Source organism: Wyeomyia smithii, chromosome 1, assembly GCF_029784165.1.
Source record: "Wyeomyia smithii strain HCP4-BCI-WySm-NY-G18 chromosome 1, ASM2978416v1, whole genome shotgun sequence".
NCBI lineage: Eukaryota > Metazoa > Arthropoda > Insecta > Diptera > Culicidae > Wyeomyia > Wyeomyia smithii.
In genome coordinates this window covers 202501478-202639023 of record NC_073694.1, presented here as the reverse complement: position 1 = coordinate 202639023, position 137546 = coordinate 202501478, and the positions used below count along the sequence as shown (strand labels likewise).

The following is a 137546-nucleotide window of genomic DNA, read 5'->3' as shown; positions in this document are numbered from 1 at the left end:
CTGTGTAGTTCTTCCTAATGCGTTTGTATGCTTTGGATGTTACATTGCATTATTGTGAACTTATCCATTTTAAAGTTAAGTTGTGATTGCGTAGTGATTAGGATTTGAAAATCATATCGAACGGCAGGAATTCCTTAGTTACTTCCAAGAAATTTTCTTTTGATTTACCTTTAAGGTTGCAGTCTGTCATAACTTTAGAGTAGTATCTCATTAAGGTTTCTTGTATTGTAACATTGATATTTTCCGTTAAATTTTTTTGGGCTTCTTTTCTAGTTCCGTGGTGCGGTGAGGATTATTTAAGCCAACCCCTGACGTTTCTCCTTCTGAATCCTTTCTTGCTCGTTTGCGGGGTTCTTGTGGCTCTTTCGTAGTAGGGTGTGTTTTATTATTTTTAGGACTGGTCTGTTTTACACGGTTATTCATCTGGATCTTTTGATTTCCATCTTTTTCAAAGAGTACTTTAGTGAAGCTTTCTCCTGGAGTTGGTTTATCAGCAAATTCTACGAGAGCGTTAAAACAAAATACGTTAAACCGTTTTTCGCCATTAGTGCTTTCAGTTTATTTTCATGCGATCTCTCGGGACAGTTCATATCATTTGTAATATGGTTGGTGCGGCAATATATAAATCTTACTTCGTTGGAACAACGTTGGTATTGTTCCTCATTTTCATGGCTTTTACCACATTTTTGACATCTTTTGGTACTGCGACAATCTTCTGTTTTGGACAGTTTTGGCATAACATAGCTTTTCTGAAAAACGGGTAAACTTTGATTGAACAGCAGTAAAGTTCTACCGATTCGGGTAGTTTGTTGGACCTGAAAGTTATGCTAATTCTCTCGGTTGCAGTACGTTTGTTGTTCACGTAGCGATTGAGTCTATATACTTCCATTATAGGAAAACTACATTTGATATCCTTGAGTAAATTTTCTGGGGTTAGATCATTTGGGATTCTGGAAATTACTCCTGTTACTGATATAAGGTGTTTTGGTACGTATGCTTTATATCCGTAATTTTTCGTGACATCATTTTGAATCAACCGGTTGGCTGCGGTATAGTTGTTCAAGTATACCAGTACTTTTTGTTTTCCTGCATTTTTTATTTCCGTCACGTGTTTTTCAACACCGTAAATTCTTTTCAGCATTCGCCCTACTGATATTCTGTTTATGCTCGTATTATGCTCCTTGAGGAGTAACTCAACATATACCCTGAATGGTCCGATATCCTTAGCACTGCATATGTAATCCGTTGTTGTAACCAGTTGTGTTGATGGAGGGTTTGGTATATTTGGTGTTGTTTAGGAAGAATGTATCTCTGGCGATGGCGGATCTTCATCAGTCTCCATTTTTGCACCACGCCCGCGTGGGCAAGATGGCGGTAAGCACAGATAGCGTCTCTTTTTCCCAGCTATATCTTCAAAGATTTCGCTTTTTCCCAGCTATATCTTCAAAGATTTAAGAAATATCTTCACTCGACTAAGTACGTTTTAGCTACTGTAACTCGTTTATCATAAAAGATTTGTATTCAATATTTTTAAAAACCACGTTTCTATTTATTCAATCACTTAGCACTCGTGAACACGTCTTTTCGCACTTCGTGTATGGTGATCACTGATGCATAACATTTGTAAAATGATGAATCCGTGCTGAAAAATAATAATTTCAAAATGCATGCGGTTCGTCTTTGTGCTTGCTGATCAAGGGAATGGTATGGTAGCCTTCAAGCGTTACGAACATCTATTTCTGTACCGTTTGTCACAAAACTACTTTTTCTGCTGTCACAGTTTGCTTCACTTTGCTTTGGGACACAGTTAATGTACTAAATATCACTTAGAATATCACATACCATGTGAAAACCTTAAGAAATTGCTCAAAACTGTCTGATCTGCTATTATTAATTGCAGTCAACATTTAGCCGGTTTGCCCGAATCTACATGAGATAAGGGTAAACTGCCCATTTTTCGGGTGCCAGTGCCAGTGATGTTGGTAACGCGTCAAATGTATGGTAGTTGACAGCGATGCCATTCCCGTGTTGCTGATAGAGAGCAGAGTTTCTTTGCACCTTTAACATTATCGCATTGAGTATAAACAAACGAAAAAAAAAACCAAATGTCAGTGCACAGGCTCTCACTTCTCAGTTCTCCTGCTAAGACACATTTATCTATTTAAACCAGAAATTTTTATTCTAAGATGTATGTAATATTCGTAGTAACAATAATTTGTTTCTTGATGGCATTTGTGTCTACCATCACCAAACCGGTAGGTTTGTTTAAACTAGTTTTAACCATAACAACATAAACTTTTACTCTATCCAGATATTCTGTTTATTTTTCCGCGATGCTGCGGAAATTCGCATCCTTCGAGCGGAAGTGGATCTGCTGAGACGCGAGCTGACGAGAATCTCCATGCGGGACGAATACATACGCTACGTAAAGGTGGAGCGTAAACTGGTGACCGCGGAAGCCGAGTTAAATGAGTCGAAAAATCGTGATGCCGGCCGACGGAAAGTGTACGAGCTTGTTGTGCGGTACGGTCTGTACGCGATACTGGCACTTGCACTGGTGATGATATCTATCGCCTATCGCTATAAGCCGATTGTTGTTTTCGGGGAGAGCTTCAAGTTTGAGCCGTTCGGTAGGGTACTAAATTTTCCGACCGGAGTGCCGAATGGGATTTCCACTGTTTTCTGGATTGCTGTTAATAATTTTGTTGCACGAACCTTAGCATCTTATGTGAAATAAATAGTAATTAAAAATCCTATAGTACTAAATTTATAATTTATTGACTAGTTATAAAATACAATTTAACTATAAGCATAGTGGCGATAGAATTGAACCTCATTCTCTATCCAACTGGCGACTTTGAACAAATTTTGCTCGGAGAAGCTTGGTGCAGTCAACTGCAAACTGATCGGTAATTTGTCTTCAGTAGATAACCGTACTGGTAAGGAGAGAGCAGGAACTCCACCCATGTTGGCAGGCTGCGTACAGAAGTCCTGTACGGCACACTGGTCTCTGTTATTACTGCGGACGAATTCGTCGTATCGTGGCGCTGTACTGAGCGTGGTTGGGCTGAGGATGATATCCACCGAACGGAAGGCGCGTGTGAAGTCCTCTGCTATTAGTCGTCTAACTTTGAGTGCTTTTTGAAAATATTTGTCGTAGTTTTTTCGCAGAAGGAAAAAGTTACCGGCGAGAATTCGATTTTTAACGACGCTATTAAAACCTTTTGCTCGTGACCGAGCATAAAGCCGTTCTGTGCTGTGATTCTCATCTGATCGATAGCCATACTCTATACCGTCATAACGAGCCATGTTACTGCTAACTTCACATTGATTAAGAATCGAATATACGAAAATAGAAGCAGAAGTATACGGTAGAGAAACTGATTTAACTATTGCTCCTGCATCTTCCAACATATCGGCCACTTTAGTCCACGTTTCTAAAACTTCATTGGACAAACCTGGGCAGTGGTACTCAATAGGAATTCCTATTCTGAGTCCTTTCAAAGAAATTTGATCTGCTTCTGGAATAGGAATTTGTTTGAAAGGGGGCTTGAACGTTGTCGAGTCTCGTTCGTCTGGTCCAGCAATAGCATTGAAAACGGCGACACAATCTTCCACAGTTCTGGTAATAATACCTGGGACATCCATTGAGTTGACCAACGGAATTAAACCGTGTCGGGAGAGCAGCCCATAGGTTGATTTGAAGCCCACCACTCCACAGTAGGAAGCAGGATTCCGTGTTGAACCTCCTGTATCGGAACCGAGTGCCCTGTAAATAGATGATTTAAAATGAAAGCTCACTTCCATGTTCATAAACTTACGCAAAGCAAACTCCGGACGCAACTGCAGTTGCTGATCCACCCGAACTACCGCCAGCGATTCTGAAATCTTTGCCATCAAGGTTATCACTCCAGCAATTTTTGGTAGGTCCAAAAATTGAATCCACTGTTCCCGAACCCATCCCATACTGATCCATGTTTGTCTTGCCAATGAGCACCGCACCGCATTGTTTTAATCTCGCATAAACCGTCGCATCATAGGTGGGTACAAAATTTTCCAACATCCGAGAGGCACAGGTTGTGTGTACATTTTCAGTGCAAAAATTGTCCTTCACGGCGATTGGAGCACCGTCCAATGTCCCCAGCCCTTTACCATCGCGATACCGTTGGCTTGATTCTTTCGCTTGCTGGAGTGCACTGGAGCTACAAATTCTAGAAAAAGCGTTCAGATTCCGCAACCGGTCTGCCAGAGCGAGGGCATTTTCGGTTACCGATAGGGGATCCAATGTTTTTGTACGAAATAGTTCGGAAAGCTGCAAAAACCATTTTTATTTTGGAATTCAATAGCAGCCGAACAAATTTACCTCACTCAATTTTATCGGCAACCGCCGATTCATGGTTGATTTTGGCTAATTTTTGGTTTTAGATTCTGGAATATTTACATGTGCAGTACGAATTCCCACGAATTGTTTACCTTGTTATCTGTTACAGTGATGCCAGCATTGCTTAAATAATCTAATAAGAATAGCGCAGTGTGCACTCGGGTTTACACATGGTGAAACACATCTGACAGTTGTTTGTGTATGATGCGAACAGCAATCGGAATCATTAAAAATTTCGCGTTCATTTAAATTTTACAAAATAGTGTGTAAGGACTTGCATTTGTAGATAATTCCTAGTGAGTTTAGTTCCACGCTATGGCTTCCTCTAACTTTTTGGTGTTGTTGAAAACTTTTACGGTAATTGCTCAGATAAAGTCCATCGTAATGCGGTGTAGCATAATTTTAATCATTTGCAGGACACCGTAAATCGATCGTTTAAAAGCGGCAACATTGACCAGCTGAAGGCCGAGTACGATGCGCAGGCCGGTGCGAGTGATAACGACCGGAAGGCGGCGTTGCATCAGGCATTCCGTGATTTGTTGCTGCAGAAAACCGGTGACATTCCGGCGATTGAAGGTTTCATTAATTTTGCCGTCGCGGCCTGCCGGCAGGAGATGACTTCGCCCACCATACCGGTCGTCCTGCTGGGGGATATCTTCGATGCCGTCACGCTGGACAAATGCGAGCAGATTTTCACGTACGTCGAGAATAATGTGGCCATCTGGAAAGAGGATTTTTTCTTTACAGCTTGCAAGCATAATCTGCTGCGGATGTGTAACGATTTGCTGCGACGACTGTCGCGATCGCAGAACACGGTTTTCTGCGGTAGAATTTTGCTGTTTTTGGCAAAGTTTTTCCCTTTTAGCGAGCGGTCCGGTTTGAATATTATTTCCGAGTTCAATCTGGAAAACATTACCGAGTACGGCGTGGAGGGCAGCGAAATGGGTGATCAGTTGGGAAACTCGGAGGAGAACGGAACCGGCAGTCAGCTTAAAATCGACTATAATTTGTACTGCAAATTTTGGGCGTTGCAGGATTTCTTCCGCAACCCGAACCAGTGCTACAACAAGGTGCAATGGAAGATGTTTGCTGCTGTGAGTAAATAGCTTCTCATATAATTAGTATTGTATAAATTTTACACATAATTTCAGCATGCTGGAAGTGTTATGTCTGCCTTCAGCAGTTTCAAGCTGGAGGAGCCTCGCGCTTCGTCCTCTAGCAACACTAGTAAGTCGACTCCAACACCGATGAGCATTCCGCTGGAGGAACAAGTTCGCGAGTCCGGTCATTTCTTCGCAAAATTTCTCACCAATCCCAAGCTGCTTTCGTTGCAACTCTCCGATTCCAACTTCCGCCGTTCAGTACTGGTTCAACTGTTGATTCTCTTCCAGTACCTAAATTCGACGGTGAAATTCAAAGCGGACAGCCACTGCCTGACGCAATCTCAAGTCGATTGGTTGAAGGAAACAGAAGTAAAGGTGTACAAACTTATTGAGGAATCACCTCCGAATGGTCGTAAGTTTGCTGACTCGGTTCGGCACATGCTCAGCCGGGAGGAGCTGTGGAACAGTTGGAAGAATGAGGGTTGCAAAGAGTTTAAACGACCGGAAGCAGCTGGAGGTTCGGGGGCTGCAAGCACCGCTGGTGGGGCATCTAATGCATCTACTGGGGAAGAAGCTCCCCCACCGATCCGGTTGCCAATGAAGCGCCCCCGCCGGGCGCTCGGTGATCTTATAAGGGATTCCACCAAGCAGGGGAAATTTTTCATGGGAAATCCAGAACTGACTCGGCTATGGAATACATGTCCGGATAATTTGCAAGCTTGTAAAGGTGAGGACCGAAACTTTTTACCATCCCTAGAAGCGTATCTGGATGGGTCGAAGGACAAGCAAGATCCGTCGTTTGAGTGGAGAGCACTGCGTTTGTTGGCTCGACAATCGCCGCATTTCTTTACTCTCTTCAACAGTCCTTCGTACAAAGTGGCAGACTATCTCGAAAGCGTTCGGAAGAAGATTCAGAAAGACAAGGTGGATATCAAACAGGAAGTAGTGCAGGAAGACACACCGCTGCAGAGCGAGCAGGGTGAAAATGAAGGGGAAGGTTTTGGTGCCGAGGAGGAAACTGATCAGGTTCTTACAAACTATTGTTTTTTATTTACGATTTATTTGATTCGAATCATCCTATTACAGATGGACTCCGAATTGTTGAAAACGGAGCAGCTCACGCCGGAGGATAAAAACACCCACAAAACGATCACCGTCAGTCGGCAGCAGATGGCTGAACTGGCTCCTAGCATCGGTAAAGACTGGAAACGGCTCGCCACCAAATTGGGCTACGGTACGGATGAAATCCAATACTTTGAGTCGGAGAACGTAACGGTCGGGGATCAGTGCCGGCACCTGCTGCAGGTCTGGTTCGAGGACGACATGGACGCCAGCTTGGATCAGCTGGCCTATATCTTGGAAGGGCTAGACATGCTGACGGCAGCCGATGCTGTGAAGCAGATGTTAGTCGCGCTGAGTGACGATAAGGTGGAAGAAGTGTCGGACTAACGACGTATGAGCACAAATTTAATTGAACTGTTTTTCTTGGCAAATAAAAAACTCATTAGATAATTAGGTAAAAGTTTGTTTTATTGACTGGATTCTATCTTGAAACATTGTCCGAAGATAAATCATCGTTTCAAACATAGTTTTCCCATGTTTTACACAGAGCCGTGGTGGCTCGTGCTGTATCAAGAAGTTGTCGCCATGTTGTTCGGTTTTGGGCTGTGTTTCATCAGTTCCTTAGGCGTCTCATCACCCGCAAGTTTCCTTCAATCTGATCGAGCCATCTTGCATGCGGCACCCCTCTATTTCTGGTGCCGGCAGGGTTGCTGAAGAGAAGTGATTTCGCAGGGTTGTCGTCCGGCATATTTCGCCAGGTGTGCAATGGGGTTCTCTCCAAGTAGCACGTGCAGCTCGTGGTTCATGCGCCGTCGCCATTTTCCCGTCGTCCATCTGTACTCCACCGTAGAAAGTCAGCAGCACCTTCTGTTCGAAAACTCCAAGAGAATTAAGGTCCTCCGCGGAAAGCGTTGTTGTCTCGATTCCGTAGAGGACTTAACAGGGTTTTGTACAGCGTCAACTTTCTTGCGTCGTCGCGCTCGACACGTTCGAAGTATCTTCCGAAGTGAAGAGTAGGCACGATTTCCAGTCTGGATGCGTCTCTGGATCTCTTCGCTGGTATTTTTGTCAGTGATCACCAGTGACCCCAAATACACGACCACCTCAAGCTCATCGTCATCTACAGGGACTTGAGTTAGAATGCTGATGTTGTTCTCCATGGAGCCTCTCGCTCGCATGTATTTCGTTTTCCCTGCCATCGCAAAGTTACGTGTTATGATGTCAAAGTCATCCGCGAAGCTCAGAAGCTGAACAGACCTTGTGAAAATCGTGCCCCAAGGGTCGATGCTCGTCTTCCGGATCACTACCCTCAAGAGCGATGTTAAACAACAAACAGGTACCTCACTTTGTCTTAACCCTCTGCGCGATTGGAAGGGGCTCGAGAGTATCCCCAAAACTCGCATCATTCGCGCCATGGTGGCCAGCTTTTAATCAGTCGGTTTTGAAGAACTAAATCAGCTGCTTGTTAAATTTGGCTTCCTTAATAGCCAAAAGAGGGTTTAATAAGATTTAATTCAGCCGTTTGAACAACTTTTATACATGCTGGTCGATTATGTAGAAGTCTAAATAAGCGCCTATAAAACAATTCCATGGCTAAAAAAAGCAAAAGTGCATTTTCAGCTTTATTACAGCTACGATAAACATAATTCAAAATATATTTCGAATCGATTTCGATTTTTTGCACTTTTGTGTGTATTTTTCATCGTTTATTTTATATTATTGCTAGTGGAAAGTACCTTTGGGACGATCCATTAATAATGTCACGCAAAATTTGGAAAAAATTAACTCCCCCCCTCCCCTTTGTCACAAGTTGTCACAACTTCCTTGACCCCCCCCCCTTAATTACGTCACGTTTTTATTTCCCCCCCCCCCCTTCTCTGGTGATAATTGATTGAAATTGAGAAATTTGTTAGGAATGCATTTCTTTTTTCTTAATAAGAACGATTTTACTGAAACAAAAACTGAAACTAAAAGGAAAAGAAGATCATAGAAGATAACGACCAAGCATTTTTATTTACGTTTTGTCACAATTTTTGTATTGATTGGATTGAAAGACACTAAAAATTAATGGAATTGCGCTGTCATTTATAAATGAACATTAGACTGGGACATGGTTATATGGGAAAAAAGCGATGGTGTTATTTTTTCGCTCCCATGCATTTTTCGTGTTCCTTATGGATCCTATAACAACTGTGTAACTTTTCAGATCTATCGGTGAAACCCCCGATTTGCGCCCGATTTATAAAGTTTCCATACGATTTTATATGGGAAAATTCACTTTTTCAAAACTTATTCTCTATAAATTCCCAGTTGGGTCCTAAAAATTTATCGATACATGATATTTGTGGGAAATTTTCCTGGAAAAAACTATTCTGAAGACCGAAGGGCGCTATGATGCTTGTAGAAACAGTTCTTCACCCCAAACTGATTGAATGTCTGACGGACGGCTCACCATTGAATTTTACTAGCAATACTGCTGCAGCATGCTGCTGTTGCAAATTCAACCATGTGATGAAAACTGATATCGCTTAAATTTATCTTGGAGGCTTCCCCGAAGATACTATGAGCAAAAATCACACTTTGAAAATTAATTCCACGCGAAATTATTTCTCATACCTAAGGGGGGGGGGGGGGGCTTAGGGTTTTGAAGGCAGAAAAAACAGGTTTTTACAGATTTTTTTTCGGGCGTACGGTGAAAGTATATTTATTTCTGATTGGTTGAAAAATATTGAAAATTGACCGAATGGTAGCAATTCTTCGCAGGCGCCTCAGAAAAAATACTTTTTGCGGTGCACGTCATACCTCAGCACTGTATCATCTGAAATGAAATAACCAAAGTTTTTCCTTTAATTTTTATGTCCCTCTAGGTATCTCTGTCGAGTTTTTCCATTTTTTTTTAAATTTTTGAACTTTTTACAAGACTTGAAAGTGAAAATACCAATTTTTGGCCTAAATTCATGACTATTGTTGTTAATAATAAAAAAAATAAAATCAAAAACGAAAAAATCTAAACAGGGTTACCTCATAAATTATGTAAGGAAATACTGTAAAAAATTTGAGAACGATCGGTTGAATAGATTTTGAGATACAGAGTGCACCGACTCAAAAAACATCGATTTGAGAAAAACGCGTTTAAAGTTTTTCGTAGCGAAAAGACCCCGATAAAACTTAGTAAGCTATTTATTTTTTATTTTACTCACATAGAATCATCAATGCCGGGACCATAGAGTATAGAACTTTCGTCAAGAATGCAATAAAAAAAATCTCTTTTTTTGAACCCTCAAAACCCTACCCCCCCTTAAGCAAGTCTGCAATAGCAGCATGCTGTAGCAGTGTTGCTGGAAAATTTCAATTGTGAGCCGTCCGTCAGATATTCAATCAGTTTGGGGTGAATAGCTGTTTCTACAAGCATCGTAGCGCCTTACGGTCTTCAAAAGAGTTTTTCCCAGGAAAATTTCCTACAAATATCATGTATCGATATATTTTTAGGACCCAACTGGGAATTTCTAGAGAATAAGTTTTGAAAACGTGAATTCTCCCATATAAAATCGTATGGAAACTTTAAAAATCGGGCGTTTCACCGATCGATTTGAAAAGTTACATAGTTGTTATGGGACCCATAAGGAACACGAAAAGTGCATGGGAGCTAACATTTATTTTTTGTCCCACCCTAATGAACATGCACGGTGAAACGGAATTAAAGAAAATTATGCTTTTTTAGGGAGAAAAAAATTGTCATTTATTTTATCTAAAGCAAATCTTAAGCAAAAAAGGAGATCGTAGAACTATAAATGAATGATGCAAATATTATAAATAGTTCTGAGTTGATCTCTGTGGCTAGGTATATGACTTCTTAATTTAATTTTTTTTTGGTTGAAATGCGATGTCACACTCAAGCTAACCCCCCCTCCCCCATATGTCACAAAATGTCACAATAATTGAAACCCCTTCCTTCCCCTAAATGCGTGACATCATTAATGACTGGTCCCTTTTTAGCATCCAATTACTTTAGTCTCGAATCTCGAAACCATGCTCATGAGGTTGCTGGTAGAACGCGTTGCCGATTCGTCTATCTTGACATACATGCATACGTATCGATTTAACCCGTACATTTATTTCCAAATTATTTCATAAACAGTTCTGGTTTTACATTGGCTGTATATATACTGAATTGTAACTGAACAAGCGCTTCAGCATTTGTATAATGGAATTGTCATATAGGCTCTTATTTAGATTATAAGCCAACTACTGTTAGCTGTAGAAGAGTTTTTCTACCAGCTGTACAAAGAATGAATAATCGCTTCAGCATGTATAAAAGTTGTTCAAATGGCTGAGTTTCGAAAAAAATCTCATTTATATGATTCTAGAAATATGTGGATTCACATTTTCGTGTGCGATACGTCTTGCCGTTAAGTGATTGGAATGGCAGGTTTGATATTAACTATCATAGACCACAATTTCGCAGAAAGGTTTGAGGGTTGTGAGGTTTAAAAATAACAGATAAAACAACTACCAGGAAAACGAGAAAGAGACGCTAACTTTCTAGATTGGAGGGGGGGGGGTCTAAAATGAAACATTGCCCCTCGGAAAAAATGTTCGTGAGGGGGGGGGGGCAAAATGTGTCTTGCCCCCCCAAAGTTAACCCCTATGTACATATACGTATCGCTTTTTAAAATATCTCACAAACTTTGAAACACCGGATAAAAAAATGATAGATTTTTAGACAGAAGACAGTAAAGGTGCCGCCACACGGATGCTGATTCCCTTAGTTTCTAAGTCTTAAGCAGGTATTACACGAAGCAAATATTTGCTATTTTTGATACGGATTTTATTTCGTGCAAATAAAAATCGTACCAAAAATAGCAAATATTTGCTTCGTCTAATACCTGCAGTTTATTGTGAAAAGCATTTTTCATGAACTATTCGGGCATGACGGAGTAGTTCAGGGTCTCTATGTTATAGCTTTTGACAGTACAATCCCGCGTTATGAAGAAAAAAATGCTTTTCACAATCAACTATGACTTAGAAACTAAGGGGATTAGCGTCCGTGTGGCGGCACCTTAAGTATCAATAAGCGTTTATTCAACCAGTTGGTTCAGTGTTAAATTGATGTTATCTAATAGCTATTTTTTAAATTGAAATAGCGCTTAACCAGCAAACGATTAAATAATGGCGTGGAGTATTTCACAAGTTTTTTTAAACCTGAATTTATTGCTTGTTCAGCTGATAAATCAACCTGAGCGTTGTGGCAATCCGTTTCACCTGTATGCAGACTTTATTCAGCAATTTTGAAATTATTAGCTGTTTTATTCAGCCCGATTGTTTGTTGGGTAACCAGCGCCTCTCTCCCATGTTTAAAGAGCTCGCTCGACAGTCCGTCTTTGCCTGCGGCTTTGTTAATCTTCAGCTTTCCGAACTCACAAAGAACTTCATGAACATCAGGGGCTGGTACTCGGTCATCTGCTGCTGGTGCTTCTTGGGCAGTTCCTGCCCTGTGTCCATCGTGTTCCAGGTATATCGCCCAGGTCCGATTCTCCTCATTCACCTCGGCTTCGCACTCCCTGTCATACCAGTCGTTTTTGTGCCGTTCGGTGTTCCCACTTCAGTGTCGCTGCTGCGGTCTCCCCGATAGCTGTGCGTACCAGCCGTCCTTGAGAGGCGATGCGCCAAGCCCCTTCGCTTCGAGCTGTTGTGTGTATTGTTCCGTAGTCTGGGAGTCCCGGAGCTACTTGATGTTGAGCCGCGGGGTTCGGCGATGTCGCGTGGGGTATACGGTCAACAGTTTTGAGCGCAAAGATACCAGCTCATTGGTTGTGCCGCCGCTCTGGTAGTACTGTGCTTTGTGGCCACAAATCTCTTTTCCGGCAAAGCTCCTGGAGCGCAACGATGTCGAAGTGGCGGGGGTTTGCCCGATCCAGCAGAATCCGGTTGCCACCCGGAACGTTCAGCGATGCACAGTTTCATGTACCGAGCTTCCAATCAACGTCATTATTTCGTCGCCTAGGTCGTTGCTGATTATTCCGTCTTGGGTGTAGCTGGCGAGACACCGCATTTCATAATTCAGCCGTCCGTTCCGGATCAGACGCTGTTTGAGCTGCTCCTAGCATAAATAACAGACGCTCAGGCAAGCTGCCTTCTAGGAGAATAGCTCTTCCTTCCTTGTCAGCATACGACGTAGTTCCCTCCGGTTGCTCGTATCCCAGTCGGTGTCACGTAGGAAAAGGAGTTGCTGGGCATTTTGCTTTGGATGCCGAACGCCTATTACCGCTCTAAAATAAAAAAAAATTAAAGTGTCGGGTACGGGTTGGGTTCGGATGTGGGGAAAAAATATTCGGGTTCGGGTCGGGTTTGGGTTTGAAGATGTCGGGTTTAGGTCGGGTTTGGGTTTGAAAAACCGTGAAAGGCAAACTTCGAGTAATCAGTTTTGCAAGCAAAAGCCTCTCTCAAACGGAGAAGAATTACCCCACACTCGGCAATGAAGCATTGGGTATAGTCTGGGCCATGATGTATATCTATACATCATGGTCTCGGCTACAGAACGCTTTCAAATGTAGCTATATTTCAACAGACCACAAGCCACTTACCTTACCTTACCAAACAGTCCCAAGCCGTGGTGTGGCCTTTGCTGTACGTAAGAGTCGTCTCCATTCCACTCGGTCCATGGCTGCAGTTCGCCAGCTCTGCAGTCTGCGTAGGGTCCGCAGGTCGTCTTCCACCTGATCGATCCACCTTGCCCGCTGTGCACCTCTCCGTCTCGTCCCTGACGGATTGGTTTCAAGAACCATCTTTACCGGGCTGTCGTCTGACATCCTTACAACATGCCCAGCCCACCGCAACCTGCCTATCTTAGCGGTGTGAACGATAGATGGCTCCCCAAGCAGCTCCTGCAGTTCGTGGTTCATTCGCCTTCTCCACACTCCGTTTTCCATCTGCAGTCCACCGAAGATGGTACGCAACACCTTCCGCTCGAAGACCGCAAGGGCGCGTTGGTCCTCCACAAGCATAGTCCATGTCTCATGCCCGTAGAGGACTACCGGTCTAATCAGCGTCTTGTAGATGGTTAACTCGGTGCGGCGACGAATTCTACTCGATCGGAGCGTCCTCCGGAGACCAAAGTATGCACGATCTCTGCTCTGCTGGTATCGTTGTCGGCAGTTACCAGTGAGCCCAGATACACGAACTCATCAACCACCTCGATTTCATCACCACCAATTTGAACTCGAGGTGGTAGGTTAGCACTGTCCTCTCGTGAACCCCTTCCTTTCATGTACTTCGTCTTCGATGCATTGATGACCAGTCCAATCCGTTTGGCTTCAGCCTTTAGTCCGATGTACGTATCCGCCATCTTCACAAAGGTCCGAGCCACAATGTCAATATCGTCGGTGAAACAGTTGAACCGACTTTTGGAATATCGTGCCACTCGTGTTAATCCCCGCTCTTCTAATGACACCTTCCAGGGCAATGTTAAACAGTAGGCACGAGAGACCATCACCTTGCCTTAGACCTCTTCGGGTTTCGAAGGGGCTCGAGAGTGCCCCCGAAACTCGAACTACACACATCACTCGATCCATCGTCGCTTTGACCAATCGCGTCAGTTTGTCCGGAAATCCGTAGTCGTGCATAATTTGCCATAGCTTGTCCCGATCGATTGTGTCGTACGCCGATTTAAAATCGATGAACAAATGATGTGTGGGCACGTTATATTCGCGGCATTTCTGCATAACCTGCCGAACCGCGAATATCTGATCCGTGGTGGCGCGGGCACCCATAAATCCCGCCTGGTAGTGCCCCACGAACTGCGGGTAGTGCCCCACGCAAATGGTGATACTCGACGGCAAAGTATTTGGGAGAGTACCTTGTAGGCGGCGTTCAGCAGAGTGATTGCCCGGTAATTGCAGCACTCCAGTTTGTCGCCCTTTTTGTAGATGGGACACACAATACCCTCCATCCACTCCTCCGGTACTCGTTTTTCCTCCCAAACCTTGACAATGACCCAGTGCACGGCCAGTGTTTCTCCACCGTATTTCAATAGCTCGCTGGGAAGTTGGTCCACTCCAGCAGCTTCATTGTTTTCAGCCGACCAATCTCCTCCTCCACCTCCAGAAGAAAGATCGGGGGCTGGAATTCTGATGTCTTCTGCTCGTGCACCAAGAGCAATTGCCATACCGTCCTCGCGCTCTACTGCATCGCCGTTTAGATGCTCGTCGAAGTGCTGCCTCCACCTTTCGATCACCTCACACTCGTCTGTTAGGAGGTTGCCGTCCAAGCTCCTGCACATATTGGTTTGCGGCACAAAACCTTTGCGGGAGCTGTTCAGCTTCTCGTAGAACTTCCGAGTGTCGTTAGCTTGGTACAGCTCTTCCATCGCTACGCGATCTCGGTCCTCGAGCTGGCGCTTCTTCCTTAGGAGGACTGAGTTTTGGCTGTTCCGTGCCTGTCGGTATCGTTCCACGTTCGCTCTCGTACGGTGTTGCAGCATTCTCGCCCGTGCTGCATTCTTCTCCTCGACTAACCGTTTGCATTCGCCGTCAAACCAGTCATTTATATGATTCGGGGCCCTTGTACCTAGTAGCGCTACTGCCCAAGTAACACACGTTGGTATAGAATAGTTGACGTTACCTATTCCATGACAGCAATATCATCAAAATAGCGCAAAACATGAAGGCTAGTAGAACAAGTACCGATAACTGCATGAAAGCAAGCCAACTTGATATAATTAGTGGCAAAATACATCTCGAGTACTAATACGGCAATGCGCAAATCTGTTGCTATGACAACTGTTAACAAGCGCATGCGCAAATGTGTTGTGTCTGCGCAGTGCAACTAGATCGACAATTGCTTTTATCAGTGGCAGTTTTAATTGATTATAAAATGATGACAAAAACTAATATTCAACTCTTCAAAAAGAGTTGTTTCTTTCCTTTGAATATTGAAATTGTTTCGCATAGTTTGTACGTTATCTGGATACAAAATCTAACAAAACTAGAAAACGTTGTTAGATATACAATAACAAAAAACTGAAGTGATATTGGTTACACTGCAAGCGTTGTGTTTTTTTTTTGATGGCGCGTTTCGACCCGCTTCGAATAAATATAGAAATCGTTCATATAATTTAAATATTAATTTGATTAAGTAATTTTAAGTTGGGTGTTGAATGCTACGACTATTGTACTAAGGAAAATCATTTTACAGGTACGTAGTGTTGTTATTAGATGGTGTAAAGTCTTACGAAAAGACCAAGTGATAGTGATTGTCATTCTTGAACTCATGTTATTAAAAACATTTCCAAAACCAGAAAAACGAGCTTGTTTTCGAAATGCAGTTGTATTACTGATGAAAAACAACTTCAAACACAATATAATAACACAAGTTTTCAATTGCGCTTGTAGTACACTTATATGACTACTTTCGCTGTTACTTATTTTCTAACATGTTTTGTGTGTTACTTGGGTGCAGTGTTACCTATGGCGGATCGGATGCTTTTCCAGCCATCTTCAAGGGTAGCTGCGCCAAGCTGCTCTTCCGTAGGTAGCACTGCCTCCAGCTGCTGCGCGTACTCCTGTGCAGCCTCGACGTCCCGCAGTTGCTCAATATTTGGTCGCGGCGTTCGACTTCGGCGGGTGTTATACACCGTCGATAGTTTTGAGCGCATGCACACAGCTACTAGGTAGTGGTCCGAATCTATATTCGCACTGCGGTAGGTGCGAACGTTGATGATGTCGGAGAAAAACCTGCCGTCGATTAGAACGTGGTCGATTTGGTTCTCTGTCTGTTGGTCGGGTGATCTCCAGGTGGATTTGTGGATACCTTTGCGGGGGAAGAAGGTACTTCGGACTACCATACCACGGGAGGCCGCAAAGTTTACGCACCGATGGCCGTTATCATTATACACGGCATGCAGGCTATCTGGTCCGATTACCGGTCTGTACATTGCCTTCCGTCCTACCTTAGCATTCAAGTCCCCAATAACGATCTTCACGTCCCGTCGCGGGCAGCTATCGTAGACCTGCTCCAGCTGCGCGTAGAACGCTTCCTTCTCGTCGTCGGGTCTTCCTTCATGTGGGCAGTGCACGTTGATGATGCTGTAGTTGAAGCGGCCCTTTATCCTCAACTTGCACATCCTTGCGTTGATCGGCTGCCACCCTATCACGCGTTGGCGCATCTTACCCAGTACTATGAAGCCGGTTCCCAGCTCGCTGGTGGTACCACAACTCTGGTAGAAAGTAGCCGCCCGGTGCCCGCTTTTCCATACCTTCTGTCCTGTCCAACAAAGTTCCTGCAGCGCTACGACTTCGAAGTTGCGTGGATGTAGCTCGTCATTATCTCGTATTATCGTATTATCTCTTACGTTGTTTGTAACATGTTGTTTTCCGGGGGGCTCGTTGGGCCTTCCCCAACCCCCTGTCTCGCCGGGGGACCATCGTGTCAGCTCTGTTCAGAGTCCCACGCTGCCACCAGGACGTTAATCAGTCGCTCCTAACATGGAGATCAGACGCTGTTTTGAGCCGCACCATCTTGGTGAACAGACGCTCGGGTTGGCGAAGCATTTCCTCCACCGCCGGAATATGGTTAACGCGCCAATGATCGCGTCGCACCTTCTCACTTAGCTATTGTCGGATGACAACATTGCCCAGGCAACACCAACCAGTTGTATCCATGTTTCAACCGGCAGTCTAGTGTAATCATATGACTCGTGGAGGTGTGAGATAGGAACTTGTGAGGGCCGAAGCTATGTTTGACGCTCCTTCCAGGTTGTCAACTCACCATTTGATGCCCACCACAAGCCACTTGGTAATCATCTTTAGCGAAAAATTCAGCCCTAACCAACACCAATAGAGATGAGCCGCACATTCCGAAAAAGTTTTCAACGCAATTGGGTTGTTTAGCTACTCACGGATTTTCGATTTTTATATATCAGGTAAAAGAGAGTAATTTTCTGAGCAAAACATGATTTTGTTTTAAATTTTATATCATTGTCCTCCGAATTTTCAATAAAAAATAAAAATCGCTACAATGACAGTTGGTATATGGTCGAACTGTCATTGTAGCGATTTCGAGCAGATTACAAACAGTTTCAATTCGTGATTTAAAAAATTGAATGACAACGATAGAAAATTTTCAAAAACCACGTTTTGCTTAGAAAATGCAGCTTTTTGAGATGACATACAAAACTGCTGACCAGCTACCATGTCTGTAACCATGAAAGAAATTGTACGAATGTCGTGGATATTCAGAAGGTAAAGATGGCGCTTCGTAACGACACATGAGATGAAGAAATCAAAAGTTGCGCATCGTTCAAGAGAGAATTGTGCATTTCGGAGGATGTACTGTTGCGAAGAGATGAAGTTGTCATTCATTCACCTCAGCGGGAAACATTTTTGGTCTTGGCACACACAGGCCGCCCGGGGTAAGAGAAAATGAAGAGTGGAGATTTCGAGTTGACGTGTGGTGGCCAGAGATTGACGCAGATGTGAAGAAGGCGTGCAGACAATGCTTTGACTGCCAACTGATTACACCGTATGAAAAACTCGACCCTCTTCTAATCTGGGCTCATCTAGCCGTTCTTAGTGACCTCTACAGCAGGTACATGATCGTGGAGCCAATGACTCAAGGATTTTTGCGTCGACCGGACATTAAGCTGACCCATACCATTCAATGTGAGTAGCGAGGCAGAACTACAGAACCAATCACTGCTAAAAGTGTTGAGAATCAGTAAGTCCAAGAGAACAGATTGGAAAGGGGCGTTACAAGAATACTTCTACATGTACTGCATTATACTAATATTCGGCAGATGATTTCGTGACCTAATACCACCTCGTGATAAGGATAAGAGAGTTGGTGCCAAAGAATCACATCTTACGTTAAGCCGTTGATTTCCAAGTCAGTGAGTGAAGATGAAACTCGACTTGAACCGGTAGCTAAGCTCAATCGGGACCCAGCAGCTCTACGACCTATTCAGCATCTCCATCCAAACCAAGAGACCAGAACGGGAGAGAATGCGCCCCAAGCGATTCGAGGACTATTTGCTATAGGTCTAATGAGGAGAGATCAATCATCTTTCAGTGAAACAAAAGAGACTTCATCAGTTTAGAGAACAAAAAGCGAATTTTCTGAGTAATATTAGACTGATGAAAACCGTCCATTGATAAATCATGAAGCTGTTCCATATTAAACCCTCTAGTGCCCAAGTTATTTTTCAGACCGACCTCGGTTAAATCACTATGAGTCTTTTTTAACATTTTTTAAGTATTTATTGAGGCATTTTAGATGTCAACTGAGGCGTGTCCAAAAGCGGCACTTGGCACTCGGAGGTTAAATACGTATCTGCCTCGAATAATCGAAGGGATCGGATCGACTTTTCTTTAAAAAGGTTTGTGTTTAATTGTGTTCTTTTTTGTTCCTGAAAAGAGAATAAAACAACAAGCGAAAGCTGCAATAGTATATTTATTTTCGTTTAATGTTTCTTCTTTCTTTTTCGATACACAGCCGCAATTGTAATAGATCGTGATTTACTGTTTTTCGCCCTCTTAGGGAAAGCTAACAAGCAGTATCGTAGGTTTTTCTTGATATATAAATCGTTCATGCCAGGTCGATTCAGTTACATTTTAATTGCATAAATGGCGAGCAATGAGTTAGGATTTTATTTTTTTGTTCACAAATTTTCGCTGTCTTGTTAAAATAATATCGTTTATCAAAATATTAATACAAGTTTTAGAGTTCAAGACAAAAAAAAAAAAAACTAACAAAATAAATATGGATCCATGGATATTAGTTCCGTTACGGTAATGATGCTTCAGTATCCGTTCGTTCAGGTTTAAAATCGTTTACCCTTGGGCTGGTTCGGTTTCGGTTTGTTGTGCAGCATGGTAGCGCACTTGGGAATGTGCCGTTCGGCGGCTGTCTGATTGAATCGTCGCGAACAGTGCGGACACTGTATGTAATCAGGATTCTCGGAAGGAGGTGGTGGTGGTAAATCGGACAGCTTTCCACCCTTCGCCAAGTAGGCTTTCATTTCCTTTGCCGCCCGGATCGCCTGAATGAATTCCTCGTGCTTTCGGCGCCAATCGCTCTTCCGTTGTTCAGCCCCTCCAGCAGCAGCAGCTGGACCAGCGGGAGCACCGGCGATCGATTTCTTACTACCACTAACGCCCGGCTTCTTTTTGGCAACGTACTTCTCGGCCTCCGTTCCGGCCACTCGGTGCTTGGTGGTGTCAAAAACTTTGCGCTTTTTGCTCTTAGTTTTCTTGCAAATTTCCCGATGTTTGGCTATGCGGTCATCGGCAAAGTTGCGACTGCAAATATCGCATCTAGTTAGACCCTCCGGTACTGGACCGTCTACGACTGTCGAAGGTGCCACTGGTGATTTCCGTGTGATGCTACTTGCACTGGCCATTACTGATTTGCCGGTCGATGGTCGCGATGGCGAGGACTGCAAATGTTAAAAAAATATTTGTTTTTAGATTGCAAATGTTAGCAGCGGTCAGTCAAAGCCTACTTTAGCGGAGTTAGAGCTCGAACCTCCACGAGTTGGTGATGATTGTGCTGCTGATGCTGTTGTTGGTTGGGCTGCTGTTGGCGAGGGTTGCTTCTTCGAGACGGGTTTCGTTGCGGTCGGTTGCTTGATACCGGTTCCCAGCGGGACCCGACCCGGGACGGGTTTAAGTTTCAAGCTGTTGACGTTTTGGGCGGGACCACCGGATTTATTCGTACTGGTAGGCTTTCTAGTAATCGGATGATTTCCGGTCGGTATTCCGAAAGCCAGTGACGACGACGGGTCATCGTCGAAGGAAATGGTATCTGAAACGGTTTTGGCATAAAGGAGAAAAAAAACGAACTCTGTAATGTGCTCATCAATCAGGCGGGATCCACCCAAACAACATTCATTCAAATTGACAAAATTATTATCGGTAATGGGGTGGATGTCAGCTGGATAAAAAGCAATCCACGAGGATGGTGGGGGTGGATGGAAGTTTCCCAGCTCCATTTTCGAGACACCGTAAAACGCCAAGGGTTGGTCGTTTTCACTTTCCTTCACTGCTACTACAGAGGGGTTATGTAGGGAAAAACAGCTCGTAGAGGACGTTACAGTTTACAAACAACATTATGTATGCTTGATTGGCCAGAGGTGGGGCCGCGATTGCATACAGGTAGCTCCGTAAAGAAATTAGATTGCACCAGCACGAACCACTCTATTTCTATACTGTTTGCGGCACTGTGCCTGAGATGGGTGAGTTTGGGATTTGGAAAAGCGGAACCAATATTGTTAGTTAATGGTATTGATACATATTCGTAGCGCGACATGAATGAAAATTTTACTTGAATCCCAATGAAAAGGCGAAACTTTAGTATGAGAATGCCTACATATTTGTAACCGAAACCCAATGGATTGACATTTAATTTGATATTGATTTGTTGGTTGATTACACGCAAAGCCGTCAAGCCAGTGAATACGCAGTTAAATTGTGCAATATTATTACCTGGAAATTTCTCGTCCTCCAGAAAGTTTTCGTTGTCGTCGAAGGTGGAATTTTTTCCTGTCTGGAAGAGATCAGAAACAAAAAGATTGAATAAGTAAGATACAGCAGTGCCGTTAAACTAACTTTGTTTAACTGTTATTCATAAAATACTAGGGTATTACCGACTTTTCGAAAAACCGGTATTTCGGTATTCATAAAAATAAAAACCGGTAAAACCGGTAAAAAACCGGTATTTTCATTTTTTCTGACTAATACAAACCAGGGGCGACTCGTGGTCTATAAACCTACTAGTTCAACTACAAAATTCTGAAAATCATAGTTTGGGGAAATAATGACAATCATGTCCGCGGAAAAACTCAAGTCATTCTCTCTGTACTATTTGAAAATGAAACTGAAAAATAATTAAATATATACAGAAAATTGGATTTGAAATTTATTTTTTGCCTAGCGTTTTAGGTCGCATCTATTGACGTCTCGCTGCATAATTATGTTTTTGCATTTATGAGTACCTATGCTGCATTACGATCTAACTTTTGAAGTAGAATACTTCTCTCAGGAAGTTCGGCTACATAGGGATGTGAAATGAAAATCTAAAACCGAAGAAAGTGAAAAATATGTCCAATTTCAAATGCTAATAAATCGGTTAGTATTGGATTTCCTTTTCGTTCTTGCAGCAATAGATTTTCCTTCGTTCTTGCAGCAATAGATTGGAAAATTTTCTAAGATTCTTCCCAAAAGAAGACAATTGTAATTTTATTATTCACACTATTGTACTATTGAAAATAGTCAAGCCTTGTCAAAACGAAAAATTCGACCTTTGATTGGTCGTTATATGATTGCTTCCCAAGAACGGTCGACAGAATCATATACCTTGCAATTTAAAACATGCTATTTGGCCTATATAAGAGCCTGTTTCAGCCGAAGCCGCTCATAATAGTTCTAGACAGCGACAACAGCAGTCGTCCTTCCTTAGCAGCAGCACTAGCCCTGTGGTTGGTCACCACGTTGGAAACTTGGGACATGGAACTGCAAATCGCTCTGCTTTCCAGGATGCGGCAGGATAATTTATGACGAGCTACATCCACGTAACTTCGAAGTCATAGCGCTGCAGGAACTTCGTTGGACAGGACAGAAGGTATGGAAAAGCGGGCACCGGGCGGCTACTTTCTACCAGAGTTGTGGTACCACCAGCGAGCTGGGAACCGGCTTCATAGTACTGGGTAAGATGCGCCAACGCGTGATAGGGTGGCAGCCGATCAACGCAAGGATGTGCAAGTTGAGGATAAAGGGCCGGTTCTTCAACTACAGCATCATCAACGTGCACTGCCCAGATGAAGGAAGACCCGACGACGAGAAGGAAGCGTTCTACGCGCAGCTGGAGCAGGTCTACGATAGCTGCCCGCGACGGGACGTGAAGATCGTTATTGGGGACTTGAATGCTAAGGTAGGATGGGAGGCAATGTACAGACCGGTAATCGGACCAGATAGCCTGCATGCCGTGTCTAATGATAACGGCCATCGGTGCGTAAACTTTGCGGCCTCCCGTGGTATGGTAGTCCGAAGTACCTTCTTCCCCCGCAAAGATATCCACAAATCCACCTGGAGATCACCCGACCAACAGACAGAGAACCAAATCGACCACGTTCTAATCGACGGCAGGTTTTTCTCTGACATCATCAACGTTCGCGCTTACCGCAGTGCGAATATAGATTCGGACCACTACCTAGTAGCTGTGTGCATGCGCTCAAAACTATCGACGGTGTATAACACCCGCCGAAATCGAACGCCGCGACCAAATATTGAGCAACTGCGGGACGCCGAGGCTGCACAGGAATACGCGCAGCAGCTGGAGGCAGTGCTACCTACGGAAGAGCGCAGCTACCCTTGAAGATGGCTGGAAAAGCATCCGATCCGCCATAGGTAACACTGCAGTAGCGCTACTAGGTACAAGGGCCCCGAATCATATAAATGACTGGTTTGACGGCGAATGCAAACGGTTAGTCGAGGAGAAGAATGCAGCACGGGCGAGAATGCTGCAACACCGTACGAGAGCGAACGTGGAACGATACCGACAGGCACGGAATAGCCAAAACTCAGTCCTCCGTAGGAAGAAGCGCCAGCTCGAGGACCGAGATCGCGTAGCGATGGAAGAGCTGTACCTAGCTAACGACACTCGGAAGTTCTACGAGAAGCTGAACGGGAGACTTTGTGCCGCAAGCCAATATGTGCAGGAGCTTGGACGGCAACCTCCTAACAGACGAGTGTGAGGTGATCGAAAAGTGGAGGCAGCACTTCGACGAGCATCTAAACGGCGATGCAGTAGAGCGCGAGGACGGTATGGCAATTGATCTTGGTGCACGAGCAGAAGACATCAGAATTCCAGCCCCCGATCTTCTGGAGGTGGAGGAGGAGATTGGTCGGCTGAAAAACAATAAAGCTGCTGGGGTGGACCAACTTCCCAGCGAGCTATTAAAATACGGTGGAGAAACACTGGCTAGAGCCGTGCACTGGGTCATTGTCAAGGTTTGGGAGGAAGAACGAGTACCGGAGGAGTGGATGGAGGGTATTGTGTGTCCCATCTACAAAAAGGGCGACAAACTGGAGTGCTGCAATTACCGGGCAATCACTCTGTTGAACGCCGCCTACAAGGTACTCTCCCAAATACTTTGCCGTCGACTATCACCATTTGCGTGGGGCACTACCCGCAGTTCGTGGGGCACTACCAGGCGGGATTTATGGCTGCTCGCGCCACCACGGATCAGATATTCGCGTTTCGGCAGGTTATGCAGAAATGCCGCGAATATAACGTGCCCATACATCATTTGTTCATCGATTTTAAATCGGCGTACGACACAATCGATCGGGACAAGCTATGGCAAATCATGCACGACTACGGATTTTCGGACAAACTGACGCGGTTGGTCAAAGCGACGATGGATCGAGTGATGTGTGTAGTTCGAGTTTCGGGGGCACTCTCAAGCCCCTTTCGAAACCCGAAGAGGTCTAAGGCAAGGTGATGGTCTCTCGTGCCTACTGTTTAACATTGCCCTGGAAGGTGTCATTAGAAGAGCGGGGATTAACACGAGTGGCACGATATTCCAAAAGTCGGTTCAACTGTTTTGCCGACGATATTGACATTGTGGCTCGGACCTTTGTGAAGATGGCGGATACGTACATCGGACTAAAGGCTGAAGCCAAACGGATTGGACTGGTCATCAATGCATCGAAGACGAAGTACATGAAAGGAAGGGGTTCACGAGAGGACAGTGCTAACCTCCCACCTCGAGTTCAAATTGGTGGTGATGAAATCGAGGTGGTTGATGAGTTCGCGATCTGGGCCCACTGGTAACTGCCGACAACGATACCAGCAGAGAAATTCAACGGCGCATTATGGCAGGAAATCGTGCATACTTTGGTCTCCGGAGGACGCTCCGATCGAGTAGAATTCGTCGCCGCACCGAGTTAACCATCTACAAGACGCTGATTAGACCGGTAGTCCTCTACGGGCATGAGACATGGACTATGCTTGTGGAGGACCAACGCGCCCTTGCGGTCTTCGAGCGAAAGGTGTTGCGTACCATCTTCGGTGGGCTGCAGATGGAAAACGGAGTGTGGAGAAGGCGAAGGAACCACGAACTGCTGGAGCTGCTTGGGGAGCCATCTATCGTCCACACCGCCAAGATAGGCAGGTTGCGGTGGGCTGGGCATGTTGTAAGGATGTCAGACGACAGCCCGGTAAAGATGGTTCTTGAAACCAATCCGTCAGGGACGAAGCGGAGAGGTGCACAGCGGGCAAGGTGGATCGATCAGGTGGAAGACGACCTGCGGACCCTACGCAGACTGCAGAGCTGGCGAACTGCAGCCATGGACCGAGTGGAATGGAGACGACTCTTACGTACAGCAAAGGCCACACCACGGCTTGGGACTGTTTGGTAAGGTAAGTACCCGTCGAATTTACTGAATGTAAAATAGCTTCCACAGTGCATGTTGTCCGTGTATCTTAATTCCCCCAATGTTAGGGCAGCTCAAAAGTTGTAATCAGTAACCGATTTTGTACCGCAAAACGCTTTTTTCAAGGCAAATAAACAAATAATTGAAGGTTAATAATTTTCTAGCATCAACACAAGCAGACATTCTGTGCGGGATGCTATCAAATTCTGTTGTAGTTGTTTAATTTTTACTTTTACTTTATTTAGTAAACCCCCCACTGTAGGGGCAGCGCAAAGGCTGCGATCAGCATAACCAACTTTGAATAACAAACTGCCCTGTTAGACCGCATTCACAAAAACAGTTAGTTCGACTATGCAGAGCTAATATGAAGTCGATTTAATCAATCAGCATAAGCAGAATTTCGTCGTCTCCCAGCTACCAAGTTACAACATGATGCAACACGCAACAGCGAGCAAACGAAATCGCTTGATGTTACAAGCCGCAATACGGTTAGGGGTAAAATCGTTGCGTTTGTGAGAGCACCATCAGTGTTTATTCGCTGGATACAACAATCAAATGCGAATTGTGGAATAATTCGTCTGAAGAACATTAGAAAATGGTAAAACTGAACAGAAAGGCGTGGCCTCTTTCGTAGCACCCTTCGGCTATAAAAAAGTGTTTCTGGGGAAACTAGCTGCATTCCTTAAACGGAAGGTGAGCTGGATGGACCGTCCACAACAGTAACAGAGGATAGCAGCGGGTTGCGCCTGTGGCTGCCTCCAAATTAAACAAATCACTTGCCCTGTGGTTGGTCACCACGCCTCAGGCCTCTGCCAGGCTGAACGCCAACGCAAGCGACCGGGCGAGATTTTTACCGTACATCAGCCGGCACTCCCTCCAATGGAAAAGTTGGATCATTTTGTTCAGAAGAATATTACTGTCGGTAATATTACAGAGATGCGATTGCATTATATCCGATATGGAATTAAACAATTGTTCTTTTAAGGACAAATAAAACACTTAATTTGAAGAGTAAATAGCTTTGGGAACCAGTAGCAGTATGGTAACAGCCTCAGCGGTAGGTGCAGCCGGTACTTTTCCCTGAGGCCGATGTTATAAGGAAGTAAATGGAAGCGGCACGGCGAAACAGTTCGGGTGTGCTCAGTTAGACGCGCGTCATTTTTCGTTGTTGATATTATTCCCCACATGAAACGACGCGCTTTCGTACGATAGCGGTGGTATTAGCGGTAGATGCATTTGCCAACACTTACTTCAGTAAAGCCGTGTCTAATTTTCAATGTGAAAACACCTTTCTATTGTGTTTGCCGTGCGCATTAGGCTTCTGCCAGTCTAAACGCGAAAAGCGGCGCGAGCTGTTTCGCCCGGCCGTAGGTTAATGTACAGCCGTATGTAGAGCTGTGTAAAAGTATTCTACTTCAACCTTGCGGTCGTGGCTTTGCGCACAACCCTCCTGTGATTTTTTTTCTGTAAGTTTTGGACCACTTATTTTGATCTCTTTTGATGTTATACGATCCAGATACAACACTGGAAAAACTCAATAGTGTTTGGAAAACTTTAATGAATGAATCCAGTGATATGATAACGAAGAACATAAATTCGAAACTCATATTAGTAAAAAACTTAATTTAAATTAATGAATAAATTTGGAATTCTTAGAGGAACAATTATTGAAACTGTTGAGAAGAGTAAATGAATGAAGAAGAAAATGAAATGACGATCAGGCAAGAACTTACATTCTATGAATCCGAAGGAATCGAAGGTAAATACTTTTCTATTCTGTTTGATGCTCTTGAAACAGTTCTTCCAAATTCAGTTGAACCTGAGAAAACATTTTTCTCAACTAGAATTATTGCTAATGAAATTCGCTGCGGTTCGGGCGACGAAGCTTTGACCATGCTACAGTTATTTAAATTTCACTTTCTCAAGAATAAGGAGCAGTAATTTTTAGGACGAAATATTTTATTGATTGATTTTTTCATCCTGTAAACGCTTTGTAGCAGGAGCAACATGTTCATAATTAGGTGCAACCTGTGCAATGCACACGGAGACGCTAAAACAAAAATAAATCCCTGATCCAAATTTATATTTATATATTATTTTTTTAGTTTTACTTTTAAATAGCACAACACGAATAATGATATACGTTTTTTCGCAGACAACATTGTGGTTACTGCCCCAAACTATGTTTTTCAGAATTTGTGGTTGAACTGATAGGTTCAAAATCCACGGGTTGTACAGAGGCAGTATGAGTGTGTAAAGAGATTATCTATTCTACTCAAAAAATAAATGTCTTGCTTTATTGATATGAAGTTTTTTAACATATTATCGATACACACAAATACATCATCTGAATCCAAGCAGAACAAACAAGAAGGAAACAAAAATTGATAAATAGGGTAGAGTAAATTAAAATTCAATGTTACTTCTGTCTAAATATATTTTTTATATACGCCGTCATGTGATTTGTAACACCGACCTAAGTTGGTAGCATTCATTAACCTTACAATGATATATGAATATTGTGACAGTATTTTTTTTAATTTTAAGAATAATACCGGAAATACCGTTTTTTTTTGCCTCTCCAATACCGGTATTTCGGTATTGAAAAAAATATCGGTTTTACCGGTTTTACCGGTTTTTGTTTTACCGGTAAACCACCCTATAAAATATTTCAACTTCATTGTAATTTTTAATTCCCAAACATTTTTTCCCAAACCGAATGAATACAGTAAATTCACTAATCGATGAAAATGGTTGTTAAAATCACTTTACCTCTGAATAATAATAGATAAAATTAAATTGGGATGAGTAAAACATAAAATAGAGAACCAGGTAATGAAATTTCTCAAGACAATATAATGTCTAAAAATTGAAAAAACAATTGGGTCATCAGTGGCTAAAACTAATTGAAAATCTAACTTATTCAAAACTTTACATTGACAAGGTTTGACTAGACTCTAAATCAAGGTAAAAACAATACATTTTTATGCCCACGGTATTTGAGGAAATTCAAATATATATCTAGAATAAAAGCACTTTTGTTCATTTTTAGATTGCTTTTAAGCATAATTCGTGAGCCAGAAATAAAGATTTTTTTGTTGGAGACTTTAAAAGTCACCGGATGGCCCACTTGGCCCTTCTCCTCTAAGGTGGAACCGATAAACGAACGAAAAATCGTAGCAATATTGCGAACACGAATGAGGAGCCTTACGATGGTCCAGTGTAATGCGCCGACCGGCGTTGCCGATTTGCACGAAAATGAGTGTTATTTTAGGGGTTGATAAACGGCTGAACAGTGCGTACCAGCAGTACATCCGTACTAGTTGGCATAAAATAGACCCCATTGTGGTCTATAATATAAGCCCAGCAACTCCTATCCTACCTCCACGTGGTACCGACTGGGATACGAGCAACCATGGGAAGATCGGTGGACCGGTGAGAACTTGGTCGTATACTGACAGGGAAGGGGGAGTTGTTCTCCTTGGAAAGTACCTTGTCTAAGCGTCTGTTTTCCCAGGAGTTTGGGGCGGCTTAAACAGCGACTGATCCGGAGCGGACAGCTGAACTTTGAAATGCGGTGTCTCGCCAGCTACCCAAGACGGCAGCCCCTCCGCGAGACTAGGCATCACAGGCCTAGTAAGACAGCATGCTGAAGTAAATATACACTTGGAGACACCTCAATGCCTGCTCCCAGATCGACCACATGCTGATCGACGGCCGGCACTTTTAAGACGTCATAGATGTGCGGTACTTTCAAGGGCCAAATAGCGACTCGGATCACTATCTCGTGGTAGGCAAGATTCGCGTCCGGTTGTCCAACGACCTGAACGAGCAGTAGAAGCACATACATGATGCGGTCAGCGAAACAGCGCGAGAAGTTATAGGTATGACAACGGGAACCACGCGTACTGGGAGGTGACGGAAGGGAAGAACCGAGCCTACGCCGTTAGTAGCAGCTAGAAATACCGGGAGGCAAGAGCAGCCGGAAAGAGGCTTCGCCGCTGTAAGAAACGTGAGCACTACGATCGCGTCCTCGCGGAGACGGAGATTTGCTTCACCAGGCACGAGCTGAGGAGCTTCTATAGAACGATCAACGGAATCAGGAACCGGACCGTGCCAGTACCTGCCATGTGTAATGACAGGGAGGGGAACCTGATTACCGATAAATCGCAGGTGGCCAGGCGTTGAACGCAACATTTTGAAGTGGTGTTGAGCGGTGAGGAAGATAGGAGAGTTGTCGAGGGGAACAGGATAAAAATTGGGGAGAACGGACAAGCTATGGACCCACCAACATTGGACGAGGTGAAATATGCTTGCAACGAGCTGAAGAACCACATAGCCGCTGAAAAAGACGGCTTACCGGTCGAGCTTTTCAATGTCGGGAGCGAACGACTGTGTAGTGCAATTTACCAGATTATCCTAAGGGTATGTTCTGAGGAACAACTACCTACAGACTGGTTGGAAGGACTCATATGCCCTATTTTCAAGAAGGGACATATACTCGAGTGTAGTTATTGTCGAGGCATGACCCTGTTCAATTTCGCTTACGAAAATCTCTCCCGTATCCTGTTCCAGCGACTGAGGCCGTTGCAGGAATACCAATTCAATTCATCTGTTTAGTGACTTTAAGGCGGCGTACGATACAGTATACCGCAACGAGCTGTGGCAAATAATGCTTGAACATGGTTTTCCAACAAAACTAATCAAACTATTACATACGACGCTTGACGGCTTTACTTCATGCGTCGGGACAGCGGGCGAATTTTCGTACGCGTTTGTGACATTAGATGGTCTGAAGCAAGGTGAGACTTATACGGCTCTCAAAAGCAGGGTGGCGACTACCGGGAAAAACCGGGAGAATCAGGGAATATCAGGGATTTAATTTTTCGATCAGGGAATTCAGGGAATTTAAAAAGTCATCAGGGAAAATTTTAAAGGCTTAGGGTTTTTACGGAGTTAGTTCTGAATTGGATTTATTTCAATGCATTTGATGTGGACGGTCACCAGCAACCCTACAACAACACTCAATAAAAATTTGTTCCAGGTAGAAGAATTTTCCTGGAAAGTAATTTTCTAGAAGAACGCATCTACTTTAGCAAAGGCTTTATTTAACCCCATCACCGCGGAGTGACAGTGTTTTCCTCGATAAATTACCTTCAAACTTTTCTTACTCAACAACATGCACAATTTAAATAAACTCTATTGTAAATTAAAGGTCGATTTGTTCTCCAACCGTTCTAGATAGTTCCATCGTTGAAAATTTCAAGTATATTTGTTAAACTGCAATTAAAGTTAAAAGAGCATTGTAGCACTGATGATACCTTGTACAGGGCTCATAACGGTTAGACAATGCAACTGTAGTGACGTTAGTGACCAAGATGTCAAGAAATAGTGATTAAATTTTTCGAAAAGTATCCAAATAGATACAAGTAGTGCGCGAATTTTATGCTAATTACAACGCTTTTTAATGAAAACCAGTGGTTCGACGAGATTTTTTTCTTCGGTTTCTTGCAATTGCTTTCAAACTGTTAACGCACCTTCTAACATTGCCTGAGCAAGTTTCACTATCGCCATATTCCAGCAATTGAAAATGGTGATTACTTCATTGCAACCAATTAACAGAAAACTCAAAGACTTGTTCAGTAGTTTGAGTGTGTTCATAACTCGAAATATAGTAAGTGAGTAGTGAATTAATGTTATCAAATTTCTACCCCGGAATTTTTACCAGCAGAATTAATTGAAACTAACTTAAATGTGATTAAATCTATCATTAAAATTTCAAAAGTATAAAAGCACTTCGTCACGATGGGATTTTAAACATTTTGAATATAGTTCTTAAGAAATTCTCAGGAATTGTTTCAAAATGGTTATTTCGCCAAATTATTGGATAATGCTAAAAATACTCAAATTTTAAAGCCGGATAAGAAACCAGCTGAGGTTTACAGTCAAGAATTTGAAACAATTATTCAGCTGATCCAACCAGAATTCCAGATCTGATTGATTTTCTTGTCAAAGCAGGTGTGTCTCAAAATAGTTAATTGATAACACTGTTCCTGTGAATTTTTGTGCCCCTAGACGTTTCAGAAATGCCTCAAGTCTTCAGAGACTTCAATAAAATTTTCCCGTAAGTAAACGGAAAACGACGAACACGGCGAACAATTACTCTGCGGTCTTTTGACGCACTTCTGCATTTACCAGGGACATCGAAATGAACAGGTCAAGAAGCTATAATATTTCTAGGGTACTTAGGCGTCGTACACAAATTACGTAACGCATGAAGGGGGGGGGGGGAGAGGGGGGTTGAGTCTGCGTTACTTATCGTTACGTAGGGGGAAGGGGGAGTAGTAGAGACAGTTACGTAACTGTGATTTTTGCTTGAAATTGAAAATTTTGGAGGGGGGTCAGGCTGTTTAGCGTTACGTAATTTTAGGGGGGGAGTCATATCGAACGTTACCTATCGTTACATAGGGGGGAGGGGGTCTGAAATCTAGATTTTTAGCGTTACGTTATTTGTGTCCGACGCCTTATTTGAACTAAAGGAAAACTTTTTTTCACTTTTGTCGACCAGTGTAATTTATATTTTCAATCTTATCAAACTGGACGTGTTTCCCAACAAAAAAATATTTTTGTTCAAGATTCAAGTTAGCAAAAGCGAAGCTAAACTGTTTCAATTACTGGTGGGAATTTCAGCAGGAACCAGTTTAAGTCTGATCCTTTTCCTAGTTTTGACTTTTAAGATTTAGGTGGAAAAACCTATGATAGTCACAACATAAATAAATCAGTTTAAATAAATTTGAACAGTCAGGGAAAACAATTTGAAACATCAGGTAAAATCAGGGAATATCAGGGAATTTATTTTTGGAAATTGAGTCACCACCCTGAAAAGGGAAGCGGCGAGAATCAGACTTACCATAAACACTGCCAAAACGAAGTACATGGTGGCTGGCGGAGAGCGTGGTAGTTTTGCGGGTGTTGGTGCTGCGGTGGAGATGGATGGGGATACTTTCGAAGTGGTCGACGAATTTGCTTATCTTGGTACTCTCGTGACATGGGACAACGAGGTGAACCGCGAGGTGAAGAAACAGATTATAGGGGACCATCCATTAATGATGTCACGCGTTTAGAGGGGGTGAGGGGATTTCAATTATTGTGACATTTTGTGACATATGGGGGAGGGGGTTAGCTTGAGTGTGACATCACATTTCAACTCAAAAAAATAAATAAATAAAAAAGTCACATACCTAAGGGGCCGTTCAATAATTACGTGAGAAAATAGGGGAAGTGGGGGGTTGTGCAATTTCCTTACGCTATTTTACAAGGGAGGGAGGGGGGTGAATTGATTATCTTACGTCAGAAAAAGATTATTAAAGCAGCTGTTCAAATAACCATGTTCATGAAAGTGCGGACGGTGAAATTCATAAAAAGAAAATCACGGAAGGACGACTAACTCGAATTAAGGACAGAAGAGGAAACGAAGTTTTGTGCTTACTTCAGGATGATAAAACCAATATAAAATCTATATATTCAGGCAGTAAGATCTTACTAGAAGGAGACGGGGTATCGAAGAATCTGACGATGTCTTACAAGGTAGGGAGGGGGGGTTGAAAAAGTGGAAAAATATGCTTACGTAATTACTGAACGGCCCCTAACCACAGAGTTCAACTCAGAACTATTCATGGTATTTGCATCATTCATGTAGTTCTACGATCCCTTTTTTTGCTTTAGATTTGCTTTAGATAAAATATGTAAATGACATTTTTTTTACTCGTTAAAAAAGCATAATGTTCGTTAATTCTGTTTCACCGTGCATGTTCGTTTATGAATGCCAGCGTAATTTCATTAATTTTTAGTGTCTCTCAATCCAATCAATACTAAAATTGTGACAAAACGTAAATAAAAATGCTTGGCTATTGTAACATGTGGTGAAGATTTGGATTGCGAGTTGATTGAAGAAGAGGAACTAAATATTAATGGTCTTTCAAAAATCAGCAATGATGCTGCAGTTACTGTCTAGGCTTTCTATGTCGTCGATATGTGACTCCATCAACAGCATCCTTGGACTAAGAACTAAACGTCTTTTCTTGTTATTTTCTATAATCTTCTTTTCCTTTTAGTTTAAGTTTTCTTTCAGTGAAATCGTTCTTATTAAGAAAAAATGCATTCCTAACAAATTTCTCGATTTATCAATTATTACCAAAGAAGGGGGAGGGGGGGTATAAAAACGTGACGTAATTAAGGGGAGGGGAGGAGTTATAATTTTCTAAATTTTGCGTGACATCATTAATGGATCGTCCCTAGGACTCTGATCCTCCCGGTGGCTCTCTACGGACACTAATCGTGGACGTGGAAAGAGGCCGATCGACGAGCGCTTGTAGTCTTCGAGCGTAGAATTCTGCGATCTATACTCGGAGGCTATACAAACACGCTGATATGGTCAAGCTGAGGAAACACGGCAGATTACAGTGGGCTGGTCCCGAGCACGATTTATATGGGGCAACCTTGAGTGCACAGTCAATGCCCAAACCTTGGAGACGCCATTGAATGATGAACAAACTTCACTGCGAAAGTCGCTTCTGGGACGTATGTTTCATTCAAATAACGTTCAATTGTCTTAAATCGGCAACCTGTTCGCCATGTCCCAAAGCCCTATGACAATCTGCGCATTGATAAGTTAGCGATTAGCGAAAGTTCCGCTAAAATGGGTTTGTGCCGAAAGTACTCTATTACAAACAATTCAGAGGTATATACGAATCGAGATAATCAATATTGAACCGGCATGCGTGGGCATTAGGGTGGCAGCGAAAAGGGCTATGTTAAATTTTATTAACCGACCATGTACATTGTGTTTATTTGTCTAAAAAAATTATCTGTGCAAAATTTCAGCTCAGTCGGACATAATTCAGGGGGTGCCTCAAAGCGGCCAAAGTTGTTATTTTACGAAAGAGGAAGTACATGAAATTAGGAAAATCGATTTTTTTTAAATGCCAAATGACTTAAAAATGCATAACGCTCAATATCTCTATTGCACTGTGTTTTATTTTGCCCGTTTGTGCGAATAATTACCTTTATTCAAATTCAACTGAAATATAGCTATGTAATTCTAGTGTTCAATTTTTTTTCTAAGAGCATTTCGTGACATCGTTAAATCAATAACTTCACAATATTTATTAGAAAGACTCATCATACTATTAACTGGCCCGGCCATGGCATATTCTGTTCTATAAGAATTTAATACAAAAATTTTTCACCTTCCTAATGAGCGTGTAGGAGCATAGAAGTTAAGTTTTTCTAGTAAATTTTCTGAACATATGCGTTGTGAAACTAAATCGTTAACAAGAGTTAGCGAAGCGATTTCTCTTTTTCCAGCGTTTCTATATTAATCAGCATGCAACGCGATTCATGACAAGGGCGAGAAAATGAATTACAACCTAGTTTTCTTAGTGCATATAACAAAAACTGTTTTTGTACGGATTCGATTCTACTGGAATGGAAGTCTTGATAAGGTGACCAAACAATACTACAGTATTCTAAAATAGATGTAACATATGTAACAAAGAGAGTATACGGGTCTACGAAATGGTAGTTGAACCTTTTTATAAAACTTAGCATACTGTTGGCTTTATTGATGATCGTATTGTAATGATCAATAAATTTTAAAACCTTTCTACAGTTTGCTGTCTAAGAGTGCAACTGATATGTTCAGGATTTCTTTTTCTTGTGTAGGATATGATATTGCATATTTTTACGTTGACATAAAGAAGACTTTTTTACATTAAATGTAGAAAATGTCAAACTCTTTCTGGAATTGTTGGATGTCTAAGGGGCCATCCACATACCACGTGGACAGATTTTTAACGATTTCGACCCCCCCCCCTTCCCCGGCGTGGACAACTGCCCATATAAAATCTAAAAAAATTGTATGGACCGTGGAAATCAGCTTTACTGAAAGCCGTGTATAGAGTTTCCACAAAATTGCCTCTGTCCATAGACGCGAGAGAAATCAACAAACTCAAGTAAACTGGTAGCCGTAGACCTTCCTTTGTAAAAACCATTGTGGTTGCACGTTATGCGATTCTTTACCTGCTTAAATATTTTTTGGTTTACGATAGCTTCAAAAAGCTTGGGGATACATGATATCATTGCAATGCCACGGTATTTTTTGATATCAGATCTCTTACCTGACTTAAAAATCGGTATAAGAAAAGATTTTTCCAGTCTGATGGAAATTGTCCGGACGTGAGGGATAAGTTGAAAAGCCAAAACAAGGGTTTCACGAAAGCAGGAGTAAGATTTTTCATAAGTGAGGGTGGAATCCCATCTGGACCTGGACCTTTTGAAGCATCCAGTTTTTTTAGTGTTGCGAGGATTTCTTGAACTGTTATTTGTTTGACACGTTATTTATTTGTTCATGCAAGCGCGAAAAGTACTCAAAGTCTCTGACTTCGTTGCTATTTTTATATGCGGTTTGACTACATTTTATCGTTTGCAAATTTGAAAAACTGTTTTGGATCTGATTTAATGTTATTTTCTACCCTTGTGATGTAATTCTCATACGCTATAGATATTTTAGTAATCAGTTCATTACAAACGTTCAAATATCTGTCTAAATTTTCTTAGTCTTTGAGTTTTTTGTAAGTTTTGCGAGTTTTTTGTTTCCTATTCTTTAAATTTTTAATTTCCCTGGTAAACCAAATGGGATCTTTTGAGCTAGCCATTTTCTTTTTAGATTTTGGTACAGTAGAGTCTATAACACCGTACAGTGAGGATAAGAAATTATCAACCATATCTGTTTAATTTTTTAGGAGTGATTGCCTGTCGATGTCAGTTAATTTACGATTGATTAGTTCAACATTTGCTTTAGTGAAGTCATATTTATATTCAGGTTCATGATCAGAGGGTCGTGATCTCTCGGTATTAAGCATTAGTGAGTACTCAATTGCATATGAAATTTTTCATTTTTCCATAGGGGATATTCTGCTTTGTCAACACTAAAATCTTCTGTGCAATTGGTGAATAAAAAGTCTAAAAAACAGTTTTGCTCATTTCTGATTGAGTTAACCTGATGTAATCCAAGCTGACTAAATCCGCCAAAAAATAATTGCAGAGTTTCATTATCATCATTTACAATAAAATCAGCATCATTTTGATTGAAATCTTCATATATGAATTTTTGAGTTAGTGTTAGACTCATCGTTCAATAATTTTATCGTCCTTATGAATTTTTCATATGATTACTTCTTGGCAAAGTGGGGTGGAAAGTAAACAGATACGAAAATATGGATTTCACCCTTCAATGAAAATTCAACTCAGACATCTTCGGCATGTTTCTGGGTTATAATTTGCTCAGAATCATGCTGAACCCCAACAGCCACAAGCACTCCTCCACCTGATTTCTTATCAGATAGTAATAAATCACGATCGCTCCTGAACACATTAAAGGAACTGTTGAAAACTTAATAGTGATTTAAATGTTGATCATAGCCAAAACGTATGTTCGGGGAAGCTCGATACGACAGATTACTTCTAATGGAAGTCCGACTCACATCGCTACACTGATAGTGTTGGCAGAAAAAAAATAATTTTTAGCATTTAATTCATCATACTCAACTTTGATCAGCTATAACTTTTTTTAGGGACATCCTAGGTCTTCAATGTCTTCAGCAAAGTTGTTAATCATCAACAATACTTTATTTTGACACAATATAGTGCATACATAAAGCAATACTAAGCGCTCTAGGACGGGAAATTCAAAAAAGTAGGTATCGTTGAGCCTGGACGAGCGTCTGGAACTCCGACTTTCCAATATGTACGCGACGTTTCGCATACCCTGGAGGGAATGTCATAGTTATCCCGAGGTATCATCCAGTCTCCATTCATACTCTTGCCCTCTTTTGAAAAAAATCAGTATAAAGTCAGGCGACCCATAAGATCACCTGACCAGATAGTTTTATTCTTCTGAGCTTCAGAGCACTATTCTTTGCTTCTTTGTTGCACGTACTCGTACAACGGCAGCCGATGATAGGATAACATGTTATATGAAAATAACAATAACCGATCTAAAAATGTTATATACAGTCGACATTCTTCAAATTACATTTTGTTGTGTAGTAGTTTGAAAAGTGTTCGAATAATTAGATACCTAGAGATAAATTGATTGCGCTGCTGAAGAAAATTTTCCAGTTTATAATTTTAACAAAATTTAGGTCCGAAACAGAACAGTTTTGATTAAAATAAGTGATTCTTTGTGAGTTGATATCTCTTTAATTGCTGTATTTGATACTAGCACTGGGTCACTCAATTCAATAACCATCACAGAGACGCTACTTTTAAAATTTTTTTCAACAATGCAGTTTTTTCTTCAGCATTCTTCCAGTTTAATCAAAAATTTTATTGGCAACTCTGCTTACAGTCATTGGCTATTGATATGACATTATGCCCTGAGGCAATCGGTTCAATTCATGTGCTCATCCGCATAAGTAATGGTGATCATTCTTCGTCTCCAATAACGGTACCAGCGGTTCAAACAAACAAAATCTTTTGTTCTTAGCATTGGATAAGGTGCAGGTGAAAAATCGAACGTCTTGGTTGTATTCATGAACCCAAAAGTGGCATCGAATTTAGGCGTGCCTGATAACTTCTCGGTAGCGAGGATTTTCATCAGGACCTCCATCGACAGACAGCATAATCGGTTTGATCGAGCTCTAAACTCTAGTGTTTCCGATGAACACCTAAAATTCTAGGCAACTGTTTATCCCGGCTTTATATGGAAATATAATTGGCCACAACAAGAAAAGCAATTATAACTGTAGAGAAAATCGTAATAGCTATCCCAAGTGTTTCAATGGGCGTGATTCTTATTGATGAATTCAAGTGTTTGCCGCACTAAGGTTTCTATAATTTTTCTGCATTGCGAATTAACTTGACTATTCCAATTTAAGTTTGGTTAAAAATTGAATTAACAAGGATAATGATGCGAATAATTGATTCTCTTGATTTATTTATCAACAAAGCCTGAGTGTTTGGAAAAATTTATTGATAACATTGCGCAGTTCGTACAGAGACTAGAGTCAAACGTCTCTACTTCAACGTAACTAGATTTTCGAATCATCGATAAAATATTGTAGGTATCTTTCGTTAAGCTAATAAAACTCTCATTCATTTCGTTACCGAACAAATGAGAAGGAAATTGCAGCGAAACTTGTTTCGCATTATTTTCCCCGTCAAGAGTAAATCCCCAGTCTTTGTGTTCGCGTGCCTTGTCTTGCTGAAAGCAATTCCCGCGAATTACAATTCTTCGCTCACAATTCAACTTTCCCAATTAAAAAGGACGCTTCTGAAGAACTTACCTCGTCGTTTCCATTGTCCTGCTGCCGCGGTTGCATCGCAAAGCGGGCCTTTGTGTTGGCCGAAATGGGCGGTACACGTGTTTTGTTATTAAGACCAGCGCCTGCCGTTCCTGCAGTGGATTTGGCAGTATTTCCATTGGCAACGCCGTTACTGATGCAGTTATTGTTGTTGCTGGCAACCGCTTTCGATTGGATCGGCTGCAGAGGGTAACTTTTGTCGATTCCCGTCACTCGATGATGGGCACGTCGTTCATCGAACATCTGGCGAACTTTACCGGCGCCCAGTGTTGCGGAGAGATCGCCCGTGCCGGAGCCACTGGGAGAATGATGGCTACCACTGACCGTGGTTGATGTATAGGCACTGATGGCCGAGGAACGGACGGTACTATTGCTGCTGCCGGTTCCGCCATGGGTCACTGTCGTATTGGACGAGCTGCTGGTCGCCGTTTTGCTGGCTGTCGATATCATTTCCACTTTGCGCTGGTCACGTTCTTGCTGTTGACGCTGCTGAAAGCGCATCTGTAAAATTGGACGGAAAAGGCGGAGAGTTAGAAAATGTTCCATCGGAAATTCCATCGTCCAAACACTATTTATGAGACTGCTACTTGGGTAGGCTCAAGCACAAACCTTCTTGATGATGGTTTCATAGCGATTGGTGAAGCTTTCGATAATTTCTGCATAATCTAAACCCTTCAACTTCATCACTTTCCTCACGTATGTGCGAAACGAGTGAATATTAGATAGCTAACCGGGTACTTTTCATATGAAAGATTTTGAAGTTTTTCCAAACACACTCTCCCATAACAACAATTTCGGTGAATAATGAATTTTTATGTATTATGTGCTCGTTCTGTAGAGTTCGCGAATGTAACAACGTTGCTCGGAAGCGAGCTCATACGGAAGGAACTGTCTTCAGGCGTGACCCTGCCGGAATCAAGCTGTGTCTCACACTGAATGATGCGTGCAACCATGGCCGTGCCTGCCAGGCAATACCGGGATTGATTATTCATGAGGTGGGTTTCGTTTCGAAGCAACCAGAAATGATGTAGGTATTTTTTTCTGGATATAGTGTTCTAATAATATATATCGTCAAAAAAGGTCATGAATGTTTATGATTTATGAGGTAGAGATCAATATTTGTTGTACGAAAATCAAAAAGTCCTTGAATAAGGACTTATTGTATTTTTCATATAGACGAACGTATAACCGATAGCAACCGGATCCTATTGTGACTACCACAATCTAAACAGGTTGCAACATTAAAGTTCAGCTTCGTTTATTTTCTACACATTCGCTGCAATATATACACACCACACACATACGGAAAACCCTGGAGAACAGCTTTTCACGAATAACGTTAAGTTTAATACGGTGCGAGAAATAATTTTCAACATAAAAATTAATACTGAAATTAGAATTCTTTTAATTTTTGACTTCTCGATGAGGTCTGATACTTTCGGCTCACGATTTTTTTGTTTGGTGTTCTCGATCTGTAATTTTCAGTATTTCATGAGAAATCCCGACTAACAAGTTTTGATAGCATTTAACCGATGTTTACTTCCTCTCTCTGCATTTTTAATCATCGATTTTTGATTCTTGAGAGTTTGGTCAATTTTTCTAAATTTCAAAAGGCGTTTTAAATTTTATCTGTATTTTTTTTTTGATTTTGAGTTTCCAATCAATCAACAGTATTACTGTTATTAAAATCTCCTTTTGGAAGTTTGAAAATCAACGAAAAATGAATTTTTTTTGTCGATCTTGAAGGTTTAACATGTTAGTTATTTCATTTTTGTTGCAATTAGGTGCTATTAAGAAAGATTTAAACATGTATTGTTTATGAAATTAACAAGAATTCAGAACTCTAGAACTAAAAAAATTCAGAACTAGAGGAAAAATAGGCGAAGCGTCTCAATACTGACTGTCACTTTTTTCAACGCCTGCTGGTTCCCTGGAGGTGGTCCTATAGTAAAGAGCTATACATCACTGGGTAAAGGACATTCAGAGATACTTTTGATTACTCTAGCTATCAAAAAGTGATTTTTATTCTGAAGTGTTCGAAGTTTAGGTCAAAAAGGTATATTATTTTCGAAGAAAATTAGTTAGGGAATTCAAAAAAAAATATATCAATTTCAGGCACAGTGCTGCCAAATATGCGAGTATACTTTGATTTCATAGTTGACAATTTCGCCATGTTTCTAAGAAAATTTTACACAAAAAACGCCAATTACCTCGAGGTATTGAGAGACAAACTCGAGTTAGAGCATTTTGAAAAAATAAAGTCAGCCAAAGAAAATTTGGTTTTAAGTAATTTCTATTTTAATTTTTTTTTGTATCTCAGGATGGACATTCCAAAAGATGAATATTGAATAACATTAGTCAATCCAAAAATAAATCAAATATCACGCGGCAGTGTTGCCACATATGTTCTTTTTGCATTTGAAAAATTAAATTGTTTTTTTTTTTTGGCAAATAGGCCTATTTAACTTTGACAATTTCAACGTGTTTCTGAGAAAATTTAACATGAAAAACACTTATCATCACTTAATTTACTCTGAATTGCTTCAAATTTCTGTTTTTATTTTGATTGTAAACTTGATTTTGAACATTCCTTATGATGTTTATCAAGTTAAAGAAAATTAACTAAGGAATTGAGAAAATATTTAAAATTTAACCGGAAGTGTTGCCAATTGCTTAGATATCCATAAAAACAGTTTTTGCATTGGGTTGTAATTTTTTAAGTTACAATCTTAACAAGGTTTTTTTAACGATGAATTTTTCTCTAGAAAAAAAATTTTGTTTTATAAAAAATCTTTTTAATTTTCCACTAATTGGAATAAAATATTTCATTGAAGATAAATATAACACTATTATTAATCACACTGCCACTTAATTTATTTAAAGCTTAAGTATTCTTGAAAATATAATAAAAAACAGGGTGCCAAAAAAGTTTTAAAATTAAATTCCCTGATTTTCTTTGATATTTCTTGATGTATAATATAAATCTACCTTATATTTTTTAGCATTCAGCACAAAAAAGCGCAACGTTCATGTGAAAAAAAGTATTTGAGTGGATATGAAACCGAACAGTAGATGATCCGTATGAGCCTCTTATGCTGAAATAAAAAATCCGTTTTAGCGCCAATGGACCGTTGAAAAAAGAATCATGTTCAAGTTTAAAATCTTTCCCTGTTTGTAATTCAGATTTTTTTTTATTTTTTCCTGATTTCCCTGATTGAAAAATAAATTCCCGCATCTCCTGATTTTTCATGTTTTTCATAGTTTTAGTCATTCTGAAAAATTAACTAGGATGTTTTACCGAAACTGATGAATTTAAAGTTATGCTGTCTGTACCTGGTGTAAAAAAAAAATAAGAGGTAACTGCCTACGCTGGGAAATTAGAAACTTTGAGAATCTTTTCGAAGAGATAATTCTATCGATGAAAAAGCCTTACTTTTAATGTTTAAGTTAGAACTTGAAAATTCCAAATTAATATAAAAAACTGTTTTTATGGTTTCCTTTGGGTGTTTCAACAGCACTTTTTTGCTTCAAAGTATCTGTCTGTTCAGATGAGGATCTCCATTGTACTTTTCTATAAAATTTAAGGGGAATTCATCACCTGGCCAAAAACAAGCTAAATTTATACACCTATGTTGAGCATCACTGAATGTAATTGATTGCAATCCAGTATCTTTTCCGACTGAAGGCTGAAATCCTTAATCCTCGCGGCTGCTCATCGATGGACACCTCTCTGCACCCTTTCCAATCCAAAGATCGGTTCGTCAGGGGGACCCACTTTCAATGCATCTGTTCGTCATATATCGGCATCCTCTCCTACGGCATTTAGAACTCGTGTGTGGGACTGATTTTAGCTCAATTCAATGCGAAAGATGTTCAGGCGGTTTGCAAATGCTTCCGGAGCCCGCTTAAATGAAGCAAAAACAATGGTAACCGACGTCGGTGAAACTAATTAATCTGTGACAGTACAATGGCTGCGGACGGAGGAAAGCATCAAAATACATGGCGTAGTTTTCACAAACTCGATACAGGAAATGGTTTCGTTTAACTGTAACATTCTGGTGATGAATTTCAGACGACAAACTTGGCATCATTCGTTGCACAGTTTGTCACTACAACAAAAAGTTACGCTGTTGAACGTTTCATGGACATAAAAAATCTGGTACACTACAGCTAACCTAGCACCGACTCCAGCGCACTTAGCGAAACTAACGGCCACCATGCGTAGCTATCTCTTCCGTGGGTGGCAGGGAAAGTGGCGGCCTCAGACTGCATTTACCGGCGCTTAATTGCAAGGCTCTATTGATCAAGCAACATATACACGAGTTAGATTCCCTTCCTTTTTATAATTCCTTTCTACAACAAGCAATTCCTTCCAACTCAAATTCCATCCACGATCTTCCTTGTTTAAAAATCATCCTAAGCAAAATATTACACATCTACACTGTAGAGCTGGTGATGAGGCCTTCCAGCACAACTTTTTTGGCTAGCACACCAACTACTTCAACAATAGCTGCTTGCTTGGACTGGCTATCAACGAACACTGACGATTAATGAACTTTTGCGGCCCTTGCTTGAAGGTATATCAGCGACACCAAGAAGGGAAATTTTGAAACTCTTGTTTTGATAGATTACCTTCATTGATAATTGTAACAGTAGGATAAATGTAGAAGTATTGAACTTCAATTTAGTAGTCGGTGTTTGTTACCATTATGTAGATAATTTTCAAACTTATACTTTTGCAAAAAAATTGTTTGCAAACCAGTATCTTTACGAGCTGAAGGCTGGAATCCTAAAAACGGCCAAATGCGGCCTTTAACAAATTCTCAACGACCAAACTAAAGTCGGTAACCAAACAATCGATTTTGATTACGCGAGTTGGAATATACAGGGGTAGGCAAAATGATTGAGACAGCCAAAATTTTGTCAATTTTTAAATAGCCAGAGCTTCCCGAAAAATGAATCAATTTTGATCAAACCGGTTCCATTTAACTGGAAAACTATCCTGGTTTCGTGGTATTACTTGAGAATTTGACGTGACCTATGGACATCGGAAATGTTCCGGATTTTGGGAGTGTGTATCAAAATGTGCATTTTTGCAACGCGTATAACTTTATATGACATTTTGTTTCTTTTAGGTTAATATGTTTTCAATAAGCTAAAATTCATTCTGAGTTAATTGGTACCCAAAAGTTGAAAATCTGTCGAATAACCATCGAGATATGAATAAATTAATGCGGGTGTTGTTTTTGGCAATTTTCACTCTTGTTGGGTACAATTTTCCTTGGGCACCCTTGCAGAATGCAATGAAACTTTGTGATTGTGTAGGTTTTAATAAACCAAGCAGAAACTTCGCAAACTTGTGTTGAAAATTTATCTGCACTCACATTTGCAAAGGTTTGAAATATTGGAACCTCTTTCTTATTAACCAACATATCTAAATAATGACGAGAGATAGAGAAAGGAATGGGTCAATGGATAACTTCTAGAAAACTATCTGAACTTTTATTTAAAAACATTAAAAATTTGAATTTCAGACCTTACACTGAAAAAATATAATTCAAAAAAAAAAAACAAAAAGCGATTTTGAAAACATCGGTTAGTTCAGATTTTTTCAAATGAAGGTTTTTAGATAGACAATTGAGTTGCCTCAAACACTTCAATACAAACCAGAAATTCATAAAGAAAAAAAAGTTTTTCTAACAAAAACTTTTTCGTGTGCAACATTTATACCCAACAGCAAAAAAAAAACTGCAAAAAACATAATTAATTCATATCTCGATGGTTCCTTGACCAATGAACCCGGAATGAGTTTATTGGAAACAAGATGTCAGAAAAAGTTCTACACGTGGCGAAAATGCACATTTTGACACACACACTCCTAAAATCCGGAAGATTTCCAGTGTCCGTTAGTCCCTTCAAATTCTCTACTAATTTTTGGAAATTAGAATAGTTTTTTAGTAAAATTAAACCGGTTTCATCAAAATTGATTCATTTTCCGTGTAGTCCTGACTATTTAAAAATTGACATAATTTTGCAAATCTCAATCACCCCCTGTACATGAACATATAAAATTCAAAAACAGTCGAGGTTTGACATCGCAACACGTAGCTTATTCGGGCAGACTATGGTGATTTCGGTCACGGCTAGAAATCATTCAGCCAGATCCCTCGAAATTTGCATGGCATTCAATGCCTTCGATTCGGGTTGAAAGAATACAACACAGGGCCCCAACTATTCTTTCGGGTATAACTTTACACGGTGAATTAGTTCCTGAGGAACTCTTTTAGCGACTCTTGCAGCCTTGTATCTGGGAGGATCATTGCGTTTCCGAAATCGGATAAAGGTTCTCCCTAAATCTCGCAAACAGAGGGCCGGTAGGGTAGAGAAAAACCTATTCTAGTGTCGATGTTGCTTTAGCTGCTCATCTGCAGGCTTTTATCCAAATAGTAGCTCCTCTGTGCTGCAAACGGGGAAAGGGTCCATATTTCCAAAAATACGCAAATATAGGGTGAAAAGGGGCAAAATATACCATTTCCCATCACCATCACCAATCGATTTGTTGGCCAATTTTACGGCGATTAATTAGAGGGAAAACCAAAGCTAACATTTCCACACCTCTCCAGGCAAATTATAATTGCCGATACTTGTCTTGGCTAACGAGGCTCAGTAAAAAAAACAGTAGATTTAGGCTTAGGTGGAAGGTCAAAAAATCTGTTACTACCACGGCGACAAAAGTTTTCTTTCCTTTCTGTAACAGTCGTTAGAGATGCAAAGAAAAACTCGGTCTCTGGGAACGACGATTGTAGCACTTCCTTTTTACTTTCCCCAACCGACCGTAAGGACGTAACCGGTATCGTAATCAATTCATACAATGCGGAAGGTACTGAATTGTTGTGCATTCAAAATGGTAAGGTGAGGTATAATGTATGATGTATAGTTTATGATGTATGATTCATGATGCATAATTTATGATGTATAATTTATGATGTACAATTTATGATGTATAATTTATGATGTATAATTTATGATGCATAATTTATGATGTATAACTAATTAGGATGTATAATTTATGCTGTATAATTTATGATGTATAATATATGATGTATAATTTATGATGTATAATTTATGATTTACAATTTATGATGTATAATTTATGATGTATAATTTATGATGTATAATTTATGATGTATAATTTATGATGTATTATTTGTGATGTATAATTTATCATGTATATTCTATGATGTATTATTTATGATGTATAATTTATGATGTATAATTTATGATGTATAATGTATGATGTATAATTTATGATGTATAATTTATGATGTATAATTTATGATGTATAATTTATGATGTATAATTTATTATGTATAATATATGATGTATAATTTATGATGTATAATTTATGATGTATGATTTATGATGTATAATTTATTATGTATAATATATGATGTATAATTTATGATGTATAATTTATGATGTATAATTTATGATGTATAATTTATGATGTATAATTTATGATGTAAAATTTATGATGTATAATGTATAATGTAAAATGTATAATGTAAAATGTAAAATGTATAATGTATAATGTATAATGAATAATGAATAATGTATAATGTATAATGTATAATATATAGTGTAAAATGTATAATGTATAACGTATAATGTATAATGTATAATGTATAATGTATAATGTATAATGTATAATGTATAATGTATAATGTATAATGTATAATGTATAATGTATAATGTATAATGTATAATGTATAATGTATAATGTATAATGTATAATGTATAATGTATAATGTATAATGTATAACGTATAATGTATAATGTATAATGTATAATGTATAATGTATAATGTATAATGTATAATGTATAATGTATAATGTATAATGTATAATGTATAATGTATAATGTATAATGTATAATGTATAATGTATAATGTATAATTATATTATATAATTTATGATGTATAATATATGATGTATAATTTATGATTTACAATTTATGATGTATAATTTATGATGTATAATTTAGGATGTATAATGTATAATGTATAATGTATAATGTATAATGTATAATGTATAATGTATAATGTATAATGTATAATGTATAATGTATAATGTGTAATGTATAATGTATAATGTATAATGTATAATGTATAATGTATAATGTATAATTATATTATATAATTTATGATGTATAATATATGATGTATAATTTATGATTTACAATTTATGATGTATAATTTATGATGTATAATTTAGGATGTATAATTTATGATGTATTATTTGTGATGTATAATTTATCATGTATATTCTATGATGTATTATTTATGATGTATAATTTATGATGTATAATTTATGATGTATAATGTATGATGTATAATTTATGATGTATAATTTATAATGTATAATTTATGATGTATAATTTATGATGTATAATTTATGATGAGTAATTTATGATGTATAATTTATTATGTATAATATATGATGTATAATTTATGATGTATGATTTATGATGTATAATTTATGATGTATAATTTATGATGTATAATTTATGATGTATAATTTATGATGTATAATTTATGATGTATAATTTATGATGTATAATGTATAATGTAAAATGTATAATGTAAAATGTATAATGTATAATGTATAATGTATAATGTATAATGTATAATTATAATGTATAATGTATAATGTATAATATATAATATATAATGTATAATGTATAATGTATAATGTATAATGTATAATGTATAATGTATAATGTATAATGTATAATGTATAATGTATAATGTATAATGTATAATGTATAATATATAATGTAAAATGTATAATGTATAATTATAATGTATAATGTATAATGTATAATGTATAATATATAATATATAATGTATAATGTATAATGTATAATGTATAACGTATAATGTATAATGTACAATGTTTAATGTATGATGTATGATGTATGATGTATAATGTATAATGTATAACGTATAATGTATAATGTATAATGTATAATGTATAGTGTATAATGTATAATGTATAATGTATAATATATAATGTATAATGTATAATGTATAATGTATAATGTATAATGTATAATGTATAATGTATAATGTATAATGTATAATGTATAATGTATAATGTATAATGTATAATGTATAATGTATAATGTATAATGTATAATGTATAATGTATAATGTATAATGTACAATGTATAATGTATGATGTATAATGTATAATGTATAATGTTTAATGTATAATGTATAATGTATAATGTATAATGTATAATGTATAATGTATAATGTATAATGTATAATGTATAATGTATAATGTATAATGTATAATGTATAATGTATAATGTATAATGTACAATGTATAATGTATGATGTATAATGTATAATGTATAATGTTTAATGTATAATGTATAATGTATAATGTATAATGTATAATGTATAATGTATAATGTATAATGTATAATGTATAATGTATAATGTATAATGTATAATGTATAATGTATAATGTATAATGTATAATGTATAATGTATAATGTATAATGTATAATGTAAAATGTAAAATGTAAAATGTATAATGTATTATGTATAATGTATAATGTAAAATGTAAAATGTATAATGTATGATGTATAATGTTTTTTCCTGTGTGGACTCATCACAGCGACCAGAAATATGATGTGATATCGCCCGTATGTTTGCTGTATCCCGCATTTATGTTATTAGCAATATCACTATTGAGAGTAAGTGATATGTTTTAAGTGAAGTGCGACTGGAAATTTTTAGCTTATGGGTTGGGTTTTGGCTACACAGTCTGTCACGGATTTAAAACGAGAGTTTACTACTGCCCGACGTTTCGGCCAGAGGTTTTTGGCCTTTTTTAAGGGGAACTATTAAAAAACATTTATTATAAAACTGGTTTGTCAGGCAGCAGTAAACACCCGTTTTGAATCCGTGACAGACTGTGTAGCTGAAACCCAACCCATAAGTAATTGATATGAATATTATAATTTGTGCTTGTGTGTATGCTCTTTTTTTAAGCTTACTACTTCGAGCCTCGCTGACTCCGGCCAATATTATATCCAAATACAATTCCCTGGAGAGGCTTCAACTGAATGGGCCTCTGACAAGTTTTATTGTTAGGGATTTAATTTTGACTAGAGGTATTTGTGGAGGTTTTGTAGAATTCAACATGTAGGTAGGGCTAAAGGGGAGCCTGGGAATAAACCCATGCCTAAGTTTGTTGATATTGAACAAACCTGATTCTACTTAGATTCAACTCACGACCACCCGCTTGTAAAAAAGCGGATATATAACCTTCTGGCTACGAAGCTCCCTATGTATAATGTTTAATATTTGATGTTTAATGTTTATTATCCATGAAAAAATGAAAAAAAAGTTTATATGTTAAATGTGAAATGTTCAATGTTAAATTTGTGTTAACAAACTTGACTCTCATTAAAAGAAATAATTTATTCGATCAGACTTGGAGCAAACTGACAACAGGATACCAACTGAACGTATATGATTTTCATCCTTCAGCACGATGAAACATCGTTCAAGTTTTTTTTATGGTTTGCTAGTTTGATCGAGAGAAGTTCAACATCCAAAAACTTGCTGGCCCAGCTCGAAGTAATGCCGCTTCAGAAGCTTCAAATTCAATCGTGACAGAAAGCGCCATATAATCCTCCAGAATACAGGAAAGCCGAGGAAGCGAGAATATAATTTCCGCTTTTCTATCGTGAAGGTTCGGTTTGCTTTGATTGACATTGGCATAAATTACCATTGGACCGTGCCATTCTGGAAGAGCGACGACGATGGGGCAGGCGTCGTCGGTGGATGGAAGGAAGTTGCGGTCCATACCAAAAAGTTTTCCTAACACGCCGGGCCACCGCAGCAGAGCGAGGCAGGGGCGTGGTGTGGGAACGACTGTCACCTTGCTTTCGTTTCAGTATGCGTTTGAGGTTCAGGATATGATTTTCGTTCACCGTTCTTCTCGGTGAAGATTGGCTTTTTTGACGGGCACTTTCGCTGGAAACGGAACGGAAAGTTCAATCTAGGTTGGCTTCTTTTGTAGTCGTAGGGAAATTCAATAAAAAAGCAAAATTGCCCGACTGCTCATTCAATCTCTCCTTTTTACGGTTACCTCAGCCCATGTAATTATGTGCGGGGTGTAAAGAACGGGAAAAACGGGGAGGAAAATTTGCTTGCAAATGAGAATTTAAAATCCGATTGCATCGTCAGTCGAGGAGCGCATCGTGACTGACAGCGGTGGAGGAGGAAGGAATTTTAACTTTTGCTTTACGATAGTAAAAGCTGCGATGTTTGCTTTCGTGCTGGAAAGCGGAAATTCTAGAATTCCACTCGAGTGCATTCGGATCGTTTGGAATACTGAACTTGGAAGATACTTGAAACTTCGAAACGAGGCAACACGCAGCCTCACACATCACAGCAGTGTGCAGTGAGCTCCAAATGAATAAACTTTTCTTGCTCGTAGCTGATAAAAACCCGGAGAAGGGATTAGAAGTTAGCGGGAAACGTTGATGTAATAGCATTAGTAATTGACTGTGCAGTTTGCAAGAATCATTAACAGGAAAATCTGCGGTTGTTGGCACTAATGAACTATTTGTAGAGGAAATCGATAATTTCCCGATAATTATTTTCTATCAAGCCCTAAAGCCAATCTGCGGTAAGGGGATCAACCCCTCGACAGGCAGATATTTCTGCGGTGAAATAGTGAATTCAATGGTGGGAGCTGTCAGTCAGAAAACAGTTTGGCGGTGAAAATTCCACAAGCAGCGGTGATTTCCTAACTCGGGCGAACGAAAGCGCAATTCAACGAATCATTTGCAGAATTATTTCGAGTTCTCTCCGGCAGTTTAACTGCACAAACACACACACAGTTGGTCACTTTACTGAGCTTTTGCACACGTCAGCGTATTTTCCAACAACTAGCTGCCTGTCAAAGTGTCAGGAAAGGAATTTTCGCCACTGATTTTGATACCAACGCTTGGCTTAATTTTAACAGAATTTGAATCATTTCAAAATAAACAAAAAAGACCTTGAACGTTAGCCCTTTGTGTCCACCAACAGGTAGCTTTCTCGGTACGACGTAGTAAAATTATAAATGATTCATAGCACATTTATAGGAAGATCGATAATAGTTTTTGATTGTCCGCCTAGCCTCGGTCAAACTTACATCAAAACTTCCTCCGGCGATAGAACCAGTTCGGCTGAGTGCTTCGAGTAAACTGCGGCCAGTCCAAGAATCGTCCAAACTGACACTTACGACACCGTTGGCCACGGTTCCACGGCTAAGCAAGGAAGATGCGTCCGTTATTCATACAGTCGCAGGCAGAGGTTTTTCCCAAGCACTAATTTTAACATATCTAACAGGCGGTTTCGTCCGTCACGTACCGTGCCCACCGGTGAACTGTCCACTGGTGATAGCGTGCTGTCTTCTAGTCCGGTCAGGCTACCCCTGGCCTGGCGAATCAGAATATCGACCAATACACGAGTGATTATTATCATTTATATTTACAGTCGGTCCACACCCCCCCTAGCAAGCGAAAAGAGGACAGCTCATTCCCGGTGGTAATTGACAGCTTGATATGCATTTTCGTGACGTTTTTTCCGTTACTCACACGCGCACACGTGGACGTCGTGGGCCCGATTTGGGTGTTTGTTCAGTGGGGTGGCTGAGAAAATTACATCATTATTTTGATTAAGTCTGTAATGGGGCGAGAAATCGTGTGGTATGGTCACATTTTCTCAGAGATTTTTTGTTATTGTTACACTAATGCAGTGTAAGCCCTTTTACTTCTCGTAATAAAAAATTCAAAATTCAGCAAATAATGGTAACACACATAACGGCATTACAGAATTTCGAATACAGTCGATATACATTAAAGAAAATATGTAAAGAGAGTTACAAACATAGAAAAATTATACAAAATCAAATCTAAACCTCACTACTAAATACCATATCATCCCCTCTTATATTCATTCTCAAGAAAAACTTGTTGCTCTAAATAGTTTTCTGGCTACGCCGGTAAGCCTGTCGAACTTAATTGCAATTGCCATTTTAGCCAAAGAGGTTTCTTCCGGTTATGCAGTCTTTAAAACTTAGTTATATTGTTTATCAAGGTTCTACAAGCAAACACTAAATAAAAATAAAAAAATAGTTACACAAATAATGCACATAATCAATGTCAATACATAATTATACATCAACCTAACAATCATTTGTGAATACAAAAAACAACGAAACAGATAGCAATTGCTATTTCGAATAATAACATTTTCAAAATCTTGGTCAAAGGTGATCGCAGCTAGTTTCTTTTGAAATTGTTAGTAAACACAAGAAACTCGAAGAAAATATGGACCCAGCCCAGGAACTCCTCGGAGTAAATAAAAAGATGCCGACCAACGAAGTTTAAAATTATGATTTTTTTCTCATTTTCTTCTTTTTGTTTTGCTTATCTTTAATTCCATTCATAAATATTCTGAAAGCCAATAACAAACAAATAGTAAATCTGTTATCATGATCAAAAACACATTTTTTTGATTTTGTATATTTCCTATAAAACCAAAAATTTCATTCGACGCTTGGTCGCAGCTAAACTCTTCTGAATTTGTTATTCCAGGTGTCTAACCTGGAATTTGAAAAAAAACAAAGACCCAGCCCGGGAACTCCTGGGTGTGAAAAGATACTTAACAACGAAGTTTAATGGTTTAAAATTGGTTTATTTGAAACGGCACGATTCATTTTCTGTTTTACTGAGCCAAGTACAATTCGTATTAATTCTACGTTAGCAGGGAGAAGAGGGAGGCCTTTTTTTATTCTCGCGGCCGACTACGAGCTAGTGGGGATTTAAGGTGAGAGGAGGGGAGATACAATTTTGACTTAAAACTATTTTGGAACTTTGTTTTCCAACTGGTAGAGCAATTGTATTCTTGTTTGTTGTGGGTTCAAAATATTTGTGTAAGCATAGATGCGGGCTCTTCGTTTCCGTGTCTTTAGCATAGCATATTTGTATCCTTAATCTGACAAATAGACAAAGAAAATTTTAAATTTTAATGTCAGCGTTTTTCAGAAAGCAGTATAGCTGTGTCATGTACTGGAGATCACCGCTTCCCAGAATGTCTCTAACGGGTACGTTCGGTTGTTTTCCTCGGGCCCGAAGGGAATCTATAAGCTCGGACCTAACACCACAGTATTCGGTACACGACCAAACAACATGCTCGATGTCATGGTAGCCATCGCCACAAATGCAGTGATTACTGTCTACAAGCCCTATACGAAAGAGATGCGTGTTTAACGTGTAGTGATTGGACATAAGTCTGGACATCACGCGAATGAAGTCCCGACCTACATCCAACCCCTTGATCCATGCTTTCGTCGATACCTTAGGAAAAATGGAATGTAGCCACCGTCCCAGTTCATCTGAATTCCATGATGATTGCCAACTATTGAGTGTTCTCTGACGCAAAATGCTATAAAATTCATCATAAGCAATTGGTCTTTCATAAATATCGCCATCAATAGCACCCACCTTAGCTAAAGTGTCAGCCTTTTCATTGCCCGGAATGGAACAATGAGAAGGGACCCACGCTAAGGTAACCCGGTAAGTTCATTAAGCAGACAGTATGTGAGTAGAGGAAGAACGAAAAATAAGCGAACTGGAAATATGATACAGATTTGGAAAAATATACCGCATCCCGACGGGATGCGGTATATTTCTCCAAATCTGTATAATATTTCCAGTTCGCTTATTTTTCGTTCTTCCTCTACTCACATACTGTCTGCTTAATGAACTTGCGTGTTAACGGGAAAAAGCCGTTGTTAAAAATAGAAATTCAGTTCGAGTAACCCGGTAATTTTAATCTGTTAAAGCACTTAAAAACCGCCGTATTTTCCCCAGGAAATACGGGGTGTGCTTCACAGTCTTCATCGATCGCAGAGCCTCAATGGCACTGAAACTGTCTGTGAAGATGAGGTCTATGGGTAGGGTTTCGATGATCCCAAGGGAGTACTGAATAGCAGCTAGTTCTGCGACGTACACGGAAGCAGGAGCATCAAGTTTGTAGGAGGCGGTAAAGTTTTCGTGGAAAACACCGAAGCCAGTGGACTCATCTAGATTAGATCCGTCAGTGAAAAACCTTTTATCACAACTAACATGTTTGAACTTATTGGAAAAAATCTTAGGGAACTCTTGCGGCCGCATTTGATCCGGGATACCAATAATGTCTTCTTTCATGGTGGTGTCGAAGAATATAGCATTATTAGAAGTATCTAAAAGTGCGACATTGGAGGAATCGTATGAAGAAGGATTAATATCTTGAGCCATATAGTCAAAATATAAAGTCATAAATCTGGATTGAGATTGAAGGTCGACCAACCTCTCGAAATTTTCAATTACTAATGGGTTTATAACTGTGCATCGAATTAGCAACCGGTAAGAGAGATTCCAAAATCGATGTTTCAACGGAAGAATACCCGCTAACACTTCAAGACTCATCGTATGGGTCGACTGCATGCAGCCCAAGGCAATATGAAACAACGATATTGTATTCTCTCTAATTTTATAATGTGCGTGTTCGCGGCGGAGTGAAAGCAGAAACAGCCGTACTCAAGAACTGACAATATCGTTGTTTGGTATAACCTTAGAAGGTCTCCTGGGTGAGCACCCCACCAGGTTCCGGTAATCGTACGAAGAAAATTAATCCTCTGTTGGCATTTTTGTGTCAGATACCTAATATGACAAGCCCAGGTGCATTTAGAGTCGAACCAGACCCCGAGATATTTAGCGACTAAAACCTGAGAGATCGTTTTACCCGTTAGTAGGAGCTGCAGCTGAGCTGGGTTATGCTTCCTAGAAAAAACGACCAGCTAAGTTTTCTCCGGAGAGAATTCGATACCCAGCTTAAGAGCCCATTCAGACAAATTGTCTAAGGTATCTTGCAATGGTCCTTGCAGATCGCTAGCCTCGCTACCAGTAATGGATACAACGCTATCGTCTGCAAGTTGCCTTAGCGTGCATGAATTTGCAAGACATTCATCGATGTCATTGACGTAAAAATTATATAAGAGAGGACTTAAACATGAGCCCTGGGGAAGGCCCATGTAACTAATTCGGGAAGTTGTCGAATCGCCATGTGAGAAATACATATGCTTTTCTGAAAACAAATTGAGCAAAAAGTTATTCAAATTTGGTGAAAGTCCCTGCGAATGAAGTTTCTCGCTTAAAACTTCTACAGAGACAGAGTCAAAAGCCCCCTTAATGTCCAAGAATGCAGAAGCCATTTGCTCTTTTCGAGCAAAGGCGAGTTGAATTTCAGTAGAAAGCAACGCTAGGCAATCGTTCGTCCCTTTGCCCCGACGAAAGCCAAATTAAGTATCTGAAAGTAAACCGTTTGTTTCGACCCATTTGTCTAACCGTAAGAGGATCATTTTCTCCATTAATTTCCGGAGGCAAGAGAGCATCGCAATCGGCCTATATGAATTGTGATCAGAGGCAGGTTTTCCGGGTTTTCGAATAGCAATGACTTTTACCTCCCTCCAGTCGTGCGGAACAATATTTAGCTCAAGAAACTTGTTGAACAAATTCAACAAGCGTCTTTTTGCAGAGTCGGGTAGATTTTTCAACAGGTTGAATTTTATTCTATCTAACCCTGGAGCCTTATTGTTGCACGACAGGAGAGCCATTGAAAATTCCAACATCGAAAATGGAGGCTCTTCCGTAGTTACTAAAAACGCGTCGCGAAAGGTTTTCTGTTCCGGTACAGAGTCCGGACAGACCTTTTTGGCAAAATCGTGTATCCAGCGAGCTGAATACTCCTCGGACTCATTCGAAACGTTACGATTCCGCATGCGTCTGGCGGTATCCCAAAGAGTGCTCATCGCTGTTTCCCTCGACAACGCGTTCACAAACCGCCGCCAGTATCCGCGTTTTTTTGCTTTGATCAAGCTCTTCATCTGTCTATCCAGTACATCGTACTTTCGGAGCAAATCGATAGTGCCTTGTTCTCGGAAGGCCAAATACATCGAGGACCTCCGCGCGTACAGGTCTGAGCACTCTTTGTCCCACCACTTGGAGGGAGAGTGCCGCCTAATCGTTACCCCGGGTATCGGTTTCGTCTGAGCTTGAGTCGCGGCGTCGATGATCAAGCCAGAAAGGAACGCGTATTCTTTCTCCGGAGGAAGTTCCACGTGGGACTCGATTCTTTGCGATATTATGGTCTCATAGGACTTCCAATCAATGTTACGTGTGAGGTCATACGCAATATTGATTGGATCCGTTGGAGTTGACCCATTAGCAATTGAGATAACGATTGGTAGGTAATCACTACCGTGGGGATCATTGATTACTTTCCACTGGCAATCTAACGCTAGTGATGTCGAGCAGAGGGATAGGTCAAGCACGCTTTCACGTGCTGGAGGATTAGGAACACGTGTCGCTTCCCCAGTATTCAAAAGTGTCATATTGAAGTCGTCGATTAAGTTACAGATTAAAGAAGATCGGTTGTCGTCGTACAGCGACCCCCATAGCGAACAGTGAGAATTAAAATCTCCCGATATCAAAAAAGGCGCGGGAAGCAACTCTGCTATATCAGTGAGATGCCTCTGTTCAATCCGCGCGGATGGAGGAATATATAACGAAACAAGGCATAGGTCTTTTCCATTCAATTTCGTTTGAATGGCAACGACTTCAATATTCGAGATCGAGGGAAGGTCGATTCTGAAGAAGGAATAGCACTTTTTAATCCCTAAAAGTACCCCTCCACCGTGTGAGTCTCGATCTCGACGAATAATGTTAAAATCGTGGAAATTGAGTTGATCGTTTAAATTGAGAAAGGTTTCACATAGCGCAAATGCGTCACAATTGTATGTATTTATCAAATGAGAAAATAGATCGAATTTGGGGATGATACTTCTGCAATTCCACTGTAATACAGTGATAAAATTCCTAACCTCTTTCGCCGTATTAGTCATCGAGAGATATAATAGCTGAAATGAGGGGCCAAGTTGCTGCTAGTTGCTTCAAAAAGGTTTTCACTGTAGGAAGAAGAACAAGAAGAATATTTTGTAGGGGATCTGGTATGTTGAATGTTTCAAATATCCAGTCCACAATATCAGAAAATTTTATGAACCCTGTTTCTTTTTGCCTTTCTCCTAGAAAGGTATAGCAATCACTTGCAAAACCGAAAGTATAAAAGTGCTCCAAAGGGCCGAATGGCATATATCACTCGACTCACCTCGACGAGCTGAGCATTTTCTGTGTGTGTGTGTATGTGCAGATTTTTATTCTCACTCACTTTTCTCAGAGATGGCTGGACCGATTTTTATGAAATTAATTGCAAATGAAAGATCTTGTTGCCCCATAAGACCCTATTGAATTTTATTGTAATCGGATTTTTAGTTTAGAGGTTATGTTTAAAAATGTGAAAATCATGAAACATCAATATCTCAGAAACTACACAACCGATTTGAACATAATTGGTCTCGAAAAAAAAGGGGCTACCTAGAAAACTCTTAAGTTTTGAATTTCATAAAGATTGAACTTGTGGTTCAAAAGTTATGAAAAGAAACGTGTTCTGGAGAGTGTTTAATCTCACTCATGTTTCTCAGAGATGGATGTACCGATTTACATAAAATCAGTGTCAAATGGAAGGTCTAATTGCCCCATAAGACCCTATTGATTTGTTTTGCAATCGGACTATTACTTTGCCTGTTATGTTTGAAAATGTGAAATCCAGCTATGCAAAGGAACATATTCCGAAGACTACTTGGACTCACTCACTTTTCTCAGAGATGGCTGACCCGATTTCCACAAAATTAGTGTCAAATGAATGGTATAGCTGCCCCAGAAGACCCTATTGAATTTTACTGTAATCGAACTGTAACTTCATTTGTAATGTGCCGACTTGTGAAAATCACGAAACTTCATTATCTCAGAAACTACACAACCGATTTGATCAATATTATTATCAGATGAGCGGGCTAGTTAAGGGTTAACTGATGAATTATGATTGAACACGTGGTTTCAAAGTTTGGCTGCCCTACACGTTCCCATTTTATTTGAATACATTTGTATAATCGAACTTAAGCAACCGATATGTATTAAATTGTTAATAAAACAACGAAAGTCGATTATCTCAAAGATTACATGACTTATTTGAACATAACTAGTGTCATACGAACGAGTCATCTCTCAAACTTACAAATAACAAACTTCATAACAATTTGATATGTGGCTCAAAAGTTATGGAAAGAAGAGAAATTCAAAGACTATTTAAACTATACCTGCTTTGATCGATACATGTGGCCTCAACATAATTTAAATGTGGTGTCGTACTTTTTGAACGTTCCAAGTTCATTGATTCCTTGCGGTTTGTTTGAAGTCTGCAAATGCACGACGAATTGGCCATAGGATATGATCAAAGTCAAATAACAAATCGTTTGAAATGATTGGTTTAATCGAAATGACAACATCCTTGTCTTTTGGCTTCTGTACATCGCCCTAATTCTGAATATATTCATATTGGGTGGTATTCTGTCATTATCAGCAGACTTTCTGGCATCAATCTGACACCGGAAATACCCATATTGGGAGGTATTTTAGGTTGTTTTCCAGAAACTAAAAGTGGTCGTCTTCAAATTAAAAATAGTGTCCAGGGTCAATGTTTGGTTTCTATGCATCATCACGTTTACGGAAATATCCATATTGAGTATTTTTCGGTCATTTCCGGCTGTTGCCTATAAGTTGCCATTTAGCAATTCAAAATGGTGCCTGAGGTCAATTGTTAGCTCCTTGCATCATTCTGGTTCCAGAGATACTCATATTGGATAGTATTTGTTTATTTTAGGCTGTTTTCCACAAACCGGTAGTCGCCATCTTGGATTTCAAAATGGTGTTTAGGATACTGGTTAAAGAAAAACTCATATTGGGTGTTATTTGGTCACTTTGGACTGTTTTTCAGAAGCCGAAAGTCGTCATTTTGAACTTTAAAATTGCCTGTGAAATCAATTTCTGTCATCTGGGCGTAATTCTGGTTCCGAAAACATTCATATTGAATGGTATTTGGTCATTTCCGGCTGTTTGCCAAACACCGGAAGTCACCATCTTAAAATTCAAGATTGTGTCTGTGATCAATTTTTAGCTTCTGTGCATCTTTCTGGTTCCAGAAATACTAATATTTAATGGGAATCGTCCATTTCAGGCTGTTTTCCAGAAACCGGAAGTTGCCATCTTACAATTAAAAATGTTGTCTGAAGTCGATTTGTGGCTCCAGTGCATCATTACGGTTCCGGAAATACCCATATTGGGTGGTATTTGGTCATTTGCCGCTGTTTTTCCGACACCGGAAGTCGCGCTTTTGGGTTTAATAATGGCATTTGGAGACAATTTCTGGATTTTGAACGGCATACTGGTTAAAGAAAAACTCATATTGGGTGGTATTTGGTCATTTTCTGCTGTTTTCCAGAAACCGAAAGTTGCCATCTTACAATCCAAAATGTTGTCTGAGGTCGATTATGGAACATATTTGTTACCACTAAAAACATTCACCTGCCAATATGGTTCCATTTAGTTGATTAGTTCGCGAGATGTGCAGAAATTTGTGAAGAAACATGTACTTCCAGAAGAGGGAGGGGCGTCAAACCATTATGGACATATTTGTTACCTATAAAAACATTCACATACCAAATTTGGTTGTATTTTCTTGATTGGTTCTTGAGATGTGCGAAATTTGTGTTTCATTTTCATCGGATCCCTCCCTTATAGAAGAGGGAGTCGGGTTTCAAACCATTCCAGAAGAGGAAGGGGTCTCAAACTATCATAGGAACCTTTATCGGCACCAAAAACCCCTACATACAAATTTTAACGTCGATCGGTAGTTTCCGGGCCTCTATGGATCAGACAGACAGACAGACTTGACTGCATTTTTATATGTAAAGATTACAACATCAATATTTTAGAACCTAAAGAGTGAATATACATTTATTGGATTGAAGCGTTCATGTAAATCTATTTTTTCAAATAAAAAATTGAATGAGAAAGGCTGGGTCTGACCGCTAGGTGGATTAATTTAGGTTTTTATCTCCTGATCGAGAAATGGGTGCACGAGAGGTTTTTGGTGCCCCAGGAAGCGGTGGGTACTCCTGGTTTGATTTAAAATTAAAACCGGGAGGTACTTGCTTCGGTTTTCTTCACCGCTTCCTTTTTGTGTTGGCTTATTGGTCATTCCGCTAGGGGTTATCTTGCGACCTTTGCGAGAAAGATTAGGAGAGTTGATCATTCTCCTAGATCCTTCTGGCATGGCATAAGAACACCCTTCGGCCCCTCATCGGTTGGCAAAAAGGAAAAGATGTTTCCTGTCGAGGGTGGATCAGCCCTCTTAAGCATTTCTGCAAAAGAGCGCTTTGATCGTTCCTTGAGGGAACGCTTAATTTTTTCCTCGCGCTGTTTGTACGCGGGACACGCCGAAAGGTCATGCCGAGTTCCCTCGCAGTAAAGACACTTTTCAGTATCCTCACTGCAAGCGGTCTCAGCATGATTGCCTCCGCACTTGCTGCAGCGTGCCTTGTTGCAGCAGTAGGTGGCTGTATGACCTAACTGCTTGCAGTTTTGGCAATGCATGACCCGCGGTACGAACAGGCGTACAGGCAGACGAACCCTGTCCAAAGAGATGTAGTTCGGCAGTGCAGATCCGGCGAATGTTACACGGAAGAAATCCGAAGGGAGGAATTTATTCTTCCCTTCTTCGATGGATACTGAATGCAATTGTTTGACATCCAGTATCTTTTCATCTTGAATCAGCAGGTTCTTGAAGCAGCCAACCCCGTGACGCAAAATGTCATCGACCGTGAGGCCTCCTTCGGTAACCACACCGTCGATCTCCACGTCCTTGGCAGGGATGTACACGCGGTACTCCCTTGTAAAGAGCTCGTAGCTAGCAATTTCATTTGCTTGCTTCAAGCTACTCACGGCAACTCGCAGTTTGTTCGGCCTCACCTTCGTAATCTCGGTTACGGCCGAAAACTGTTTTGCCAGGTCCTTGCCAATTTGGATGATATTTAAAGGTTTCTTTATGGGCCAGAAGTAAACAACGTAGGGACCGCTAGCGGCATCTGGGTAAGCTTTTACCCGTATTTCCGGTACCCTTGGCTCAGGGCTAGGTAGCGGAGATTGTACAGGGGAAGGTAGAGGGGAATTGATGGGGGATATTTCAATCTCCTCCCCATTTGTTTCCACCTCTAGGAAAAGTTCCACGTTGTCCATTTTTGCGGGAGCGTTACGCTCTACCGCACACAAACGATAAATATGCGAATATAAGGGGGATCAAATAATTGATATTAAATATAAAAACAATTTTTCAACTACGATGGATCAAATGAAAAAAAAAAAAGACAATCGTATTGGGGACGAAAAATAATACTAATAATAATAATAACAATAATAATAATTCTAATAAAAATAATTCTAAAGTAAATACTTCACCGAACGTCTAGGTCTGTTGTCTACACGACCTCGTGGCTGCTAGTAGGATTAATCTGGAAGGGTGTCTCAGCAGAACAAACAATGGTGACACCAAAAGATCCAATTTCGTGTTGTGTCACAGAGGCTGTATCTCACATGCAGCCTAATAGATGCCACTTCTATTGAATCCACTCACTCAGCCGTATGGAGATCCGTGCTGCTAGCGGGGTACCAGGGGGCGAGGAAATATTTTGCTGTTGTAATCCCAGCTGCGTGACCAGGCCGGCCACTGGCAGGGTAGCCTGTCAGTGCGCAAAAGATGCTTCTGCTGATAAACTGCAGGCTATTGTTGTCGCACAGGGCACAGCACAAGAACGAACCGATCAAACAATACCCGTCGTACGACAACTCGTGTGCCGTATTGTTAAATTTCGAATCAAGCGGAGTAAAATAATTTGCGTCTGTTCGAAGCGAAAGCAAAACAACGAATCAAACAACGAAGTTGAAAACAATGATTTTTTCTCATATCCTTGTTTTTGTTATATTTTATCTTTTTTCTTCTGCCCATAAAACCACATAACCACACGTTTTTCTGAAAGCCCAACCAATAACCTTTATAAAAATATACACTCAATAGTTATTTTGTTATCATGGACAGTAAAATATTTTTTGAGGTTTTTACTTATATTCGAAAAGAGGTGCATTTTTACCATTTTTCTCTTCATATCCCGATATCTCAGGCTGCAGTCCTGAAATTTGGAACTTTTCTTAGTTAAAGTGTTTATTTTCTGTGAAAAAAGAAATAGATCGGTGACAGTAACTTTTCCGAATTTTGTCCGCCTGAAAATGAATTTTTGAGAATTCGGAAATTTTCGATGTTTTTTCAACGCCATTTTATTGAAAGCCAAACATCAAAAGTCAGAGACTTTTTCCACATATTAACATCTTCTGACTCATCTTTTAAAAAAAATATACTAAAACCATGCCAAAACCGTTTTCGTAGAAACACCGTTTTGAGCTCAGTTTTTGTCAGAAATAATATCCGGTTTTTTTTAAAGATGGGTAAGAAGATGCTAATATATGGAAAAACCCTAAGAATTTTTATATTTGGCTTAAAATCATAATAACTTCGAAAAAACATCGAAAATTTTCGATTTCTCGAATTCAAAATGGCGCCATTGTTGCCCTTTAAGGTGGAATGGGTCCAAACTAGGGGATTTTTTTGCATCGTTCTACATCAAAAAATCATACATAGAAGCCAAGGCAAAAAAATTGTTGCACTGAATTATCAAAGCGTCCTCCCTGGTTTAACACGAATGAACTACATAGGTTAACTAATCTGGAAACGTTAGGAAATATGTCAAACCAAATTATCAATAAATTCCGAAAAAAATCTTTGTAATTTTCAATTACAACGATTAGCTCTCTTTTTAGACAGGTGTGAGTTTAGCTCTAATTTTTTTTTAAATTAATTTTTTGCTTGACAAGTAGGTTTACAATACTACAATTATATTCACTTAACTGCGATAGCAATTAATAATCAAATAACATAATAAAATTTGAAACATATGTCATAGTGCTGATATGTCACCCTTTGTGGTACAACACACAATTTTGAAAAAATATTTGTAAAATACACTGTGCTACAGCGATTTAGAACTTCTGATGTGACCTAGTGTAGGTTGTAGGTCTTGTTGAGTGTAACATTCGCTAATACTAGAAATTTTCCAAACACCCCCAAAATCTGAAGTTATGGTCAAAATACGATTTTTTGGACTTCAGCGCATATAATATTTTTTAACTCAGTCATTTGTCAACCGATTTTCAATATTAAAGCAGATTTAGAAAGAGGACAAATTAAAAAATAAACAGGTTTGTTCTAATATCAATGAAACATGTTGAGTTATTTGAGCTAAAATCTAATATTTTAGACTTTTTCACGCAATTTTTCAATTTAATTGTCAATTTTCCGTCTATTTTTGTGAGAAACATACCACACATATACTATAATTTTGAAAGTTTCAAAACAGCCAAAATATAAAAAAATCGGTTGAAAAATAACTGAAATAAACATAAAAATGTGAGCTAAGGTAAAAAACATGGTTTTGACCATAACTAATAATTTTTGGGGTATTTGAAAAACTTCAAGTAAACGCGCAAGCAACATTTGACTAAAGCTACAACCCACACTAAGTCACATCGAAAGTTCATGCATTTTTTCATCATTTGTAGCTCCGTGAAATAATTTCGCGATAGAAGCCAAAAATTTTGGTTTTCTTTATAAAATATATAACTCAGCCAAATATCAACCGATTTTCACAAATCTGCTTTCATTTGAGTCGGAATTGAATATACCTTTGAAATTATAGTGTATTTGTGGTATGTTTCTTACAAAAATAGATAACAAATTTAAAATTAAATTTAAAAATTGCTCGAAAAAGTCTATAAAATTAGATATAAACTCAAATAACTTAACATGTTATATTGATATTAGAACAAACCTGTATATATTTTAAAAGCTCTATTTGTTCTCTTTCTAAAACTGCTAAACTATTGAAAATCGATTGACAAATGACTGAGTTAAAAAATATTATATGCGCTGAGGTCCAAAAAACCGTATTTTGACCATAACTTCAGATTTTGGGGGTGTTTGGAAAATTTCTAGTATGAGCAAATGTTACACTCAACAACACCTTCAACCTACACTAGGTCACTTCAAAAGTTCTTGCATTTCTTTTTCATTTGTGGCACAGTGTTATTAATTCATTACAAAACATTGCCCCATTTAAAAAAGTGGTCTTTCACCAAGACAATGCTTTCGCTTATTTTGCTCGCATTACGACAAATAAATTGAAGGAAATTGCGCTACGAGCTGGTTCCCTACCCTTCATATTCGCAAAATTCAGTCTGTCCTGTTTCCCTAGTTGAGAATGTAGTTCTATGATTAGCAGTGGTGGGTACTATTCCGCTAATTAGCTAATCGCTAATTAGCGACGCTAATATTCAGTTAGCGATTTAGCAGTTTCGCTAACTTTTAAGCTGGTTAGCGGACTGTTAGCGTCGCTAAAATTTAGGCCTTAGGAATGCTAATCGCTAATTCGTTAATTTTGTAGAGAAGCGACAAAATTACTTTTCTCAAAAAGTGTGAGTCGCTGATGGCGTACATAAATTGCTTCGAATGATGAACATACCTTACTGCAAAAGTTACTTTTGGAACATATGTTTCATTCAAACAACGTTCAATCACATGCATAAAACATACGTAACACTCAGGAAGAAATCTTCCTACAAAGTTGGTACAAAATGAATTGCTCGAATGGTACCACACCCTGAATAAAATCACTGTTTGAGTTGTTTTTGAAGACAGTGTACCTGCGTACCATAGCATTTGTCTCGTTCCTACTCGAACAATGCTGCATTGATTTTGTAAATAACTGTTTGACAGTTCCTTATGGGATATTCTTTGGGGCTCGATAAAGCCGAAAAAAAGAAAATTCATTTTTAATTATAACAAAGCTAATTGGGAAAGATACAAAACTCATATTGAGAGAAATTTCAATAATGAGCTTGATTTGCAAAACGAAGTGAATATTGATTCCGCTTTGGAAGCATTAAAATGTGCAATTGTTGATGCCAGGAATTATTCTGTTCCAAAGGCTCAAGTGAAATTTGATTCACCAATAATTGACGAAAATCTTCAACTTCTAATTCGTTTGAAAAATGTCCGCAGACGTCAATATCAACGTTCTCGTGACCCTGTTTTTAAAACTATTTATAAAGATTTACAGAAAGAGATTAAACATAGATTTACTCTTCTGAGAAATCAAAATTTTGAGACTAAAGTTGAAAAATTGAAACCATATTCAAAACCATTTTGGAAGCTGTCGAAGATTCTTAAGAAACCTTCAAAGCCTATTCCAGTTTTAAAAGATGGTGAACGTTTTCTTGTATCCAATGAACAAAAGGCTCAAAGACTTGCTCAGCAGTTTGAGAGTGTTCATAACTCAAATTTGAATTTTGTGAGTCCAATTGAAAATGAAGTCACACGTCAATTTGATTTAATTTCTTCCCAGAATTTTTTACCTGCAGAAATAATTGAAACTAACTTGAATGAGATTAAATCAATTATTAAAAATTTCAAAAATATGAAAGCACCTGGTGACGATGGAATCTTTAATATACTAATCAAACATCTCCCTGAGAGCACAATGGAATTTTTAGTGAAAATTTTCAATTGCTGCTTCAAAATTGCATATTTTCCCAAATTATGGAAAAATGCAAAAATTACTCCCATTTTAAAACCGGATAAGAACCCAGCTGAAGTTTCAAGTTATCGACCAATCAGTTTGCTTTCTTCAATAAGTAGAGAGTTATTCTTAACAGAATGATGTCACACATCAACGAAAATTCAATTTTTGCAAATGAACAGTTTGGATTTCGCCATGGGCATTCCACAACTCATCAATTGCTCAGAGTTACTAATATGATACGAGCTAACAAATCTGAAGGTTATTCCACTGGAGCTGCTCTTTTAGACATAGAAAAAGCATTCGACAGTGTTTGGCATAAAGGTTTGATTGCGAAATTGCAAACTTTTAATTTTCCAATTTTCCTAATCAAAATTTTAAAAAATTATCTTACTGATCGAACTCTGCAGGTTGTCTATCAGAATTCAAAATCTGATAGATTTCCTGTCAGAGCAGGTGTGCCTCAAGGTTCAGTCTTGGGTCCAGTCCTGTACAACATATTCACTTCAGATCTTCCTGATTTGCCTCCAGGATGCACAAAGTCATTGTTCTGCGATGACACAAGCATTTCCGTAAAAGGAAAAAGTTTTCGTGTCATATGCAGTCGATTGCAGAAAAGTTTAGATATTTTTTCTTCCTACTTGCAAAAGTGGAAAATCTCTCCCAATGCTTCTAAAACTCAAATGATAATTTTTCCGCATAAGCCTAGGGCTTTTTTCCTCAAGCCAAACAATAATCACGTTGTTAAGATGAATGGGGTTATTTTAAGTTGGTCCGACAAGGTTAAGTACTTGGGACTAATTTATGATAAAAAACTTATTTTCAAAGAGCACATTGAGAGTATACAAGCCAAGTGCATCAAATATACGAGATGTTTATATCCTCTCATTAACAGGAATTCTAAACTTTGTTTAAAGAACAAACTATTGATTTACAAACAAATTTTTAGACCAGCAATGCTTTATGCTGTACCGATCTGGTCAAGTTGCTGTTCAACAAGGAAGAAAACGCTCCAAAGGATTCAGAATAAAATTCTGAAAATGATTTTGAAGCGTCCTCCTTGGTTTGGTACACTCGAATTACATAGACTTACTGGTGTTGAACCATTAGAAGCTATGTCAAATAAAATTATTAACAATTTTCGACAAAAATCGTTGCAATCCTCAATTGCTACGATAAGCTCTCTTTATAGCCAATAAGTTAGCAATTAAGTTAGTTGTAAGTTTACTTCCCCTTTTCTGACAAGTAGGTTTAAATCCCTACGAATGATAAGTCCTAATTGCGGAAGCAAACAAATCCTAACAATTAAAATTACAAATTTCTAACAGTGTTGAGAAGTCACCATTTGTGATTGGACACACATACTCATTATTTACTAATATTTATCATAAATACTTAAGCTACTAACAAATCCCCCCTTAAAAAAAAAAAAAAAAAAAAAAAGAAAATTCATTTTGTTCATTATTTATCGAGCAGTTTGACAGGACGAGGTACGGAGTGGTATGAGGCAACGTGTACCAGGAAAAAACGCCAGTGTTACGTATGTCTTATGTATGTGGTTCAATGGTCTTTACTGTCTAGAATTCCTCTCTTTACGACACAAGTGCAAGTCAGTCTTTTTATTCTAGAATGGGGTTTTAGTTATCGTATAAGCCACAGAAGCATTCTGGAGAACAAACTCAAGGTGATCTAGATTGAACTTTTGGAACGCCAAAATACAATTGCAATGCGCTAGAAGTTACGGCAAATTCGGTTCTACTTTTTCGACTCAGATAATATTTGAGTTTTTAAAAAAATTCTAAGAGCATTAATATTACATACGAGCAGAGTCACTGTTGTTGTTTCCTATTTTCATAAAATCCTTAAGCATGACTGTTTTGTGAATTTTGAGGCTCTTATTGTAAATAGCGCTCGAAAGCAATTATTTTCGTTTGTTTTTATGAGAATAAACTCATCCGTATAACAATCCATGTAATAATAAGTTAGCGATTAGCGATTAGCGAAAGTTCCACTAATATAAGTTTAGCGATTAGCGATTATCGAGCTAAATTTTCCAGTTAGCGGTGCCCACCACTGATGACTAGCCGTTCTATTCGAATGAAAAAGTAAAGTTGGAAACAAACGACTATTTCAAAGGACTTGACGTGCAGTACCGCACAATTGACATCGAAATGTCAAAGGACCGCTAAATCATGTGCCTTACTTACTCCAGATGGAGACTACGTCGAAAAATAAGACAGTTTTCTTTCAATAAAAATTAACATTTCTGCCCATGTAGTAGTCACACTCTTGTGTGGTGGTATTTCTATAAACTAAACTTCTCCTTGTGGATTTTGTAACTAAATTCTGAATTTATTGCCTGTTATTGCCTATCCGTTATTTAAGTATCAATCAAAACTAATGAGTGTACCTCAGCGGTGGCAAATAGCACTAATCAGCTTCAAATTGGCACGGCCGGAAAGTGCCAGATCACTGCACATGTGAAATCGAGGAAGAGCATTAGATTTAGTTTATTCGCCTTGACGACGGAATCATAAGCTCTAGATTGAAATCAGAAAACATTGCAAAATCCGATCGCTGCGAAACCAGTAACCGCTAACCACAACATTTGAGGTTTCAATTTATTAGTATTATTAGAAACGACCGAAGCAAGTCCTATTCTGTATACCACAAAAAACTATGGTTAACAGTATACTCTTCCTTATAATAAGATAAAATTAAATAACAAAACCAATTGAGCGTTTCATCATCAGCCGATTTGTTGGGGTTTTCTGACTAATAAACGAATTCTCACCGAGAATCTCGTCGACGAAACTTTCTTTTCCATTATCCTGATCGTGTGCTGTTGTTACGAAGGTAAACAGGATTGCAGCTATTGTACATGGGGATAGAATTAGCAGCTACGTAGAGCTACTAAGAATGGAAGCAGGAGCTGTCAATTTTAATTAAAAACTTTTAATTTACAACGTGAGAGCTCTTCAGCCTGCATACGAAAATGAACGATTGCCTTTGCTGTCCGCTCGGGGAGGGAGAAGCTGGGAGAGGCATCCGTTTGCGTCATCTTACTTTATTCTTTGTTCGGCCCGTTGATGCACATCAAATTTAATTCAATTTGAATTTTTAATATAAACTGTTACCTTTCGGGGAAGAGTGATTTGCCTTTGTCCGGCAAGTGGTCTTATTGAAATTTTCCGTTCAAGCTCGGTTCGTTGCCGGAATGACTCAATTGAACCTTTCACTTCTCATTTGGAAAGACGGTCAACCCACTGTCAGTGTAGTGTCAACGGGGTGGGAAAATATTCTTCTGTCCACCCCTTTTTGCTCGAACCTTTGGAAATGCCACACGACATCGACACCGATCGGTGGAGCATCCTTCTGTCCGGGACGACGACGAGAGGGCACACCTACATGCCATCAAAAAGTACGAACAAAAATTGCGATATTTGTGGCTTGCGAAGAGTCGGTAATGATGTTGTAAAGTTTCATGACTTGCAAAATTGCCATCAAGTGAACGAGACTTCATTGGTGTCACGGCAAAAACGATTGGCATTCGAAAGAGTGCAATCGTATTCGATTTTCGTCAGTGAAATTTGTCACTGTAGAAGAAATATATAAAAAAGGGTTGAAAATACCCGTCTTTCTCCGTATTGCAACCGTTTTTGTGCTGCTAATCAGTGCAACGTGACATTTTCCCCATTCCTTTAACTTTGATGTCACCATCAACAAACTTCCCTTCAGCAGAAGTCTGTTTCAAAAAAAAAAAAAAAAAAAAACCTGCTCGTGCTGGAGCTCATTTCGAATGAGTTTACTGAAAATGTTCCACTCTTGCATGTACCTAGCTAGCTGTTGTAAATTGCTATACCTTCAATATAAAACCAGAATCACGCAAAGAATGACAGACAGCTTTAGCCCGGTTTTCTAAATGGACAACGACATTCATGCACTTGAATGAACGGTTCCGGCGTCCATCGAAGTTATGTAAATAAGCAGCAATTTCCCTCGAACGGAAAGCGACCTTGTTCCTCCTTCCCGCTACCACACACATCACGGTTGGAACAAAAGGATTACCGGCCAACCTGGACAATAATATATCGCCGGCCTTAGGCATTTACACTTCTACCGGAGGGCTCCAAAATAAGACGAACTCCTGTGTCGGAGCAGTCAGAACAAAAAGGCAATCCGAGAAGAAGCAGAAATCCAGTCCCTCTTCAGGAAGCTCTTCACAACAATGCACGGCACGATTGCACGTACCTACGTTCCCGGAAATAATTGCATCTACTGTCCCGTTCCTTTCAAGCCTGTCAGAATGGGCTGCTTAGGACTGCCCGTGAGGCTGGCGAATAAATGGCACACGTAAAGGCAATGAAGATCTTTTACGACAATTACGAAACAAACTTGCATACCTAACGGTATCTGGTGGGTGAAAAATTCTCAATCTTTTTCTGAAACACGTAAGCAAGCATCAGCTTTAAAGTTACTTAATTTGCTTTTTTAAATTACAATAATAGGCAATGAATTCTGAAGTTAGTTACAAAATTCACAAGGAGAAGTTTAGTTCATAGAAATACCACCATACAAAAGTGTGACAACTACATGGGCAGAAATGTTAATTTTTATTAAAAAAATTTCCATTCTTCAACTTAGTCACTTATTTTAGCGGTCCTCTAACATTTCGATGCATGTTGTATGAAGCTGTGCGTGAAAAATTGTCGCTTGGTACTAAATCTACCTTTTCATTCGAGTGAAATCGCTGGCCTTTTTTAGCTAGGAAATGGTCGTACCGCAATTCTTTCAATTAGTCGAACTTCGAGCAGAATAAGCTTAAGCGCCGTCGTGGTGAAAAACCATTTGTTTCGTTGCAATATGCGGCCTTTTCGCCTTGATTTCACGCATCCGAATCAACTGTCCAGAGAAAATAAAACTTCGTAACGCTTGATCTTATTGGTATTATTGTCTCCGTTTTTGAGGTGTACAGTAATAATCATAATTCCAAATCGTTTTAAATAAAAAAATAAGCGGTGACATGCAGGTTTTTTACATGAAAATATTTGTTGATGTTCAGGAAAGACATTTGAGAAAAAATAATGAATATCTGATTACTGAAACTTGAGGTATTATTACCAAAATGACGTAAAACATCCAAAATATTACTTTTTATACTCAATTCGTCTCTCAATCAAAATTCAAAGTGTGACATTGGATTCTTTTCTCATTAAAATGTTCGTTATTTCTTCAATATCTGCAAATATTTTCTTGCAAAAAAAAAACGATGTTTTGATTTAGTGGGAGTCGTTTCGAAGTTTTGTGAATAGAAACCCAGTACGGAATTCGATTTATTTTCTTCACTTTTGCCCAAACTAGATCTTGGGACATTTAGCTGGAGGAAAGGCCACATTTTATCGGTTTGAAAATCGATGAGGAGGCGACTTAAGCATTAAAAGTCATTTCCAAGTAATCGAATGGTGATGGTTTCATTTAGATCCAGGTCCTGTAAGTGGTATAATTTACCAGAATTCATCTAATTCTCGTAATTTTAGCTATAAAATCCATATAACATCAATCTATATTAAATTGTCTGCTTAAACATGAGCTTATCAATTGTACAAAGCTTCGAAAAATTACATAGTGTTCGTTGCATTCACTTCTCGGCCATGGAAGTTCCCTATTTTCACCATATTTTTGTGATTTACATTCACAAACCCATATAATCACAATCGCTGCTGAACTAACTGCTCAAAAATAGACTTAGTCTATGTAAAAAGTGCCAGATGATCGATCGAAAAATCTCACTGCTTTAAGGTGAAATTATCCTAATTGAAATGTTCCAGTGAATTTTAGGGTGGTGATTAGGTCCTGACCCTGGTATACTTCGCTTTAATTCCTCTTATGTTTGTGCGTGATGTTTGTTCAGTGAGAATTTGGGTTAATTTTTTCCAGTGTGCAGTGGTTTGGCGTAGGCATGTTGTAAGGTTATGAGTCCGGGAGAATATTTAAGAGAGAGAACAGAAAAAAACAACGTAAACAATCAAGTGTTTTCTTGCTAGAAAATGATACCGTGCAACGCACGTGTTGTTTAAGTAAACCGTTGCGTAATTTAGTCAATAATCAATTCGAAAACAGCATTCTAATGGTTGTTTATCACATGATTCAAATAGTAGGGTGTCAATGGAAATCGATTTTTGTTTTTAGCGGCAGGTATCAGAAGCTTCGTGTTCTTGAAAAAAAAAAAGACCTCATGTATAATTCCAGCTCAATCGTGCAGCATTTTCATTCCCAGAACCAGGCACAGTCACCAAATTTCATCCCCATAGATAGATATTCGCTGCAGAAAAATTGAGAATCCTTCACCGAAAACCCCTTCCAGAGGCCAGAAAAGGCCAAAATAGAAAATGATCCCAAATTGAGCTCAGAATCGCCGAAAAACCCTTTTTAAAGGCCAGAAAAGACCAAAATAGAAAATGATCCCGCATTGAGCTTAGAATCGCCGAAAAGTGCTTCTAAAGGCCAAAATAGAAAATGATCACAAATTGAGCTCAGAATCGCCGAAAAACCCTTCTTAAAGGCCAGAAAAGACCAAAATAGAAAATGATCCCGAATTGAGCTTAGAATCGTCGAAAACCCTTTTAAAAGGTCAGAAAAGGTCAAAATAGAAAATGATCCCAAATTGAGCTCAGAATCGTCGAAAAGTGCTTCTAAAGGCCATAATATAAAATGATCTCAAATTGAGCTCAGAAACGTCGAAAAGTGCTTCTAAAGTCCAAAATAGAAAATGGTCAAAATAGAAAATGATCCCAAATTAGGCTCAGAATCGCCGAAAAGTGCTTCCGAAGGCCAGAAAAGACCAAAATATAAAATGATCCCAAATTGAGCTCAGAATCGTCGAAAAGTGCTTCTAAAGGCCAGAAAAGGCCAAAATAGAAAATGATCCCAAATTGAGCTCAGAATCGCCGAAAAGTGCTTCTAAAAACCAAAATTAAAAATGATCCCAAATTGAGCTCAGAATCGTCGAAAAGTGCTTCTAAAGGTCAGAAAAGGTCGAAATAGAAAATGATCCCAAATTAAGCTCAGAAACGCCGAAAACCCCTTCAGAGGTCAGAAAAGGTCAAAATAGAAAATGATCCTAAATTGAACTCAGAATCGTCGAAAACCCTTTCAAAAGGTCAGAAAAGGTCAAAATAGAAAATGATCCCACATTGAGCTCATAATCGCCGCAAAGTGTTTCTAGAGACCAGAAAAGGTCAAAATATAAAATGATCCCAAATTGAGCTCAGAATCGTCGAAAAGTGCTTCTGAAGGCCAGAAAAGGCCAAAATATAAAATGATCCCAAATTGAGCTCAGAATCGTCGAAAAGTGCTTCTGAAGGTCAGAAAAGGCCAAAATAGAAAATGATCCCAAATTGACCTCAGAATCGTCGAAAAGTGCTTCTAAAAACCAAAATTGAAAATGATCCCAAATTGAGCTCAGAATCGTCGAAAAGTGCTTCTAAAGGTCAGAAAAGGTCGCAATAGAAAATGATCCCAAATTAAACTCAGAATCGACGAAAACCCCTTCAGAGGTCAGAAAAGGTCAAAATAGAAAATGATCCTAAATTGAACTCAGAATCGTCGAAAACTCTTTCAAAAGGTCAGAAAAGGTCAAAATAGAAAATGATCCCAAATTGAGCTCAGAATCGCTGAAAAGTGCTTCCGAAGGCCAGAAAAGACCAAAATAGAAAATGATCCCGAATTGAGCTCAGAATCCTCGAAAAGTGCTTCTAAAGGCCAGAAAAGGCCAAAATATAAAATGATCCCAAATTGAGCTCAGAATCGTCGAAAAGTGCTTCTAAAGGCCAGAAAAGGCCAAAATAGAAAATGATCCCAAATTGAGCTCAGAATCGCCGAAAAGTGCTTCTAAAGGCAAGAAAAGGCCAAAATAGAAAATGATCCCAAATTGAGCTCAGAATCGCTGAAAAGTGCTTCCGAAGGCCAGAAAAGACCAAAATAGAAAATGATCCCGAATTGAGCTCAGAATCCTCGAAAAGTGCTTCTAAAGGCCAGAAAAGGCCAAAATATAAAATGATCCCAAATTGAGCTCAGAATCGTCGAAAAGTGCTTCTAAAGACCAAAATATAAAATGATATCAAATTGAGCTCAGAATCGTCGAAAAGTGCTTCTAAAGGCCAGAAAAGGCCAAAATAAAAAATGGTCCCAAATTGAGCTCAGAATCGCCGAAAATCCCCTAAAAGGTCAGAAAAGGTCAAAATAGAAAATGATCTCAAATTGAGCTCAGAATCGCCGAAAAGTGCTTCTGAAGGCCAGAAAAGGCCGAAATAGAAAATGATCTCGAATTGTCGAAAAGTGCTTTTGAAGGCCAGAAAAGGCCAAAATAGAAAATGATCCCGAATTGAGCTCAGAATCGTCGAAAAGTGCTTCTGAAAGCCAGACAAGGCCAAAATAGAAAATGATGTCAGATTGAGCTCAGAATCGCCGAAAAACATTTCTAAAAGCTAGAAAAGGCCAAAATAGAAAATGACCCTACATTGAGCTCAGAATCGTCTAAAAGTTCAGAGGCAAGAAATTTCCAAAATAGAAAATGATCTTAAATTGGGCTCAAAAACGCCGAGAAGTGCTTCTAAAGGCCAGGAAAGACCAAAATAGAAAATGATCCCAAATTGAGCTCAGAATCGTCGAAAAGTGCTTCTAAAGGCCAGAAAAGGTCGAAATAGAAAATGATCCCAAATTAAGCTCAGAATCGCCGAAAACCCCTTCAGAGGTCAGAAAAGGTCAAAATAGAAAATGATCTTAAATTGAGCTCAGAACCGTCGAAAACCCTTTCAAAAGGTCAGAAAAGGTCAAAATAGAAAATGATCTTAAATTGAGCTCAGAATCGTCGAAAACCCTTTCAAAAGGTCAGAAAAGGTCAAAATAGAAAATGATCCCAAATTGAACTCAGAATCGCCGAAAAGTGCTTCCGAAGGCCAGAAAAGACCAAAATAGAAAATGATCCCGAATTGAGCTCAGAATCCTCGAAAAGTGCTTCTAAAGGCCAGAAAAGGCCAATATATAAAATGATCCCAAATTGAGCTCAGAAACACCTGAAAGTGCTTCTAAAGGCCAGAAAAGGCCATATTAGTAAATGATCTCAAGTTTATCTCGGAATCGTAGTAAACCCCTTCTAAAGGCCAGAATAGGTCAAATAAAAGTAGATGAAACGAGTATAACTTCAAAAGCTCTCTTTTCTTTTTCCTATGGACGAAGAAAACCGAATGTTGATTAGAATAGAAATAAACCTGACGATAAGAAAACTAGGGTGTTCACTTTTTGAGACAAACAGTAGAAAAGTATGATGAAAAAAAAACTGCTCTGACTGCCTAAAACTGATAAAATACCCCACCCAAAAGCATGAACATTATCTAATCGCAAATGCAAGTCTCGAACTAATTTCTACAGGCTCTCTTTGGCAAATGATTTACGTGCATTCAACTCCCGGGGAGCTGCAGTGGTAAACATCTTTCAAGTACGTACTAAGATAGAGAAGCATTGTCTTCCCCACATTCTATACCCGTTGGTTGGCATAGTATGTCAAAAGTCAATTTTTCGGAATGTTATTCAACGTTATCTTTGCGCTCTCCACATCCACGCCGGACTGGAGGGAAGCGAAAGTTGAACAAAAGTTTTGCTGCTGAGAAAATGAATTATGCAGTTCTTTCTTCCGCTCGAACAATCAATTTTCGGTCTCCATTGAAACTAATTCTCCAAGCATTTCTTCTGATTTTTTCCTCCCTTAGTTCTTATTCAAATTGGCTGTTTAACATCATATGACCTTGTTCGGGAATAAAATTTCCACTTCTATAGTGTTTTTTTCGGTACGAAACTTTCATGGTATTTCAATTTTCCTGCTCGCTGATCATTCATTTGAGTAATGTGATTTATTAGGTGCAATCTATGTTTTCAGCCACTATTGGCTGCATCTTTGAATAAAAGTTTCGTAAACCTTCATTCGTTGAATGTTTTGCAGCATAATCTGTTGCTTGGGGCCACACGATTACGAAGGCAGCTCTGGTTCAAACCACGCACGTCTAACTGAACCCGTTTGTAAGGCAGTGGCCACTGACGGGTGGTGAGTAATTTATTGCGTGTCCTAAGAGCAAGAACTTGTTCTGCTGTTTGTTGGCACCGGGGAAACCGGGAAGCGTAGCAGTGTATGTAGCTTACTTATAGCGACCGCACCGAGTATGGGAGTATAACTAGCACCTATCGAGTGTCTGATAGTTTGAGCGTGGGAGTCGCACCGGATCGTATGGATGGATGTGTTCGGAGCGAACCGGGTGAACTTGCACTTTATTGTAGAGGAAGAGGAGGACAAACATTTTGGGTGGCGGGTGCCGCAGATTGGAATGGAAGTAAAGTTTCACTTAACAATTTTAGAACGGTTTTTGTTTTCAATCAACCTTCAAACGCCACCAATCTGGCTGCTGGCGTCGGCCGATGATGATGATGATGAAGGAAAATCGAGCACCGGCGGGCGATGGCGAAGTGCCACTCGAGTGCGGTTGCCGATGGAAAACAACCGCTGCACTGAATATTGCTCATACTTGACCCAATTCGTGAAGCTGCGCCCAGGTACAGCGTGCAAGTTTTCAGTTCACGTTTTGATTCAATATACGCCAATTAACTTCGGCGCCGAATTTGTTCAGAACACATCAACCGGGGAGAGCGGCTAAAACTTTATTACGTGTATTACTCCGGTAATCGCACACAGTACGGTACATCGAGTTCGTGTTAGTCGTTGATGTTTAAATCAAACCCGTATTGAGTGAGAGATCTTCACCGCATGTCGGCGATAAATTATTAAGCGAACGCTTCGAGATGATATTCATTACGATCCGCAGCGGTTTTGTTTACTCGCTAAACTTTGAATCTAATCGGCTATCTTCTTTACATATGTTTAAAAGCACACACACACATGAAGTCAAGTAATTGATGAAATCGTCAATAATTGGTTGGTTAATTGATATTAGTCATTGGTGAGTGCCTCGATTTACGCCCAATTTGTCGCCATTCGGTCGCACAAAACGGTGCTATTTTCGATTAGCTGGTAGCGTTGTTGTGTCACCAACCCACGCCACACATTTTAGTTGCTTATTTGGCTCTCGTCTTGTGACTTCAAGAAAGCTTAACAACCTTCATATATTTGGCGAAAACAGAAAAAAAACCTGAGTTCGAATGCGTTCAAAAGTGATGAAGTAATCGCACAAACGAATCTGTTTTCGATTGAAGTTAACAACCGTTTTTTGGGTGCGCGGATCAAAAACACAAGTGTAATAATACAGCGTTTTAAGGACATTTTGCTTTGTTGCGCTACAATGTGACGTCCGTTTGCTCGGTCTGCGTTGGGACAAATGAAATCAAGCCATAGTAAAGGCGCACACAGTTGGCAGCTAGGAAACGATCGTTAAACGAAAGATAACCGACATATGCTGTGGGTTTTAATTAAAATCTTTTATTTTTATGTTGTTTCCAGCAGGAAAATAGTAAATTGATGGTCTGACACTAATGACAAATCGATTTATTCATTTTAACGATTCGATCCTACACGAAAAAATGTGTCAAACCACGTAAAAAGTAACTTATTAGGTAATCAACCTAAAAAACGTACAAGAAGTGACTTAAGTGCGTTCATGGTCTCACCATTATGACTGCTGTTTTATCTTTTGCTGATTTTCTTTCAATATTGTAGCGTCTTGTTTTTGATTTTAAACTTTATACTTTGATCGTTTGATTTAAGGGGTTATATACCTTTTTGGTCGAGAAAAATGAGGGAAGTTTGAATCTATTTTTAAGTGCATAGCACCATTTTCATTGCATCAAAGGGGTATTTTTCTGAAAGTACAGTTTATCAACAACAACAAAATATGTTTGATTTTGAGATATACCAATTAATACTGGAGTAATGGCCGTTTCCCCGAAACGCTATTTTTTTGCAGAGGCTTGCGGTGATCCTGATAGAGACTCAGCGGGTCAACCGAAATCAAAAAACTCATATTATTTCATTAGTTTAGAAGTGTGCCGGGTCCTTGAACGATCGCTTTTATGAGTATTTTGTTTTCAGTGCAAATGGGAACGTTGTTCCCAAGAAATGCACGTTTTAAGCGCTAAAAATTGCATTAATTTTTTTTTTTGCGGCAAAATGTAACTGTATGTTTCAAAAAGCGGTCGTTCAAGGACCGGTGAATTTAATAACGAAAATTAAAAAAAAAGATGAAGGAAATCGTTTTAGTAGTTTTCCCGCAATCAGGATCACGGCAAAGTCATTTTTCGGAAAACACTATTCCGAGATAATCGCGTGTAAAGTTTCAAGTTTAGCTTATGCGGCCGTGGCGAGGCACGCTGCAAATCGCTCTAACTTTCTTCCTATTGCTCAGATCTTTATGAAAATTTGTGACAATGTTTTCAAGATGTTGTATTTGAAGATAATACAATAAAAAAATTTTCGGTTTTTTGAAAACTGAAAAGGTATATAACCCCTTAAACTTTTCCATTTAGGGTTTCCTTGCATGATTTCGATTTCTGACTCGGACGTTAAAAGACTTGTGATTTCAGACTTTAGAACTAGATTTTCGACTTTAGACTGAATTTCAGTTTGTCGTGTTTTAAATTTAAAGTTAGTAATTAGGCACTATTTCATCAAATTTATGAATACTTATTGTATACGATTTTGGTAGCGGAACTAGGTTTTCGTTTCCTGGCAATAGATGGCGCCAGCAGTAAGTGCGAATCAGGCGCTCTATTTTAAACGAGTGAAGAGTGTTCCTGAGTAAAGTGGTAGGAATACGGGATTTTTGCCGGGCATCTGCCTCAGGGCTTTATTTAAAACAAAGTCCCGATATGTGGGCAACTTTCGAACGTGTAGAGTTTAGATAGCGCTGCCATCCCCTTGGAGCTAATCGATTTTGAAACATCAGAAAGGCAAGCTGAGGCATATGGTAAAAAACCGCTTCAATACATAATTGATTTTATTGTAGCGTCTTACACGACTAAAAGTGTGAAAATGTCTAGTATTGTGCTATCATTTGCTAGAAGTGTTACTTTTCTTATTTCATTCATTGAAAACGGTGGCTGCAGTGCATTGAAAGTCAAAAAAGTTTACGGAAATGCTGCTCTAAGTAAAACAAGACGTCGTAATGGCTTTAGTCGCTTCAAAGACGGTAATTTGAAGGAATTGCTCGATGAGGAATCATGCCTAAAGCAGAAACAGCTTGTTTCGGTATTGAGAGTAGCCGTTTTCAAACATATGCATCCTTTTTCAAAAATTGAGTTGCATTTTTATTTAAAACCAACGAGAACTTAGTTGAGCACTTAATATATCTATTTTTATTTTATTACGTGCATATAATTATTAATTAACCTTTTGACTTAGAAGATTGCTGTTTGGCCTGGTTATCTTCAACTGTGATGATTCAGTTTTTGACTAAATAGTCGTTTTTGACGTAGAACTACGTCTTCAAAAAAGGTCTTGTCTGAAATCGGAAAATGCAACAAAAGTTATCCAGTTTCAAATGCTTATAACTCGATCATGTTCAATGCATTTTCTTCATTCTTGCAGTAATGAAAGCAGTACAAAATCGTAATTGCGAGCTGCGTTGAAAAGCAGATTTCGATCAATCAGAGAAGAAAAAGTAGTCAAGTACCATCCAATATCGACATTTGTGAAATCGAGAAAATGCTCAAAGGTTGGAAATGAATTATAAATGCTATTTTGATTTCCAATCTACCAAAAACCATTCAATATGGACATTTCTGGAGTCGGAATGATGCCTAGAAATTAACTTCAGAAGCTGTTTTGAAATCCAACATGGCGACTTCTGGTTTCTCGAAAACAGCTTGAAATGGCCAAATAGCACTACATATATCCTAGGGTGGGGAAAAATGATCGATTTTCCAAAACCAAGTTTTTTTGGTTCCTTTTGGGATCCCAAACATCCCTAAACTTACCTGAAGTCGATTGGTTTTGTCTTCACTTGGCGCATTGCATTTCAAATTTGTATGAAAATTTATATGGGAAAACCTACTATTTTGCATTTACCTTTCTAGAGAGCCCAACAATGCTCTAATAATGCACTTACTTACTTTTACTTTTACTTTTTTGGCTAACGGACCGTTCACCGGTCCAGGGCCGAACGAATTAGAGATGTCCATCTTCTTCTGTCTTGAGCAGCCGTTCTCCAGTCTCCCCGTACACCAGCAGATCGTGCATCTTCTTCCACCGCGCACATCCACCGCGTGCGAGGCCTACCACGGAGTCGACGGCCTCTTCCTGGTTCTCTACTGGAGATAGTTTTGGCGGCTCTCTCGTCAGGCATCCTGGCTACATGTCCAGCCCACTGCAGCCTGCCCCGCTGTATTACCTTCACAATATCAGCATGTTTGTATACCTGGTACAACTCGTGATTCATGCGTCTGCGCCACACTCCGTCTTCCAGTTTACCGTCAAGTATCGATCGCAGAACTTTACGCTCAAAAACTCCGAGCACTCGTCGATCAGCTTCCTTCAGCGTCCATGCTTCATGTCCGTAAAGGGCCACCGGGAGTATCAGCGTCCTATACAGCGCTAGTTTTGTGCGAGTTTGCAAACTACGGGACCTTAGCTGGTTACGCAGTCCGTAGAAAGCCCTGTTCGCAGCTGCAACTCGTTGTTTCACTTCACGGCTCATATCGTTGTCACATGTCACAAGCGTACCAAGATAAACGAATTCGTCAACCACTTCAAATCGTTCCCCATCTATCTCCACCTCAGCACCAACACCACGGGTACTCCCACGCTCTCTGCCAGCTACCATGTACTTCGTTTTGGCAGAGTTAATGACAAGTCCCAATCTCGCTGCTTCTCTCTTTAAAGGTACGAAGGCCTCCTCCACGGCTTTACGGTTGATACCGATGATATCGACGTCGTCCGCAAAGCCAAGAAGCATGTGAGATTTTGTGATGATCGTACCGTTTCTTTCGACGTTTGCTCTTCGTACTGCACCCTCAAGAGCGATGTTAAACAGTAGGTTGGAGAGCGCATCCCCCTGCTTCAGTCCATCCAACGTTACGAACGCGGCTGATGTCTCGCCAGCTATCCGCACGCACGATTTTGATCCCTCCAGTGTCATACGACTCAGCTTTATTAGTTTCGCAGGGAAACCGTGTTCCAGCATGATCTGCCACAGCTCATTTCTTTTCACTGAGTCGTATGCCGCCCTGAAGTCCACAAAAAGATGGTGAGTTGATAAGTTGTACTCCCGGAACTTATCGAGGATCTGTCGCAGGGTGAAAATTTGATCCGTCGTGGAACGCTCTTGTCGGAAACCAGCATGGTATTCGCCAACAAAAGATCCCGCTAGCGGTCTCAATCTGAAGAACAGGATACGGGAGAGCACTTTATATGCGGAGTTGAGCAACGTTATCCCTCGATAGTTGCCACAATCCAATCGATGGCCCTTCTTATAGATAGGGCATATGAGGCCTTCCAACCAGTCGTTCGGCATTTGTTCGTCCGCCCAGATTCTTAGTATTATCTGGTGGACCGCATAGTACAGCCGCTCGCTTCCCGCTTTTAGAAGTTCGGCCGGGATACCGTCCTTCCCAGCGGCCTTGCCGTTTTTCAGCTCACTAATCGCCTTTTTCACCTCCTCCTGTGTTGGTGGCTCCACAGCTTGTTCGTCACTCATAACCGTCATCCTGTTCCTGCTCTGCTCATCCGGCTCCTCACCGTTCAATAGCGCCTGAAAATGCTCATTCCACCGTCGGTTTATCAGTAAACAGGTCGCCGTCCTTGTTATTACACATGACCGGCACCGGGAAATTCCTGCTTCTGACTCTGTTGACAGTTCTATAGAATCTCCGCACGTCGTTATGAGCATAGCTGTCCTCTGCGCTGGCGAGCACCTGCTCCTCGTACTCGCGCATCTTCCGACGGTGGGTTCTATTTTCAGCAGCTCTTGCCACCCTGTACCTCTCTCTGTTCTGACGCGTAGCCGCAGTGAGCATGCGGCTCCTGGCACGGTTCTTCTCATCTGTCGCTCTCTGGCACTCGGCATCGAACCAGCCGTTAGGCTGCCTTCCACGCGTCGTACCTACCACCTCTCTCGCAGTCGTTTCGATGGCGCCGTGAATACAGCTCCACGGCCCAACAATGCACTACATTATGTTAAAGTATAGTATTTTAGATGCCTAACAACTTTGCAGAAGACACTGAAGAGCTAGAATGTACCTAAGAAGAGCCATAGCTGTTCAAAGTTGAGTATGTCGATTCAAATGCAGAAAATCTAGTTTTTTGCCAACATTACCAATGTACCGGCGTCAGTAGTATTCCCATCAGAAGAACCCTGTCGTAACGAGTTTATACACTCAGCTGAATCGAGCAAACAAATTAAGGTCAATATTCTAGGCGTAGGTAGAATCTACAACGTGTTTCAGAGGTTATTTCTGATGGAAATCTGACTGACGCCGGTACACTGGCAGTGTTGGCAGAAAAAATGATTTGCAACCTAAATTTCGACATACTCAACTTTGAACAGCTCTAGTATTTTTTTGGCACACCCTAGCTCTTTAGTGTCTTCAGCCAAGTTGTTTGGCATCGAAAAACCTACCATTTGAAGTCATGAAACCTATGGTTTGAGCCATTTTGAGCTCTTTAGAATGGATAATGCAAAAAAGTTGGTTTTTCCATACAAAGCTCCATATAAATTAAAAATGCAATGCGCCAAGCGGAGACAAAACCAATCGCTTTCCGATATATTCAGGATTGTTTGGGGCCCCAAATAGAGCAAAAAAACTTGGTTCTGGCTTTCTGCTATCAGGTTTCGTTTTTTCCATATAACGATTCCCCACCCTAATATATACACAATTCCATGCAAACTAGGTTTTTTGCTTATGTTCAAACCGCTAGTTAGTCCTTTATTATTTTGTTTGACCCTCAAAGTGACACTTCCTGAAATAGGGTGGTTTAAACAATCGACTTTTTCCAAAAATTTTTGACTGTTGAGCCCAATTAACCAATATTGAATCTTTTGTCGTCAAATTAAGAGGATTAGTGCGGTTTTCAAGGTATATTAAACTGCACTTTATACAACAAAAACTATGCGAAAATAATGATACATAGAGTTTGTATCATTTTCGTCGTTTTTTGCCTGCCGTTTGATATGTGTTTTTTCTTTTTTTTCAGTTTTTGGGTGAAAAAACATAAACACAAACACGAATTATAATACTCACGTCACTTACTCTCAAAAGTGATAATGTTAAGAATAGAAGTGCACAGCAATCAACCGGGATATTACAAAAAAAAAAATTCACAACGGTTTGCGCTTAATTCATAGGTTATTAATCAACGTTGACTAGAATCCGAGTAAATGTATGAAGGGCTTTTTACGTCCTGTACACTTATGTACTGTACATTCTGATACTGATTTTCGTTTTTGGAGGGGGGACTCCTCGGTGGACAATCGTAAATGAACCGTAAACATTTGTCAACTCCCCTGTTCAAACTGTCTATTCGAAAACATTTAACTCCTTCAATGAAAAATTAGTGTTTTTTTTGTAACAACTAACAACTAACAACTATGTTTTCGTTTTACATATTAGCAAAAAAAAAAGATCGCCCTAAGACTAGGAAGGCCCCTTCAACCGGGAGGCCCGGGGCATTTGCCCCCTTTGTCCCCCTCAAATCCGGTCTCCAATCTTTCCGATCTGTCAAATCTGATCTCCCGCGCTTCCGCTGTGTTGCGAATCAAACGTATCGCCAACTGTATCAGTTTTTCTATCCACCAAACCTTGGTTTCGGGGGTTGGATGTAGAACGACCACTACGGGTTAGACGCACATCTACTGCGTATTGGGCTCACGGACAGTAGGCCTTGCGTTTGTGGATTGGTGTTTTGTGACATTGAACACGTAGTTTGGGTGTGTGCTGAATTCCGTGACGCCAAATCCCAACTGTTGACAAAAATCCCAGTTCGTGACATCCTGGATGTTGATTTATGCCTACTTGATAGGCATCAGAGTGATCATTCAACAATAAACCGAACCACTGATTTAAAAAAAAAACATGCTAGTTTTAGTTCTAGAATTAGCTTTAGTTCGTAGTCGGCAGCGAGGATAAAAAATTTGCCTTACCTCATAAGGTACCCTAAAAATTAGATTTATCTGGCTCCGTCAAACATTTTATCTATTGTGCTGTGTCAAATAAACGCTATTAAAAAAACTGTATCGCAACACTTGGTCGCAACACTGTCCATGGACCCCCTAAAGTACTACTTTGTAAAGTGCAGTCATTGTGACACATTAAGCATGTTTATCACAATTTCTTGTTTTGAAACATCGGTAGCTTAGAACTAGGCTGGCAAAGAGTGAACATGTACAAATATATCACCTCTGGTCGCTAATTTGAATCCCTACCCGAAAACTTAAAAAAGTTACAGAAAATGGAAGAAGAAATAATCTTTGGCAACAACTTTTAGCATGAGAACACGGACACGAATCAGAACATGAAATAAACTGACCCTGACTACTAAGCCGCCTGAAGCTTGAAATTCTGGGACTGAGCGAAATCCGTTGACCGAGCACCGGCGAACACAACACATCATCGGGGCAAGTCTTGCTCTACTCTGGCATACGAGGTGGAAATGCTACTCTAGAAAGAGGAGTTGGATTCCTACTGAGCCTAAACGAAAGAATAATCGTGGCCAGATTTAGAACTTACTGCAATTCTGTGCTATGCGCAAACAGATGCTGCCGACTTGCAAGAGAAAAAGAATTTCTACAGCCAGTTGAACAGTGTGGTTAAACTTAAACAACGCAGAGCTTGAACATATCATGGGACTTCATGACCTAGGAGAGATGAGCGAATACGGAGAGTTGTTTACAGAGTTTTGTGGTAATAATAACATGGTGGTTCCCTATTTCCCCATAAACCAGAACATAAGTCACGCGAGTCCTGCAATGGCCGATTAGCCGACATTGCATCCGATCATCACCTTGTTTTCGCTGAGATACGTCTGCGCGTCGCACGTATTCAACGACGAGAAGAGAACGTTTGGTGTCGTTACGACGTCCGCCGACTGAAGAATACCAGAGTGGAAAGAGCTTTTGTTGAACAACTTGAATCACGAGCCTCGGAGTTGCCTTCTAGTGGAACCGTCGAGGAGCAATGAACTGGCATCAAGTACGCCTGGATTTCGAATGAAACTTGGAGGAAGATCGAAGAGCGGGGAGAAGCGAAAGCCGGAATTGAGCAAGCGCGAACCAGAGCAGCTAAGACGAATTCCCGTCAACGATACGCTGAACTGGCGCATGTAGATAGGCACCCTAGCCGCAGAAACGTTTCTCGCCACCTTAGTGGAGCCAGGATGAGTACAACAACAAGCTGACCCATCTTTGTCAGCGCAGATGCTGCATCAGCTATTCAGAAACATATGGGAAACCTCAACTTCTTCGGACTGGATGCAGGGCATGTTGGTCAAAGTCCCCATAAAAGAAGAATTAACTGAATGCAGTAATTATCGTGGCATTACAATACTCTGTATTACTTTCAAAGTACTTTGTAAGGTAATCCTCAATCGGATCCAGGAGAAGATCAACGCTACTCTCCGGCGGCAGCAAGCTGGATTCCGTGTTGGCCGATCATGTGTAGACTATATAACAACGCTCCGCATTATATTGGAGCAGATCAACGAATTACAGAGCTCCCAAATGCTGGTGTGCGTTGACATTGAAAAAGCATTCGACCGACCCAACCACGGAAACATCTGGGGCGCACTTAGGCGTAGAGGAGCTCCAGAGAAGCTAGTCCATCTCATCGGGGCTCGGTACGAGGCGTTTTCGTGCAATATGTTGCACAATGGTGTCTTGTACGACCCTATAGGGGTTACTGATTATGTAAGACAGGGCTGTATTTTAACGCCGCTGCCTTTTCTCATCGTTATGGACGAGATATTAGTTGGAGCGATTGACGGTAGACTAAGTCGAGGAATGCCTTGCGCGATTTATTTCATATTGTCTCACGATATGCAGAGCAAGTTAGACGACCTTTCTCAGTGCTCCCAGGCAGCAGGTCTCTTAGTCAATGCAGCACAAAATAAGTCTATGGTAGTGAACACTAAAAATCCTCCCAACTTCACAGCAGCGGAACAACAGGTTAAGCAGGTTGAGTACCACAATATCTTGGTAGCCAGACAACACCTGATGGTGGTACTAAAGCTGATATAGGCACACGGATCAGAGAGGCCAGAGGTGTCTTTGCAGGTTCACGAAACATTTGGCGCTTAAATCAGATCACTCTACATACGAAAACCCGAATTTTCAACTCAAAAATTGAATCTGTATTGCTGTACGCCTGGGAAACTTGGTGCGTTTAGCAGAGATAACGCAAAAACTGCATGAATTTGTTACTCGCTCCAGTTGTTGTTCGACAACTTGATATCCAACGAAGAGCTCCATCGTCGATGTCATCAACGGCCAATAGCGGAAGAAATTCAAGAGTGTAGGTGGAGGTGGATCGGACACACCTGGAGGAAAGGAGCGAACGAGATCTGCAGAGAAGCACTCGACTGGAATCCGCAAGCACAAGACAAAAGAAGCAGATCCAGAGGCTCTCGGCGACGCACTTTACCCAATGACATCCGAGCATTCAACGAGAACCTGTCTTGGCGACAGGTGAAGTCCATGGCGGGTAACCGTCCACAGTGGAGATCTCTAATTGCATTTCTTGGTTCTGCCGGACCGGCAGATACGGACCAATAAGTAAGTAAAGTAAGGTAGCCTAGAACAAACAACTTTGATGATGAAACCACATTGATGAATTGACACCCTGCAGTAACGGATTACAATTTTGCGATTAATGACAAATGAAATATCAAATGCATAATACATTTCAAATGAACCCACTTCATCGAAGATGCGATGATTCTGTCCCATGGCTGAAGCGAGATTTTAATGCTGTTCTCCCCGCAAAAGGGGAATGTGAAGACAAATTGTTATTGTATCTATGAGTATCGCTTACACTTTTGATATTACTCTAAACAGATTTGAAATAAGTTAATCTCACGTCGAGATAAACCTATTTCAGTATTGGAGCAAAACTGATACGTTGTTTACATTGCACGTTCAGACACTTACCAATTGATTTTCTCCTCAATATAGGACATATTTTTTTTTCTCATATCATTTATTTGACACGGCACAAATACAATTTAATGTTTAACGGCGCCAATTATATCTGAAAACTTAAAATCTTAAATTTTTTATCCTCGCTGCCGACTACGAGCTGAAATTAAGTCTATCTTAAAACTAGGATGTATTCTCAATCACTGTTTTGTAGTTTGATGGTCGTCTGATGCTCTTCGAATGGCCATGAATATGCAGCATGTATGGATTTGTTCTGCTGAGCCACGATGTCATGAGCTGGAAGAGGGGCTTGTAATTCTCGGGTCCTGAAGGTATTGTGCGGGGGCTAGTTGCTGGTTATGGTTCGTTGTTGTTGTTCGCTGGTGTTCAAGTGGCCTATGGTATGTGCCGCTGAGCCAAGATATCACTGAAGGCCTCGGGTTCTCAGGTCCTGGTGAATTCGTGTGGGGTGCAGTTGTTGATTCCAAAACCTCTGCTTAAGGTTCAAACGTGTTCTTGTCGTTTTGTTGGGTGTAGACGGAGGGGAACGGGACTAGACTGGGGCATGGATGGATTTTAGGAAAATGTATATAAGGGTCATGTAGGGTATGTCACGGCTCGCCAAGACATCACGAACAGGAACAGCTGGCCGTCTACCTCCGGCCTGAAGGGAAGCTACTAATTTAGACCTGACGTCACGGTGGACAGGGCATGACCAAACAACGTGCTCTATGTCGTGATAACCTTCACCACAGGCACAGATACCGCTTTCTCCGAGCCCAATACGACGGAGATGCGCATCAAATCTATAGTGATTGGACATAAGCCGAGACATCACGCAAATGAAATCTCGACCTACACCCAACCCCACGGATTCGTCGATACCTTGGGTATAATGGAATGTAACCACCTTCCCAGTTCCCCTCTGGTCCAAGAATTTTGCCAACTGATGATCCTATTCTGACGTACAAATGCAAAAATTCATTAAAAGCAATTGGTCCTTCATAAATTTCACCGTTTGTAGCGCCCACCTTAGCCAAAGAGTCCGCTTTCTCATTGCCCGGTATCGAGCAGTGAGAAGGGACACACACTAAGGTAATCTGAGTAGATTTTTCGGATGAAGCATTCAGATGTTCCCTTATTTTCCCCAGGAAATACGGAGAGTGCTTAACATCTTTCATCGATCGGAGAGCCTCAATGGAACTGAGACTGTCCGCAAAGATAAAATAATGGTCCGTGGGAATTTTTTCGATAATCCCTAGGGTGTACTGAATTGCAGCTAATTCTGCGACGTAAACAGAAGCAGGATTATCGAGCTTATGGGAGACGGTTAAATTGTTATTGAAGATACCGAAGCCAGTGGACCCATCAAGAAGTGATCCGTCAGTGTAGTACATATTGTCGCAGTTGATGTTTCGATATTTATTGGAAAAAATTTTAGGGATCTGCTGCACGCGTAAATGATCCGGGATTCCACGAGTTTCTTCTATCATGGATGTATCGAAAAACACAGTAGAATCAGAAGTATTTGATAAGTCGACACGATTTGGAATATTCGAAGAAGGGTTAATATTTTGGGACATGTGATTGAAATACAATGTCATAAAACGGGTTTGAGAATTAAGTTCGATTAACCTTTGAAAATTTTCAATCACGGGACGGTTCAAGACCTCACATTTGATTAGAATACGAGAAGACAGGCTCCAGAACGGGTTTTCAATGGTAGTACTCCAGCTAAGATCTCCAAACTCATCGTATGGGTCGATTGCATGCAACCCAAGGCGATACGCAAACAACGATATTGTATTCGCTCCAGTTTGATTAAATGTGTGTTTGCTGCGGAGCGGAAGCAGAAACACCCGTACTCAATAACAGACAGTATCGTTGTTTGGTAAAGCCTTATAAGGTCTCCTGGGTGGGCTCCCCACCATTGTCCGGTTATTGTACGAAGAAAATTCACTCTTTGTTGACATTTTTTCATCAGATACCTCACGTGACAACCCCAGGTGCTTTTAGAGTCGAACAAGACACCAAGATATTTGTGTACCAAAACCTGAGAAATCGTTTTACCCATTAATTGTGTTTGAAGCTGAGCAGGTTCATGCTTCCTAGAAAAAACTACTATCTCAGTCTTCTCCGGAGAGAATTTGATACCTAGCTGTAAAGCCCAAGCAGACAAATTGTCCAAGGTATCTTGCAATGGTCCTCGCAAATCGGCAGCTTTGGCTCCTGTAACAGAGATTACACTGTCGTCTGCAAGTTGTCTTATCGTGCATGAATTTGCCAGACATTCGTCGATGTCATTTACATAAAAGTTGTAAAGAAGGGGGCTTAAACATGAGCCCTGGGGAAGACCCATGTAGCTAATGCGAAAAGTTGCCAAATCGCCGTGCGTAAAATGCATGTGCTTTTCGGACAACAAATTGTGCAAAAAATTGTTCAAAATTGGAGAAAATCCTTGTCGGTGAAGTTTACCCGAAAGAATCAATAGAAACGGAATCAAAAGCCCCCTTAATGTCCAAGAACGCAGACGCCATTTGTTCTTTGCGAGCATACGCCAGCTGAATATCTGTTGAAAGCAACGCAAGACAATCATTCGTCCCTTTGGCACGGCGGAAGCCAAATTGAGTATCTGATAGTAGACCATTTGATTCGACCCAATGGTCTAAACGACGGAGTATCATTTTTTCCATCAATTTCCGGATACAGGATAGCATTGCAATCGGCCTATAAGAGTTGTGATCAGAAGCTGGTTTCCCTGGTTTTTGGATGGCGATCACCTTCACTTGCCTCCAATCCTGCGGTACAATGTTTTGCTCCAGGAACTTATTGAACAAGTTCAACAAGCGCCTCTTGGCATTGCCGGGTAGATTCTTCAACAAGTTGAATTTGTTTCTATCTAACCCAGGCGCGTTATTGTTACAGGACAGGAGGGCAACTGAAAATTCTGCCATCGTAAAAGGTGATTCTATCGCGTCGTGGCCCGGAGACGCATCGCGAACAATGTTTTGCTCAGGAACAGAGTCCGGACATACTTTCCGGGCAAAATCAAATATCCACCGGCTTGAAGACTCCTCGCTTTCGTTGACCGTTACGCGATTCCGCATTCTTCGGGCTGTGTTCCAAAGAGTGCTCATCGATGTCTCCCTCGACGTCTCGTTCACGAACCGACGCCAATATCCGCGTTTCTTTGCTTTAGCTAAGCTTTTAAACTTGGTATCAAGCTCCGAATACCGTATATAGTCGCCAGGTATACCTTTCTTCTGATAGGCCAAAAACGCGTCGGATCTTTGCGTGTAGACATCGGAGCACTCTTGGTCCCACCACGGAGTGGGAGGCCGTTCTTTGATCGTTACGCCGGGATATTTCTTCGTTTGGGCTTGCAACGCGGCGTCGAGAATCAAGCCCGCGAGGAGATTGTATTCTTCAAGTGGTGGATGATGTTGAATCGACTCGACCGCTTTTGAAATCATTTCCTCGTATAACTTCCAATCGACATTCCGTGTGAGGTCATACGGAATGTCAATTGGTCGCATGCGAGTTGACCCGTTATTAATTGAAATAAGAATAGGCAAATGGTCGCTACCGTGAGGATCAAGGATTACCTTCCATGTGCAATCCAACCGTAGCGACGTCGAACATAAAGAGAGATCCAAAGCGCTTGGGCGCGCTGGAGGTTTCGGGACACGTGTCATTTCACCGTTGTTTAGAATAGTCATGTCGAAGTTATCGCAAAGGTTATAAATTAAAGAGGAGCGGTTATCGTTAGAAGGGGAACCCCAAGCCACGCCATGAGAGTTAAAGTCTCCCAAAATCAAGCGTGGCGAGGGAAGAAGTTCTGTTAAATCAAAGAGCAGCCGTTGCCCAACCTGTGCTCTGGGAGGAATATATATTGAGGCAATACAAAGCTTAGAAAATACAATAGAAAGAATAGCACTTTTTAATCCCTAAAAGTACTCCTCCATATGGGGTGTCTCGATCAAGGCGAATAATAATAAAATCATGGAAGTTGAGATCAATATTTGAAGTAAGCCAAGTTTCACAAAGGGAAAATGCATCGCATTTGTTTTTATTTATCAAAACTTTAAACGAATCAATTTTTGGTAAAATACTTCTACAATTCCACTGTAAGACAGAGATAGAATCCTTCACATAAGCAGATGAATTAGGCATCGAAGGATACGATCGCTGCAAGGAGGGGCCATTGAGCAGTCAACTGCTTCAAAAATGTTCTAACTGTTGGGAGGAATGCTGTAAGAAAATCTTTTATTGGATCGGGTACATTGAAAGTTTCAAAAATCCAGTCCACAATGTCAGAAAATTTCACCAGCCCAGCATTTGATTTTTCAACTGGATGTGCGAAAGGAACAACTGGGGTTTTAGATGTTCCAGGAAGTGCTGGGAACTCCTTCTGGGACTTTAAATTTGCAAGCCCAGGAGGGGTTTGCTTCGGTTTTTCCGCTGCACTTTTAGGTTTGTTTGTACCATTCATTTCACGCTGGGAAATCTTAGGACCTTTTCGGGGAAGTTCAGGAGAGGAAATATTTTTCCTCTTTCTAGACTCCCCAGGATTGGCATAAGATGTTCCCGCTGGTGAATCGTCAGAATCGGTTTCATCAGAGGACAACAGATCAAAGGGGTTCGAAGTAACGGGAGAAGTGGTAACGGTCTTTTTCAGCATGCCAGCGTAGTAACGCTTTGAACGGTCTTTGAGAGACCGTTTTATTTCATCCCTGCGCTGCATGTACACCGCACATGTCGAGAGCTCATGCAGATTTTCCCCGCAGTGAATACACTTTACAGCGGTAACACTGCAAGAATCTTCCGCATGAGACTCCCCACACTTGCCACAACGTGCCTTATTGCAGCAGTAGGCGGCTGTATGGCCTAACTGCTTGCAATGAGTGCAGTTCATGACGCGGGGAACGTATAGCCTCACAGGGAGACGGACCCGGTGGATCGAGATGTGGCTTGGTAGTGCAGACCCGGCGAACGTAACTCGAAACGAGTTTGACGGAGTGTAAACTTTTTTGTCACCGACGATCGATACCGACCGCAATTGCTTGCAGTCGAGCACCTTCACATCGGGACATGTGTTGTTTTTAAAGCACCCTTTAGCACTTTTCAATATACACTCGACGGACAGACCCGAATCGGTCACGACACCGTCGATCTCCACATCTCTAGCGGGTACATAGACACGGTATTCCCGTGTAAAAAGCTTGGAGCAAGCTATATCGTTGGCCTCTTTAAGGTCATTGACCACGACACGGAGCTTGTTCGGCCTGATTTTTAAAATTTCAGTCACAGCTTTAAAGTGTGACGTCAGGTCTTTCGAAATCTGTAGAATGTTTAAAGATTTCGATTTCGGCCCCGCTTTAGGCCTGAGGTAAACTGCCACCGGAAGAGTCGATCCATCTGGATACAATCTGACACATGGGGGAGCTGAGGAATTAATATTAGGAGCGGGGGCAGGAGGGACAGGGTCGATGGGATTCGAGGATGGAGCTGCGGGAGGTGGGGGGTCTACATCCATCGCGCTAAACCTAGCGCGCCGATGGGACAGACAAGAAGCACGTACCTTCCTTTCTTTTTCTCCTTCGTGTTGGAGTGCACTGCGCTCACACCTAATCGTTCGACAGCAGGCAGCTACAAAGCGACACAGTAACACAAAGGCGCTTGACCTTGCGATACAGCAATCTAGACAAAAGACACCGGTCAAAAAATGCCACCACTTGCACACACGTATTGAAATTTATCGGAGCGATTTCCAAGCACAACCGATGCTGATGCGTGTTCGGCACAGAATGAGGACATATTTTGATTTGTGAAATATATTAAAATCATACCAAAACTGTTTTTGTAGAATTACCTTTTTTAAAAAAAAAGATCTTAAAGCAAACAATTTAAGATCTTTTTTTAAAGATTGGTAAAAAATACTTCTACGTGAACAATCTCATAGAATTATGATATTTGGGTTTTCGCTTTCTTAAACATTCAAAATGGCGCCATTGTTGCTTTTCAAAGTAACATGGGACCAAATTTGTTTTTGCATCAAAAAATCATACAAAAAAGCCGTAGCAAAGGAAAAAGTAAAATTTATGTTGCACTGTGTTGTAGATTGAGTTGTGTTGTACGATACAATGGGAACAAATTGAGAATCCTACCCGATCACATCTCATGAAAAAATGACCAAACTCAGACGATGGAAGAAACGAGGAAAATTTTCTGAATAGTGCTTCGGTTGGTGATGTAGGAGACATATGTATCTTTCTTTTTACTGAACTCATACGATGACGGATCATCAGCAGTAATCGTAATCAGAGGCTAATTTTTATGCCTAAACTCAATGGCGCGAAGAAGAAGTAATTATGTAACTATTTATCGAAAGACACAGCGGCGGGGAATCCCTTCCGATTGTACTGACAAGAAACGGATCAACAACCACGGAACCACGAAGTTTTGGACCTTAGCAGCAGTGGGGATGGCAATCCCATTTCCAAAAACTGAAAAAGACAACAAGGTAATGTCCGACAACGGCGAGATGTGTTCAAACCGCAACTCGTTAACTGTTGGCAGCGAAGTGGACATCTGGTGGTAAATTACCAGGACATAGAGAGAGCGGAGTGGATCTGTAGCAGAACTAATGGTGGTTGACGCGGTTAGAAACCCAAGATTTGAAGATTTGATCGGTTTGCCCCTCAAAGCGTGAACGACAATAATAACATCATTAGAGCTAACACTGAAGTCCAAAAACGATGAGCTAAGTACCAACAACAGGACAGTCATTCGACGTTTCACTGCCTTTGAGGACCATGTCGAATGGTTATTTACCGTCGATGAGGAATCGAAGCCAAATTTTAAAAAGTTCAGAGCTTTCTCATCAACTGCAAGTTAGAACAAATATCTTTGCGAAAAGGGGAATGTACCTACAAGACTAAATTTGATAACGAGCAGTATCCCTCAGAGAATGGACGTGTCGAGTGCTTCTTCACGAAAATTCGAAAACAAACTACAAAAATCTGTGAGTACTCTCAAAAACTCGACTAAGAAACAACACGACATAGAAGTCCCGGGAGTTGGTGGATTGGAATCTCCAGCAGAGCGAATCAAGTCCTAGGCGTTCAATGAAATATCCATAACCCGAAACAATCAACAGGATTGGATCGGAAATGCTGAACAAGAGAAAAATATCTGCAGAATTGGGAAGATCATCATTTTTAAGGTGGAGCGATATCTTCTCTACTGTGGTCACTTTTTGTAAACGACCTGTTCATTATTACTTTAAAGATTTTATTCCGATTTGTGATATTGGTTCTGGGATGATCCCAGTTCCCATCCCCTGTGGCTGAATAATAAAGTAATAAAAAAAATCCCTCGATTTTAAATTTTTGGCTTCAGTTTTTAATTTCTATTTTTGATCTGTCGACTTTCAATTTAAAAACGATGTTTTTAAGTAAAGTCTTATAAGGGACTGTAAAATAAAAAGTTTAAATCGGAAAATGGATTTTCTTTATTAAACCATCCTATATGGAAACTTTTGGAATCGAAATGACGCCTAAAGGTCAAAAATCAACCAAAGACGTGCTTTTTACCTTTGTTATACTAAACAAAGGTTATAAAATCGGTCGAAAAACGCAAAATAGCTCCATGATCCGGAGGGCCGAATCGTATATACCATCTGACTCAGCTCGACGAACTGAGCAATGTCTGTTCGTGTGTTAGTGTGTGTGTATGTGTGCACCTTTCTTTTTAAATGATCTTATACGCAAACGAAAGCTACTGTGCTCCCCCAGAATGCTACCGAGTGGATTTTCGTTTGTGTCTTAGATTTTGAAATATTGATCAAAGAGTATTTTTTATATGAGACATTTAACTTTTAAGGCAAAATTAATGACACGGAGAGCCATGTGTTGTATACCAATTTACTCAGATCGACGAATTGAACAATTGATGTATGTTTGTGTATGTGTGCCTGTACGTAAGTATGTGTAAATATGTTGTTTATAGGTGAAGTATATTAAAATCGACACAAAAAAGAAAAATAATAAAATAAATACTCTTTTTACAGAACGCTCATTCCGATTTTGATGTTCGCATGCTCAAATGAAAGCCCCTGAGCTCTTTGAAAATCATACTGAGTGCGATCTTTTAACGGTTGCTTGAACTGTAGAGTTTTGACCAAAGTATATTTTAGACATGGGATATTTTACTTTCAGTATATTTTTTTCTCTCACTGCTCTTTCTTCTTCTCTATCCCTCTTTTTTCGTATCGCTATTTATTTCTCAAAGGAAACCAACAATCATCGACAACTTTTCATAATCTTTACACTCTTCGTAATGCGTCTTAACTGGTGTAAATACATTACCCTTTAGCTTTTTCTTAAAAATTTGAACCAGATTTTAGAAGAAGCTGCAAGGCTTACTTAGCTCCTTATCTTCCAAAGCTTCCGTGCTCACTTCTTATAAAATATATACTAAATTGTACGTTGAACCTAGATTTGCGAAGAGTAAGAAACATTTACAGCTTTCGGGAGTCAAGCATTGTAGTAAAATCTGACCCCACAGTGTGCAAATGTAAAACAATTAGCGATGCAGATATTTTGAAAAGCTTTACCAAAGATGTATGGACCCATTTACGTACGAATGTGTCAGCGCCACCCATTGAGAAAAACACAATTAAATCGCTGTTTGCAATGCTACGTTTTGAACCGCTGGAAAGTTTTTCAGTTGAACACTTATTTTATGTATTAAATTTGTGACCAGGAATATAAAGTAGCTGATGAACGTAATCGGCAAAATAAAAAAATCACAAGAAGGTTGTATGCAAAGCCACGACCGCAAGGTTGAAGTAGAATACTTTTACAAGAAAGATAACCTGGCTGCTTGCGTGTCAGTCATTTTTTCTAGTAAATAAACGTTGACCGTTCATTGGCAGTATTGTTATTTCTTTTTGTCTAATATTTTGTATGAAGTTCATTGGATATTTTTAAATTTTGTGCAAATGAGAAGTTGAAGTGCTGCCGAATTGTAATATGCACATTTAATACGACATCATTAAACGGGAACGGAACAAAGGCTACGGTTATGCAGAACGCGAATGCCGGCGCGATGCGATTCGCCTCACCGTGGTGAAATGTACAGCTCTTTTTAAGGCGAAGTAGAGCTATACATTTCAACAGATTTCGTCTTGCCGAATCGCATCGCGCCGTTATTTGCGTTCTGCATGACCGTAGCCAAACACTAAGCGACGCAAACACGTAATAATAGTCAGAGTATGCATGTAGATGAAGATAATTAACTTTGGATTGTAGCGCAAAACGAGAAAATATTAACTCTTCAAATAATCATTTGTGTTCTTCAAATTTCAGTTGTTCAATTTAATATCCGATGAAATGTTTGTTTATTATCTGATGAAGCTCTTATATAGGCCAAATGATGCATTCCCAATTTACTAGGTCTATAACTTTGCCGACCGTGCTTGGGAAAGCGCGGTATAACGACCAATGAGAGGTCGAATTTTGTGTTTTGACAAGGCTTAAGAGTTTTCAATAGTACAAAAGTTCGAATGATAAAATTGCAATTTCATGCATTTGGTAGGAATCTTAGAAGATTTTCTAATCGATTGCTGCAAAAACGAAGGAAATCCATCGAAAACTAACCGATTTATTAGCATTTGAAATTTTTCTCACTTTTTTTAGTTTTAGATTTTCATTTTACATCCCTATGTAGCCGAACTTCCTGAGAGAAGTATTCTAATTCAAAATTAAATCTTCATTAATTCATTTGTTGTCCTTATAAGGACAATTGTCCAATTTATCATAGGATGTAGTGTTTATCTTACATCTCTGTGTTACCTTGATAGTGAGGACTAAGGCGCACGGTCAACACAATGAGAAAGGTGTTTTCACATTGAAAACTAGACACGGCTTTACTGGAGAAAGTGTTGGCAAATGCATCTACCGCTAATACCACCGCTATCATACGAAAGCGCGTCGTTTCATGTGGGAAGTATCAACAACGAAAAATGACGCGCGTCTAAGCATAACCCGAGCTGTTTCGCCGTGCTGCGCCCATTTACCTTTACATCGGCCTCAGGGAAGTACCGGATGCATCTGCATCTACCGCTGAGGCTGTCACTATACTGCTATTGGTACCAAAAGCTATTAACTCTTCAAATAAGTGTGTTATTTGTTCTCAAAAGAACTATTGTTCAATTCAAAATCGGATTTACGCAATCGCATCTCTGTAATATTACCGACAATAATATTCTTCTGAACAAACTGATACAACTTTCCCATTAGGCCTCTGCCATAATAGACGCGAAAAGCGACGCGAACCGATTCGCTCAGCTGTAGGTTAATGTACAGCCGTCAGTAGAGCTGTACATCAACCTACGGCCGAACGAATCGGTTCGCGCCGCTTTTCGCGTCTACTATGGCAGAGGCCTTAGAGAAAGTTGCTGGCTGATGTATTCACTTCATGCAAGCCTGCTGCTGATGCTTCCCGCTACCACACTGAAACAGCATTTTAGTGAAGGGAGTGTCGTTGCATCAGCTGACCCTGCTACAATCGATGCTGATATACCCGCCATGCCACAGTTGTGGCCGCTATACGCTGGCCCAACTGCTGAGCACCTGCAACGCTATCCGTAGCCATGCCACAGTTGTGGCCGCCATTGGTATCCGCTGTACCTGCATCTGCTGGCCCTGCTGCTATCGATGGTGAGATCCGCTGAAACTGCTACGCTTATTCGCAGCCATGCCACAGTTGTGGCCGCTATCCGCTATCGATGGTACCCATTGCTCGCTCCCGCTGCTGCTAAGGGAGGACTGCTGTCGTCGCTGTTCAGAACTACTATGAGCGGCTTCGACTAAAACAGGCTCTTATATAGGGATGAAATAAGGAATGAATTATTTTACGTACGTGGTGGAATGATATAACTTGAAAAATATGTGTGACTTCCTTCTGGTTCAGAGCGATCATTTGATAAGCTCCACCTCTTTTTTCAGTTTCTAAAGTTTTTCCTCAGTTTCGTAGCACGGATGCACAAAAATGATTTCTTGTGAACATTCTGTCGAGCCGGACCGATAGCACTCTCATTGAAGCAACAAAATAACATGTTTTGTGTCGTGTTGTGCAGCTTGGTTGAAGAAAATGTTCCCGTCCCCATGTCGCATGTAAGCAGATTATTGCGTTCAGTAGACAGTAGATAGTGTATCCAGCGAATAAACACCGATGGTGCTCTCACACACGCAACGGTTTTAACCCGTATTTTATTGCGGTTTGTAACATCAAGCGATTTCGTTTGCTCGCTGTTGCGTGTTGCATCATGTTGCAACTTGGCAGCTGGGAGACGACGAAATTCTGTTTATGCTGATTGATTGAATCGACTTCATTTTAGCTCTGCATAGTCGAACTAACTGCTTTTGTGAATGCGTACTAACAGAGCAGTTTATTATTCAATGTCGGTTATGCTGATCGCAGCCTTTGCGCTGCCCCTACAGTGGGGGGTTTACTAAATAAAGTGAAAGTAAAAATTAGACAACTACAACAGAATTTGATTGCATCCCGCACAGAATGTCTGCTTGTGTTGATGCCAGAAAATTATTAACCTTCAATTATTTTTTATTTGCCTTCAAAAAAGCATTTTGCTGTTCAAAATCGGTTGCTAATTATAACCTTTGAGCTGCCCTAACATTGGGGGAATTAAGATACACGGACAACATGCACTGTGGAAGCTAGTTTATCTTACATCTCTGTGTTACCTTGATAGTGAGGACTAAGGCGCACGGTCAACACAATGAGAAAGGTGTTTTCACATTGAAAACTAGACACGGCTTTACTGGAGAAAGTGTTGGCAAATGCATCTACCGCTAATACCACCGCTATCATACGAAAGCGCGTCGTTTCATGTGGGAAGTATCAACAACGAAAAATGACGCGCGTCTAAGCATAACCCGAGCTGTTTCGCCGTGCTGCTCCCATTTACCTTTACATCGGCCTCAGGGAAGTACCGGATGCATCTGCATCTACCGCTGAGGCTGTCACTATACTGCTATTGGTACCAAAAGCTATTAACTCTTCAAATAAGTGTGTTATTTGTTCTCAAAAGAACTATTGTTCAATTCAAAATCGGATTTACGCAATCGCATCTCTGTAATATTACCGACAATAATATTCTTCTGAACAAACTGATACAACTTTCCCATTAGGCCTCTGCCATAATAGACGCGAAAAGCGACGCGAACCGATTCGCTCAGCTGTAGGTTAATGTACAGCCGTCAGTAGAGCTGTACATCAACCTACGGCCGAACGAATCGGTTCGCGCCGCTTTTCGCGTCTACTATGGCAGAGGCCTTAGAGAAAGTTGCTGGCTGATGTATTCACTTCATGCAAGCCTGCTGCTGATGCTTCCCGCTACCACACTGAAACAGCATTTTAGTGAAGGGAGTGTCGTTGCATCAGCTGACCCTGCTACAATCGATGCTGATATACCCGCCATGCCACAGTTGTGGCCGCTATACGCTGGCCCAACTGCTGAGCACCTGCAACGCTATCCGTAGCCATGCCACAGTTGTGGCCGCCATTGGTATCCGCTGTACCTGCATCTGCTGGCCCTGCTGCTATCGATGGTGAGATCCGCTGAAACTGCTACGCTTATTCGCAGCCATGCCACAGTTGTGGCCGCTATCCGCTATCGATGGTACCCATTGCTCGCTCCCGCTGCTGCTAAGGGAGGACTGCTGTCGTCGCTGTTCAGAACTACTATGAGCGGCTTCGACTAAAACAGGCTCTTATATAGGGATGAAATAAGGAATGAATTATTTTACGTACGTGGTGGAATGATATAACTTGAAAAATATGTGTGACTTCATTCTGGTTCAGAGCGATCATTTGATAAGCTCCACCTCTTTTTTCAGTTTCTAAAGTTTTTCCTCAGTTTCGTAGCACGGATGCACAAAAATGATTTCTTGTGAACATTCTGTCGAGCCGGACCGATAGCACTCTCATTGAAGCAACAAAATAACATGTTTTGTGTCGTGTTGTGCAGCTTGGTTGAAGAAAATGTTCCCGTCCCCATGTTGCATGTAAGCAGATTATTGCGTTCAGTAGACAGTAGATAGTGTATCCAGCGAATAAACACCGATGGTGCTCTCACACACGCAACGGTTTTAACCCGTATTTTATTGCGGTTTGTAACATCAAGCGATTTCGTTTGCTCGCTGTTGCGTGTTGCATCATGTTGCAACTTGGCAGCTGGGAGACGACGAAATTCTGTTTATGCTGATTGATTGAATCGACTTCATTTTAGCTCTGCATAGTCGAACTAACTGCTTTTGTGAATGCGTACTAACAGAGCAGTTTATTATTCAATGTCGGTTATGCTGATCGCAGCCTTTGCGCTGCCCCTACAGTGGGGGGTTTACTAAATAAAGTGAAAGTAAAAATTAGACAACTACAACAGAATTTGATTGCATCCCGCACAGAATGTCTGCTTGTGTTGATGCCAGAAAATTATTAACCTTCAATTATTTTTTATTTGCCTTCAAAAAAGCATTTTGCTGTTCAAAATCGGTTGCTAATTATAACCTTTGAGCTGCCCTAACATTGGGGGAATTAAGATACACGGACAACATGCACTGTGGAAGCTATTTCACATTCAGTAAATTAGACGGGTGCGACAAATTAAAATTGCTAGGATGCAACACAGAATATTTGCTTGCGTTGACAAAAATTATTAACTTTCAATGACTTGTTTATTTGCCTTCAAAAAGGGATTTTGATTTCCAAAATTGGATTTCCTGATGGCAATCTTCATGCTGCCCCAACACGGGGGAAATAATGGCTGTCTGGCGACACACGCTGAGAAAAACCGCGCTGCTCCTGAGACGTGGTTACCAACCACAGAGCTAGTGCTGCTGCTAAGGAAGGACGACTGCTGTTGTCGCTGTTTAGAACTATTATGAGCGGCTCCGTTTTTTTTTCACGTTTAAGTTTATCTGTATTTTTATGCTTTTGTAGGGTATAACACATGTTTTTACAAGTTTAAGTGATTTACATTACTGTTTTCATCTTTGATGTGCGAGTTTTGATTTCTGTTTTACTAAGCTTTCTAATTGAAGAGATTTTGAATTTTGGATTGTCCACTTTGGTGGCGCTTGTTTGAAAGAAAAGAAAGGAAACTACTTAAAACTACTATTTACAGCTTAAAATTACTAATTACAGCTTATAACTAACTCAACCTACTATGTACAAACCGCTTATTAAAGCGTATTCTGAATGCTGACATTTATGTACAAACTTAGTTTTGGTTTCTGTTATTCTGGCATCTACTTTTGGAGTAACTGCTTCTTGGTAGAGGTCTGTGATCCTGGTGTCATAGGGACAATCGAGAATCATCCGCAAGATTCTGTTTTGTGCAACCTGGATTTTGTTCCTGTGAGTTTGAGCACATGACTCCCACACCGGAGCCGCGTAAAAGACCGCGGGGGCAATTATTTGTTTGTAGACTGCCAGTTTGTTTGTTCTTGAGAGGCGAGATCTGCGACAAATAAGCGGGTATAGTGACCGAACCAAAGCTGAGCACTTAACCAGTGTCCTCTCCACATGCGATCGGAAAAGGAGCTTCTCGTCGAATAGCAGTCCAAGATAGATAACTTCGGAAGACCACTCAACCCCGGTACCGTTCATGACCACGACGCATGATGAAGGGGGCTTCAGTTTAGGGGATTGTCGATGAAGGAACATTATTGTTTGGGTTTTGGAAGCGTTGATCTTAATTTTCCAGGTGTTAGCATACTCGACAAAGGCGTCTAGGCATCGCTGAAGTTTGTTGGTGATCTCACGAGGCATTCTTCCCTTGACGGCAATTGCAGTGTCATCTGCGAACAGAAAGAGCACGCAGCCATCTCCCAGGGAAGGAATGTCGGAGGTGTAAATGCTGTACAGCAAAGGGCCCAACAGACTGCCCTGCGGGACCCCTGCTGGGATGGAAAAAGTTCATTTCATTCGCTCTCAGACTGTTGAGAAGTACAGTTCTATTTCTGAAACGCCCGGTTAGTTAGAAATTTTATTCCGTTTTGTGCGACAGTTCGTCGCTTGCATCGCTGTGTGATGTCAAAGAAAAAGAGAAGAGCAGGCTCGAGCCCTGCGAAACAAAACTCCGCTGCTGAAGGAGGCAGTAAAAAGAAGAAACCAGGCGGAAGCAGTTGCACTTCGAAAAGTGTGGCTGACTGCGACACGGTGACAAACGTTAGCGACGTTGGAGATTTTGGCGGGCCGACTGATGTTCCGGATTCTGCCAACCCCAATACGGTGAAAGTGAAGCTTCTCCCGCTGGTAGTGAAAAACGACCCACTCAACAAGCTCATAAGCGACTTTGCATCGCTGGGCGTAGCAGCTGAATACAAGTTATGCGGCATCAGTACGAAGATTATGTTCCACACGAAGGTGGATTTTGAGAAGGCCACGCAGTTTTTGAAAAATTCTAAAACTGAGTTCTTCACCCACGACATTCCTGGGGAAAAGCCATTCAAGGTGGTCATCAGAGGCTTGCCAGGTTTCGACCCCAAGCTGATCGGTGCCGAAATCAAGGATCGGTACAAATTGGCCCCAATTGCTGTCTATCCGATCAAACGCAGGAATGAAAATGAAAGGAAATACTCGGACTGCCTCTTTCTGGTTCATTTTCCAAAAGGGACAGTTACATTAGGCGCTTTGCGAGCCATCCGCTCTTTGTTCTTCATTATCATCCGTTGGGAGCCCTATCGTGGAGGCCGTCGAGACGTTACGCAGTGTCAGAGGTGTCTCAACCAGTCTCATGTCTCATCCAGTATGGATCCTAAACCCATCTCCATCGTCACTTGGAACGCTTGCTCTGTTAGGGCAAAAAACATCGAGCTTGCTGACTTTCTCCGCAAGTACAACATCGACGTGGGTCTACTCACAGAGACTCACCTGAAATCCGGCGACAGTTTTTGGCTGCCGGATCACAACATCATCCGTCTCGATCGCACCAACTCCAGGGGGGTGGCATCGCGATCACCGTCAGAAAGGGACTCAAGTATAACATCTTGCCGCACATCCGCACCGCCATCATCGAAGCCCTTAGTGTGGAGGTCAAATCAGCTACCGGGTTCATCCGGTTCATCGTCATCTACTGTCCTCGCCAGTGTAGTATCAGCAACGGTACAGTAATGCAGTTCAAGAACGACTTGGCAACCATCACCAGGACCAACTCCCGCTTCGTCGTTGGGGGAGACCTAAATGCTCGGCACGAGGCCTGGCGAAATTATCGGCAGAATCAGAACGGTCGCCAACTCTTCGAACACTCGCAGCATGGCTTTTACACGGTGCAGTTTCCGGATGAGCCGACTTACATCTCCCCAGCGGGGAACCCTTCAACCCTGGACTTCTTCCTGGCCAACATGGAGCTCTCCAAACCAGTGGCCCACAACGATCTTAGCTCAGACCACCAACCTGTTGTTGCTGAGGTGGGAATCGGTGTTGCTCCTGCCAGCTGTCTGCGGAAAGTCTACCACCATGTCGACTGGGAGCGCTTTGCTCGAATGGTGGACAGCTACATCGACGAGGTGCCGCAGCTTGGCAGCGTGGAACACATCGACCAGGCGTTGGAGGGTCTCCAACGAGCCATAAACGTGGCCGACGAAGCGTGTGTGCGACGTGTTCCTGTGAGGGGTAAGTTCCTTGCTATTGATTCCCATACCCGGCTACTTATTAGATTGCGGAATGTGCGTAGACGCCAGTTCCAGAGGACCAGGGATCTGGACATTAAGCACGAGGTGACCGATCTGAATAGGCAAATTGCTTCCAGGATGGTCTCACTTCGGAATGAAAATTTCGGACGTGTAGTCCAAAGTTTGGACGACCGCTCCAGGCCATTCTGGAAAGTAGCCAAAGTGCTGAAATCGCACTCCAAACCGGTTCCTCCCCTCAGGGTCGGAGAGAGGCTTCTAGTTGCGCCGGTCGAGAGAGCAAATGCGGTAGGCGATCACATTGCCTCATCGCATTTGCTTGGCTCGACAATGGCTAGTCCAATGGAAGACCAAGTCGAGCAGTGCGTCCGCAACCTCGATAACTCCCTTTGTACCGTTCCTCAAGAACATAAAATCACAACAGAACAGGTTTACTCAGCGCTGATGAGTACTAAGAACATGAAGGCTCCTGGGTTTGATGGGGTCTTCAATATGGTCTTGAAAAAGCTTAGCAACAGGGTTCACCTGTTGCACTACTATCCAAGCATTTGGAAGATAGCCAAGATCATACCGATCCGCAAACCCGGGAAAGATCCGACGTTAGCATCAAGCTACCGTCCGATCAGCCTACTCTCATCGCTGGGTAAACTGTTTGAAAAGCTGATCCTCAACCGCGTGATGAAGGTGGCTGAGGAAAACAACACCTTTCTCCCGGAACAGTTTGGGTTTAGGAAGGGTCACTCCACCACGCACCAACTGGTGCGGGTGATGAACAACATCAGAAGGGACAGGGCTGTATCCAAGTCCACAGCCATGGCATTGTTGGACGTCGAAAAGGCGTTTGACAATGTCTGGCATGACGGTCTGGTATACAAGCTCTGTGCCTTCAACTTTCCACCATATTTGACGAAAATCATCTGTAGCTACCTTCGGCAGAGGTCGTTCAGGGTATCGCTGAATGGTTGTTTGTCATGAGCGGCTCCGGCTGGAACAGGCTCTTATATAGGCCAAATAGCATGTTTTCAATTGCAAGGTATATGATTCTGTCGACCGTGCTTGGGAAGCAAGCATATAACGACCAATCAGAGGTCGAATTTTTCGTTTTGACAAGGCTTGACTATTTTCAATAGTACAATAGTGTGAATAATAAAATTACAATTATCTTATTTTGGGAAGAATCTTAGAAGATTTTCCAATCTATTGCTGCAAGAACGAAGGAAATCCATCATATACTAACCGATTTATTAGCATTTGAAATTGGACATATTTTCCACTTTTTTCGGTTTTAGATTTTCATTTCACATCCCTATGTAGCCGAACTTCCTGAGAGAAGTATTCTACTTCAAAAATTCTTAGTTTTCAAATTGATTTTTTAATATACTCTATATCTTTTCATGTTAAGACCAAAATGGCAACGGTAGAGGCATGTAACTACTACATTTCACATGTTACTATTGAGACATAGCGTAGCGCATTTGGAAGTTAAAGGTTTTTTAGTCATGCTTATTTATGCTTAGAGAAAAAAGACACCTTCGATTCAAAATCGATTGTCAAAAGAAGTACCCTTCTGAATTTCACTTTTTCCTCTTATTTGTAATGTCCTTCAAACTTTGGAAGTCATTGCCATTGCTCAAGTTTGCTCTTTTAACCGAATGATTCGCCTTTTCGAATGATAACTCTGGAACCAAGAGTGATCAATTTGTCGTACATCTGTCTCTATTTGTATATATAACGCGTAATTTATGTGCAAAACACATAAAAGATTCCTGGATTAACAATGTCTAGATGTTTTGCAACAGTAAACCGTAAATAAACACAATTAAAAGAGAATTAAATAGAAATAATCATAAAAACTAAACGTGATGGCGTTTAGGTTACTTTTTCATCGCCTAGAAATTATTTTAATATGCTTTCAAACCTTTTATCTCGAAATGGATAATATTCTTGGAAAATTATCATTTTATGCTTCTGCTAAAAAAATGGCGTTTGAGACATTTTTGCGATGACGTATTTGACATTCGTCAATTGTGCAAATAGTAGCTCTCATGGGTACTAAACATTTTTGGTGTTACACCAATTGAAAAAAATACAAGAATGGCTGTTTTGATTTTTGTCCCGCGTTCCCATACCTTCAACGCACTGTGCACTGCCACGTCTCAGAAGCAGCGCGGTTTTTCTCAGCGTGTGTCGCCAGACAGCCATTATTCCCCCCGTGTTGGGGCAGCATGAAGATTGCCATCAGGAAATCCAATTTTGGAAATCAAAATGCCTTTTTAAAGGCAAATAAACAAGTCATTGAAAGTTAATAATTTTTGTCAACGCAAGCAAGTATTCTGTGTTGCATCCTAGCAATTTAAATTTGTCGCACCCGTCTAATTTACTGAATGTGAAATAGCTTCCACAGTGCATGTTGTCCGTGTACTCAAAGGTTGTAATTAGCAACCGATTTTGAACAGCAAAATGCTTTTTTGAAGGCAAATAAAAAAATAATTGAAGGTTAATAATTTTCTGGCATCAACACAAGCAGACATTCTGTGCGGGATGCAATCAAATTCTGTTGTAGTTGTCTAATTTTTACTTTCACTTTATTTAGTAAACCCCCCACTGTAGGTGCAGCGCAAAGGCTGCGATCAGCATAACCGACATTGAATAATAAACTGCTCTGTTAGTACGCATTCACAAAAGCAGTTAGTTCGACTATGCAGAGCTAATATGAAGTCGATTCAATCAATCAGCATAAATAGAATTTCGTCGTCTCCCAGCTGCCAAGTTGCAACATGATGCAACACGCAACAGCGAGCAAACGAAATCGCTTGATGTTACAAACCGCAATAAAATACGGGTTAAAACCGTTGCGTGTGTGAGAGCACCATCGGTGTTTATTCGCTGGATACACTATCTACTGTCTACTGAACGCAATAATCTGCTTACATGCGACATGGGGACGGGAACATTTTCTTCAACCAAGCTGCACAACACGACACAAAACATGTTATTTTGTTGCTTCAATGAGAGTGCTATCGGTCCGGCTCGACAAGAAATCATTTTTGTGCATCCGTGCTACGAAACTGAGGAAAAACTTTAGAAACTGAAAACAGAGGTGGAGCTTATCAAATGATCGCTGATTCTCAAATCCAATCCAAAAAGCTGATCCTCAACCGCTAGATGAAGGTGGCTGAGGAAAACAACATCTTTCTCCCGGAACAGTTTGGGTTTAGGAAGGGTCACTCCACCACGCACCAGCTGGTGCGGGTGATGAACAACATCAGAAGGGACAGGGCTGTATCCAAGTCCACAGCCATGGCATTGTTGGACGTCGAAAAGGCGTTTGACAATGTCTGGCATGACGGACTGGTATACAAGCTCTGCGCCTTCAACTTTCCACCATATTTGACGAAAATCATCTGTAGCTACCTTCGGCAGAGGTCGTTCAGGGTATCGCTGAATGGTTGTTTGTCATGAGCGGCTCCGGCTGAAACAGGCTCTTATATAGGCCAAATAGCATGTTTTCAATTGCAAGGTATATGATTCTGTCGACCGTGCTTGGAAAGGAAGCATATAACAACCAATCAGAGGTCGAATTTTTCGTTTTGACAAGGCTTGACTATTTTCAATAGTACAATAGTGTGAATAATAAAATTACAATTATCTTTTTTTGAAAAGAATCTTAGAAGATTTTCCAATCTATTGCTGCAAGAACGAAGGAAATCCATCATATACTAACCGATTTATTAGCATTTGAAATTGGACATATTTTCCACTTTTTTCGGTTTTAGATTTTCATTTCACATCCTTATGTAGCCGAACTTCCTGAGAGAAGTATTCTACTTCAAAAAAGGGTTGAAGCAACTCTACATGGCTCTACACGTTTACTAGTGTGCGCAGGTGAAAAGTCACTTATCTCTATGAATGATACAATATGCTCATGTAAGATATAAATATTGCTTTCTAATTTAAGACTAAGTGCAAACAGAGTATCTATGTTATTCCACTTCTCGTTATCGTAGCAAGATTCAAAAAGTCTTTTTTCCGGATTTTTTCATACAGCTTAGGCCTTCGAAAAGAATAATGTTCTCGCCTACACTCTGAAAATCCAAAATTCTCAAAGATCGTGGAGAGCCTTCATTTTCAGATAATGCATTTGAGATAGAACTAAATTGACAACTTTCATCAATAGCTATATTTTTTGAAGTAGAATACTTCTCTCAGGAAGCTCGGCTACATAGGGATGTGAAATGAAAATCTAAAACCGAAAAAAGTGAAAAATATGTCCAATTTCAAATGCTAATAAATCGGTTAGTATTCGATGGATTTCCTTCGTTCTTGCAGCAATAGCTTGGAAAATCTTCCAAGATTCTTCCCAAATGCAGATAATTGTAATTTTATTTTCCAAACTATTGTACTATTGAAAATAGTAAGGCCTTGTCAAAATGAAAACTTCGGCCTCTAATTGGTCGTTATATGATTGCTTCCCAAGCACGGTAGACAGAATCATAGACCTTGCCATTTGAAATGTGCTATTTGGCTTATATAAGAGCCTGTTTCACCCAAAGCTGCTCATTATAATTCTAGACTGCAACAACAGCAGTCCTCCCTTAGCAGCAGTAGTAGCAATGCAGCGGATAACGGCCACAGCTGTGGTATGGCAACGGATAGCGGAGCGCGTCTCAGCATCGATAGCAGGACCAGGTGATGCAGGGCAGTGGATACCAATGGCAACGGATACCAATGGCAACGGAAGCGTCCACTACTGTGGCAACGGGGATAGCGCAGCGGTTGACGTTGGTCTCAGCATCAATATAAGCAGGGCCAGCTGATGCAGTGTGGCGTTTTAGTGAAATGCTGTCTCTGAGCGATAGCAGGCACACTAGCAAATGCATCCTATGAAAAAAAACGTTCTGGAAAACTTTTCAGTGTTTATTTTCCCCCAAGGAATACTTTATTCGCACTGCCAGTGATAACGCAAAGATGTGATCGGCATCTTATCAAACATTAAATTAAACAACAAATTGTCCTTTTCAGGATGAAATAAAATCCTAACAACATCCGAAAAGCTTTCATTATCAGCATAAAAATTAATTTTTCGCATAATCAAAATTCAAAAATTATCAAGTCCAAATCATGACAAGCAACTATATTATTGAGAATGGTCAATCCTTGTTGAAGCGGGAAATTCGACTGATCTGATTAGTTGTTAATATGATTGCTTCCCAAGCACGGTCGACAGAATCATAGAACTTGCCATTTTAAATTTGCTATTTGTCTGTATAAGAGTAAGGATGGGAATTATCGACTGAAATGGCTATCGATAGTTATCGATGATTTCCGTCTACTATCGATTGGTTTTCCATCCCTATATAAGAGCCTGTTTCAGTCGAAGCCGCTCATAATAGTTCTTGACAGCGACAACAGCAGTCTTCCCTTAGCAGCGGCAGTAGCAGTGCAGTGGATACCAGGCGGATAGCGGCCCCAGCTGTGGCAAAGCAATGGATGGTGTACTAGTTGCAGTGGATCTCAGCATCGATAGCAGTTGGGCCAGTTGATGCAGGGACAGCGGATACCAATACCAGCGTATAGCGGCTAAAATATTGGCATGGATACGGATAGCGTAGCAGTTGCGGCGGGTTTAGCATCGATAGCAGCTGATGCAGTGAGGCACTTTAGTGAAATGCAGTCTCTGTGCGATAGCGGGCACTAGTAAATGCGCTCAATTAAAAATGTTGACAACACATAAGCCGTCTAGTTTCGAGTGTTAAATCAGCTTTTCACTGTTTATTTTATCACAAGGAACACTATATTCGCACTGTCAGTGATAACGCTAAGATGTTATCGGTATCTTATTGAATTGAACAACAAATTAAAAAATGACTGACACGCAAGCAACCGGGTTTTCTTTCTTGTAAAAGTATTCTACTTCATTCTTGCGGTCGTGGCTTTGCACACAACCCTCCTGTGATTTTTTCCTGTATAATTCTGAACTATATTTCGAGAGCAGGTTTGTAGAAGTTTGCTTCAATTCGTAAAAAAACTTGATGCTGATTCATAAATCTAGGTCCTGCGATTTCTGAAAATAAAGCGAATAAGTAGAACCGCATTAAACTAACATACATGCTTGCTGTTCTAGAGTGAAAACAGCATCTATTACTGTTTCACCACGTTCGATTATCTCAAAAAAAAAAAAATTAATTGCTTCTAGCCAGCATTTAAAAATTGGTTTGTGATCGAAAAAAGAAGACTCATGTACTCCAGTGAAAACATTCATATTATTTGCGAAAACCACGTCAAATTAAAATTCAATGATCTTCTTTGGTTAACGTTCTGAAAACTATCTTTCAAATTTATTTCATTCATTATTGAAATTGGACTTACGTTGGTATACGGTTTGTAATTGACTGGCCTAATATGTATAAAGTAATAGTTAGTATAACAAAGGTTTCTGCACCAATAGGTGGATTAATTTAGGTTTTTATTTTTAAGATGGAGACTTCTTGTTTGTGGAAAATTGATGAAACGTTCACTGAAGCGGGCAATGTATGTAGTTTTACGAGGATGCGGAAAATGAACAAGGACAGGAGGTGTGATTTAGACTTAGAAAAGAGTATTCCGAGCAGTATAGAGGATTCTTAATTGTTTTTAATTTTCCGTTCTCAGGCGTCATTAAGTTTTGATTTTTAAAAGTTTTGTTTTTAATAATTTTAATAATTTTAATAACTTTGCAACTTTCTTATTTTTCGAACCGTTGAGACTAAGCGGAAATTAATTTTTGAATGTTAAATATTGATTTCCGTTTTTTTATTCAATCATCAAAATCTCTTTCTGTATCACTAGCTTTATCAACACCATAATCATCATTATTATTAACAATCATCTCAACATTGTAACCATCATCATAATCATCATCATCATTCTGTTTTTTTTGGAGAAAACCAGTCAATCCGTTACTTTAAGGTGTAAAAAATGATGCGATCGATCGCCCATTACTCATCGAATTCGAGTTCGTTCGTTCACGCCGAACAAGGAAAAGAGGCCTCCGATGACAACATCAGTCCAAGCCGGACGTGCGCGTACGGTCGGTAAACGCCGACACTGAAATAACGCGCGAGTACGCGTGCCACAAGCCGGCTTGTGCCGTCTGTCCGTTCGCCTCCCGCTGGGCCCTGCGCTTATAAAAGCTGGTTGCAGCATGACTCACGCGGTATGTCGTCATTTCGAGTGATGTGTTTTCAGGTTACAACTGTTGCGGAAGCGGTCCAGCGAGCGAACAGACGAAACGTTAGAAGTTCGATCGAAAGAAAGTAAAAGAATACGAAGCTTCCGCGGTCAACCTGGTCAATAGCTTTGGTTCGAAGAAGTGAGCTTCGCGTGTGGGTCTCTGAAAATAAGGGGAACTTTGCGCGCTTACCTGCATCTGTGCAAGCCTTGATGTCATTATGGCGGGGGTGGCCCCGGCAGTCGTTGTCGGTCCTTGCGTTGCCATAACTGAAGTGTGCGCCTGTGGATTACTGCCACTTATACCTGCCGCTTGCAGCTTCCCGATTATTATCTTCTTGCTTTACTTTGCACCGCACCGCACCACACTTACAATCAATTATTTATCGATATTTGCATGCAATCGTTCGAGGTTTATGAGGATCGTTCAATTAGCATTTCTGTTGTCACTCGCGTCTGGAGCTTTTTGTGCAACACGGACGGATTTTTTGCTACCTTGCAAGGTATTATTTCAGCAATTGACTGTGCAAAAAAGGAATAGTCTACAGACAAATAAAAACATATAAAAAGGAATGAACGTATTGACTATAAAAAGAACGAACTGAAACCGTTCCGTACGGTTCGGTTGAAGTTTCTTTTCTGTTTGCCTGCTTGCTGGCGAGCAGCAAAAACGTGATTTGAATTAGATTTTATCACAGCTGCACTGACTTTACTGACATGGCAAAATTCTTCCTCGAAACCAGAGCAGAGACTTTAACTGTCAAACTGGAAGAAAATGAGGTTAGTTTTTTGCTTGGTTCCACCATATTTATAGAGGTTGCTTTCGAAGGTTTCGAGGAGATTAATAAAATTGGCACTACCAAAACTGATGATTTCCAGCTTTGGAGATGTCGGTTCATTTTTTATTTGCCGCTCAACCGTGCAGTCGACATGCGTGGGGGTTTCGACACCGGACGAGTTCGAGTTCCGAAAAAGGGAATCATCTGCGATGACTCAAGAGTTGAGGGGGTAGAATGTTACAGATTGACAAAAAAAAAAAACAATTTAAAAGTTTTAAACATGTCGACATGTATAAAATTAAAATCAAATTTTACAGAAACCTGTGCGTAGCTTTTTATTCGATTAAATTTTTGAGATCAACGAAATTGGTCCGGTTGCGAGTTGAATATTTCCATTAATTTTAATCCCGGGCATAAAATGCAAATGCAATGCGAAACGAAGCGCGATAATGCCATTTTAATGTATGCTTGGCGAAAGAGAAAAAAACCGTTTCTCCCTGACGGGGAGATAATGCAATGACAATGACGGCGAAACCTACATTCCCGATTACAAGCAACATACAGCGCACCAAATAATAAAAAAACACTGTCACTGCAACGCGTCGGATTTAAATTATTACACACCGAATATTCGAATTAATTTCGTTATTAAGAGAAAATATTGCTCCGTGCCGCCCCGTGCAATGACACTCGCCTTTTTTTCGAGGGCTTTGACTGTAATAAATTAGGCACGGAACATTGATTACAGCAGAGCTTCCTATGTTGTGCAGCGGAATGCCTTTGGCATTCCACGCAACAGGTCACGCCTAAATTTCGAACGACGTCGCCACAGTCGTCATTTTTGGCCAAATCTCTTCGATTCACGCTACACTGATTTGTTGTTGTTGCGCTATTCGGATAGCGGCTCTGGGGTTGTCACGGTTCAGCAAGTGTTAGTCCCGTTTTGGTGTCTCGCTGTCTCGAAAACGGGAAAAGGTAAACCTAGCAAAGCACACACCTGTTAGTATATCAAAGCTGAACCGGCAGAACGAACGGAATCGCGGAAACTGACGAGTCGCGTGGTAATGCGCCGCACTGGAGCCGAAGTCGAATGTTGTGTTGTCTTGTCTCGAGCGACGTTTGCTGCAGACTGAGCCAAGTGCGACTTTGGAAGCACGCAAAAAGTTTAAGCGCTCCGTTGCTCAAGGTTGATGAAGTAGGCGGCGGCGGTTTGCAGCAGCAGCAGCAGCGAGCGCGACCGTTTGACGGCAGTGACGGCAGGCGGTTTTTGCAGGTTGGAAAACGCACAGACACCGCGACCGGGGCAGAGCAGTAGTGTGTGCGCGAGGTTGATTCGCGACTTTGCCGACTGGCCACCTCTGTGTAGCAGGCAGCAGTGTTGCTGACAGTGACAGCATCGCGTGCTGCGAGATGGTGCTGGATCTAATAAGCTTTCGGTTTGTTTATGATTCCCCCGTTTTGTTTGATGGGTTTGTTTTCTTTTCTTTTTCTTTCTGCGAAACTGAGCTGTGTAGTTTGCGGTTTGAATATAAGCGTTGGCACAGCAGGTGAGTGTTAGCTGATTTTCGACCCAGAAAATCTGGTTTCGTTCAAGAAATAGGTTTTATATGTTGATTTTCAATGTTTGAACAATTCTTGGTTCCATAAACAAAACCAATCGACTGTCGATTGGTTGTTTGATTATTCCGATTTCATTAGATATTCACGGCTCGAAAATAAAATATTTGATCGCGTTTAACAGAAGCTTTGACGAGCTAAACTCGTCTAATTCAAAATAAATGGTCGATTAATATACTAGTTACTAGTTTAGTCACTCGACTTCCCAAAAGTCCCAAGGGCCCAAAAGTAGAATGCTGAGATATCTAATTCAAATTTCACATACTATTGTGGCAAATTTGATTCATTTTCTATAGATTCGCATCTTAAAACCAGTTTAGATCTTTTTAAGATTCAGAAATGAAGAATTTCAATTAAGTATTTATAGCTCACCAAAATTAGTGTTCGGTAATTGATTTCACAGTAACGTTTCTGTAGAGTTGAAAATTAGTTGAATTTAATTCTTTTTATATGCCTGTCTTTTGCAATTCATTACCCAGTTTTTTCGCCATATATTGCAACTCGACGTTTTTGACGTCTAGCGATAAAATAGGGGTGTAAATGGAAAAGCCGAAAACATCAAGAGTGTCACGAAATCGGCTTGAAACGTAGTTGGTTTCCAACAGGTTTCTTTCATTCCTACAGCAACCGATTGGAAACCAACTAGCGCGTTCACCAACTATTACATACTATTGAAATATGTAGTGGCTAGCTAAACGCTTATTTCGACGAAACAAAGCTGAAAACAAGACCTCTCAGTGTCAGTTTAAATCTTTCCATTTTTGCAAGTGAATCATTGATTTATTGTAAATTGCAGCTTAGCAGGCGACGATTTCAAACATAATATCATCGGTTTCGTTCAAAACTGACAAAACTTTAAATTTGAGTTTTTGATAGCAAACGATGCCAAATATTGTTATGTTTCAGCTCTCAACGCGGTTGACTGCACTTACAAACAGTGTGCAGCACAGTCAGTCCCCTTTTTTACATTCCTCCATTTCTTCACTTACGCGGCGCCGATTGATTGTCCTTTTCGTAGAGATTTAAGACAATCACACGAGGTTTTTCATCGTGCAGGTAGAACTTTTGTTCATCGTAAGTTGAAATCATCGTTTCTGCGTAATGAAAATTATGCGTGTTGGAGCTGGAGTACTCGTCGATCTGGCGGCTTTGATAGGGCACCTTTTTGCAGAAATGTTGGAATTCTCAGGGAACTAGGTTAGAGATAATAAAACGAGAATCATTCCGCGTCATCTGCAATGGCAAGGAACTGAACAAGCTTTTTTTTCGGCGTCACTATTGTCCAGGTGTCCAAAGAGGCAAAAGTTTAACTTATTTCCATAACGCTTAACGGTGTCTTCGGGACAACTGTTTGTATGAATGACCCGCATAATCTCAAAATGCCATGTATCAAGGCAAAGTCGTAGAAGATACACAAATATAAAACTTTGCTGACCAAACTAAATTCCCATTTTCATCGGGTACAAAGTTATGAAGTATCTTGTATGGAGCTTACTTAGAATTTAGTTTTTCGTACTGAACTTTTATTAGTCACACTTTACAACAAAACAAAGTTCGGAGAGATTATTGGAGCACATAAAACACACATTTTTGCTAAAGACCTTCGGAAGTTATAGCATACTTTAGTTTATTTTTTCGATAACTTTAAGAACGTATAGAGTAAAAAGGGGCAATATTGAAGATTCAAGAAAAGAGTTACTTAGTATTTTATATGAATGTTCCAAAGAAGCATTGATGCATACTAAACACCAGGAATGGGAAACCACAGCACTCCAAAGCGCATGTGGCCCATCTGCTAACAAACACACCACGCAGGGCATTTCACAGATCTAGGATTTTTCTTTACAAAGTCATAACATATTTTAGCTTATTTTTGTGATAACTTTAAGAACATATTGGGTAGTTTGGCCATTGATTGAGGTATTGTATCCTGCTCGGATTTTGATTTTTGCGAACTTTTTGCGAAGTTTTTCTCGACTGCACTCGCCTCTGATTGTGCTTCAAATGACGATGCTGTGCGTGCCGCTGCCAATGTACCAGCAGATCTTGCTGATCTTGACGTCTTCGAAGTTACACATGACATGGTTACTGCCACCGCTAAGAAACCTAAATATTCGTACACTGTTGGTCCCGACGGAATACCGGCCGTGGTTTTGTGCCGTTATATTGATATTCTAGTCGTTGCACTTTGCACCATATTCAACAAATCTTTGGTAGAAAAGTTCCCCGAGGGCTGGAAGCACTCCCCGGTATTTAGAGTGGAGATCATCGTAATGTCAAAAATTACCGTGGAATAACCAATTTGTCTGCCGCGTCTAAACTTTTCGAGATCATAGTAAGCTCTGCTGCATTGGATTGCGCACGCCACTGCATTTCTTCGACCAGTATGGTTTTGTTCCTGAACGATCTATGACAACGAATCTAACGGATTTCGGGTCGAATTGCATCTCAGAACTCGAACGTAAAGTACAAACTGATGTCATTTACATGGACCTCAAAGCTGTTTTTGGCCAAATCGATTATCATATACTGTTAAAAAAACAGGTTTTGGTGCTTCATCTCGGTTCGTTGAATCATTTCTGCGCAGTAGAATTTTGCAAGTTAATCTGGGACCCGGTATATCGTCTGCGTTCACGAACAACTCTGGTGTACCACAGGGTAGTAACCTAGGACCGCTTCTGTTTATTATATTTTTCAACGATGTCGCTGATGCACTTGGGATTGGTTGCAGATTAGTTTACACCGATGATTTGGAAATATAATTCACGATTCGCAGCATCGAGGATCGTCATCGTTTGCAATCACTTTTAAATATATTTGTGATGTGATATAAACCAAACTCTCTAACTCTAAGTACTGCAAAATGTGAAGTGATAACATTTCCTTGCACTCAAACGCCAATCATTTTTAACTGTATCGTTGACAGGAAAGTGCTGCATAGAGTCGATTGCGGAAATTATGAAAATGAGTTATTCTTGACCGGAAGCCGACTTTGGATAATTACCGCGCTGTAGTTATTTGAAAAGTTGCGCCTGATTTCAAGGATCGTCACTGTGTGAAAGCGCTGTATTGTTCATTAGTACGCCCCCTACTTGAAAACGTTAGTGTTGTCTGGACTCCACACCAGCTTTTATGGGACTTGCGCCTTGGGCGTGTTCATTCGACTGGCCCTGAAAGATTTACCTTGATGTGATCCTGGTGGTAGAGTACTCTATCTTAACCGTTGCCGTTTACATGGACTTGACACTTTCTAGAACGCTGCCGTAAGCTACAGCAGGCCAAGATTAAATGCTGATCGGGATTTCCCAAAGCTGCTGTCCATGATGAGTTTTCGTGCAACCCAACGTATGCTGTGACTCTCTTCTATACATAAAAACCAATACCATCGTACAAACTTTGGTTATTATGAACCTGCTGCGTTTAGTGTGAGAATCTTCACGAATGTCGAGTCTGTTTGAGTCAACAATTGCACCCATCAGCTCCATACGAGGATTCGGTTGATGCTTTATCGGTGCAACCTTCGCTCGAGACATCATCGTATGCATATTCGCTGGTATCGGTGAGGACGTGTACTTTCCGCATCTTAGCGTCACCGATGTAGCACGTGTAACAGAGCGGTCCATTGCTTCCATAACTCTCAGCACTTAGTGTCAAGCTAAGACGCCACAGGTGTTGGATAGAGATACTACCGCGGTGTTGGGATCCCAGATCACTCCTAGAACTCGCTTCTTAGAAGTTTGTTGTCCTGGATGAAGTGTACCGGAGCAATCGGGTTCGTCTTCCTCTGACTCCGGATTCTGAAGTTTCCCTTCTGGAGTAGCAAGCTACCTCTTGTTCGTCGAGGTAGTGTCGTTTTACGATGGCTGCGGTCACTTCCGGATATTGACCAGCGACTCTCTTTTGGAGTTTATTTTGACATGGGACTACGTCTTTGTTTACTATACTGGGATGCATTCTGTAAAATTGAAAATGAAACTGGCAAATGTTGCGTCAGATTTCAAACGGTAATAGCGGCATAACCACATGATGGATAACACTCTAATTTCATTGCTGAGAGGTAAAATTGTTACATGTACATGTTGATTGCACAAAAAAAATTCTACAGGCATAATATCGCCAAATATAAACGATATTCTTTCGAGTGTTGTTGAATATATTTCGAAAATTGATTTCACAGAAACACATGTGAATAGAATATGTTCATTATAGCTGTTCTTAAGTATTTATGATAAATATTAGTAGATAATGAGTATGTGTGTCCAATCACAAATGGTGACTTCTTAAAACTGTTAGAAATTTGTAATTTTAATTGTTAGGATTTGTTTGCTTTCGCAATTAGGACTTATCATTCGTAGGGATTTAAACCTACTTGTCAGAAAAGGGGAAGTAAATTTACAACTAACATAATTGCTAACTTATTGGCTATAAAGAGAGCTTATCGTAGCATTGGAGGATTGCAACGATTTTTGTCGAAAATTGTTAATAACTTTATTTGACATAGCTTCTAATGGTTCAACACCAGTAAGTCTATGTAATTCGAGTGTACCAAACCAAGGAGGACGCTTTAAAATCATTTTCAGAATTTTATTCTGAATCCTTTGGAGCGTTTTCTGCCTTGTGGGTTCGCCACAGAAGGCAGAATCACGAAAGGCAGAAGCACGAAAAACAGAATCATGAAAGGCAGAACTCTATGACAGTACACACAAGGCAGAATATTTCAAAAGGCAGAATACCGAAAGGCACGAAAGGCAGAATCACTGGTAGCAAAACCTTACTCACGATAGCCAAGTGCGTGATGACAAATTGGTGCAAATCCTAGTCACAGTATCAAAGCTGCTACTCTACCTTTAGTATTTAATAAAATTTGGTAACCAGACATAATAACTGGTCACAAGCAATGACCAGTTTTGATGGGAGGTGCAAATCAAGCCTAATTATTAGATCAGAAACGCGCAAACTGGTTTAGCTCAGGTCCTAAAGAGTCTCACGGCAGCGCGGAGAGTAATTTTTCGATGGTAGGTACAACTTACACTAGTCTCAACGGTTAGTTGATTATAATTAACATAAAACAATTCATGCGGCGAAGACGCATAATCGAGGGCAAGGAACCGTGGTTTCCGCGGTCCGAGCCGGCCGCCGACCTGCCGTCGGAAGCGGCGGCCTCTCGCATACAAATAACTGATCTACTGGTTTTCTAGGATTATTCAAACAGGTTTTCTTTCGCTTAGTTAAGTCCGAACGAGCGGTAGCAAGTAAGGACAGCATACACTTGGACAATAGAGTCGGCCAAAGGCCGCGAGTGTGCATTGTTAAAAAGAAAAAAAAGCATCTTTTCGTGATTCTGCCTTTCGTGATTCTGCCTTTTGATTTTCTGCCTTTCGTGGGAGACCCGTAATTTAAGTGTACCAAACCAAGGAGGACGCTTCAAAATCATTTTCAGAATTTTATTCTGAATCCTTTGGAGCGTTTTCTTCCTTGTTGAACAGCAACTTGACCAGATCGGTACAGCATAAAGCATTGCTGGTCTAAAAATTTGTTTGTAAATCAAAAGTTTGTTCTTTAAACAAAGTTTAGAATTCCTGTTAACGAGAGGATATAAACATCTCGTATATTTGATGCACTTGGCCTGTATACTCTCAATGTGCTCTTTGAAAATAAGTTTTCCACAGAAACACATTGATTCTGTCTGCAGACTCTGTATACTTTTTAACAGAAAATCCCCTAATTAAAGTGTTTAGTCCAACGTCACCATTTAATACACCCCTAGGGCTGTATACCTTGTAGTATTAAGTTTAAAGGTTAAACCTTTCTCGCGATTATCTGAGGTTTTGTTGACTCTACCAGTGGTTGACTTCCGTCTTGCTCGTATTTTTCTTTTTTGGTTTCTTTCCTTTCCTTCTTCAACAACGTTTCCATTCTGCACATCTTTCACTCCATTGTCTATATCGTATGCGCCGCAATTTTTGATTTCCTCAGCAAGCTTCTTCACATTTGCTTTGGTCAGCTTCAACAGTTTTTTTTGTTTCTAGCACCGGATGATCCTGCTTTACCTTCATCGGCCTTCTTTGATGAGGCTTTCGGAAACTAGACGCTCGATAGCTTCGTCAATTCTTTATCCAGATCTGCCATCTTCTGTTCGGTTGTCGAACCAAATCCAAAGAGAGACTCAGTTACAAAGAAAAACTCCTACAAGGCAGTGTGTGTGGTTGACAGAAACGGAAAACAATAGTATAGGGTGATACTATATTATTCTTAGGAGAAATTATCTTCCCAGTAGTTTAATCAGCCAAAACACCATGCCGGAGGCATCGGAGATTTTGGGCACGAGTCCCGTCTGGATGGGGAATATTCACTCCTAAGTCTAAAGCGCACCTTCTGGTTTCGTTCATTTTTCGCACCCTCGTAAAACTACATGCATTGCCCATTTCACAAAACTGGGTAATCGATTTCCTGAATCAAGATAAACTTTGACATTGCCTTATGGGAAACTGTCTCAAATTACGTAACGCTGGAAGGGGAGGATATTTTTTACAATGTGATAAACCAAAAATAAAGATTCATATGAAAAGTGTTACCAATAACCCCTGCCTTCTGTGAAGATGATTCAAGAACGGCATTTTTCGCGGTACATAAATTTCGAGGAACACTTCAACAGGTCCTATCTGACATTTGTAAACAAAACCCAATCCAATTTGAAAAGTAATACAATATTGCACGGATTTCTAATTGGACCTTTTTACCTGCAAGTATCTTTTAATCGAACAAAAACTTCGACAGATGCAGATTGTTGCAAAACTGGATGAATGTTTTTTTTTATTGGTAAAACGCAGTGAAAAAAATGGAGTTCGTTTCGTCTAACCTCGGTGAGTTGAAGAATTACTTTTGAAATTCCTTGAGAATTTTTCATATTTGGTTATGCTAGATGATGCTGAGAGAATTGATGACGCCAATCGAACTCCAAAGACTAGAAATCACATGGAAATCTTTTATAGCGGTTTGTGTGGAGGTAAAGTTGAATGTCATCATTTCTGTGAAAATTATGCTAAATTTTAAAGCTAAAAAAACGATTTCAGATGTTATTTCGTCAATCGACAGTTCGGCCACGTCAGTACCTTTCTACTGACGGAGGTCTTCCTTACAACAGCTTAGAGACAAATGACTGTTAACCACGTCTTGATCCTTCTTTCCAAGCCTCTGTCATCAGTAGTCGGTGTTACCGCTCCAAGGTTGATTCATATAGCCTAGAGAACTGCCGTTCAATTCCTCATGGTTCTCCATAGATTTCATGGTAAATTTTCGGTTGAATTTCCGGGATTTGTCGAACTTAAAGAAAATATAGTTTATGCCAAAAAAAAAAAAAATTAACGGGTCAAAAATAAAATACCTGACCACTTTGAGGCGGATCTGAATTCCGAAGACAATGGTGCGCAGTAATAAATAATTATAATAATGTTATTCAAAAAATTTTTGAATAATAACACTAATTATAACAAATTAAAATAAATAAACCATTAAACAGTTGAATTGTTTCCATTTTTTGTTTGAATTTGATGTTTTCACATCGCATGACATATACCATTAACCTTCTTGATTGAGTTCAACATTCCCAATTTCTATTTGAATTCAAATGGGTTTTTTCTTAATTCTGATCTACAAAGAAGAATTTGATGTAAGAATAATGTTGGTAGGTAAATAATATTTTTATGGCAAAAACTTTCGAATTCGAATATTGAGCCTTTGGAGCCATTAAATCAAAGGTCCAATGTGTTGCTAATATTTACTAAGAGACCAATCAGATACGTCCTATGTGATAACGAAAACAACAGGGGTCCTATGTAACAAAACCATCAATAAAAACAGGGAAAAAAATAAAACGTTAAAATAAGCCGGTGAAGACAACATTGTTTGTTTGCACTGAAGATCATACAAATGATAAAATTTTATTTCTGTAGAAATTGGCAATTGAAAAAGATTTACAAAACTTCAAGTTCATTTTTCTCGCATCAATGTCAGATAGGACTGTTTTGAAATGTTTCTCTAGAAATACATAGACGTATCTTTGAGAAACATTCCTCCGATTGCCCAGACGCCAGCTAGGATACCATTGCGAATGCAGCACTCTATGTAGAAGCGTTTTCGTGCGCAAATTCCAGAATCTCGCAGATTTAAAAATGCTATATCTTTGCAACGCTACGGCGTGATCAAAATCGATATTAAGTATTTAGTATTTAGTATTTAGTATTTAGTATTTAGTATTTAGTATTTAGTATTTAGTATTTAGTATTTAGTATTTAGTATTTAGTATTTAGTATTTAGTATTTAGTATTTAGTATTTAGTATTTAGTATTTAGTATTTAGTATTTAGTATTTAGTATTTAGTATTTAGTATTTAGTATTTAGTATTTAGTATTTAGTATTTAGTATTTAGTATTTAGTATTTAGTATTTAGTATTTAGTATTTAGTATTTAGTATTTAGTATTTAGTATTTAGTATTTAGTATTTAGTATTTAGTATTTAGTATTTAGTATTTAGTATTTAGTATTAAGTATTTAGTATTTAGTATCTACTATTTAGTAGTTAGTATTAGGGGTTGTTGTTCTTAGGGTTGGTAGCTGTTCAATTTTTAATTTTCGGTATTGACTTTTTCGATTTTCAACTTTCAGGTCCAACATGTTTCGAAAAACGATAGAACAAGATTTATCGACTGAATCCGACTGAAATGAAATGTCAAACATAATTCCCATTGGATGAGTTTTCAAGCCGTTAGCAAATAGTAAGGCTCATATTCGCAGTTATGCAATTATTTAGGAAATAGCAATCTCGTGGACCACAGAGCAATAGACCGTAACAGTGGGTACCGATAAAGTCGTACTATTCATCGCAACTGACCTTGTACTAAACTACAGGTATGGCATCACGACCTGGACATAAACAAAATTCTTTACGACTCACGTACCAACAAGCGTTAAAATAAGTACGATAGCTCTTGTGGGTAGTAGGGAAACTAACAGTAAGTTGGGTGCCGAACAAAGCGAGCCAAGTGGGGCTTATAATATTTGCATTTTCCATAGTGTACGCTCGTGGAAAGCAGGCAAAATCGTTTCGGGTTACATAGGGCTTCGGGATGGAGTGCATTCAACTATTCACTGCCTGCACGTTGACCCCGTTTCAGATGGTGAGTGAGAGATGTGGAGGGCGGGTGGGTTCTATCATTATGCTGGCCTGGTCACCGTTGAAAGCAACTACGGTCCGGGGAAGTGCAGATGAATTTCAATTTCTTCTGCTCCAGTTACAGTGATGGGGGCGGCAGAAGATGATGAGAACCATGTGAAGTCGGGTTGCCACTGCATATCAATATCATCTTATCCTATTCCAGTGCTTGTATGCAAACCGAGCTGATAAGGTTATAATTTAGTTTCTGTGTCATTACCGACTTTCGTGAAACTATTGAATGGTTTGTGAGTAATTTTGGAGCGTCCAATTAGCACTGTTTGACGGTAACTTCTCGCACACTGATGACAGCATTGTTGTGGGAAAACTTGTACGGAATCTGCTTATGTTTTACATGAGCGGTAAGTCCCCTTTTTCAGTTTTTTCACAGGTTTTACGAACGTGGGGATGAGGGCGAACGAATTCACCGCGACTTTATGATAGAGAAATAATTATCATAATATCATTACCAAGCCACCCATGTTTCGCTTGTCTGACGGCTGCGATGACACCGCAGTTTTAATACCCTTTGAGTGCGGTTGACTGTCACTCAGAGTTTATGCTCGGTTTCTATGGAAAGGCGCCGACAAATAGATCGAGCGGACGGGCCACGCAAGGATGTGTGAAATTGTGCTCCAAGATCAGAATGTAATTTATTCGTTTTACACTACGTTTCAAACAGGGGGATGGAAACGAAACCGGTTCAAGTCACGACATGGAAAAGTTAATTAATTCTACTCCATTGTTTCCCACCCAAGAGGGAACCGGGAGGCGGTAGTTGGTTCAAAACTTTTTGAATTGTCTCAATGTCCCACTAGGGGTAATACTTTTTAAATTGAATTTTCAGATTGTTGTTCCGGGAAGATCAGTGTCAAAAATGTCTAGCTATGAAGTAGGCTCTGCTCAGCTAGTTAATTCAATCTCTGCAAACATACATACACACACAGCACTAGAACCAAATTTTCCAACATCTGCGAAATGAGTTTCGTGTAAAGAAATATCACCATTCTCATTGTGATTGGCACATACGACTATACTTTGCCTAATGGAATTTACTCACGCCGAAACCACACCCTGTCAGGTCGTTTTCCGTGTACTATGGAAAGCTCAGTATCGACAATAGACAGCACATAACAACGACCGCCCCCTTCGACGCTACTAGGAATGGTGAAGAGTGCAAACGCGGGATCGTATTGAATCATTAATTGAAATCCCGTCCGACCGACATGATACACGCAGCCATTTGCCCGCAGCCATCGGTAAGTGAGAAGCTAGTAAACCTTTTCCCAAATCGCAGTAGGCATTGTAATATTGTAGTAACCTGGTTAGCACTGTCGCAAATCAAAATAGCAATGGTTTTGTTTGATTTTCATTATCCTGTGTTTTCGGTGTTCGTTGCTCGTCGGCTGTCTTGTCGGAACAAAATTTGGCATTCGCTGAATCTACGCCGTTGTTTAACCCGTTCGATCGACGGAGTTCGGCGGTGAGTGCTGCTGTGGATCCAATTTGTTGGTTAAATATTTATTCAACACTTTCCCACGAGAAGCTAATCCGAGAGTATGTTCCCAAAATAGCAGCCAGAGCGAGTGGAAGACACGTGACTGAGTTGAATCGGTGGGCTGTCGTGAAACGTAAAATACCGTAAGTGAATTGAGCCGCGAATGGTGGAATCAAAATAAACTTAAAGTTATTCATGATTAGGGGTTGTTCCTAAACCACGTGGTCATATTTTGATCGCTTTTTATACCCCCCCGTGGTCTTTCGTGGTCTTTGGAGCAACCTTCCCCCCCCCCCTTTTCCACTTTAACCACGTGGTCTTTTCATATGTCAAGTACCAAAAATTCGCGTAAATTTTTTACATTTTTATTATTAAATTTTTTAAATTTTTAAGTACATTTGATATTTCTAAAATGCAAAATCATCATTCTTGACTTGGTGGCAACAATAAATTATAAGCCAGGAAAAAAGACCACGTGGTTATTTCGTTAACTCCCCCACCCCCGTGCGTGGCCTTTCGTGGTCTTTTGACAAACCCCCCCGTACCCCTCTTTATGACCACGTGGTTTGGGAACGGCCCCTTAGGGAAAATATTTTATGAGAAACTGAAACAAGTAATCACCGAATCGCGATGAAAAATAGTTATTATTTTGCTTGTAGGGGTCAAAAATGTTTGAAAACAACAGTGTAAAAAAGTTAGAAAATAATTTGTCTAGGTCAGAAACATCTCTCTTGTCAAATTTTTTACTATAAAATCTCATTTTAAAGGATATATTTGACTTTACATATGGAGAATTTTTTTTACATTTATAGTAAATTCAATTAGAAAATATGCTACGAAAAAGAATACTTTCAAAAGTACACATTTTTGATTTCTTGGTATTTTTTCATTTAACTATAAATGATTACCTATATTTTAATCCCAAAACATCGAAAACCAATCAACTGGTTCGAGAGTTACAAATTTTTGAAAACAAAATATATCTTATAAAGGCCTTTTTTCTGGCCACCCTATTTTGGAATTGGTCATCCAAACGATACTACAATAAATATAGGTCTGATTAAATTCGGTTAAGATCAATCCAATTTGAGCACAATTGAAGCATTTTAGGTGACTAGTTCTGAGATAGGGTGGCCAAAAAAATATGTCAAAAAAGTTGAAAATGCAAAAATTTCTTGCCGTTCAGGAAAATAAATAACCGTATGAAAAAAAATGTTACTTCGCCGAAAACCCCTTCTAAAGGCCAGAAAAAGACAAAACAGGATATGGATACCCAAATAAGGCTCAGAACCGCCAAAAAACCCTTCTAATGGCTAGAAAATGCCAAAATAGAAAATGATCACAAACTGAGCTCAGAATCGTCAAAAACCCCTTCCAGAGGCCAAAATAGAAAATGATCCCAAATTAAGCTCAGAATAGCCGAAAACCCCTTTTAAAAACCAGAAAAGGCCAAAATAGAAAATGATCCAAAATTGAGCTAAGAATCGCCAAACACTCCTTCTAAAGGCCAGAAAATGCCAACATAGAAAATGATCCCAAATTAAGCTCAAAATCGTCAAAAACCCCTTCTAAAGGCCAGAAAAGGCCAACATAGAATATGATCCCAAATTGAGCTCAGAATCGCCGAAAGGTGCTTCTAAAGGCCAGAAAAGGCCAAAATAGAAATTGATCCCAAATTGAGCTAAGAATCGCCAAAAACTCCTTCTAAAGGCCAGAAAAGGCCAAAATAGAAAATGATCCCAAATTGAGCTAATAATTGCCAAAAGCTCCTTCTAAAGGCCAGAAAATGCCAAAATAGAAAATGATTCCAAATTAAGCTCAAAATCGTCAAAAACCCCTTCTAAAGGCCAGAAAAGGCCAACATAGAAAATGATCCCAAATTGAGCTCAGAATCGCCGAAAAGTGCTTCTAAAGGCCAGAAAAGGCCAAAATAGAAAATGATCCCAAATTGAGCTAAGAATCGCCAAAAACTCCTTCTATAGGCCAGAAAAGGCCAAAATAGAAAATGATCCCAAATTGAGCTCAGAATCGCCAAAAACTCCTTCTAAAGGCCATAAAAGGCCAAAATAGAAAATGATCCCAAATTGAGCTCAGAATCGCCAAAAACTCCTTCTAAAGGCCAGAAAAGGCCAAAACAGAAAATGATCCCAAATTGAGCTAAGAATCGCCAAAAACCTCTTCTAAAAGCCAAAAAAGGCCAAAATAGAAAATGATCCCAAATTGACCTAAGAATCGCTAAAAACTCCTGCTAAAGGCCAGAAAATGTCAAAATAGAAAATGATCCCAAATTGAGCTCAGAATCGTCAAAAACTCCTTCTAAAGGCCAGAAAAGGCCAAAATATAAAATGATCCCAAATTGAGCTCAGAATCGCCAAAAACCCCTTCTAAAGGCCAGAAAAGGCCAACATAGAAAATGATCCCAAAATAAGCTCAGAATCGCCGAAAAGTGCTACTAAAGGCCAGAAAAGGCCAAAATAGAAAATGATCCCAAATTGATCTCAGAATCGCCAAAAACCCCTTCTAAAGGCCAGAAAAGGCCAAGATAGAAAATGATCCCAAATTGAGCTCAGAATCGTCAAAAACCCCTTCTAAAGGCCTTAAAATGCCAAAATAGAAAATGATCCCAAATTGAGCTCAGAATAGTAAAAAACCCCTTCTAAAGGCCAGAAAAGGCCAACATAGAAAATGATCCCAAATTGAGCTCAGAATCGCCGAAAAGTGCTTCTAAAGGCCAGAAAAGGCCAAAATAGAAAATGATCCCAAATTGAGCTAAGAATCGCCAAAAACTCCTTCTAAAGGCCAGAAAAGGCCAAAATAGAAAATGATCCCAAATTGAGCTAATAATCGCCAAAAGCTCCTTCTAAAGGCCAGAAAATGCCAAAATAGAAAATGATCCCAAATTGAGCTCAGAATCGCCAAAAACTCCTTCTAAAGGCAAGAAAATGCCAAAATAGAAAATGATCCCAAATTGAGCTCAGAATCGCCAAAAACTCCTTCTAAAGGCCAGAAAAGGCCAAAACAGAAAATGATCCCAAATTGAGCTCAGAATCGCCAAAAACCTCTTCTAAAAGCCAGAAAAGGCCAAAATAGAAAATGATCCCAAATTGAGCTAAGAATCGCCAAAAGCTCCTGCTAAAGGCCAGAAAATGCCAAAATAGAAAATGATCCCAAATTGAGCTCAGAATCGTCAAAAACCCCTTCTAAAGGCCAGAAAAGGCCAAAATATAAAATGATCCCAAATTGAGCTCAGAATCGCCAAAAACCCCTTCTAAAGGCCAGAAAAGGCCAACATGGAAAATGATCCCAAAATAAGCTCAGAATCGCCGAAAAGTGCTTCTAAAGGCCAGAAAAGGCCAAAATAGAAAATGATCCCAAATTGAGCTAAGAATCGCCAAAAACTCCTTCTAAAGGCCAGAAAAGGCCAAAATAGAAAATGATCCCAAATTAAGCTCAGAATCGCCAAAAACCTCTTCTAAAGGCCAGAAAAGGCCAAAATAGAAAATGATCCCAAATTGAGCTCAGAATCGTCAAAAACTCCTTCTAAAGGCCAGAAAAGGCCAACATAGAAAATGATCCCAAATTGAGCTCAGAATCGCCGAAAAGTGCTTCTAAAGGCCAGAAAAGGCCAAAATAGAAAATGATCCCAAATTGAGCTAAGAATCGCCAAAAACTCCTTCTAAAGGCCAGAAAAGGCCAAAATAGAAAATGATCCCAAATTGAGCTAATAATCGCCAAAAGCTCCTTCTAAAGGCCAGAAAAGGCCAAAATAGAAAATGATCCCAAATTGAGCTCAGAATCGCCAAAAACTCCTTCTAAAGGCAAGAAAATGCCAAAATAGAAAATGATCCCAAATTGAGCTCAGAATCGCCAAAAACTCCTTCTAAAGGCCAGAAAAGGCCAAAACAGAAAATGATCCCAAATTGAGCTCAGAATCGCCAAAAACCTCTTCTAAAAGCCAGAAAAGGCCAAAATAGAAAATGATCCCAAATTGAGCTAAGAATCGCCAAAAGCTCCTGCTAAAGGCCAGAAAATGCCAAAATAGAAAATGATCCCAAATTGAGCTCAGAATCGTCAAAAACCCCTTCTAAAGGCCAGAAAAGGCCAATATATAAAATGATCCCAAATTGAGCTCAGAATCGCCAAAAACCCCTTCTAAAGGCCAGAAAAGGCCAACATGGAAAATGATCCCAAAATAAGCTCAGAATCGCCGAAAAGTGCTTCTAAAGGCCAGAAAAGGCCAAAATAGAAAATGATCCCAAATTGAGCTAAGAATCGCCAAAAACTCCTTCTAAAGGCCAGAAAAGGCCAAAATAGAAAATGATCCCAAATTAAGCTCAGAATCGCCAAAAACCTCTTCTAAAGGCCAGAAAAGGCCAAAATAGAAAATGATCCCAAATTGAGCTCAGAATCGCCAAAAACTCCTTCTAAAGGCAAGAAAATGCCAAAATAGAAAATGATCCCAAATTGAGCTCAGAATCGCCAAAAACTCCTTCTAAAGGCCAGAAAAGGCCAAAACAGAAAATGATCCCAAATTGAGCTCAGAATCGCCAAAAACCTCTTCTAAAAGCCAGAAAAGGCCAAAATAGAAAATGATCCCAAATTGACCTAAGAATCGCTAAAAACTCCTGCTAAAGGCCAGAAAATGTCAAAATAGAAAATGATCCCAAATTGAGCTCAGAATCGTCAAAAACTCCTTCTAAAGGCCAGAAAAGGCCAAAATATAAAATGATCCCAAATTGAGCTCAGAATCGCCAAAAACCCCTTCTAAAGGCCAGAAAAGGCCAACATAGAAAATGATCCCAAAATAAGCTCAGAATCGCCGAAAAGTGCTACTAAAGGCCAGAAAAGGCCAAAATAGAAAATGATCCCAAATTGATCTCAGAATCGCCAAAAACCCCTTCTAAAGGCCAGAAAAGGCCAAGATAGAAAATGATCCCAAATTGAGCTCAGAATCGTCAAAAACCCCTTCTAAAGGCCTTAAAATGCCAAAATAGAAAATGATCCCAAATTGAGCTCAGAATAGTAAAAAACCCCTTCTAAAGGCCAGAAAAGGCCAACATAGAAAATGATCCCAAATTGAGCTCAGAATCGCCGAAAAGTGCTTCTAAAGGCCAGAAAAGGCCAAAATAGAAAATGATCCCAAATTGAGCTAAGAATCGCCAAAAACTCCTTCTAAAGGCCAGAAAAGGCCAAAATAGAAAATGATCCCAAATTGAGCTAATAATCGCCAAAAGCTCCTTCTAAAGGCCAGAAAAGGCCAAAATAGAAAATGATCCCAAATTGAGCTCAGAATCGCCAAAAACTCCTTCTAAAGGCAAGAAAATGCCAAAATAGAAAATGATCCCAAATTGAGCTCAGAATCGCCAAAAACTCCTTCTAAAGGCCAGAAAAGGCCAAAACAGAAAATGATCCCAAATTGAGCTCAGAATCGCCAAAAACCTCTTCTAAAAGCCAGAAAAGGCCAAAATAGAAAATGATCCCAAATTGAGCTAAGAATCGCCAAAAGCTCCTGCTAAAGGCCAGAAAATGCCAAAATAGAAAATGATCCCAAATTGAGCTCAGAATCGTCAAAAACCCCTTCTAAAGGCCAGAAAAGGCCAAAATATAAAATGATCCCAAATTGAGCTCAGAATCGCCAAAAACCCCTTCTAAAGGCCAGAAAAGGCCAACATGGAAAATGATCCCAAAATAAGCTCAGAATCGCCGAAAAGTGCTTCTAAAGGCCAGAAAAGGCCAAAATAGAAAATGATCCCAAATTGAGCTAAGAATCGCCAAAAACTCCTTCTAAAGGCCAGAAAAGGCCAAAATAGAAAATGATCCCAAATTAAGCTCAGAATCGCCAAAAACCTCTTCTAAAGGCCAGAAAAGGCCAAAATAGAAAATGATCCCAAATTGAGCTCAGAATCGTCAAAAACTCCTTCTAAAGGCCAGAAAAGGCCAAAACAGAAAATGATCCCAAATTAAGCTCAGAATCGTCAAAAACCCCTTCTAAAGGCCAGAGAATGCCAAAATAGAAAATGATCCCAAATTGAGCTCAGAATCGCAAAAACCCCTTCTAAAGGCCAGAAAAGGCCAAAATAGAAAATGATCCCAAATTAAGCTCAGAATTGCCAAAAACCCCTTCTAAAGGCCAGAAAAGGCCAACATAGAAAATGATCCCAAAATAAGCTCAGAATCGCCGAAAAGTGCTACTAAAGGCCAGAAAAGGCCAAAATAGAAAATGATCCCAAATTGATCTCAGAATCGCCAAAAACCCCTTCTAAAGGCCAGAAAAGGCCAAGATAGAAAATGATCCCAAATTGAGCTCAGAATCGTCAAAAACCCCTTCTAAAGGCCTTAAAATGCCAAAATAGAAAATGATCCCAAATTGAGCTCAGAATAGTAAAAAACCCCTTCTAAAGGCCAGAAAAGGCCAACATAGAAAATGATCCCAAATTGAGCTCAGAATCGCCGAAAAGTGCTTCTAAAGGCCAGAAAAGGCCAAAATAGGAAATGATCCCAAATTGAGCTAAGAATCGCCAAAAACTCCTTCTAAAGGCCAGAAAAGGCCAAAATAGAAAATGATCCCAAATTGAGCTAATAATCGCCAAAAGCTCCTTCTAAAGGCCAGAAAAGGCCAAAATAGAAAATGATCCCAAATTGAGCTCAGAATCGCCAAAAACTCCTTCTAAAGGCAAGAAAATGCCAAAATAGAAAATGATCCCAAATTGAGCTCAGAATCGCCAAAAACTCCTTCTAAAGGCCAGAAAAGGCCAAAACAGAAAATGATCCCAAATTGAGCTCAGAATCGCCAAAAACCTCTTCTAAAAGCCAGAAAAGGCCAAAATAGAAAATGATCCCAAATTGACCTAAGAATCGCTAAAAACTCCTGCTAAAGGCCAGAAAATGTCAAAATAGAAAATGATCCCAAATTGAGCTCAGAATCGTCAAAAACTCCTTCTAAAGGCCAGAAAAGGCCAAAATAGAAAATGATCCCAAATTGAGCTCAGAATCGCCAAAAACCCCTTCTAAAGGCCAGAAAAGGCCAACATAGAAAATGATCCCAAAATAAGCTCAGAATCGCCGAAAAGTGCTACTAAAGGCCAGAAAAGGCCAAAATAGAAAATGATCCCAAATTGATCTCAGAATCGCCAAAAACCCCTTCTAAAGGCCAGAAAAGGCCAAGATAGAAAATGATCCCAAATTGAGCTCAGAATCGTCAAAAACCCCTTCTAAAGGCCTTAAAATTCCAAAATAGAAAATGATCCCAAATTGAGCTCAGAATAGTAAAAAACCCCTTCTAAAGGCCAGAAAAGGCCAACATAGAAAATGATCCCAAATTGAGCTCAGAATCGCCGAAAAGTGCTTCTAAAGGCCAGAAAAGGCCAAAATAGAAAATGATCCCAAATTGAGCTAAGAATCGCCAAAAACTCCTTCTAAAGGCCAGAAAAGGCCAAAATAGAAAATGATCCCAAATTGAGCTAATAATCGCCAAAAGCTCCTTCTAAAGGCCAGAAAAGGCCAAAATAGAAAATGATCCCAAATTGAGCTCAGAATCGCCAAAAACTCCTTCTAAAGGCAAGAAAATGCCAAAATAGAAAATGATCCCAAATTGAGCTCAGAATCGCCAAAAACTCCTTCTAAAGGCCAGAAAAGGCCAAAACAGAAAATGATCCCAAATTGAGCTCAGAATCGCCAAAAACCTCTTCTAAAAGCCAGAAAAGGCCAAAATAGAAAATGATCCCAAATTGAGCTAAGAATCGCCAAAAGCTCCTGCTAAAGGCCAGAAAATGCCAAAATAGAAAATGATCCCAAATTGAGCTCAGAATCGTCAAAAACCCCTTCTAAAGGCCAGAAAAGGCCAAAATATAAAATGATCCCAAATTGAGCTCAGAATCGCCAAAAACCCCTTCTAAAGGCCAGAAAAGGCCAACATGGAAAATGATCCCAAAATAAGCTCAGAATCGCCGAAAAGTGCTTCTAAAGGCCAGAAAAGGCCAAAATAGAAAATGATCCCAAATTGAGCTAAGAATCGCCAAAAACTCCTTCTAAAGGCCAGAAAAGGCCAAAATAGAAAATGATCCCAAATTAAGCTCAGAATCGCCAAAAACCTCTTCTAAAGGCCAGAAAAGGCCAAAATAGAAAATGATCCCAAATTGAGCTCAGAATCGTCAAAAACTCCTTCTAAAGGCCAGAAAAGGCCAAAACAGAACATGATCCCAAATTAAGCTCAGAATCGTCAAAAACCCCTTCTAAAGGCCAGAGAATGCCAAAATAGAAAATGATCCCAAATTGAGCTCAGAATCGCAAAAACCCCTTCTAAAGGCCAGAAAAGGCCAAAATAGAAAATGATCCCAAATTAAGCTCAGAATTGCCAAAAACCCCTTCTAAAGGCCAGAAAAGGCTAAAATAGAAAATGATCCCAAATTAAGCTCAGAATCGCCGAAAAGTGCTTCTAAAGGCCAGAAAAGGCCAAAATAGAAAATGATCCCAAATTAGGCTTAGAATCGTCAAAAACCCCTTCTAAAGGCCAGAAAAGGCCAAAATAGAAAATGATCCCAAAATAATCTCAGAATCGCCGAAAAGTGCTTCTAAAGGCCAGAAAAGGCCAAAATAGAAAATGATCCCAAATTAAGCTCAGAATCGTCGAAAAGTGCTTCTTAAGGCCAGAAAAGGCAAAAATAGAAAATGATCCCAAATTGAGCTCAGAATCGCCAAAAACCTCTTCTAAAGGCCAGAAAAGGCCAGAATAGAAAATGATCCCAAATTAAGCTCAGAATCGCCAAAAAGTGCTTCTAAAGGCCAGAAAAGGCCAAAATAGAAAATGATCCCAAATTAAGCTCAGAATCGCCGAAAAGTGCTTCTAAAGGCCAGAAAATGCCAAAATAGAAAATGATCCCAAATTAAGCTCAGAATCGTCGAAAAGTGCTTCTTAAGGCCAGAAAAGGCAAAAATAGAAAATGATCCCAAATTAAGCTCAAAATCGTCAAAAACCCCTTCTAAAGGCCAGAAAAGGCCAACATAGAAAATGATCCCAAATTGAGCTCAGAATCGCCGAAAAGTGCTTCTAAAGGCCAGAAAAGGCCAAAATAGAAAATGATCCCAAATTGAGCTCAGAATCGCCAAAAACTCCTTCTAAAGGCCAGAAAATGCAAAAATAGAAAATGATCCCAAATTGAGCTCAGAATCGCCAAAAACCCCTTCTAAAGGCCAGAAAAGGCCAAAATAGAAAATGATCCCAAATTGAGCTAAGAATCGCTAAAAACTCCTTCTAAAGGCAAGAAAATGCCAAAATAGAAAATGATCCCAAATTGAGCTCAGAATCGCTGAAAACCCCTTCTAAAGGCTAGAAAAGGTCGAAATAGAAAATGATCCTAAATAAATCCCAGAATCGCATAAAAAACCTCTTTTAAATGCCAGAAAAGGCCAAAATAGAAAATGATCCAAAATTGAGCTCAGAATTGCCAAAAACCCCTTTTAAAGTTCAGAAAATACCAAAATAGAAAATGATCCCAAAATGAGCTCAGAATCGCCAAAAATCCCTTCTTAAGGCCAGAAAAGGCCAAAATAGAAAATGGTCCCAAATCGAGCTCATAATCGCTGAAAAGCCCTTCTAAAAACCAGAAAAGGCCAAAATAGAAAATGATCCCAAATTGAGCTCAGAATCGCCGAAAACTCCTTCTAAAGGCCAGAAAAGGCCAAAATAGAAAATGATTCCGAATTGAGCTCAGAATCGCTGGAAACCCCTTCTAAAGGCCAGAAAAGGCCAAAATAGAAAATGATCCCAAATTAAGCTCAGAATCGCCGAAAAGTGCTTCTAAAGGCCAAAATAGAAAATGATCCCAAATTAAGCTCGGAATCGCCAAAAACCCCTTCCAATGGCCAGAAAAGCCAAAATAGAAAATGATCCCAAATTGAGCTCATAATCGCCGAAAAGTGCTTCTAAGGGCCAGAAAAGGCCAAAATAGAAAATGATCCCAAATTGAGCTCAGAATCGCCAAAAACCTCTTCTAAAGGCCAGAAAAGGCAAAAATAGAAAATGATCCCAAATTGAGCTCAGAATCGCCAAAAACTCCTTCTAAAGGCCAGAAAAGGTCAAAATAGAAAATGATCCCAAATTGAGCTCAGAATCGCCAAAAGCTCCTTCTAAAGGCCAGAAAATGCCAAAATAGAAAATGATCCCAAATTGAGCTAAGAATCGCCAAAAACCCCTTCTAAAGGCCAGAAAAGGCCAAAATAGAAAATGATCCCAAATTGAGCTCAGAATCGCCGAAAAGTGCTTCTAAAGGCCAGAAAAGGCCAAAATAGAAAATGATCCCAAATTGAGCTCAGAATCGCCAAAAACCCCTTCTAAAGGCCAGAAAAGGTCAAAATAGAAAATGATCCCAAATTGAGCTCAGAATCACCAAAAATCCCTTCTAAAGGCCAGAAAAGGCTAAAATAGAAAATGATCCCAAATTGAGCTCAGAATCGCCAAAAGCTCCTTCTAAAGGCCAGAAAATGCCAAAATAGAAAATGATCCCAAATTGAGCTAAGAATCGCCAAAAACCCCTTCTAAAGGCCAGAAAAGGCCAAAATAGAAAATGATCCCAAATTGAGCTAAGAATCGCCAAAAACTCCTTCTAAAGGCCAGAAAAGGCCAAAATAGAAAATGATCCCAAATTGAGCTCAGAATCGCCGAAAAGTGCTTCTAAAGGCCAGAAAATGCCAAAATAGAAAATGATCCCTAATTAAGCTCAGACTCGCCAAAAACCCCTTCTAAAGACCAGAAAAGGTCAAAATAGAAAATGATCCCAAATTGAGCTCAGAATCACCAAAAATCCCTTCTAAAGGCCAGAAAAGGTCAAAATAGAAAATGATCCCAAATTGAGCTCAGAATCGCCAAAAGCTCCTTCTAAAGGCCAGAAAATGCCACAATAGAAAATGATCCCAAATTGAGCTAAGAATCGCCAAAAACCCCTTCTAAAGGCCAGAAAAGGCCAAAATAGAAAATGATCCCAAATTGAGCTAAGAATCGCCAAAAACTCCTTCTAAAGGCCAGAAAAGGCCAAAATAGAAAATGATCCCAAATTGAGCTCAGAATCGCCGAAAAGTGCTTCTAAAGGCCAGAAAATGCCAAAATAGAAAATGATCCCTAATTAAGCTCAGAATCGCCAAAAACCCCTTCTAAAGGCCAGAAAAGGTCAAAATAGAAAATGATCCCAAATTGAGCTCAGAATCGCCAAAAGCTCCTTCTAAAGGCCAGAAAATGCCAAAATAGAAAATGATCCCAAATTGAGCTAAGAATCGCCAAAAACCCCTTCTAAAGGCCAGAAAAGGCCAAAATAGAAAAGGATCCCAAATTGAGCTAAGAATCGCCAAAAACTTCTTCTAAAGGCAAGAAAATACCAAAATAGAAAATGATCCCAAATTGAGCTCAGAATCGCAAAAACCCCTTCTAAAGGCCAGAAAAGGCTAGAATAGAAAATGATCCCAAATTGAGCTGAGAATCGCCAAAAACCCCTTCTAAAGGCCAGAAAAGGCCAAAATAGAAAATGATCCCAAATTGAGCTCAGAATCACCAAAAATCCCTTCTAAAGGCCAGAAAAGGCTAAAATAGAAAATGATCCTAAATTAATCCCAGAATCGCAAAAAACCCTTTTAAAGGCCAGAAAAAGCCAAAATAGAAAATGATCCCAAATTGAGCTCAGAATCGCCAAAAACCCCTTCTAAAGGCTAGAAAAGGTCGAAATAGAAAATGATCCTAAATTAATCCCAGAATCGCAGAAAAAACCTCTTTTAAATGCCAGAAAAGGCCAAAATAGAAAATGATCCAAAATTGAGCTCAGAATTGCCAAAAACCCCTTTTAAAGGCCAGAAAATACCAAAATAGAAAATGGTCCCAAATCAAGCTCATAATCGCTGAAAAGCCCTTCTAAAAACCAGAAAAGGCCAAAATAGAAAATGATCCCAAATTGAGCTCAGAATCACCAAAAACTCCTTCTAAAGGCCAGAAAAGGCCAAAATAGAAAATGATTCCAAATTGAGCTCAGAATCGCTGGAAACCCCTTCTAAAGGCCAGAAAAGGCCAAAATAGAAAATGATCCCAATTTGAGCTCAGAATCGTCAAAAACCCTTCTAAAGGCCAGAAAATGCCAAAATAGAAAATGATCCCAAATTGAGCTCAGAATCGCCAAAAACCTCTTTGAGAAGCCAGAAAAGGCCAAAATAGAAAATGATCCCAAATTGAGCTCAGAATCGTCAAAAACCCCTTCTTAAGGCCAGAAAAGGCCAAAATAGAAAATGATCCCAAATTGAGCTCAGAATCGTCAAAAGCCCCTTCTAAAGGCCAGAAAGTGCCAAAATAGAAAATGATCCCAAATTGAACTCAGAATCGTCAAAAACCCCTTCTAAAGGCCAGAAAAGGCCAAAATAGAAAATGATCCCAAATTGAGCTCAGAATCGCCAAAAACCCCTTATAAAGGCCAGAAAAGGCCAAAATAGAAAATGATCCCAATTTGAGCTCAGAATCGCCGAAAACCCCTTCTAAAGGCCAGAAAAGGCCAAAATAGAAAATGATCCCAAATTGAGCTCAGAATCGCCAAAAACCCCTTCTAAAGGTCAGAAAAGGCAAAAAAAGAAAATGATCCCAAATTGAGCTCAGAATCGCCAAAAACCCCTTCTAAAGGCCAGAAAAGGCCAAAATAGAAAATGATCCCAAATTGAGCTCAGAATCGCCAAAAACCCCTTCTAAAGGCCAGAAAATGCCAAAATAGAAAATGATCCCAAATTGAGCTCAGAATCGTCAAAAACCCCTTCTAAAGGCCAGAAAAGGCCAAAATAGAAAATGATCCCAAATTAAGCTCAGAATCGCCAAAAACCCCTTCTAAAGGCCAGAAAAGGCCAAAATAGAAAACGATCCCAAATTAAGCTCAGAATCGCCGAAAAGTGCCAGAAAAGGCCAAAATAGGAAATGATCCCAAATTGAGCTCAGAGTCGCCGAACAGTGCTTCTAAAGGCCAGAAAAGGCCAAAATAGGAGATGATCCCAAATTGAGCTCAGAATCGCTGGAAACCCCTTCTAAAGGCCAGAAAATGCCAAGATAGAAAATGATCCCAAATTGAGCTCAGAATCGCCGAAAAGTGCTTCTGAAGGCCAGAAAAGGCCAAAATAGAAAATGATCCCAAATTGAGCTCAGAATCGCCAAAAACCTCTTCTAAAGGCCAGAAAAGGCCAAAATAGAAAATGATTCCAAATTGAGCTCAGAATCGCCAAAAACCTCTTTCAAAGGTCAGAAAAGGCCAAAATAGAAAATGATCCCAAATTAAGCTCAGAATCGCCAAAAACCCCTTCTAAAGGCCAGAAAATGCCAAAATAGAAAATGATCCCAAATTGAGCTCAGAATCGCCAAAAACCTCTTCTAATGGCCAGAAAAGGCCAAAATAGAAAATGATCCCAAATTAAGCTCAGAATCGCTGGAAACCCCTTCTAAAGGCCAGAAAAGGCCAAAATAGAAAACGATCCCAAATTAAGCTCAGAATCGCCAAAAACCTCTTCTAATGGCCCGAAAATGCCAAAATAGAAAATGATCCAAAATTAAGCTCAGAATCGTCAAAAACCCCTTCTAAAGGCCAGAAAATGCCAAAATAGAAAATGATCCCAAATTGAGCTCAGAATCGCCAAAAACCCCTTCTAAAGGTCAGAAAAGGCAAAAAAAGAAAATGATCCCAAATTGAGCTCAGAACCGCCAAAAACCTCTTCTAAAGGCCAGAAAAGGCCAAAATAGAAAATGATCCCAAATTGAGCTCAGAATCGCCAAAAACCTCTTCTAAAGGCCAGAAAAGGCAAAAATAGAAAACGATCCCAAATTAAGCTCAGAATCGCCAAAAACCTCTTCTAATGGCCCGAAAATGCCAAAATAGAAAATGATCCAAAATTAAGCTCAGAATCGTCAAAAACCCCTTCTAAAGGCCAGAAAATGCCAAATAGAAAATGATCCCAAATTGAGCTCAGAATCGCCAAAAACTCCTTCTGAAGGCCAGAAAAGGCCAAAATAGAAAATGATCCCAAATTGAGCTCAGAACCGCCAAAAACCTCTTCTAAAGGCCAGAAAAGGCCAAAATAGAAAATGATCCCAAATTAAGCTCAGAATCGCCAAAAACCCCTTCTAAAGGCCAGAAAAGGCCAAAATAGAAAATGATCCCAAATTGAGCTCAGAATCGCCAAAAACCCCTTCTAAAGGCCAGAAAAGGCCAAAATAGAAAATGATCCCAAATTGAGCTCAGAATCGCCAAAACCCCTTCTAAAGGCCAGAAAAGGCCAAAATAGAAAATGATCCCATTTTG

General features: G+C 40.1%; 4 protein-coding genes across 8 annotated transcripts; 2 read left to right on the top strand and 2 right to left on the bottom strand.

The window, feature by feature from the left end:
• Window positions 1-2087: 2087 nt before the first annotated feature.
• On the top strand, window positions 2088-2757 carry LOC129726726 (guided entry of tail-anchored proteins factor 1-like). Its single transcript, XM_055683762.1, has 2 exons — window positions 2088-2255; window positions 2312-2757. The coding sequence occupies exons 1-2, from the start codon at window positions 2187-2189 to the stop codon at window positions 2735-2737; spliced, it is 495 nt and encodes a 164-aa protein (XP_055539737.1). The 5' UTR covers window positions 2088-2186; the 3' UTR covers window positions 2738-2757.
• LOC129726722 (glutamyl-tRNA(Gln) amidotransferase subunit A, mitochondrial) lies at window positions 2697-4497 on the bottom strand. Its single transcript, XM_055683749.1, has 3 exons — window positions 4364-4497; window positions 3822-4312; window positions 2697-3769 (listed from the first exon to the last, which is right to left on the bottom strand). The coding sequence occupies exons 1-3, from the start codon at window positions 4394-4396 to the stop codon at window positions 2800-2802; spliced, it is 1494 nt and encodes a 497-aa protein (XP_055539724.1). The 5' UTR covers window positions 4397-4497; the 3' UTR covers window positions 2697-2799.
• Window positions 4498-4579: 82 nt separating this feature from the next.
• LOC129723952 (THO complex subunit 1) lies at window positions 4580-7006 on the top strand. Its single transcript, XM_055678462.1, has 4 exons — window positions 4580-4738; window positions 4798-5475; window positions 5533-6510; window positions 6571-7006. The coding sequence occupies exons 1-4, from the start codon at window positions 4697-4699 to the stop codon at window positions 6931-6933; spliced, it is 2061 nt and encodes a 686-aa protein (XP_055534437.1). The 5' UTR covers window positions 4580-4696; the 3' UTR covers window positions 6934-7006.
• Window positions 7007-18972: 11966 nt separating this feature from the next.
• On the bottom strand, window positions 18973-112071 carry LOC129733927 (nuclear pore complex protein DDB_G0274915). 5 transcript variants are annotated; one of them, XM_055695548.1, is made up of 6 exons: window positions 111915-112071; window positions 110332-110680; window positions 38321-38839; window positions 21024-21084; window positions 20042-20343; window positions 18973-19975 (listed from the first exon to the last, which is right to left on the bottom strand). In XM_055695548.1, the coding sequence occupies exons 2-6, from the start codon at window positions 110404-110406 to the stop codon at window positions 19361-19363; spliced, it is 1572 nt and encodes a 523-aa protein (XP_055551523.1). In that variant the 5' UTR covers window positions 110407-110680; window positions 111915-112071; the 3' UTR covers window positions 18973-19360. The 5 variants fall into 5 exon arrangements, with proteins under 5 accessions (XP_055551523.1, XP_055551524.1, XP_055551527.1 ...); XM_055695549.1 differs by having other exon boundaries at window positions 110332-110660; window positions 111915-112065; XM_055695552.1 differs by lacking the exon at window positions 110332-110680 and having other exon boundaries at window positions 111915-112050.
• Between the last annotated feature and the right edge of the window lie 25475 nt (window positions 112072-137546).

What these genes read in the sequence shown, in the direction of transcription:
- LOC129733927 (XM_055695548.1), bottom strand. Translation starts at nt 110,406, where the DNA reads ATGGCAACGCAAGGACCGACAACGACTGCCGGGGCCACCCCCGCCATA. An exon ending in CAAGGCTTGCACAGATGCAG is followed by an intron (nt 38,840 to 110,331) that starts GTAAGCGCGCAA and finishes CCAATTTTACAG; the next exon opens with ATGCGCTTTCAGCAGCGTCA. An exon ending in CGAGCTCTAACTCCGCTAAA is followed by an intron (nt 19,976 to 20,041) that starts GTAGGCTTTGAC and finishes TAACATTTGCAG; the next exon opens with TCCTCGCCATCGCGACCATC.
- LOC129726722 (XM_055683749.1), bottom strand. Translation starts at nt 4,396, where the DNA reads ATGAATCGGCGGTTGCCGATAAAATTGAGTGAG. An exon ending in TGCCGATAAAATTGAGTGAG is followed by an intron (nt 4,313 to 4,363) that starts GTAAATTTGTTC and finishes TGGTTTTTGCAG; the next exon opens with CTTTCCGAACTATTTCGTAC. An exon ending in GCGTCCGGAGTTTGCTTTGC is followed by an intron (nt 3,770 to 3,821) that starts GTAAGTTTATGA and finishes ATCTATTTACAG; the next exon opens with GGCACTCGGTTCCGATACAG.
- LOC129726726 (XM_055683762.1), top strand. Translation starts at nt 2,187, where the DNA reads ATGTATGTAATATTCGTAGTAACAATAATTTGTTTCTTGATGGCATTT. An exon ending in TGTCTACCATCACCAAACCG is followed by an intron (nt 2,256 to 2,311) that starts GTAGGTTTGTTT and finishes TACTCTATCCAG; the next exon opens with ATATTCTGTTTATTTTTCCG.
- LOC129723952 (XM_055678462.1), top strand. Translation starts at nt 4,697, where the DNA reads ATGGCTTCCTCTAACTTTTTGGTGTTGTTGAAAACTTTTACG. An exon ending in AATGGAAGATGTTTGCTGCT is followed by an intron (nt 5,476 to 5,532) that starts GTGAGTAAATAG and finishes ACATAATTTCAG; the next exon opens with CATGCTGGAAGTGTTATGTC. An exon ending in CCGAGGAGGAAACTGATCAG is followed by an intron (nt 6,511 to 6,570) that starts GTTCTTACAAAC and finishes ATCCTATTACAG; the next exon opens with ATGGACTCCGAATTGTTGAA.